The 142,212-nt window shown below is 41.8% G+C and overlaps 5 protein-coding genes and 2 pseudogenes across 11 annotated transcripts; 3 read left to right on the plus strand and 4 right to left on the minus strand.

Annotated features, from left to right (window-relative positions):
• Window positions 1-6,667: 6,667 nt before the first annotated feature.
• On the plus strand, window positions 6,668-29,477 carry GNL2 (G protein nucleolar 2). Its single transcript, XM_077150250.1, has 16 exons — window positions 6,668-6,882; window positions 8,316-8,400; window positions 9,333-9,427; window positions 11,002-11,141; window positions 13,767-13,951; window positions 16,164-16,230; window positions 17,379-17,537; window positions 18,072-18,185; window positions 22,821-22,949; window positions 23,687-23,791; window positions 24,670-24,828; window positions 25,052-25,165; window positions 27,453-27,895; window positions 28,251-28,321; window positions 28,763-28,848; window positions 29,284-29,477. The coding sequence occupies exons 1-16, from the start codon at window positions 6,819-6,821 to the stop codon at window positions 29,434-29,436; spliced, it is 2,169 nt and encodes a 722-aa protein (XP_077006365.1). The 5' UTR covers window positions 6,668-6,818; the 3' UTR covers window positions 29,437-29,477.
• Window positions 29,434-40,240, minus strand: DNALI1 (dynein axonemal light intermediate chain 1). Of its 3 annotated transcripts, none has more exons than XM_077150253.1 (6): window positions 39,921-40,208; window positions 39,315-39,460; window positions 34,598-34,767; window positions 33,406-33,608; window positions 32,870-33,034; window positions 29,434-31,237 (listed from the first exon to the last, which is right to left on the minus strand). In XM_077150253.1, exons 1-6 carry the CDS (start codon window positions 39,999-40,001, stop codon window positions 31,202-31,204), a joined length of 801 nt encoding a protein of 266 aa, XP_077006368.1. In that variant the 5' UTR covers window positions 40,002-40,208; the 3' UTR covers window positions 29,434-31,201. The 3 variants fall into 3 exon arrangements, with proteins under 3 accessions (XP_077006368.1, XP_077006369.1, XP_077006370.1); XM_077150254.1 differs by having other exon boundaries at window positions 33,406-33,584; window positions 39,921-40,114; XM_077150255.1 differs by lacking the exons at window positions 32,870-33,034; window positions 33,406-33,608 and having other exon boundaries at window positions 39,853-40,240.
• On the plus strand, window positions 40,104-70,592 carry SNIP1 (Smad nuclear interacting protein 1). Of its 2 annotated transcripts, XM_077150252.1 has the most exons (5): window positions 40,104-40,361; window positions 41,191-41,433; window positions 42,430-42,532; window positions 64,015-64,613; window positions 65,477-70,592. In XM_077150252.1, exons 2-5 carry the CDS (start codon window positions 41,204-41,206, stop codon window positions 65,739-65,741), a joined length of 1,197 nt encoding a protein of 398 aa, XP_077006367.1. In that variant the 5' UTR covers window positions 40,104-40,361; window positions 41,191-41,203; the 3' UTR covers window positions 65,742-70,592. The 2 variants fall into 2 exon arrangements, with proteins under 2 accessions (XP_077006367.1, XP_077006366.1); XM_077150251.1 differs by lacking the exon at window positions 40,104-40,361 and having other exon boundaries at window positions 41,114-41,433.
• LOC143674483 (cytochrome c oxidase subunit 7B, mitochondrial pseudogene) lies at window positions 54,993-55,208 on the minus strand (annotated as a pseudogene).
• LOC143654872 (calcineurin subunit B type 1-like) lies at window positions 58,233-60,369 on the minus strand (annotated as a pseudogene).
• A 17,205-nt stretch (window positions 70,593-87,797) lies between the features above and the next one.
• On the plus strand, window positions 87,798-108,203 carry MEAF6 (MYST/Esa1 associated factor 6). Of its 3 annotated transcripts, XR_013171074.1 has the most exons (8): window positions 87,798-87,962; window positions 89,167-89,282; window positions 92,401-92,488; window positions 92,652-92,697; window positions 102,944-103,136; window positions 106,229-106,286; window positions 106,894-106,927; window positions 107,416-108,203. XR_013171074.1 is itself a non-coding variant. In XM_077150256.1 (7 exons), the coding sequence occupies exons 1-7, from the start codon at window positions 87,873-87,875 to the stop codon at window positions 107,422-107,424; spliced, it is 576 nt and encodes a 191-aa protein (XP_077006371.1). In that variant the 5' UTR covers window positions 87,798-87,872; the 3' UTR covers window positions 107,425-108,203. The 3 variants fall into 3 exon arrangements, 2 of the variants coding, with proteins under 2 accessions (XP_077006371.1, XP_077006373.1); XM_077150256.1 differs by lacking the exon at window positions 106,229-106,286; XM_077150258.1 differs by lacking the exons at window positions 87,798-87,962; window positions 106,229-106,286 and adding an exon at window positions 88,735-88,989.
• A 7,029-nt stretch (window positions 108,204-115,232) lies between these two features.
• Window positions 115,233-126,535, minus strand: ZC3H12A (zinc finger CCCH-type containing 12A). Of its 2 annotated transcripts, XM_077150260.1 has the most exons (7): window positions 126,465-126,535; window positions 125,182-125,658; window positions 119,961-120,100; window positions 118,858-119,092; window positions 118,231-118,337; window positions 117,868-118,053; window positions 115,233-117,774 (listed from the first exon to the last, which is right to left on the minus strand). In XM_077150260.1, exons 2-7 carry the CDS (start codon window positions 125,622-125,624, stop codon window positions 117,197-117,199), a joined length of 1,689 nt encoding a protein of 562 aa, XP_077006375.1. In that variant the 5' UTR covers window positions 125,625-125,658; window positions 126,465-126,535; the 3' UTR covers window positions 115,233-117,196. The 2 variants fall into 2 exon arrangements, with proteins under 2 accessions (XP_077006375.1, XP_077006374.1); XM_077150259.1 differs by having other exon boundaries at window positions 115,233-118,053.
• Between the last annotated feature and the right edge of the window lie 15,677 nt (window positions 126,536-142,212).

Raw genomic sequence — 142,212 nt, forward strand, 5'->3', positions numbered from 1 at the left:
GTTTCTATGGACTGTCCAAACACCTTTATCACAGCCTAGGCTGGTGTCCCCAGCTGAAAGTGAGCTCTTGAGAGCAGAGGCCATAGGAGTCATTACTGCATTCCTACCCTTTTTGAAGTCTCATGAGCCTATGGGTGCAGTTGGAGATAGCCTTATAATAATAATGGCAAGCTCTTAGATATTGCTTACACTATTCCAAGTCCTTTATATGTATTACCTCATCTACTCCTCAACTAGCTCTGTGGGGTGAATATCATTATTATGCCCATTTTACAGATGAGGGAACTGAGCTAAAAGAGGATAAGGGATGTGACTAAGGGCCTACAGCTAATGAATGGTGGAGCCAGGATTTGAATCCAGTTCACTTGGCTCTGCTACTGACTAGCTGGGTGAAAATTTATATTTTGCATGTCCGTTTCCCCACCTGTGTACCATGATATCCAGCCTGTTAAGAATCCCAGTCATTTACTGGGGAGGGACAGGGTGGCTGGGTTCCTGGGGGTGGATCACATGTGCTCACCAATATGCGGTAGAATCCTCAGGGACCTCCACCTTTATTTATTGGATACAGAAAGTTGAATTTCATATTTCATGTCACAAAATATTCCACCGGGCCTCTCCACCCCATCCACTCCAGCCTGCCCTTTAGTGTCCAATGCTTCTGAAGTCTGCCTTACCACTGCCACAGCTGCCAGCGCCCTCCATGATGGTACCCATGTCATGTGCCAGGTGGCACCATGGGACGCTCTTGAAGCTGGCCGCCCCGGGCGCAGCCCCTGAAGACCCCAATATACCAGGATCACATTATGCAATGGGGAATCTATCTTCTCTACTTCGTGTCTTGCTTTGCCGCGAGATCACCAAAGCCTGTCTCACAGTCTCTGGACAAATGGGCTCTTTGGATCTCTGTCTGAAGTTCCTTTCTCTTTCAGCCTCAGGAAAAAACAAAAAACAAAAAACAAACAAGGCTTAGCCAGTTGACTGAAAGACCAGTGCTGCTCCCCCTAGGCCCCCTTTTTTTCCTCCTGCCCAGGCTCCATTTGGCCCCTTCCCATGAAATTTCACTTCTACAAAGTGCCCCCTGCTGGCCATCAGAGCAGCAGTTATACTCAGATGCGTAGCTTGGGTTTGCTCTAGAGGCCCTCGTTTGAATCCCCAGAGCAGAACAAATGAAATACTCCTCCATATTGAGATAGGCACCAGAAGGCAATGGAAAATAGACAGTCAGCTAATAGTCAGTTAAATGCCTATTTAATGCACAGAATGCACAGCAGAACCCTAGACAGGGGCCTGTAAACTTTCATTGTCAAGGACTATTTAAAATTTTTTTAGGTTTTGCAGACCATAGAGCATCTGTCACAGCTACTCATTTATGCCTTTGTAGCACAAAAACAAACAGCCATAAACAACGTGTAAACAAATGAGCATGGCTGTGTTCCAATAAAACTTTATTTATTGGATGCTGAAAGTTGAATTTCATATTTCCTGTTACAAAAGAGTCTTATTTTGATTCTTTTCAACCACTTAAAAATGTAAAAACCATTCTTGACTTGTAAGCTGTGCAAAAACAAGCAGCCAGTGGGCTGTAGTTTGCCTGCCTCTACCTTAAGAAATAGGCTACTTGGCTCATGCCTTTTCATGTGTGTGTGACGATGGGGTTGGAGAGAGGAGATGCACCAGAATCCTAAGTCTCCGAATCTTGGGCCCTTTGGCCAGTCATCCAGGGGAATTGCCCAACTCTGCCTGGAAGTAAAAGTGACAACTCTAACATCTGTTATCTAGAAACAACTGGAAGGGTTGAATCTGGATTACATGGTAAATTGGAAGGATTGCTTTTTCCTGGGATAAGGGAATGATAGTCAGTATTCTCCAGAGAAACAGAACCAAAAGGGTATACATGTATATAGATAGATAGATACATAGATACATTGATAGGGATATAAACAGATTTATTATAAGGAAGTGGCACACACGACCATAGGGGCTGGCAAGTCTAAACTCTGTAGGGAGACCACAAACTGGAAACTGATGAAGGTGATAATGCAACCCTTAGTCCAAACTCCGTAGGGGAAAGCTGGCTGGCTGGAAATTCCGGCAAGAGCCCATGCTGAGTTTGAGGCAAAAATTCTTCTGACCTCTGAAATCCTCAGTTCTGGCTTTTAAGACCTCCGACTGATTAGATGGGGAGATTACCCAAATTGCCTTGGGCAATGGCCTTTGTTAGTTGTAGATGCAATCAACTGATTAAAGATACAAATTTCATCCACAAAATACTTTCACAGTAACAAGCAGGCCAGTGCTTGACCAAACAACTGGACATCATAACCTAGTCAAGTTGACACATGAAATTAACCACGACAGATAGACTTGTCTTTTTCTAGTCAGGGCTCTAAAAAAGGACATAAATCGAGGTTCTGACCTCTACTGCTTGAAAAGTTATTTGTCCTACCTTTTTTCCACAGAAAGGTAGACATGAGCTACCTGACTCTCCTATACTTTCATAGTGAGATTGTGTTCCTAGTCTAAACTAGGCTGGACAGAAGAGCAAGAGGCATAGAGGAAGCCAGGGAAAGCCTCAGTGTCTTGCTGGGCAGAAGCTGCCCCTTGGGCAAGACTGGCTCTTCTGACAGACAGAGCTCCCCTTGACACATTGGTTTCAGGAGTTGACATTTCAGATTTGTTAAAGTGACATTATTTTTCTGGAAATGAGCCAAGGGACCTTGTTAACATTTTTAAAAAGTGTTTTCCTAAGGAAATGAGAAGAGAGGTAGGCAGGAGATGAGAGGGTAAAGAATTACACAAGGATTTAGTCTAACGACTTAAAAATCAAAAGGATCACTGGACTGATAGATATCCAGTGTATTAGGAAACACACCGATCCTGGAGAGATGACTTAATATGGGCCCTCCAGCCCCCTTGGAGTTTAAACAATTATCCATGATTTGGAGTTATATTTTAACTTCCCACATCAGTGTGTGTTCTGGATTCATTTCTCAGGACACAGCCAGCAATCTTGAGTTATCTAAACCAGGCTGAAAATTAGAGGCCATTAATAGCATCTCATAAAGTTGCTTCTCAGGTTTTCTTAAGAGGGATATTGAAGACCACAGGGATTCGGTGCTAGAAAGGAGCAAAATGCTGCTGGTTATTTTTCCAAAGCTTAATCGAGGGATCTTTTTGAAGTACTCCTTACCAGCATTGCAATGAATGCCAAGACTAATATAGACGATATTTTTCCCACTCAGAAGTGGTGACCAGATACATCATCTATGGAGAGCAGTTTAATGGAATTCCCAGAGGTAAACCTCTCAGCCACTTTTCATAACCAGCCAGCCCACCAACCTGATCGATCCATGTCCAAAAACTTGGCAGTGGCCTAGAAAGACACTTGGCATCCTAGACTGAAACTGAGGGCAATTTGGCTCATGAATCTCCAACTGAATACACCTTATTTTTCTTATATTTGCTTGCAAACTGTTAAGATTGACCTTGAAAAACATATCCCAAGTCCTTCCTTGTTCATCTAGGTTCTCAGAGCCTCCTGCTTTGGGACTAGGGACAATTTCACATCACAAGCCACAGCCACGCCAGCAGCCCAACTCTTGGCCCCTGCAGGCAGGGGTCAATACATCATGGACTTGCAGAGGAGAGACACAAGGGAATGAATAGAGGAGCCTCTGCTCTCAGTTCAACTGGGAAGTATAAACCAACAAGCTGGCACTAATTAAGGCCTAATGGCCTTATGATGGAGTGTTGCCAAAGGATAACGACCCTCCAGCTACAGCATAAATATCAAGGCATTTGGGGCAGAGCCAAGACATATATTTTCAGAGTGCATTAGACACTACTACAGCCTTCCTCAGCCGGGATCTGCTGAGAAAAATGAGAGGATTTACAATAAGTGGGAAAGGAGCTGGGTCTTCTAGGGTTGACTTCTGGTCAGCAAGCCTCAGCGTGACTTTTGGGAAAGGTTTTGCTTTTTAGTAAACCCTCAAACTTTGTGTTAACAGGAATCACTTGCGGGAGCTAGGCCCCAACCCCAGAGGGATTCTTTTTGAGAGCTTTGGGGTACAGTTTGGGAGTCTACGTTTTTAACAGATGATTTTGAGGCTGGTGGTGCTCAGACCACACTTTGAAATATGCCACTTTATAAGTTGCCATTGTTGGTCCATTAGACCCCAGTGACAAAGTTTTTACAGCGTCAGGAAGAAAGCGAGGTCACAATTCTCTGCCTTTTAGGAACACACCAGTTAGATCTTTCCTATTAGAGCATGGCCCAGGATTGTTTCAGAAAGGTGGCCTTTTCAGCTGACCAGTGCCTGCTGGGGCCTTCTCATGCACACACACTTGTGGATACTAGGAGCTAGAGTCCAGGGATTGAGGAGCCAACCGTGGGTCTGAAGACAAGCGAGTGTTTCCATCTGCATGGTGCATAGCATGTCTACAATGTTTTTATTTATTGTAAATCATGTGTTCACTATTGCGAGGTTTCAGGGTAGTCAGATGATTATGACTTCTTTAAAACTGAAGGAATTGTAGCCCTGGAGAAGCCTACAACGCTCCTCTGGTTAGTATAACATCAAGAATGAGTGAACGATAGTCACTGTATAACGATTGAGGCGAGCAGGGCAGGCAAACTAAACCATAAGCTTTAGCTTAACCTACCTCCATCAGTCTTATTATCTGCCGGTAGAACTGATGGCTCAGATTATAAAAATAGATGGAAAGTTTGTATGATAAATGCGAGCAAAGTATGAGAACAGGAGAGAAACAACCCACCATATCATCTGGGAAAATGAAACTCCTTGGCAAGACTTCACAACAGTCTAACTCAAAATTTCATAATGAAATTATGTCTGTGATCAAAGCCTGAATGAGCTCATGGGCTGATTTTTGCCATTCGTGTTTATTCTGTTTGCACCAAGTTGAGGCATCAGAAATACATTAACTTATTCTTCTCTCTGGGAGTGGGCTATGGTATCCTCCTTTGGCAGACCAAAGGGATAGTAGTGGAGGAAAGGAGCATCACTGGATTTTCAATGGACATGAAGTTATTTCTGACCAGCTCTCAGAGATTTCTTGGACACCAGGTCAGGGGCAGGGTCATCCTTCCGAAGTCATGTTTAATCTCCTGATACTTGCCCCTGGGGCAATAAAAGTAAGACTCCAGGGAAGGGTCATATTTCTCCTATTTCCAGCTCATGTCTAGGACATGGCCTGTTTTTGTTCTAGCAAGAATGTTTGTGAGTTTGTTTCAGATTCAGAGAAACACTCAGTCATCCTTCCCTCAATCAGAGCATCTCACTTTATAACAATTGTTTGTTTTAATGGAATGAGCTGCACTGCAGGCCTGAATCCATCCTTCCTCCTGACTAACCATTCTTTCTCTGGCCTGCCCTGAGGACACAGTGATGGACACTTCCTGACAACTTGAGGTACCAAGAAAAAAAAAAAGAAGAAGAAGAAGAGAGGGATTTTTGTTGATCAAAAGACCTTATTTTAGCTATTAGAAACAGAAAGCACTGGGTTCTACTGCCCTCATTCGCCCTTCAGTTCGAGTGGCAACTCCATCTATTGATTCCTTCATTCAACAAATGTTTTTTTTAAGTCTTTACTTTTTCGCGTGCAGTTTTAACTCTTGGGGACACAGCAGTGAACAAGCTTACCAGGCCCCTGCTTTCGGCAAGTTTACATTCTAGTTTTGGGGAAGCAGCTGATAAATTTGTAACTAATATAATCTCAGCTAGGGATAAAGGCCATGAAGTAAATAAAACGGAATAATGTAACACTGGAGGGTGGTGGGGACTGATTTGGACAGATTAAACAGGAAAGGCTTCTCCCAGTAGAAAGAATGGCCAGATAAAGGATATCAGTTACATTTGCATTTCAGATAAACAGCAAATAATCTTAGTGTAACAGTGTTCCATGCAATATGTAGGACGTACTTATACTAAAATTTATTTGTTGCTTATCTGAAATTCAAATGTAACAGGGCATCCTGTATTATTATTTGCTAAATCTTGCAACCCTACCAGTAGGTGACATTTGAGCTGAGAATTGAATGAGTAAAAGGAACTAGCTGTGCAAAGATTCAGGGAAAGAGTGATGCAGTCAGAAAGAACATGAAATATAAATGTCAGAAGAACTGGGTACAAATGAGGTCAGATAAATAGGCAGGGGACAGATCAGACAGAATTCTATAGGAATGCTAAGAAATTTAGTTGGGTTTTTTTTTCTTCCTTCCTTCCCTCCCTCTCTCCTTCTCTCCCTCCCTCCCTTTCTTCCTTCCTTCTTTTCTTCCTTGATGAACTAATGGAGTTTTAAAAAGAGTGATGAGTGACACAATCTGATTGATAGATGTTTGGCTGCTGTATGATCGGTTACTTTTGCAAGGGCTTAGAGGACAAACTCAAAAGATAATTAAATTTAAGCTTGTGCCATCGGCCTGGGAAGACGCTTCTTTATTTAGGGGTAGACCAAACTAGTTCTGAGCCTGGCGTCCAGGGTAACTAGGCGGTTGCTATGGAGGGGCAGCTAGGAGGTTGCTAGGGAGAGGGGCGGGGGCTAAATGCAGGGCGAAGTCTAAACTGTCGCGGCGGGGGCGGAGCCAGGAGTGAGGCGGCGCACGCCCCGCCCTCGCAGGAAGTCACGCAAGGGAAGGGGGTGCGGCGAGCGGAAGTGACGCGTTTCTGCACACGCGGTCGTGCGTGCTTCACGCGGATCACTTCGGCTTGGCTTCGGAGGCTCCGATCCCGATTATCCGGCATAAACCAGACCCAGCACTCGGCCCCTGCCCCGTCCTCCGTCCCACCGGCAAGATGGTGAAGCCTAAGTACAAAGGGCGGAGCACTATCAACCCCTCCAAAGCCAGCACAAACCCCGGTACTGGCGGCGGGTCTCGCTGAGGGTGGAGCTTGGAGGAAGCCTGGCGGGGAGGGCTCTGAGGACACAGCGGGGGAGGAGGGGCATCTGAGTGGCATTGCTTGGAGTGACCTCGAACTGAGTGGCTTCTAACGATGGGAAGAGAAAGGAAAGCTACAATTAGGGTAGTTTCTTCGCTTGGGAACATGGCAGAGTTGACATCTTGCTCTTCTGTCAGAGCAGAGTGCAGGCGTTTAACCGGGAAAGTGAGCACCCAGGCCTGTCAGTCTTGGAGCCTCTCGGGCTTGAGATGCAGAGACTGGCAGGCCCTTTATACACGACAACATCGGTTCGCCACCGTAGCTTTCATCATTTAAGTGAGAGAGATTATAAGTTTGACCCTTGGAATCATCATCGCATCTGTCAAAAGCATAGAAACTCTGCAGAGCAAATACCTCGTTACAGATGTTGTGAGGGTTGAATATAAGTTTTGATGCGGTTCCACCCAGAGAATGAACAAGATCGCCTTTCGGGGGCAGTCCTTTCCATTAAACATGCTTGAAAGTTTTTGACGATTTTAATGCATATCGAATGTTTTCCTTGGTTGTTAATTATTCAGTTTGTATGGACTGGAGTCTTAGAATGATAGACCCAGAAAGGCCCTTAGCAGGCATCATTTTGTAGATGAGACAGCCAAAATAGGGGAGCTACTGGCCCTCCTGTTATTTTGGCCTGCTTTCTCCTCCACCAATTCAGATGAATGTTTTGAAGGACTGGGTTCCCAAAATGAGAAGCCAGGCTAGTGTTATTTTGCTTAAATTTAGTTTGTTTTTACATCCCTGTGATGTCAGGCAAGAATTACTGCCTATTTAACAGTTGGTTAAACTAAAATCAAAAGTTTCCTACACTTATGTACCAAAATTGTAGTCTCCACTGTGCCTTTGCCCATAACAAACCCTCAGTACTTGTTAAAGTGAAATACGGAGGCAGTTTGCTTTGTGGTTAAGAGCACAAATGGTCACCGACCAACTGTGTGCGTTCAAATTCTGGCTCTCCCATTTAGTAGCTGTATGATCTTGGGCAAGAATCTGACTACTGTGCCTCAGTTTCTGAGTCTGTAGAATGGGGGTAATGTATTTTTCTTTTTAGAATTTTTGTTTAGATTAAATGACACAAGGCCTACAATGTGGGCAGCAGAGTACCATAATGAGTGCTCAAAAAATATTAGCTATTGTCATTACCAGACACAATCCCATTGATAATCAAAGATTGGGTCTGTTTTGTTGTACCATGTAACTTTAAATAATAATTTTGTTGGAGCAAAATAAGAAGAAAGTAGAGATTTTATGGTGAGGAGGTAGCTTGCCTCATTTGGATAAGCTAGTATGTTTTAAGTGGTGACCATAATTATACTTCTTGGTTGTCAAATAATGTGCTATTTCTGCCTCTCCTAGATCGAGTGCAGGGAGCAGGAGGCCAAAATATGAGGGACCGGGCCACAATCCGGCGCTTGAATATGTACAGGCAGAAGGAGCGCAGGTGAGCATTTGGTGCTGCCATTCTTTCCCCTTTCCTTCATGCCCTTAACTTGTAGCTGGGACCTGTTTTTGTTCCCACCCAACATTCCCCAAATAGAGTAATATATTTTCACATATCCTTGCCATCAAAATTGCATGTGGGTATTGTTATGATAAATTGGTAATTGTTGGTTAAGGATATGGATAGTGGATGGTGAAAAAAATGTCACAATAATGGGAGGTCGTCTTCCTCACAAACTTGACCTCACCAATGGCACATTAAATTTTGACATTAGATACCTTTAACAAAGACTATAGGACTATAGAAAGCAGCCAGAAAACTTATTCTTTTAGAGCCAAACTTTAGATTGCAGCATTCTGGTACTTAGAAACTCATCACAACCCTTGAGTCCTGCTGAGGCAGCCTGTACCACAGAGACTTGCTGTATATGGCATTTTGCTAGCTGGTCTTAATTTGTTTGGTAATTAGATTCTTCAGCCATTCTAAAAGATGTGTCTAAAACACAAACGTCAATGAACTTAATTTGCCTTAGTCACCTACTTTGCAGTTTGTTTTAGAGTTTTGAGTTCCAGAATAAATCACCCTCTACTTAGAAGGCAGTTAAATCAGCCTTCAGATAATTACCCCAAAACTCAAGTATGTGACTTTTTTTTTTAAAGCAAACAAACAGTAAACAGATTTTTAAACATCAGCATTATTTGTTATTCATCTAGCAGAAATCATTATGTGCTCTGTTGCAAGAAGTTAAATGGCTTTTGGGAAATCTGTTTCAAATATAGAAGTACTTTTTGTTTACCAAAATCTGTACTTCATGATCATGTAAAACCCCCCCCCAAAAAAGTTCCTTTTGATGGAAAGGCTATTCTGTAAACCAAACTTTGCTGTTGCCTTTCTTCTATCGTCAACCAAAATCTGTTATTTCCTGAATTTAGGAACAGTCGTGGTAAAGTGATTAAGCCCCTGCAATACCAATCAACAGTGGCTTCTGGCACAGTGGCAAGAGTGGAGCCGAATATTAAATGGTTTGGTGAGTATTGTCCCCTGTTGTTTTTGCTGTTCAAGATTTATGCTGTATGGAAAAGAGTAGAATGTTCAGCATTCTAAAGGGCAGGAGCTTTTGGTGGAATGGTCAAGGATTATACAAGAAAGGGATGAAATATGAAGCCATAGTGGAAAAATTACTGAAAAAAGTAGTGTGTTGGTGGATTTCATAAAAAACTTCTTTTTGAAGAGAGCTCATCATTGTTGTAAGATAAGACCATCTTTAATGACTAGCATTAACAGACCTTGGAACTTTCATCTCTTGATTTCTGGTTGCTTAGAGAGATTACTATTTGAGAGGTGGCATTGCAGGCCTCTCTGTGTCTTTAGCTAACAGAATAAGTGCAATAAGTTCCTCTGGAACATCTTTTCTTAATGGAGTTGTGTTTGATGTGAGTGACAGAGGATCCTGGTCCTTCTCATGAATGAGCAGAGTATCTCCAGAGTCCCAGGGGGTTCAGAGCTTGTTCCTTTGGAAGCTTGGCTTTCATTTCAGTCTTGGCTTTTGACACATTTCCCTTAGCCACTGCTTGGTTTATGGGCACTTCAGATGATACAGATCCTTTGCTGGTCTGACTCTGACCTCTGTGCTTAGGGGCAGGTAAGAACTATCTTTGAATATCTTTTACATCTTTTCATGGGACACCACCCAGGGTACTGCAACACAGAAGAGTGTCAAAGAAAATTCCTTAGGCAAGGTATTTTGCGTTGTGGGTAGGAGCTCTGACTCTAGGTCCCGACTTCTTGGGGTTGAATTCTAGTTCTGCCATTTATGTGCATAAGTAATCGACAGTCTGTTCATCAATTTCCTTATCTCTAAAATGAGGATAAACATAGTAGTATCTCACAGGGACTGTTGTGGTAATTAAATATGTTAATACATGGAATGTGATTGGAATAGTGCCTAGCCAGTAGTGAGTATAATACAAGTACTTGATGCTGTCGTTATCACCATCATTGCCGCTGTCGCCATAATCATCATCCTGGTGTTTTGCATTTAGGTCATGCTGTTTAATTGAATGTTTTTTCCAGATGTCTAACTTAACATTGAATTCTCCTGGTAGTGTTATAGGGCTGGATTTTGTTCCCTTGCATAATTTTTGGTTAATTTGATAGTTCCTTCAGACCCTCAAAGCCCTGAAAATGGTAATTATGACTCTGCTTAAAGTTTCTGTGCTTTGAAATTCTCTGTCCATGTTAACTGATCAGCTATGATTGTCTCCAAATGTCTCTGCCAGATCTAGCAGGAAGTAGGACAGTTGTCAAATCTCAGTTCCATCCAGTGCTGTTTATTTTTCAGTTTCATCCAGTCAGGAAATTGGGCTTGGAAAACTATTGAAACCTTTTGTGTGTCTGGGTTGGTGGATTAGTTCATAGTGTATGAATGCAGGAGAGGCACTTTTTTCCTCTCCCTTTTAAGTTTGAAAATGGTGGGTGGATCAGGTGTTTGGGTGAACAGGGTTAATTTAAAATCTGCCCTTCACTTGCCATTGTGAACATGGATGCAAGAGTAAAAACGAATTATTTATTAAATGGCAACGTTCTTTATTTGTGAAACAGGAAACACACGTGTGATTAAGCAGTCATCATTACAAAAATTTCAAGAGGAAATGGATACAATTATGAAGGATCCATACAAAGTTGTCATGAAGCAAAGCAAGTTACCAATGTCCCTTCTCCATGACCGAATCCGGCCTCATGTAAGATGTAGGATGCCCCTTGCGATGGAATTGCTTGGGCACACTCCACACAGATCTCTCCCTAACATAATTGTCTTTTGTTTCTCCTTAAAGAATGTGGCTTTGCTGTGGTAGGAATGAACTTTCTGAGACTTCTCTTTTCACCCTTGCTAGAGGGCTCATCTTTAGTATGGATCACATTTTGTCAGGGAATTGCAGTAAAATACTGAGTAAAAGCAGAGGTTTTGGCATCAGACCTGAATTTTAATCTTTGCTCTACCTCTTCCTATGGCTTTAGTTAGGTTTAGCCTTGAGCTTTAATTTTCCCGACTGTACAGTAAAGATTACACACCTTGTTGATGAGTCCTTGCACATTAAATGTCTGTAAAGCATTTGGCACATAGTATACACATAGCATGTCACGTAATAAGAGCTAAATAGATAGTAACTACTAGTACTATTATATTTTAATTTGAAGGGGGTGCTAGGCAAACTTGTTTCATGGAATATCCATCAGACTGTAGGATAATTCACAGTTAGGATTGGGTTGGTAGGAGACATTTGGTGGTGTGTACTTTCAGCTGTTGTGAGAGCTTTGGAGATTGTTTTCAGCTGAAGGAAAGGGTGCTTTTCAGCTTCATTGATTGCTGAAATTTAAGTACAGTAGGGATGAATCTGACTTGTGTGGGGTTTCATGGGGAACCAAAGAAATGACCTAATGTTTGCCTGTGTGTTTTTACTTGCATTGAATAATAATTCCCAGAAATACAGTGAGTACGTAAGCTTCAGTTCCTTTATAAGGAGCGGAAGAAAACATGGACATGCATACATGGATTAAACAGTTCAAAGGAAAGTGTTTACTTGCAGAACAAAATAAAAATCAAGGCCTGGTTATTGCCTCAGGTTTTGTCAATTATGCTTTTGTTTTATGATGGGCTAGAAGAATGGCACCTATTAGTGAAATGACTGTTTGCTCTCAGAGAAACACATGAGTGTAATTCATGAACCACAGACAAGTTGCTCATTTCCCTTGTTCTCTTTGTCTCTTCTCCCTAAAGCTATCTTTTAAGCTATTGAATTCTGTTTATGAGAAGGACAGAGAGGTTCTGTTACGGATTTATGGCTTTGCTACCCCTGCTAGTTGTTCAACTGCTTCTAGAATTCAGTGCTTAAATATCTGATATGTTATGTGAAGCGGTGATCAACTAGTATTTGGATACAGAGAGGTACTCAGAGTGAAGAATTTTCCCTTTGACCTTAAAAACACCTTACCTATTTTATTTTAGTGTGATATCTACCACTCATCATAAAATCTAATTGAGATTTTTATGTACAATGAAGTCAAATCAGATGTTGATTTTAACTTTTGCATAGCCAGCTATATTTGTATTATAATTACTATACTTCCATTGCCATATAGTAAAAATACTGTAACATTTTACTTATGTACTTTATTTTATCTTGCTATATTACTGTATTGTACATATTAATGTATAGGGTTATAGACCAAAAAAAATGTATGTACATTGTACATTATCTGAGGGATTATTCCAGGATAATTTTGATAATGCATGATTTTACCCAGTGATATTAGAACCTAATTTCCGTGTAAAATGTAATTCCTCTGTTTGGGAATATTCCTTTGATGAAAGGTAGCAAGTAAAACAAAACTAATCACTGGGTTTGAGAATCTGAGAAAATGATAATAGCTTAAGGATCTTTAGATGTTGGAATGGGAATCTGTTAAAGTTCAGCAGCCACAGTGGTTGCTCTATCCTCCTGTGTTTAGGAGCTGGTGCTTACAGATGAACTGGTACTGAGGGCCAGAAGATGCTTTTGTCAGAATATTCTCTGCCGACTGTTAACATTCTGTTACATGATAGATCCTAACTCAAACTTTGACTTTTATCCTGCTTCAAAAATTCTTATGCCTGTAACTCCTTTACAGGCACATCAAGTTCCAGTTAATATCAAGTTCCTTTTATCACATCTAAACCATTTATTTTGGACTTTTGCTAGATGTTTTTCATCTGAAGACTTTCCATGTGCATTTAATAAAAATGTTACCTAAATTAGGAAAAATGTTATCTGAAACTAAACTGCATCTTACAAAACAAGCAATTCCTTTTAGCCATGAAAGAAATGAACTTCCAAGAAAAAGTTGGCATTTACAGTTGGTTTAAAAAAAAAAAACACACACAAATTTGAGTATGATTGTCCTTGACAAAATCTGTGAATTTGGCGAATTTTATGCACTTGTTTGAAAGCTCAAAAAAGTGATCAGAAAAGATAAGTTAACGTTCATCATTGTAGCCTTAATTACGTTTGACTAAAGTTTATGATAAATGAAATAAAGCAGAGTTTTTGGCAAGTCTTACACAACTATTCATATTTGCTTTATTTATATTACTTTTTTATTTCTCCAAGAAAGCTTACAGAACTTCAGAATAGAGGAACACGTGCTTATATTATTTAAATAAGCATTTCTTATTTGAAATCAGGCTGAATCCGTGTTTTTAAAGATTTTGATATGGATTGAGCTTTGGGAAAATAAAAGCAGAAAACCCCTCCCTGGTAGGTTTTTAACTTTTTGCTTTTCCCTAGTGCTTTCCTTAGTTTTACCTGTAACTCTCCTTTTCTCTTTAGAATTCAAAAGTGCACATTCTTGATACTGAAAGTTTTGAAACTACATTTGGCCCTAAGTCACAGAGGAAGCGGCCAAATTTATTTGCAAGTGATATGCAGTCTCTTATAGAAAGTGCTGAAACGTCATCCGAGAAGTATGACCAGGGCAAGGATCATGATTTGGTGACTGAAGACACTGGTGTAAGGTATAAGTGCATGCAGAGCTCATCATTTTCTCTTCCACAACAAAACATTTTCTTTAAACTTATTTTACCTATGTAGAGCTCAGCAAGTTAAGTCATAAATGTAGAATTATCCTGTTTCCTTAGACTAGAAACATTGGTGATATTGGGGCAGACTGAAAATAATATAAGGTGGTTGCTTCGCTGTTTGTTTTTATGGTAGGCTTCATCAGAGACAAGTCAGAAAATACAGTTAGTTGGGAAAATGTGAGAAAAAGAAAGTAAAAATTCATAATCCCACTACCCCTGGGTAAATATCAGGGTGTCCTTAACTGGGTGGTCTCGGGACCACTAGCGTCTCCATGGATGATGGCCTTTGACAAAGGTGACCATAACCCTCTGAAGATAAAATGGGAAGTTTATGTACCAGCATAAAGATGATGAGTTTTAGTTGTTTTTGTTTTTGTTTTGTTTTGGGAGAGGGGGCCAAGGATCCATACTTCATCATATTCTCTTAGGAGTCTATACCCAAAAGAAGGTTGAGTGTCAACGGCTTATATTTCCTTCTAGATCTTTCTTACACTCATTTTTTATTTATGCTAGAATACCTTAAGATTGTATTTTAACATGCTTTTCATTTTAGTACATTTTCCTAAACTATTAAGAATATGTTTCCATGTCCATAAAAATAATAATGTAATGGTTGATGTCCGAATAGTATTTTGTTTTAGCCTGTCCATTGTTGGTTATTTATTCTGTTTATAATTTATCCCTATGATAAACAGTGACTGAATTCTTAATGATTCCTCAAAGAAAAATTCTTACGGGGAAAGTATGATACCAGAGGTTATGCGTGTTTTTTTTTTAATTTTTTATTGTGAAAAATAACATATATACAAAAAAGCAATACCTTTCAACGTACATCACAACAATTAATTGTAGAACAGATTTCAGAGTTTGATGTGGGTTATGATTCCACAACTACCTGTTCCAAGATACTGAAGACTATAATCAATATAATAATTCAGCAGTCATACTCATTTGTTAAGTCCTGTCTTCTCTGTTATAACTCCACCTTCTCTTTTTTTTCCCTCTACCCAGTTTATTTTAACATTTGTTCCCCTTATTATTTATAATCCATATTTTTTACTCATCTGTCCATACAGTAGATAAAAGGTGCATCAGAACAAGGTTTTTACAATCACATAGTCACTTTGCGAAAGCTGTATCATTATATAATCATCTTAAAGAAACATGGCTACTGGAACACAGCTCTACAATTTCAGGCACTTCCCTCTAGCCTCTGTAATACATCTTAAACGAAAAAGGGGTTATCTATGTAATGTGCAAGAATAACTTCCAGGATAACGTCTCAACTCTATTTGACATCTCTCAGCCACTGACACTTTACTTTGTCTCAATGCTTTCTTCCCCCGTTCAGTCGAGAAGGTTTTCTCAATCCCTTGATGCTATGCATGCTTTTTGATATGTAGCTCCCACATCTCTTCCAGAACGTGTTTTACTTTTCCCCTAGGAGTGCTGGAGAGTCTCTGTTCCCCCTTACAGGTCTCTTAAATGAAAGGAAGATTTTGCTATCTTAGTAAAGATACATTGTTCATTTACTGCAGCTGTGTACTTCAGCCTTGTCAGCCCATTGCAAGGTTTGGGCCTCAGAGATAATTTTCAAGCCAAACAAAAAGAGGCAGCAAGTTTGTTTATTCCTAGGATGATTTGGACTTTCTAGTTGGTTTTTCACCTTGTCTGCTGATTTTAATTTTTTGCTTCTCCAAAAGGTGCTCTAGTTAATGGGGAAAAAATAAAACTTTTAATTTCATTTTTCATTTAGCCTTTGAAGCTAGTAAATAAACAGATTCTAAACTTTATCAGAAAAATTTCACTTACTTTGCTTGGAAGCTGTGGCATATAGACTATTCTGCTGATTCCATTTTATGAGACTCTGGGATATATTGTATTATTACAATCACTTCAGCTTGTTTTCAATCCATCTCTGTCTGCTTTTGATATCCTTTACCTTTGGTTCATTGTTGACTTTCCCCTGTAGAACCTCTTAGTTTTTTTTTCCTTTTTTTTCTTTATTTATTAAAAAAATAAAGAAACAAAATAAAACAACATACATAATCAGTAATTTACAATATCATCACCTAGTTGCATATTCATATATCCTTTTAGTCTTTATAGTGTTTCATTTCCTCATTTTGGGTGCTTTTTTACTTAGAAATGAAGCCCAAGAAGAGATATATAAAAAGGGACAGTCCAAAAGAATATGGGGTGAGCTGTATAAGGTAAGGCTCTTAAATTCTTGTTCATTGAGTGGTTCCTTTGACTTTCATTTTCTCATATGAGGAAACTGATTTTGATTTATTGAAGCCCTGTCAGATGCCCATTCCATCCCTCTGCCCTCCAAGAGAAACCATGTGCGGACTGCCATTGTTCTGAATAGCTGCATTTTTAAGGTTATTTGTAAAAGTAGTTAATAGCTACCTTTTGTATAGTTGTATAATCTCTATGTTGTTTTTGGATTACCTGTTAGAATGATACACCTGCTTAGATTTATCATACATGGGTAGAACCAGAGGAGAACTGTTAAGTTATTTTGTCCAGCCCTCTAATTTTATGGGAAAAGACAGCAAGAAAGGTTGAATACTTCACCCCCACACACCCAGCTCGTTAGTGGGAGAAGCTTTTTATATCCTGAGACCTGAACCAGTACTCTTTAACTGATTGAATTTTATGTCTATACCCTAACACAGGCACACCTCAGAGATATTGAGGGTTTGGTTTCAGACCACCGCAATAAAGCAAGTCACTGAACTTTTTGTTTCTCAGTGCATATAAAAGTTATGTTTACACTAAAATGTGACACGTAGACACAAAGTGAGCACATGCTGTTGGAAAAGTGGTGCCAATACACTTCTTGATGCAGGGTTGCCACAAACCTTCAGTTTCTTAAAAACAAAACAAAAACCGCACTAGCCACAAGTATAATAAAACAAGCCAGTTATGCCTGTAATATTCTTGGAAGCAAAGACCTTCAAGCACAGTCATATAACTAAACACTAACATAATGAAGGAAACTAGTACCATAAAGGGAAACTAAGTTTTCTTGCAGTACCCAAAACCTACAATAGTAGAAACTGTTAGAAGTTTAAGAAGTAAATGATTCTGAGCACAGGTAGTCATGAAGTGAGATCGTTACACATAAGCTAGTTTTCCTATTTGAAAGTCAGCATGTTTCAAATGCCCACAAGATGGAAACACTTTTGAATTCTGATCTCTGGAGACTGAGATTGGCTGCAGCCTACTTTCCTCAAAAGACTGTTTGGAACTTCTCTAAATATTATTTTATTTTTCACAGGCTCCCTTAAATGTCATCCCTCTTTCCTTCTGTATTTGTTCTGTACCAAACTATTTTGTCCCTCTGAATTTACAGGTGATAGATTCATCAGATGTTGTAGTTCAAGTTCTTGATGCTAGAGATCCACTGGGCACCCGTTCCCCTCACATTGAGACATACTTGAAAAAGGAAAAACCCTGGAAACACCTCATTTTTGTTCTTAACAAATGTGACCTTGTTCCAACCTGGGCAACAGTAAGTAAAGTTACTAATCCAAAATCCCAGATCCTGACCACCGAGCCCACTTGACTTGTGTTGACGTTGAATTATCAGTTAAAAAGTCAGTTTCATTGATTCTGGAATTTGGGGCATTAGTTAAAGGGTCACACTCTTGAAATTGGTGTCAGTTATTGAAATGTTCTTAGTGAAAACAAAACCAAAATGTGCTTCTTTGATGATAGGAAGAAGCACCTTTTTATCTTCCAACAGTTTGTATGGGGACAGCTGCAGTGCCCCCAAAAGATCGGTGATTGTGTGCCCCTTCAGAAAGAGACAGCTGTCGTAGACACTGGCCTGTTGTACATTGTAGTGAAATAATTGCATTTAGCTAACGGTGAAGGCATTTTTGGAATATTGTTTTGCTTTTATAAAACAAAAGACAAAGCATTAACTGTCATACTTCAAAAAACATTTCAAAAACAATTCCGTAATTCAAGTTCTGATTCTTCCCTGTGTTGTAAATAAACAAGTTACAGCAATTTATCAACATCTTTTCTTTTTTTCCTTTAGAAACGTTGGGTTGCTGTCCTCTCCCAGGATTATCCAACACTTGCTTTCCATGCAAGTATTACTAACCCTTTTGGCAAAGGAGCATTTATTCAGCTTTTACGGCAGTTTGGAAAGGTAGTGAGACATGATCTTTTCTTCTGGAGTTGGTGACTGTGGGTCTGTGTCAGAATTTATCTTGCCGCTGTGGGACAGAAAGTTATCAGTTTCCTTTCCCATATCTTCTTTGTATTGAGAAAAGTGTGTTCTAGAGATGCAAAGATTTACAGAGCTTCAGGATTATAAAGGATTCTGAAGTGTTTGCTAGCTCAACCTTTGCCCCCACTTCTTGACCAGCATTGCTTCTCTTTGTCATCTCCCTGATACCTGATGTTCCAGCCTCTGCTTAAGGTTGGACTCCTCCTCATGCTCTCCGTGCTCCTGGGTTTTTAAAATGTTCCACTCTTCTCCTCCTTCAGAGCCTGTGTAGTTTCTGTCCCCTTGTCCTGGAAAGCACCCCATCATAGCTCAAGCAGCAGATCCCTGACCAAATGTCAGTTCCATGGGGAAGCCCTGAAACACAGTCACCCTGTTAAATATTCTTAAAGCTTCATGTACTGTACCTATAATTTTCGTGGTTGTCTAATTATTTGATTAATTCTACCTGGCTTCTAATGAAAGACACATTCCCCCTGTCCCACCCTTCCCCGCGTCCCAGAAACAAACACGTTCGACTCTTGGCTATTGCTTCTGTTACTTTCTGCCAAATTCTTAATACATGTGTATGATTCTATTTCTTAATCTGTGCCCCCTCCCAAATTGAAGCTCCTGCTATGGAAAATGAGGATTTAGCTTTTTTACAGCCATCTTCTCTCCACACATACTTCCCTTCCTCACTTTTCTCCATATCATTATGAAATAGTGCTTTTTAAGTCATTATTCCTTCAGGGTTTACAGTATTCTCTTTTATTGATGAATCTTAACATGCAAACAGTCTATGGTATTCTGACTGTAAAATACGAGTCACAGCTGGTCTACATAGTATGCTGTGATTGTAATTCCTTTCTAAGAGAACCTCTTATTTTCTCTGGTGTTAATTTGCTCCATTGTATTTGTCTCTATGACTAACATAGAGTGGGGACTTTCAGAGTGTTCACACAACAGCCTTTGATCCTCCCCCTCCAGTTTGGGCCGGCTGCTCTCTGGGCCTGGTACGTAGTCCTTGTTCTGAGATTTCTTTACACCATCCTTCTGGGAATTCCCACGACTCTTTTCCTTCGTGGAATCCCTTGTTCGTTGGATTCCTTTTCTTCTTTTTTCTTGGTTTACTCTTTCCTTTTGGTGGAATATAGTTTCCAAAAGCTTCCTGGGAAAGGGGTACTTGGAAGAAACATTTTTTGAGACCTTGCATTCTGAAAATATCTTATTTCTACCCTCCCACTTGATTGATGGCTTGGCTGAGTGTAGAACACTTAGGCTGGAAATCATTTTTTCTCAGAATGTTGAAGGCACTATTCCATTGTCTTCTGGCTTCTGATGTTACTGTTGAGAAATCTGAGGCCACATTCTGGCTACATATACTTTTTGACTGTGATCTTTTTTTAATTCCTGTTCTGAAATTTCACAGTGATGTGCCTTGAACTGGGTCTTTTACTTTAGTCAGCTTGGCGTTCAGTAGGACTTTCAGTCTGAAACTGTCTTGCATTGTTTATTTGAAATTTCCTTTTCCCTTCCGTCATCTTCATTCTCTTACAGGGATTTGGCTTTACCTCCTAATGTAGTCCTTGAATTTTATCATCTTTTTTTTTTTTTTAATTTTAGTTATGTGTGTGGCATTTTGCTCTACTTTCTATGTGATTTTCTTGCCTAGATCTTCCAGCCCTTCTACTGCAGAATTTATTTTGCCTGCCGCTTTTTTTTTTTTTTTTACTTTTTTAACTTTTTTTTATTGTATGATATGACATATATACAAAGCAAAAAAAGAAAAAAGAAATAGCTTTCAAAGCACTCTTCAACAAGTGCAAAGGACATAGCCCAGTGTTTGGCATGGACTACCATATCATCTCAAATTTTTCCTTCTAGTTGCTCCTGAAAATTGGAGGCTAGAAGGAATGTATATATTTTTTATCATCATTTTTTTTCTTTTTTGTGAAAAGTAACATAAACAAAAAAGCAATAAGTTTCAAAGCACAGCACAACAATTAGTTGCAGAACAGATTTCAGAGTTTGGTATGGGTTGTAGTTCTACGATTTTAGGTTTTTACTCCTTATTGCTCTAAGATACTGGAGACTAAAAGAAATATCAATATAATAATTCAGCAGTTGTATTCGTTTGTTTAACTCTACTTTCTCTGTATAATTCCACCATCATTTTTTATCTTTCTTCTATTCTTTAGGGGTATTTGGGCTATGCCCTTTCTACCTTTTTCATGTTGGAAGGGCTGTCGATAGTAAGGGGTCAGGAGATGGAACTAGCTTATGTTTTGGAAAGGCTGGCCCCTCTAGATTTCAGGACTTATCTGGTCCAGGGACCTATCTGCAGGTTGTAGGTTTCTGGTAAGTTACCCTAGTGCATGGAAAGTTTGTAGAATTTTATATAACGCCCTGGGTATTCTTTAGGATTGGCAGGAGTGGTTTTAGTTGGGGTTTGGCAAATTATGATAGGTAGCAATGTCTAACTGAGGTTTGTGTAAGAGCAACTTCTAGAGTAGCTTCTTGACTCTATTTGAACTCCGTTAGCCACTTCTTTTCCCCCTTTGTGTCAGGATGGCATTGTTGATCCCATGGTGCCACAGCCAGACTCATCCCTGGGAGTCATCTCCCATGCTGTCAGGGAAACTTTTACCCCTGGATGTCATGTCCCTGTTAGGGAGGACAATGATTTCACTTGCAGAGTTGGGCTTTAGAGAGAGTGAGGCCACATGTGAGAAACAAGAGAAGTCCTCTGGAGGTGTCTCTTCGGCACATCTGTAGGTAGGCTGATCTTTTCCGCTACTTACATAAGCTTCACAAGAGCAAGCCTCAAGGTCAAGGGCTTGGTCTATTGATTTGGGTATCCCTAAATGTTTGACACAGTATCAGGGGTTTTCCCAATGGTAAAGTTTAATAGTTCCATATTTTTTCTCCCATCCCTCAAGGAACTTTGCCAATACTTTTTGATTATCTGCTTAATATATTCTGGGATTGCCTGTCACTTTTAATTTTTAATTATTGAGAGCTGTTTCTTCTTTAACTCTGAATTGCCCCACCTCATTTCCCATCCTATTCATCTTTTAGGAATGTTATATCTTTTCTGTCTCTTGAGAATGTTAATGAAATGTTTTGAATTTTTCTTCTCTCAGTACCTTGAGTCTGTTTCCTGCAAATTTCTTTTTTTTCTATTTTTTCTGTCCACGTCATAACTTAAAATGTCTGGTTATTCTTCATTCCCCATTCATATTTAAAAGCGAGGTGCTAAAAAAAGTTTTGTGCATGAGAGTGTGCTTGTTGACTAATGCTTCATTGTAGGGAGATTGGATAAGGATTCAAATAGTTTGTTGGAAAACACCTTAGATGTTAGTGTCTGTCATTTTTTTTTCTGCCTTTTAAACCTGTGAATTTTCCCAAAAAGTGGTCTTCCAATCTCCAGGTTTGGGGGCAGATAAGCCTGGCTGCCAGGGTTCTGGGATAACATGAGAGTAGGGGGCTGGGAGGCTCACTATTCAATATGTAGGCTTTCAATTATTCTTTCAGGGAATTCTTTCTTTCAGCTGCTGTAATCTCTAAATCTATACTCCTTCTTGAAACATGCAAGGTTTAAAAAAAAGTTTCCTCGCAAGTGCATTGCTCAGGAAGCTTTGGGAAGATATGTTCTTGAAAAAGAAAGAGTAAGCTGTGAAAGAAGAACAAGAAACCTAAGGCTGTGGTCTTCTTCTGGGATAGAGAAGTTGTGTGTCCATACCGAGGGAGGGAGGGCATAGAAGGGCGTGGCTGTTTATGCACACTCAGCCAGTCCCCTTGTATTCCACCCTACCCTCAAAGGTAGGTGGGACTGCCAATTCCTGAGGCCTTATGCCATTCATTGGCATTTTTTTTTTTATTGAATTTTGTTTTTTTCTACCTTTGCAGCCACTGAGCTTTCATATTTAATAGCAAGCCAAGTCAGTGCTTCTTGTTAGCTTCTAATATTTTGTTAAGATTACATGTTAGTTTTTTTGTCCATCTCTAACTTGTTCTTTGACATGGGTTTATATGTGTTAATTCTCACTGCTGTCATTCTAATGAAGTTTATTTTAGGGGCGTGAGATAAGAAGTCTACCATCTTTAATCATAAGTCTCCATCTATTTGTAGACTCTGTTGTTGATAACAAACTGAGCTCTGCCTCCTTGAAACTTTCACCCAGTGGTTTAACTTAAGATTTTGCTCTTTTTTCAAAATGCATTGTCCAGAAAAAGTGGGGGGATCTCTGGAATGGGTCATGAGAATGTGAATTGTTGAATTTATCAGTTGATGATCTTCTAAATTGGTGATTAAGAAGCTATTTCTTCCTTTTTTCTCGACAGACATACTTTTTTCCACATGGATGATCAAGGAAATTACTTGCCTTTGATTTATTAATAAATGAATGTATCCAACTCATTCATTGGTTAGGGATTGTGTGTGTCAGGTTTCATATCGAGTTGTAGCATCAAGTTTGCAGTGTATTCTTTACTAGCAAGGTAAAAACAACCTGTTTGTCTGAGGGGATATTCAGAACGTCATGTATGTCCTGTGTAATGTTTTTTTTTGAACAGTTGCATACTGACAAGAAACAGATCAGTGTCGGGTTCATTGGTTATCCAAATGTTGGCAAGAGCTCTGTCATAAACACATTGCGTTCCAAGAAAGTTTGCAACGTGGCGCCCATTGCTGGTGAAACAAAGGTACGTCTCGCTTGGGGCATCTTATTTTACTTCGTATTTTCATTTCCACGGATGGTGATTGTTTAGAACATGGAGAGTTCCATCTGTTTCTCTTGATTGAGAACCACCATTGGGAGTTTACTTTTCCGGGTAGTAGTATGGAATGTACTACAACTGTTTCTGCCCATTTTGATAAGACTAAGTTGTACTTGCTGTGCCAGCATGTGGACTTGATATGATCTAGTAATAGCTCTTAATATTTAAGTCTGTCTTAAATTGTTGTCATGCCTACCTTTTACATAAACTAACCCAAGAATATTTGAAGATAAAACTAACTCAAGAATATCCAATACTGTGTTAGGAAAGGAAAACTCACCCTTAGGATAGCTTCTGATAGTTGGGGACCATACCCTGGAACACGTAGTGTTTGGGGAGCAGTATGGTTCTGTTTGAAGTGGGAGTGGCCAAATTGAGTATTACGTTTCCAAGAGCACTTTTAAAAATCAGGGAAAGGCTTCTGACAGGGCATTATTGCACAATGCTGATTGGAGGTCCTGTTTCTGCATTATTTTTGGACTTTCATCTGACAGAAACTATAGTTTATACTTAGTTGGAAATGTTTCATGCATGCTTCAGTTACTCAGCAGGTTGTTTCCCACCATTTCTCCTTTCTAACTTCATGCCACAAGCCTCAGGTGTTTGTGAAATTAAATTCTTCATATTTGACAAAGGGAAGTCTGACTGTTTTTTGTCTTTAGGTCTGGCAGTATATTACCTTGATGCGTCGGATATTCCTCATTGATTGCCCAGGTGTGGTTTACCCCTCTGAGGACTCTGAGACAGACATTGTGCTGAAAGGAGTAGTGAGTACAAAATGCAAAATTTGGGGCCTGCTTGGCTGTGGGGGGGGAGTGCTCTGTGGGGAACCCTGGTACCTTTGCTCTTTACTCACTCAGAAGGCAGTTTGGGGTCAGCCTGTCTGATCGAGCTTTAGGAACATGATGTTGAACAGGGCAGTCTCTCCATTCCACTTAGGGCTGTTTGAGAAGTTAGTGGAACTGTGGGCATATCTGGTCAATGTCATCCCACAAAAGCGTTTTTAGTTTACACACAGGATCCAAAGGGAAGCAGGGCCTGTTTATGTTTAGTGATAATTCATCTTCATGGGTTTATGGGTTGAGTCATTTTGGAACCCAGTCATTTCCTCACTTGTTTCTGAATAAGACTGAAAACTTTAAATGGTTCCACTTAACCTGAACCAGTGCTCCTGGCTATACATCCTGTGCGCATTCCTCCCCTCCTTAAATTAGTCCATTCTTTCTCTGTCCTGGCATTGGCAGGCTTTTAACCATCTCCACAAGTGAGTAACATGAAGAATTACAAGTTTAGACAACTTTGGGAGCCACACAGTTAGTTCGTGGTGAACTGGAATTAAAACTGAGTTCCAGGCTCCCACTGCTATAGTCACCTCTCAGTGGTGTCCTTTCCACTGGCTGTACCTAGTCACCTCAGAGATAGGTTCCTGACACGCTCCACTGCCTTACGGGGAAATCTGTTTTAAAATATGGTTGCAGGGTGGTGTGACAGTGGTTCAGTGGCAGAATTCTCACCTGCCATGCCGGAGACCTGGGTTCAATTCCCGGTGCCTACCCATGCGAAAAAAAAAGATTACAAAGAACACTGAAAGTGTCGTTGCTTCCATAGTAAACTTGTAAGTGAAAATTTTCCTATTAATATCTAGGTTCAAGTTGAAAAAATTAAGACTCCTGAAGACCACATTGGCGCGGTACTTGAACGGGCAAAGCCAGAGTATATCAGTAAGACATACAAGATTGATTCTTGGGAGAATGCTGAGGATTTTCTTGAGAAGCTAGCTTTCCGGACCGGGAAGTTACTAAAGGTGAGCTGGGATTTTGTGAGAATTTAAGCAGGTGTCTTCATGTTGTGAGCACTAGCTGGTGCAGGCAGTGTGTGTATGTTACAGACTTTCTTGGTATGCATTGTAGGTATATTATGAAGCTTGTCAAGTAGGTGAAGATGAACAACTGGGACAACTGAAATGTCTCCAGACCAGGCAGTGGTTTTGTTCTTTGACTCTAATCAGCTTTTCTGTGACATTTCAGGGTGGAGAGCCAGACTTGCAGACTGTGGGTAAGATGGTCCTCAATGATTGGCAGAGGGGCCGGATTCCTTTCTTTGTCAAGCCACCCAATGCAGAGCCCTCTGCAGCTCCCCAGGTAAGAACAGGTAGACCCACCTCTTGGAAAGCATGCTTCCTGGCATTCCTTTCATTGCCTCCCCTTTTGGAATGCCTTTTTTCTTTGTGATAGCTAGTTTAGCTGCATTCTCTCTCACTACATAGTGCCCCTGCCATGATCTTTTTCGGAGTGACATTCAGAGACTAATGCGTAGATGGATGATAGGACACAAAGCTTAAATACCATCTTTGGGGCCTTGGAAAAAGAGGGCTCTTTGAATGTGAATGTTCTTTTGGAACCTGTATCTTTTCTTTTGCATGAGAAACAGTCATTCCCCCAGATTCTTTTGTTTAACAAACATTTATTAGAACCAACCGTTTGCCAGCATAGCAACTATAGGGATGAATAACAGCCCATACACTCGAGAAAAGCTGATAATTGAGTGGGAAAAAAGAATGGTATAGTTGATTCTTGGGAAAGGAAGCCTGAGATTTGGGACTTCTTTGTGAAGCTTCCCTCCTGTTCCATTTACCCTGGCAGTAAACTTCCACAAGGCTCCATCTTTAGCACTTTGCTTTACTATTACAGGGTCTTTTTCAGAGCTAAGCCAATTGTCTTGAAAAAGTACCTTAAAGTTCCACTTCTATGCTAATAGCTTTTGGGGCCACATAGCCTGATTTCCCTTTACCCTGAGCTCCATTCCCATAGCTTCACTAGTTGGCTAGATATTGCTGGTTGAATATTTGCTTCAGCATTTCATAGTCAACATACCTGAAACTGAAATTTATCAACTCCCCACCACCACCATCCCCCCAAAAAACACCAAACGAAACACTACCTCTCCCATCTTCTTTATGTGCTGTTATTCATTGATTAATCTGCTCAAACAAAAATGAACTGAGCATCCAGTATGTGCCATTAATCTTCTAGATACTATAAGCAAATCAGCCAAGCCCTTACTCTCCTGAACTCTTGTTTTAGTGGGGGAGACAGTCAATAATCAGATAAATACATAATGTCAGCAAGTATTGAGTGATGTGAGGAAAACGAAATCAGCGTAAGGGGCTTGAGGGAGACAGAACCGTGCTTTTGTATGGAGAGTAGTTACCTCTGAGGAAGTGACATTTTAGCAGAGAGGTTGTGAGGTGGTGGCCATGCAAAGAAGGAGAGCATTCCAAGCAAGGCAACAAACAGCATCAGCAGCTGAGGTGGGACGTGCTTGGTGTATTCAGAGGACCGAATGGAGGCCACTGTGGCTGGGATGTAGTGGGCAAGGGAGGAAATGGTGTGATGGGAAACTATTATAGAGTGTTGACTTAGCAAGCAGCTGGGTCTGATATTCTTTTATGGAATCTTTCTAGAAGTCTGTGTTCCTGTTCTCTTGTACCCCCATATGGCAGTAGTCTCTGTATGATGAAATTATCCTTCAGCCCTTTCTCCATCTCTAGTCATTGAATTTAGATAATTAGTTAACTGTTTAAATTAGTTCAGGTAATTCCTGAGAACTGTGATTCTCTACTTTTTTTTTTTTTTCTTTGTGAGGAGGGCAGAAACCCCTTGGAAAATCTGAAAGCTGAAGTTGGCCTTATCAGGAAAATATACAACTGTATATACAAATTTTATTTACAGTTTCCTGGATTTTATTAACCCTGATTTGTTTAGTACTTTATAGCTAACGAGTCTTGACTCTGGAAAGTCATTAACTTCTGTGACTCTCATATTTGCGAAGCATCAGTATAAAGCTTGACACGTACTTTCTTTGCACTGTTACTTAAAATAGTCCAGTCTTTTCAGTCTGCCTGAACTCAGAGCGCTTCTTCTGAAGTCTCCTTATTCATGAAGTACCTCCTCTTACATTATATCCACCCTTCAAGAGGCCTCCTCAAATGCTTCCCTTTAGTTCTAGTGCCGTTTTATGCTTTGCCATTCAGCTTGGCTTTCCTTTTTATGTAGTTGCATTGGCTAATTTTGTGTGTACTCTTCTCAGTATTGTGATTATACTCTTTCCCCCTATTCCCTACAGTGCTCATGAGGTATCTGTCTACAGTCAACAGTTGATTGGTTTGAATGGTTAAACACTCTCTGAGTTGCCTCATCCTTTGGAATTGCAGATATATTCCTTTGATCCTTTAATACTGGTTTCTGGGTTTAATGCACATTGGGGTAGAATAGTTTAATAATGTGACTCACATTTGGGTTTTTTTAGTACTTTTCCTTAGTCCTGAAAAGAAGAACATCTCATTTGAGAGCAAGGTACGTGTTCAGAGATTCAGTTTTTTACTTTTTATTCCATTTCTCTCCTGGCCCCCTTCTTTGGCCTTAATAGCTTCCATCCTCATCTTTGGAAGCTGCTATAGAAACAACCCAGAACAACCCAGGAGAGGAAAACACAGCAACTGCAGGTGAAGAGTTGGAATCTGTCACTGAGAAAGGAGAGAACAACCACTGTGATGCTAACTCAGAAATGCAGCAGATTCTTGCACGGGTTCGACAGAACTTTGGCAAACTCAATGTAGTGCCTCAGTTTTCTGGGGATGACCTGGCTCCCGTGGAAGTGTCGGATATCGATGAAGAACTTGAGAACTTTTCTGCAGAAGAGGAGGAAGAACAGGAACAACAGGGGGATGACGAGGGAGAGTCTTATCAAGAGTCCCAGGAAGAGCAGGTGGAAAATGACACCAAAGCAGTTATTAAAACCCTGGATGAAAAGATTGCTAAGTACCAGAAGTTTTTAAACAAGGCCAAAGCTAAAAGGTTTTCAGCAGTCAGGTAAGTAGTTTGATCTTTTCGTGAATTGTAGTTTGTTCTTCTCTTTCCAGAAATCTGCCCTGTGTATTGGCACAGTATTTATAGGGAGGATATTGCCATCTTAAAAGAGTAATCTGTAAATATTGTAAATTATAGCCATCATAAGTATAAGAACTTCAGTTGTTCAGTCTTTTAGAAATAACCAGGTTGCTACAAAAACTTTTTTGGGTATTGACTTTTATCAAAGGTGATAGTATGTAAAGAGAAGTGAGGTTTCTTTATCAGGGAGGTTGCTGCCAAGTCTCCATGTCAAAATGTTATTTCAGCAGCTGAGGGGAATGCTGCGCAGCTTCATGACGGCTTTTTTTTGTTGCAGAATATCCAAGGGGCTAAGTGAAAAAGTCTTTGCGAAATCTAAAGAACAAGAAGATGCAGAAGAAGATAAAGGTAAAGTTAAATTATTTAAATCATTTTGGTATGATGTGCATTTTAAAACATTGGAGGGTAGTGCGACAGTGGCTCGGTGGCAGAATTCCCGCCTGCAATGCCAGAGACCCGAGTTCGATTCCCGGTGCCTGCTCATGTTAAAAAAATGGAAAACTTAAGTTTTAAACTCCAAATTATCTTCCGTACTTTCATTATCTACACAGGCATTTATCATATCTGGCAGATAACTCCAGTTTCACATACAATTTAACTTATAAATTGGATTGTCTAGTTTTGATTCTGCACATTTCTTTTGATTAAATTGGCAATTCAGGGAAACTTCCTCTTAAAAATAGAGTGCCCATTATAAACTTTATAATCCATAGGTGGGTCTACAGACAGAGTGTGAACTGAAAATTCCTGTTTCTTTTCTATGTGTATTTGTGTATTGTTTATTTCTAGAACCTACCAAGAAGGGAAAGAAGAGAAAGGCACAGAGGGAAGAGGAAGATTCAGATAAGGCTTGCAGAATGCTCACATCTAAGGAAGTAAGTGTTTTCAGTTTTGGCTATCACCCAGGTATAAAAAATAGATATCACCAGGTATAAAGTAGAGAAGAAAAATCCAGTTCTCAAGATCTACTTTTTCTGAAACTAATTGTCTAGGGCTAAATCCCAGGAACCTGAGTTCTAAATGGCTTAGTTGAGATGCAATAAATGAGGGTCAAGAAGTCGCCCATTGGGTGAAGTGTTATTAGACCAGGGACCACTGTAAAAAAGATTCAGGCATTGGCTGTTGGGTGGGCCAAATGAGAATTTAATTTGGAGTTGTTGACAAAAGGCACAAATGAGGAGTAACCTTCCAGAAGCTGGGGTAGCAGCATGGGAATTGGAGTACAGAGCTAAGAAACAGAGGAGCCTGTTTTATGACTTTCAGTATTTGACTGTTTTCTGCCTCCCCTCTCTACCCCCATTTTTTTGCAGCGGAGGCGAGCAGCACGGCAGCAACAGTCCAGAAAAGTGGGTGTGCGCTACTATGACACACACAATGTAAAAAACAGGAACAGGAACAGAAAAAAGACCAACAACTCAGAGGGACAGAAACAAAAACACAAAAAATTCAAACATAAGCAGTGATGTTTAAAAAGTTGTTTATTAAATTATACAAAAATATACAATTAGAGAATTGTATTCATGTTCTTCATGTACAGTTGACATTTCTAAGATCGTGATGCATTTGTTCTGAGGTTTGACAGTTGAAGCCATTCCTCAGTATGAGGGAAAGTAAAGATGAAGGTGCCTTGCCCCCAGGGATTTGAGTGATGGAGTCCATTGGCACTTGAGACTTGAATTAGCTCTCTCAGTTCCTCCAAAATGTAACCCAATTGTGCAAATGTGTGATGGGAAAGAGGATATGAGGTCTATAAAATGGAAAGTGTGGTATTTCTTTTGTACTGGCAGTTAGCAGTTAGAACAAAAGCATATAGAATAAAAAAAAAAAAAAATTCCAGGGATGTACAAAGCCCAGGCTTTAAAATACAAGGAAAAAGCTACAACTCAGTCTTCCTTCAGTGGGTCTGTTAAATGGGCCCATTTAGGATATAAGTGCTTTACTATTAAGGAGTCATGGAACTGGCAGACTTCAATGTGCAGAGTTCTTTCCCATTGAAATGACACAACACAGGTCATTTTAGTGGAATCGTAGAATTCTTCAGAATACCTGGATAAGGGGGAAAGCTCTGACTTCAAAATTGAAATTAGAGTTGGGGTCATGTTTAGCTAGGTGGAATAGAGCTCTTTTTATCGGACAGCGGTTCTTCCAGTGAGCATTAAAGCTCTAACCATGGCAAACGTCCAGTCAAAAACAGCTCTGCTAAGGAATGAGTCCCTCCTTGTACCACTCAGGAATACTTGTGTTTCCATGCACATGAAAGTGTTAATGCCTTCTCAGGTACGTGACTTGTGAAACTTGGCTGAAGGACAGAAGTCACCCAACTTGCTGCCCCTAGCCCACCCTGCTCTGCCATGAATTAATGTTGCCAGTTCAATCTTCTGGGCCTACAAATGCAGGAAGGTCCCAAACTTCCAAATTTTTAGTTTAACTTAAGAGGAAATGCAGTTACAGGCCATGGCCTGGACATTAATAATTGGAACTGGATGTAAGTTTTAGTTACCCCTCCAGTTGCTAATTAAACATAGCTGACTTGAGTGCTGTAGGGTCAGTGTTTGATTTTCTGTAGGATGTGGTGGACAAATCCAATCAGTAGTGGAGGAGGAACTGGAGTACAAGCAGCTCCTGATGGATGCCTGTGATTTGTATTTCTTTCCAGAAGACCCTGAAAAGGTTTCCTAACCTAGGCACTCTGAAACGAAAGATTAATGGGAACAGTTAACTTGGCAGGTGGGGATGAGCTGATATAGTACAAAAACAAAGCTCCAAAATGAATTACTAGAGCTGCACTGGAGTAGGGATGAAAAGACATTTGGGGAAGGACTGAAGCCAGAAAAGCTCATGTTAAGGAACAAGATGAAACTGTGGACTTAAAAACTGGGGAACAGAGAAGCAGTCCCATTTGTACAGAAGTAAGTGGTCATCAGGAACAATGATGGGAAAGAAGGTGCTTCACCTGAGAAGGTGAACAGAAAGGGGTAAATTCTAAACGTTACCAGAAAACCCCAAAATCGGCCAGTAAGCCACATCCAGAGACACCACCTTACACTGCCCAACCAGGAAGCTGGCTGCTGGACCTTAGATGTTTCATAATACTGGGGCAATAGTATGACTTCTGACAAGTAGGTAGATGATGGTCAGGGGCTATAGTGTTTGCTTATGAAACTAGCTTTTTATTACAAAGGGCTGGTGATGGGATAGTTGAGCTTGCTGAGATCCATATGGAAATTATCACTTCTTTGGTGCAATAATGCCTTCCAGTTGGGCCTGAAAAACAAAAACAAACTCCATTAATATTTGAAACTTGCAGTCTAACACAAATAGCTAAGAGGTGATAAAAGTCTCTGGAAAGAGTACTCCAGATGCTGCCACTCCAAGTGTTTTTTTTTTCTCACTCCCAACTCCATATTTTCTAGATTAGCTGGTTTCTGACTTGGCGTAGAGTCTTGCTACATTAGGAGAAACCAGAGCTGCTCTGGTTTCCATACAATAATGACTCAGTGTATAATATAAAGCACTGAAAAGGAAATTGAATAAAAGTTGTTGAAATAGTGGTTTTTCATGGCTCAGATTTCAGGCCTGAAATCATCTGCTAAGTTAAACACAGGACTCTGGTTTGGGATCCTGGGAGCTCTGTGCTGGGACAAGAGGTTTGGGAAACAGCACATTTTCAGTCACCGAGACAACTTGACACCCAATTAGAGAAAATTGCTACCAGTGAGTAGGGAGCTGTCCATCTTTCATGTAAAGCTTAAGACACTTGGGAGTTATTTACTCTGCTCCTCTGGCAGTCAGGAAAATAATTTACTACCATACTGTGTGGACAGATCTTTAAGTAGGCCCATCCTGGGGACTGCAAACATCGCTTTATTTGCAGTGAAGCTTTGAGCCAACAAAAATAATGCATTTCTAAAGAATCCTCCCTGGGAATTACAAGATTGCTTGTAAATGTTAAAAAGATGCTAAGGTAGCCCGCCTTTGCTGTTGCTGCCAATACTATAAGAGCAACAGAGGAACTCTGGGGCTTAAGATAAAGGCAGATAAGGAAAACAACTTCAGAGACTGCTAAATAAACAGATTTGCATCTAGCTGTGAAGGTTTCTAGCTTTTTCTTTGTCTCTGATAACTTTTTAGCAATGAGAAAATCTAGGTCAACCTCACACTGAATATGATTCCTTCTTTACCTCATAAAAAGGAGGCCATTGGGCCTGCTAATCTCAAGAATGTAAGCTTTTCTTGGGACTGAGTCTTCTGGAGGGAGGAGAAGAGAGTACTAAGGCTAAAAGGACGCATATCTACAACAGTGATTCTCAAATGTCAAGCATCAGAATCACCTGGAAACCTTGTTAAAGCAAACTGCTGGGCCCTAATCCCAAAGTTTCTGATTCAGGAGATGTGGAGTGGGTCCAAGAATTTTCATTTCTGAAAGTTGCTAGGTGTTGAGGATGATGTTGGGGTGGGACTGAACCTTTGAGACCCTTAAATATGGTTCCCTCTCAAAGGGCCTTCCCTGCCCACCCAACAATTTTGGCTTCTCCCATGCTTATGCCTCAAATGCCGTGTGTCAGAGGTGACTGCCAGTGGGAAAGCACTCCTACCAAAGTCTGCTGAAGAAATTCAGTCTGCTCATGGTAAAAACTCCTCTGCTGGAGAGCCAGGCTGAAGTGACATGGGATTTAATGTGGAGAACAGAGGCCTTGCTCAGAGCCAGATGGATAAAGAATCTGGGTGATTAGACCTTAATCCACCACCACCCCAAAAAACAAAAAGCTTCCTTTACTCCTTGGCAAGGTGTATGGACGAATATTTCAAAGCTATCAGTGGGACCAGGAACTGAGCTCTTGGCCCTCATGAGAGTGGAGGGGGTGCGGCTTCCACCGGAGCCTGGGCATGGAGTACCTTCAGCTGCTGATTCGTCCGCTTTAGGAACTGAATCTCCTCGTTGTGCTTCTTCTCCTCCACTTGTCGCCTCTCACTCTCCCGCTTCTCGGTGGCCTCACATTTTGCTTTCTGCTCGTTCACTTGCCTCTCCAAGTCTCTCTTTTCTGTTTCCAATTCTGCAATCTGAGGACAGAGGAGTCCCAGTCATCCTGGGACGTCGCCAAGTGGATGGCATGGAATGAGCATCTGGGCAGAGGGGATTTGGGGCACAGCTGTCCCAACTAGGACTTTGCCAGTGTCTGCACTGCCACCCAGTGGGATGTCGTGGACTGGCATGGGAAGTCCATAGAGAAGACTCAACTCTGCTGTGACCAGGATAGCTGCAACTCTAAACCAAGGGGTCTTCACTGGGGAATGCGGGTCCAGAGGTCATGAGTGTCAGGAGGGCATCCCAGAGGGGCCAGGATGTAGTACTGGAAGGACGACCATGTATGTGGCCTTGAAGTTGACAGAAGAGTCACAGAGGGCCAGAGGCTCAGGGTAAACCCACTCACTTTCCTCTCCATGTCTGACTTCCCCTGCTCGGCCTGCAGTGCCTTCCTCATGCCGAAGGCCACGCTGCTCTCATACAAGGTCTGGTAGGCAGCGATGGTCATGCGGATCTCGTCCCGGACGCGCAGCAGCAGCAGTCCCCGCTCTGCACAGTTGATGGTGACCTCCCGAATCAGCTCATCTTTCAAGGCACATACACAGCCAGCTCAGAGAAGGAGGTGGGAGGGAAATGCACTGTGTCTATTGCGGTGCAGTGTCTCAGGGAAGGTATTTTCAGTGGCCCAAGGAGCCTTGCCCTGCAGCTACCCCTCTGAACTTGGTATTTGGGAGTAGCAGGCAGTCAGCAAGCCTGATTTAGTCAAGCCAGAGGGAGACAGAGGTCCCAGATTTCTTTGTGACAGTTGGGCCCCTCCCTTCCATCCTCAGACAGGAACTGGGCACCATTCAAAGACACCTGCCTTCTTCAGTTTGAAGATGGTGGCTGTTTTAAGGCAGCAGGGAAATTCTGTGTGCCTTCTTGGCTGGGCTGGTTTTGGTCTAGTAAAAGCAGAGTCTAGAACTTACCCTCCCTCCTCCATAAATGCTGACCTGGAAGGCAAGCCACAATCCCACTCAGACTCTGCAGCTGCCTGGGGATTTGGAACTGGTTTGTTGATCAGAGCCCATATGGGCCAGTGAGATCAGGTTGGCACGGTAGCCATTTGACACCAGCACTTGAAAGGAGCTAGATCTTAAGTCCCTTTGTATCTGCTAGTCAACACCAGACTTCCTTGAAATATTTTTTCTGGACCAAGGGCTAGATGTTGATGGATGGATATAAATATAGAACATTACTTTTTCTGATTAAGAAATAAATACATATTTAATATAGACAGATACTGTGACAAAGTAAATATTTTTCACCTCAAGGTTCTCATCTTACTCCAAAATGTGCTAAGGGTAGAGGAACCCAGGTTGTCAGGAATACAGTGATTGGCAGGTAGGAGTCAGGTAGGAGAGGTTGGGCTAAGGTGCGGGGGAGAGGGCATATTTAGCAGTTCCTGGGTGGATCAGGCTAAAGGAGAAGAGATGATTCCGGAATGGGGTAGGCTTTAGCTCAGGGGTGCTAGGCTTGGATCTGTGCTGAAAGAGAAAAGGAGGAGGCAACAAAGCATGTAGGGAGCCCAAACCCCATTCCCAACCGAGTCCACTCACCAAAACACTGGGAGTAGAGCTCCCTGCGGACAGGGCAGATGCCTGTCTCCCTGGCCTGCCGCTGCTGCAGCTTCAAGTCCAGTTGCTCCTGGAGGTGCACCACATCCATCCTGGTGCTGGGGGTACTGGACACCTGCTGGATCCATAGCTGAGTGTCTTCCACCCACTCCCTGCGGCACAGACACAGCCAGACTGAGCACAACTCACCAACCTGAGAGGGGCCTCCAGGCAAGCACAGAGAGGGCGCTTTGAGCTCTCTGCCTAAAGCAGGAGTGAGGACAGTTCTGCCATGGACCCACCAGAATCCTCTATCCCTCACTCTCCCTTGGGAGTGAGGGGTGTGTATGGCTCCAAAGCTACACCTGCTATGCTGCCTCCAGAGGAACCTACCTTGGGGCCAGGTGGGCAATCCCCATTCTCCAAGGGGCCTCTAGGAAATCATCACCCACTATTCCAGAACTTACCCTCCCAACATATTGAGGACAAATTTATGGTGGTTATTGCTAGATCTCAACAGAATTTCCCCCACTGGCTTGTGAGGTGGGAGGCACTGGATACCATAAACCTTGTGCAAGCCAGGAGGAGGCAAATGTGTGTATGGTGGGGGGGTGGGGAGACCCAGAGCCTGGGCTCCCCGCTCCATACAGAGAGTAAGCTGCTGCATGTAGCCACCTATGTAATTGGGACAGAAGTTAAAAGTCAACCAACCTCCTCAGGGAGGAAAGAACGTACAGATGGTATTGTAGACCACTTATCCCGTAAAACATTAAAACTCCTCTCCCTGACAGATATGTTGATAACAAATCTCCAGATCCCTGTGTCATGTGAAACTCAATTCACGTACTCTGTGAAATGCCCTTGTCCTAAACCCTTATAAGCTGCTCCTTGCATTTCCACCCTTGCAGTGTGCTACTTTCATTTTTACCATATGGCCACCACTGGAGACCCGCTCCTGTTTGCAAGTCCTAATGAAACTCATGTCCGACTCTGTACCTAGTGTGTTTGGAGCTTGGGGCTGCATTGACTCAAGACCTTCAAGAGTTGAGTTGGAACAGGAGGCGTAGGTGAGTACTTAGGAGGTGTGTGCCTGCACAGGCCCCCCATAATGAACCTGGCAAGGCCAGGTACTGGAATCGCAAGGAAGCAGCCTGAGGGGAGAGGTCATTGGGGAGAGGACTTCTATACCATTGATGGGAGGAAAGCAACTGAAACATTTGCTCCCTTCCTTTGACCTCCACCTGTGAAGAGGTCATGGTCTTTTTTACTGTCTCCCTTCTCATCACAGCCTTCAAAACTGTATTACATTACATTACATTACATTACATTACATACAAACTGCATTACATTAAAAATAGTTGAGAAGGCATAGCTTTTGAAGATCTGGTTCAGTTGGTTCAGATGGCTTGACTACCCCACCCTGTTAGTTCCCACTTACGCTGGCTTGATTCTGGGGGTGCCCTTGGCTGCCTGGAGATCAGTCTCATTGGGAAGCTAAGACTGGTCAGTAGTGGCCTGGACACCTTGCTGACATCTGATGAGCCAGAGAAGCTCTCACGAGCATGGGCCAACTGAGCTTTCCAAATTTAGGTGGCTCTTGCATCAATATTGGCCAAAGCCTTGTCACCTTCCCCCTGAACTCAACTGGCATTCTTGTCTCCAGCCGCTCAACACCACACAACAGTGACTTTTCTAAAGCACAAAGTTGATGGTGACTCTGCCTTGATAAAAATCTCTTCAGGGGTTCCCTATTGCCACAGCAGCAGCTCTCACACTTATGACTGCACTCAACGTAAAAATGGATGTTAACATCATGATTCCATATACATACAAGTGCACGTCCACAGAGATGCACACACACACATAACGGATACAGGTTTCATGAAATGAAATTTACCCTGATGACATGAGATGTAATCTGTTATTTTCTGTTCTATTCTATCCTATCGTTTCCTGTTCCAGTTTTTAAATGCTGGGACTAGCCTCTACCTTAATTTCATTGAATAAATGGGTTGTGGTCCAGTTTGAGAAACTCTGGACTACAGACACCCTTCACAATCCAAGTCCATGCTTGTCTACTCAGTCTCCATGTGGTCACGCCCCTCATTCTCCCTATTTGCCTTGCATGTGCTGGTTCCCCTACCTGGAGCGCTCTCCCCATCTCATTTGCCTGATAAACTCCTTTCCCTACTTCGAAAATCAGCTCCTAGGAAAGATCCCTCAGCAAGCGGAGTAGATGAACTCTCTGTGTCATAACAGACTAATGGATGGTTCCATTAGACTCCTGTCAAGCTCTCCCATAGGACGCTGTGATGGATTCAATCATGTCCCCACAAAGTCATGTTCAAGTTGCAACTCCTAGTCCTGTTGGCATGGACTCGTTTGCAAACATGATCTTCAAAGATCCTATTTAGATGTGGTCAAATTGAACCAGAGTGGGCCTAAATCTAGTATGACTGTAGTCCTTATAAAAAGGAAATTTGGACACACAAGTACAAGCCATAGGAGAAGACAGAAAGAGACAGATCGGCATGTAATAGAGGCAGAGAATGACTGCTGGCTAGTGAGCCAGCGCCAGAATGCTATAGACTTTGGAGAAGGCAAGTCCTGATAATACCTTAATTTTGGCCTTCTAGTCTCTCCACTGTGAGCCAGTAGTGTCCTGTTGTTTAAGCCAAACAGTTTGCGGTATTTTGTTATAGGAGCAATGCCAACTAAAACAGACCTTTACTTCTTTGTGTGTCCTTTTAAACTCTAAGCTCCTTGACTGTAGGTTTTTGTTTAAATTAGAATTTCATCTCTGTATCCTCAGATACAGACATTATGTCTGGCTTATGGTAAATAATCAGTAACTAGTGTGCTGAACTGAGAGAGGAAATAGGACATTCAAATTCCCAAACTAGAACACTTCACCTGCAATGCCAGCAGCCCACTGTGGGGATCCTAAATCTGTATGTCTCAAAAGGGTTCATGTAGGCTTTCAGATATGCCTCACGGGAGATAGTCTATCATGGTGGAAAGGTATATGGATTTTGAATTCAAAGATATCAGGAGTCCAGCTCTGCTTCTTTCGTCTATGGACATAATATTGGTGTTCACTGATATCCAGTTCTCCTCTTTTTCCAGGCCCAAAGTCTACTTCCTCCTTGAGACAGGGCTATGTGATTTGATTTGGCAGCCCAATGTGAAACAGAAGTGCCACATGTTCCTTTTGAGTGGAAGCATTTAATTGCTGGGGCTCAACTTTATACCTTCCTCTCTCAATTCTTAGCGATAATGGAAAAGCTCTGAGAGCATGTGGACACCTGACCAGGCAAGTACCTTGTAAACCTAACTTCCGTAAGTGTCAAACTTTTCCTGAAACTTCTAAAACAATCCAGAGATGCTTTATCTATATGCGATTTGCTGAGGTTCCATCTCTTTCAAGCCAAAGATAAGTATTTTTGGAGGAAACACCTTCAAGGAAATGATTCTTACGATTTGACATGACTTGCCTTCTGGTGTGATGAGCACCCCGTTTGTTCTTTCCTTCAACAAATATTTTGGAATGCACAGGGGAGAGAGCAAAGCCTCTGATCTTGAGGAGTTTATATGCGAGTAGTGGGAAAAGGAGGCACAGACCATGAACCAATAGTTATGTCTGGTGGTGATAAATGTTGCAGAAGAATTAGGTGGAGTAAAGGGATCATGTTGGAGAGTGGGTGCTCTCTTATAAAATGCTCAAGGAAACATTCCTTGAGGAAATGACATCTGAGCAAGACCAGGGTGAAAAAATGGGATGTTGGGAGAAGAACATCTTCAGTAGTAGGAACAGCAACTGCCAAGGCCTTGATGTGGGAGAGAGACTGTGGTGTTTTAGAAATAGCAAGTGGAGGCTATGTGGCTTTGGCACAGCAAATAAGGAGAGTAACAGCAGATAAGACAATGGACATGGTGTAGACCAGACAGATCATGCCAGGCCTTTCAGGCCATGGTAAGGGTTTCAGATTGTAGCAGGCACGAGATGGGAGGCCATTAGAAACTTCTGGGAAAAGACTGGCATGACCTGATTTATGGTTTAGGGGCTGTGTTGGGAACAGATTGTAGGGACAAAGAGTAAAAGTGGTTTCTAACTTTGAGGCCGCAGCAGAAGTGCCAATGCTAAAGAATGACTTGGAACGAGATGCTGGAGGCAGGGGTGGTGAAAAGGGATCAGATTTGGGACATAATTTGAAGGTAGAGCCAACAGGGTTTGATGAAGGATCAGACATGTGATATGAGAGACTAAAGGCAATGAAAGATGGCCTGAGCACCTAGTAAAAGACAGCTACCACTTACTGAGAAGATGAAGACAGTATGAGCAGGTTGGGGGAAGAAGAAAACGTGACTTAGTTTGGATATTTTGAGTTCGAGATGCATATTAGACATCTTTGGAAGTAGAATATATGGGTCTGGAGTTTAAAGAAGCTGAAAGGGCTGGAAATAAGCGTTTGGGAGTCATTGGCATATGGATAGTATTTAAAGCCATGAGATTGGATGAGAGCATTCAGGAAATGAGAGTAGATAGAGAAGCCATCTCCTCCCCATCCTCCCAGGAATCAGGTATCTGCAAACTCTAGCAATTCTAGGATACTGGGGGGAAACTCAAGCTAGGAATAGAGGCAGGGGTCTTTTCCATATTCCCAAGTCCTGGGATGCAAAAGCCTGGGCTTTCTCCCAGGTACTGCTCCTGCTTTTTTACCTTGGCGGCAGAATGGCATTCAAGATTTCTTCTGCCTGCTTTGTAGGGTCTGGGACAGAGGAAGTTGAGGGAAGTTTGGTCTTTGGTGGCTGTGGGACTGGACCCGAGGGTCCAGGCTGCTGGGGGCTGACTTTCAGTGGCCGAGCCTGAAAAGATAGACAGGCTCGGGTAAGAGGCACTCAGCTCCACACATACTGGCCCCCTGGATGGCCTCCTGTCTCCTGCACATCCCTCCCCTATTCCTGGCTCACGTTTACCTTCTGTCTTCTCAGCAGAAATTGACTCAAAGTCAAAGGAGGCCATCAAGAGCCTCTGGTCCCACTCCAACCATTTTTGGCAAGGGTGCTCGGGGCTTTGCTTTCACATCTCGAGCAATGGAGAAATCACTACCTGATTTATTATTGAACGCGGCTACCAAAAAAAAAAGATTAAGTCTGATCCTAAATCTGCTTTCCGGAGGCACATCCAATATCTGGCCTTCTTGTGCTGCTTTTCCACCCTCCTTCCCCTGCAGCCTCTCTCCCTCGGTTTTCCAGACCCTCAACGAGATGTGTCTTCCTCCATCGGAACGTCCCGGCTCCCCGGACCCCCGAGAGCCGTCCTTACTTTGGGGCTCCGTTTCTCCGTATTCCGGCTCACTAGCACCGGGGTATCGTACTTGAGCAGTGAGTCTGCGGGAGGAATCATGGCGACACAAGGGGTAGTAACCCAGCAGCCACCCCTCTAGTCTAGGCCTGTTTGCCGTAACCATGGAAACCCCCTTTCCAAGCCTCATTGCCTGGGCGGGGCTTCGGTGTGGGGCGGGGCCAGAGGCGAGCGAATCTCATTCTCTTGCCCTGTGTTTGCGGAAAGTTCTCCTTCAGCTAAGCTTTCCCGACTTCTTGCCCGCCAGCCCGCCCGCTTGCCCCTGGGCTTTTGGAAGCAGGATAAGCTTGAGTTCGAGTCTCTAAACTCCGTTAAACTGCGTTTGAATGAGGGATCAGGCCACCTGTAAAATGGGAGTTATCTCCCAGTGAAGGATTGATTGAGGAAGGTTCCCGTTGGAAGGTATGTGGAGTTCCCAAACTTCTAATTTTTTAAAAAAGTATTTTTTTTATCAAATGGAGAAATTACAACATAACAGAGTTCAGAAAATAGGAAAAAAGCATTATTGATTTTCCAAAATCCACCATCTATGATTGCATTTCCTCCTTTCCTTTTCTTCATGTGTTTCTGAACGTAAATGAAATCAGAATTTGGACCCAATTTTGTATTGTACTTTTTCTGTTTAAGTCAGCGCTTTTTCCATTCGCCATAGTTTGTAAAGAGCATTGCCTTGGCGACATAACATTCCATCAATGGGCTAGGCAATTACCTACTGCTAGGCATTTAAGTTGTTTCAGTGTTTTGTAATTACTAATGACGTGACAAGCCCTTGAGAGTATGTAGCTTTTTCCAAGTTGCTTTTTTCCCCTGATAATGTGGTTTAATTGCAGTTTTTCCAAAAGTATCTCCTTTCCCAGTTAAAAAAATATATACAGATATGTTAAAGCCTGCCCCTGCCCCCTCAATGGGCGGTGAGCACAGTTCTCAGGGAGGGCAGCCACGCCTCTCCCGGGGCCTCCCAGGACAGTCCCTGTGTGGGAGCAGGGGACGCGTCCTCGCTGACCTACAGCCCGGATCCCGTTCCCTTTCCAAGCTGCTTTTGAAACTTGAAATTCCCGCCTCCGGAACTAGTGCACTACGGCCCCGCCCACTACGGGGTCGTGGTCACGTGTTTGGAGTCTCCGCCGCTAGGGTTTCTGGGAGAGCGCTCACCCCGGAAGGGGAAAGCCAGGGGCCAAATCCGTCATTTCCTTCATCAAGCCGAGCTCCAGCGATCTCTTCTTTCCCTCAGCGTAGGTCGCGGAATGAAGGAGGTAAAGAATGAGCGGGAGCGGGGCAGCCGGCGAAGGCACCGGGATGGAGATGTGGTGGTGGTGGCGGCGGCAGCGGTGGTGGTGAAGCAGGAGCGCCTCAGCCCGGAAGCAGCGCCTCCAGCTCACCGCCGACCCGAGTCGTCTGGCGGAAGCCCGTCCCTGCCTGCCGGCGAGCCGAGTCGCCCGGGTCACCACGGAAACCGAGTCCGAGGAGGCAGCCGGTAAGTGGAGAGAGGCCCGAGATGGATCTTGGGTTGGTTTCGTTGAGAAGAGAGGGCAGGGCTGGCATCAGAAATAACGAATGCTGGGCTCGGCAGCTTGGACATAATCCTGGAGGCGAAGAAAGTGACTCAGTCAGCCTTGAGTTAAACGTTTACGCCTGCATCTGCCACCTGATTTATAGCTGGGCCTTTAGCGCCTAATGCGCAGGATTCCATCTCTTCATCTTGATGTTTCCAGCACCCAGCAGAGTATGGTCCAGAAGATAGCATTAATAGTTTCTAAACTTGAAAGATCTATTAAATTGAGAGGTTTTCCCTGTCTGCCCGTCAAGCCAGGGCGGGTGTTCTTCCAATTCTTTGCGCCAAAAGGTTCCCACATTGAGGGCCCAGGAGATCTACCTGATGGAAACTCTGAAGAAAAAAAAAAAGATTTGTGAGACTCAATGATTTATTCACTCATTCAACATATATTTTTATTGAGCACCTAGACTTATACCAAGTACGAGGCCTCAAGGATGAATAAGACAGTCTTTATCTTTGATGGAATAGATGTTCTCTATCCTTGGCATAAACAAAAAGCAAATAAATGAAATAGTTTTAATTAGTAACAAATATTAAGGATAAGTTCAAATAGTAATGTGATAGTGAGGAATTGGAGGGCAGAAGGAGGCCTCTCTGAACGGGGGGCCTGAATGATGAGAATGATCGAGCCTTGTTAAGATAACAGGCAGGGGAAACAACAGTGCAAAGAACCAGAAGTGGAATTTAATGTTATATTTTCTAAGGGAAAAGTCCTGGTAGGCAATTATATAGGTGGGTCTGGAACTCAAGGAAGACCTTAGGGATAGGAAAGTGAGACTCCTGACTCCTTTTCTGTGATTAGCAGAGACCTTCACAGGTGTGTTTCTGTTAGTAGATAAGCCTGATACTTGAAGTTGATTTACATGGTGGAAGGGACGTTGAGATAAAATCTTGTATGTACCATGCTCTGAAAAGGTCCCCAGCCAAAAAGAAGAGCAAGTCCTCAGGGAGAAGAGGCAAGTCTCCTCGGAATAAGAGAAGCCGAAGTCCTCACCATTCCACAGTCAAAGTGAAGCAGGTAAGTTGAAGTGCGTGCTTTGACTTTAGGTCCAAAGGTATAGCTTTTTCCTATCATTGATAAAGAAGGTGTTTTCATCTGTACCAGAAAAGGGCTTTGCTTTTTTTTAAAATTAAGTTTATTTTGAGATATTTGTTGATTCGTATGAAGTTGTAAGAAATAAAACGGGGAATTATTCCTTTACCTGGTTTCCCCCGTAGTATATCTTGCAGAAATATAGTATAGTATCACAATCAGAATATTGACATTGATAGAGTCATAAAGCAGCATTTCCATCACCACAGAATCTCTTTTATATATTTTTATACAAATATAAATGCACGCACACACATACCTCTTATAAACACACACACTTTCCTCCCACCCTTACCCCTTCTTAACCCTTGGCAACTGCTATCGCTGACATCTACTGATTTTTCCTCCATTTCTGTAATTTTATCATTTCAAGAATGTTACATAAATGGAATCACACAGTATGTAACCTTTTGGGGTTAGCTGTTGCCACTCAGAAGAATTTTTGGAGATCTATTCATCTAGCAATAGTTCATTCCTTTTTCTTGCTAATATTCCATGGTGTGGATTTACCACAGTTTAACCATTCACCTATTAAAGAACATCTGGGTTATTTTTCTTCATGGCTTTTGCCCATTTTCTAATTAAACTGTTTGTCTTTTTACTGTTATAAGAGATTTTTGTATAGTCTAGATACTAGCCCTTTGTTAGGAATTTGGTTTGCATGTATTTTCTCCCAGTCTTTAGCTTGTGTTTTCATTTACTTGCTAGGATTTTTTTATAGTAAAAGTTTTTAATTTTTAAGTCCAGCTTATTCATTTTTAATTGAGTTTTTGGTGTCATGTGTAAGAACTTTTTGCCTAGCCCTAGATCCTGAAATTTTGTCCTATGTTGTTTTCTAAATAGTTTTACATTTAAGTCTGTAGTCCATTTGAGTCCATTTTTGTGTATAGTATGAGACTTAGGTTAGTGTTCACTTTTTTGCCTATTAATGTCTAATTGCTCCTGCATTGTTGTTTGAAAAGCTATGTTTTCTCTGTTGGATTGCTTTTGTAAGAGATCAGTCAGACATATTTGCGTGTGTCTATTTCTGGATTCTCTATTCTGCTTCATTCATATGTATATCTATTCCTCTGCCAATACCAATGTCTTGATTACTACATTTAATAAATCTTGAAATTGGATGCACTGGTTCTTCCCATTATTCTTCTTTTTCAAAAGTGTTTTAGTTATTCTATACCTCTGTCTTTCCATATAAATTTTAGAATAAGCTTGTCTAAATCTGTAAATTAAAAATCTTGTTGGGGTTTTATTAAGGATTGTGTTAAACCTGTTTATCAGTTGAAGGGAGGATTAAAATTTTTACTCTGATGAGTCTTCCAATCCATATGAACACTGGGTCTCAGAATTTTTTCATGAGCGATTGTAGTGTTCAGCATACAAGTCTAATATATGTTTTGTTAGATTTACACTTGTTATTTTTTCAGTGATTATAAATGGTATTGTATTTTTAATTTCAGCGTCCATGTGTTCATTGCTAGTATGTGCAGATATAATAGATTTTTGTCTGTTTATCTTCTATCTTGTGACCTCACTGAACTCATTTATTTCAGGAGATATTTTTGTAGATTACTTGGAATTTTCTACATAGACAATCATGCCATCTGCAAATAGGGACAGTTTTATTTCTTCCTTTGCAACCTATATGCTTTTTATTTCTGTTTCTTGCCTTATTGTACTAAACAGAACATCCAGCGCTATGCTGAATAAGAATATTGAAAGCAGACACCCTTGCTTTATTCTCCATCTTAGGGGAAGAACATTCAGTCTTCTTTTTAAAGAACTCTGATGTTACAAGTACAAATGAAGACAGTGGCATTGAGAAAATGGATTTACCTATGAATTTCAGAGACTGTAAGCAAACTTTCTACTATCATCTTAAAACAGGACAGTCTTGATGGTATACTCAGTTAATCAGATACTGTCTTGGCCTTCTCGGAATTCAACCTCTGGAACCACAGTACTCAGATTGAACCTTTGAAACCACTTGTCATTTTTTTTTTTTTTTTAATGTGCAGGTTGCGGTTATGGGCAATGAAAAGATCTGTGTATAACCTTGGGAGTTGGTGCTGAGGTGGAGGCAGGACAAATAAATTGAAAGAAAGGAGCTCAAAGATATACTAGTGTGTTGGAAGGATCATCTGTGTGTATTAAAATCACCATGAGTAACTTTGGAGACAGTGACTTAAGCTATAAGTAATATTGGCTAGAAATGAGGGGGGAGATAATTTGGGGTTGGTAGATGACAGCAATAATGAGAGTAGTGGGTGATAATAATCCTACATGAGAGTCAAAGCCAGAGTGTTTTTCGAGAAAGGAGGTTTGGCAAGTGTTCCAGAATTGGCAGTAAGAAGCAAGGAAACCTGCCTCATGTCCAGGACAGAAATGGGTGGGCTTTGGAACACCTTCCATTTTGAGAGAGCTGAAGAGAAGCAGTGTTCTCAGGGCAGAATGAAGATTCTGTTAAAAACAAAACCTGAAGGGAACTACAGAGAAAGGGTTGAAGATGTAGATTTTGCTGAGATTTCAGTTCCAGGGCGGGCATAGTTATACTGTTTCAGGAGTTGAAGAAGGGTGATTTGGGGACAAAATAGTGGATGTACAGAGCCTTATAGGGGTTAGAATACAGGAGAGGTGGGGGTGATGACCAGAAATCTATGGCTTCTTGTGATGACTCATTTAGTCCTGGAAAAGAAGCATAATGAGATTAGCTGTAGTGGACTGAAGGCAGATAGTGGTGGCAGGCTTGTAAATGTTTTGGGCTAGGGAGGGTTAGGTGTCTGAGGTTCTTTTTGACAGCTGTCTTTGAAAGCAAGGTAGTCTAGAGAAAATGGATTTTATTCTGCACAAATAGGCTCCCTCTTTTTTTTTTTTTTTAATTTTTCTTTTTATTCTTTAAACAAAGGAGGTTTTTTGTTTTTGATTTTTTTGGGGGGGGAGGAGGGAGGTGCATGGCCCAGAAATCAAACCTGGGTTTCCCTCAGTAGGCCTCTTCTTTATCCCTGTGTAAGGCAGAAAGAAGACAGGGAAGAGGGGCAGTTTTAGTCCCAGTACTCAGGATTTCACTTTTACCCATTTCCAGGATGGGCAGCCTTACTCTTAGTATGTAGGATTTTGAAGATAGTGTTAACATCTGAGGAAGCCAGAACTTAAAATTTTATATTGCCTACACTCCCTGATGAGGTTAGGAATTTTTTTCTTCCTTAAAAAAATGTTTGCTCTGCTTTGGTGTTTTGCAGGTTTGTTACAGCATTCCTAAATGGTGAATTACTTTATACAGTGTGAAATTTACTGGAGTTCTTGAATCTATGGATGGGTATTTTTTGTTAAAAGTTCTGTTTGGTTCTTTCTCTAATTGTCAGGACATTTTTGTTTAACTTAAAAAAAAGTTTTATTGGAGAAGCTGTAGGTTTACAGAAAAATGATGCAAAAAAAATAGAGAATTCCCATATACAACCCCTTACAAACAATTTTCCCTATTAACACATTTACATTACTGTGGTACCTTGGTTACAATTGATGAGAGATTACTATTATAATTATATAATTGTACTATTACAGTAGTCCATAGTTTACATGAGGGTTCACAGTTCAGTGATTTTTTTTTTTAAAGAAATTATTTTAGTAACATATTTACAACCTAAAATTTACCCCTTAACAATATTCGAATATATAGTTCACTGGTGTTACTTACTTTCACAGTGTTGTGCTTCCAAACCACCATCTATTACTAGAACTTTTCCATCTCCACAAACGGGAATACTGTGGCAATTAAGCATTAACTCCCCATTTCCTACCCCTTGGTTTTTAATTGTGATGAAGTCCTATTATCTGTTTTTTTCTTTTGTTGCTCAATGCTTTGTGTGTAAAGCTTAAGAAAGTATCCTGAAGATGCTTCCCTTTATTTTATTTAGATCTTTGATCCATTTTGAGTTAATTTTTGTATATGGTATTAGGTTGGGGTACAGTTTCATTCTTTTGCAAGTTATTTTCCTCCTGGTTTCCAATGAGAAGTTGATACTTAATCTTATTGGGGCTTCCTTATACAAAACACGTTGCTTTTCTCTTACAGCATTCAGAACTCTCCTTGTCTTTGGCATTTGACAGTTTAATTACTGTGTGCCTGGGCATAGTTCTCTTTGAGTTCTGCTTGGAGTTTGTTGGACTTCTTTAATGTGCATATTCATGTCTTTTATTAAATTTGGGGAGTTTTCTACCATTATTTATTTTTTTAGAATATTCTTTCTGCCCCTTCCTTCTCCTTCTGTGACTCCCAAAATTCATATATTGGTACTCTTGATGGTGTTGCTTAGGTGTCTTGGGCTCTGTTTGTTCTTTTTTCATTCTTTTTCCTTTCTGGAGAATGAGCCTGAATTATTTCAGATGTCTTGTCTTTGAGTTCACTGATTCTTCTGCCTGCTCTAATCTGTTGTTGAAACCTTGTAGGAAATTTTTCATTTTATTTGTGTTCTTCAGCTTCTGTATTTATAGTTGGTTACTTAAAAAAGAAATTTCTCTCTTTATTGAGATTTTCATATTGTTCATTGTTTTCCTGAATTCTTTTAGTTCTATCTCTGTATTTTCTTTGAGCTCCTCGACCATATTTAGGGTCATTTTTTTTTAAAGGCTTTGTCTGGTTTGTCCAAGCCTTATTTTCTTCATTGTTAGTTTCTGGACTTTTATCTTGTTCCTTTGGATAGGCCATCATTTCCTGTTTTTTTTTTTTTTCTTTTTCTTGTAATCTTTTGTTGCACACTGCACATTTTAATATTTTTAAGTGTTAATTCTGTTCTGTTTGCTTTGGGATTTGTTTGCTGTTCTTTCTCAAGTTCCTCCAGGTGAGCAGTTAAGTCCTCAATTTTTGCTCTTTCCTGTTTTTTACTATAGGCATTTAGGGCAATAAATTTCCCTCTTAGCACAGCTTTTGCCGCATCCCATAAGTTCTGTTATGTTGTGTTCTCATTTTCATTCATCTCTGGAAAGCTACTGATTTTTCTAGTAATTTCTTCTTTGACCCATTGTTTGTTTTAAGATTGTGCTATTTAATCTCCATATATTTGTGAAAGTTCTTGTTCTTTGGTTGTTATTGATGTCCAGCTTCAGTCTATTGTGATCAGAGAAAGTGCTTTGAATAATTTCAGTGTTTTTAAATTTATAAAGACCTGTTTTGTGCCCCAGCATATGATCTATCCTGGAGAATGTTCTTTGAGCATTAGAGAAGAATGTATATTCTTGTGTTTTGGGGTATAATGACCTTTGTATGTTTGTTAGGTCTAATTCATTTATCAAGTTGTGTGTTAGTTAGATTCAGTTGTCAACTTGGCCAGGTGAGCATACCTAATCTTGTTGCTGCGGACATAAGCCAACGGTACGTGAACCTCATCTGTTGCCAATTACATCTGCAGTCAGCTAGGAGGTGTGTCTGCTGCAGTGAGTGACGTTTGACTTAATTGGCTGGTGCTTAAATGAGAGATCGCAACATAGCACAGCCTAGCAGCTTGGCATTCCTCATCTCAGCACTTGCAGCTCAGCCCAGGTCCTTGGAGATGGAGAAAGAAATCACCCCGGGGAAAGTTGTTGGAACCCAGGGGCCTGGAGAGAAGACCAGCAGAGACCATCCTGTGCCTTCCACGTAAGAAAGAACCTCAGTGGAAAGTTAGCTGCCTTTCCTCTGAAGAACCAACAAAATAAATCCCCTTTTATTAAAAGCCAATCCATCTCTGGTGTGTTGCATCCCAGCAGCTAGCAAACCAGAACAAGTTGTTTAACTTCTTTATTTCCTTGTTGATCTTCTGTCTGATTGTTCTATCTGTAGAGGAGAGCGGTGTGTTGAAGTCTCCTACTATTATTATTGAAGCATCAATCGCTCTCTTCAGTTTTGCCAATGTCTGTCTCATGTACTTTGGAGCTCCTTAATTGGGAGCATAAGCTTTATGATTGTTATTTCTTCTTGGTGATTTGTCCCTTTTATTAATATATAGTGTCCTTCTTTTTCTCTTATGATGTCTTTACGTTTAAGTCTGTTTTGTCCGGTATTAGTATAGCTACTCCTGCTTTCTTTTGGTTACAACTTGGGTGAACATCTTTTTTCCATCCTTTCACTTTCAATCTATTTGTGTCTTTTTGTCTAAGATGAGGCTCTTGTAAGCAGTGTATAGCTGGATTATATTTCTTAATCCATTCTGCCAATCTGTATCTTTTAGTTGGTAAATTTAGTCTGTTAACATTCAGAGTTATTACTGAAAAGGTGTTTCTTGATTCCACCATCTTATCCTTTGGATTTATTTGTCAGATCTGTATATTCTTTTCCCTTTTTCTCTTTTTATCCTTTAAGTTACCCTTACTTGTACTTCAATTCTTTTCCCTCCTCCAGACCTCCCTTTCCTTTTTTTTTCAACTGGCAGGACTCCCTTTAGTATTTCCTGTAGGGCCGGTCTCTTGTTGACGAATTCTTTGAGAGTTTGTTTGTCTGTGAAAATTTTAATCTCTCAGCTTTGAAGGACATTTTGGCTGGGTACAGAATTCTTAGCTAGAAGTCTTTCTCTTTCAGGATCTTAAATATATCATACCACTTCCTTCTCGCCTCCATAGTGCCAGTTGAGTAGTCTGAACTCAGTCTTATGTGGTTACCCTCTTATGTAGTAGATTGTTTTCCTCTTGCTGCTTTCAGGATTTTTTGCTTCTCTTCAACAATTGACAGACTGATTAGTATGTGTCTTGGGGAAGACCTATTTGGATTTATTCTATTTGAAGTTCATTGAGCTTCTCTGACTTGCATGTGTATGCCCTTTATGAGGTTTGGAAAATTTCCTCCTGTTATATTCTTGGCTAATCTTTCTAGCCCTTTATTCTTCTCCTTCTGGGACACCAGTGATTCTTATATTTGTGTGCTTTGTTTTGTCCATCATTTCCCTGAGATCCAATTCAAATCTTTTTTGCCATTTGCTGTTTTGAGTGTTCGAAATCAGTTGTTCTGTGCTCTAGTTCACTTACTCTTTCTTCTGCCTCTTAAAATCTGCTGTTGTGTGTCTCTAGTATGTTTCTTACATACTACAGCATCTTTCATCTCTGTGATAGCTGTTTTTCTGTTTTTTCTTTCAATTCCTCTTTATGCTCTTCTAGTGTCTTCTTGATCTCCTTTATGTCATTAGCCATCCAGTTCATTTTATTTAGTAGAGTTATATGAACATCTTTGTTTAGTTGTTCCAGTTTGTCTGCATCATGATATGCTTAGTGATCTGCTGCTCTCTTTGTGGCATGTAAATATCTTGATTGGTTTTCTTTGGGAGTTGATTTCCTTCAGTAGTCTAAAGGCTTTTATTTGCAGGATGGATGTGGAGCAGGATTCAGGGCAGGGCACAGCGTGCAGTGATACATTGCAGCTCAGGTTGGGTTTGCTACACTGGTGTTGTGAGTGTGTGCTCCCAGCAGCGGGGAGGATGTAGCTGTGCGGGTGCACGGGTCTGGGGGGTGGGGCTCTCGTGTGCACTGCTCTAGGACTTGGGGCCCTTTGTGAGCATGCATGGAGCTCAGGGCAGCAGGTCGGTGTTGCACCTGCGTGGGCTGGGGATGAATGTGGCCGGGCTGCATAGGTCAGTTCTTGCCCAGAGCTGGGGGGGCTTGACTGGGGGTCATGCGCATGCACAGATTGGGAGCTCCGTAAACTGATGTATAGGAGTGCAGAGCTCAAGGGGGATGGGCTGGGATTGCTCTACTGTATTGACTGGCGGTGCAATACAGTAGCCTGGTTATGCAGGTAAGTGCCTGCAGCCTTTATTCACTGGCAACCACCTGCAGGGGGCAGAGAGGGGGAGATAGGGCTTGGGAGGGGTGGGGTGAGAGTGCACTTTACAGGAGAGGTGGATAAAGTATGCATGTGTTTGCAGTGGGGGGTGGGGGGGTTGATGGGGAGGGCACTTGGAGCGTGGGGAGGGGGGTGGATGATGGGGTTCAGGTGCTTGGAGTGTGGGGTGACCCGCGGGTCGTGGGGCCGCACTGGTGAAGAGAGCATGTTCAAGGATTGGCTTAATTCCTGCGTCCCATCTCCCCATCCATGTGCTCCTGAGGGTTCCGGGCTTCCACTCATGTACATCTGTTTATGACCCTCCTGCTCTACACATATGTGTGGCCCTCAGTCATGCCACCCAGCTCTGGGCAAGCACTGACCTGCGCAGCCAGGCCACATCTGCTCCCAGACCATGCAGGTGCAACACCGACCTGCTGCCCTGACCTTGCACCAACCGGATGGTCTCTGGTTCTCTGCTTCTCAGTTCCTCAGCTTTTGTAACCAGGGCCACCCTTTGTAGTGCAGAAGGCTCTTCCAGGTAACTTACACTGTGAAATTACCATCTCAGTCACCCTCCTGTCCCCTCTCTAGCTGTTCCTTAGAGCAGGATTGAACTCAATCTATCCTATTCTGTTATCTTCCTGGAACTCTTAAAGTGTTAATTCTGAAATTTAGTCCTTGAGTTCTCTATTTCTTAAGTTGGTGCCCAGCTACTGCTATGACAGAGATTTCTCTGAGTATCAGGAACCAACAAAAAACAAACCAACACCCAAAACCCGTTTCATAGGTCTTTGCACATTGACTCTGCATTGTGTGGTACTCTCCATCAGAGTCAGGCCTCTTTCGAATAGACGGAAGCCTGTTTCTTGTCCTGGGCTTGTACTTCCTCTTGGCCTGAGAAATTCCATCCCTTACCCCAGTGCTCTATTGTATGATTTAAAGTAGGTAATCTTTTGCCCCAGTTGGCTGTACTTAATTATTTCTTAATGTTTTAGCTGTCTACAAGGTGCTTCTGCCTACAGAGCAAGTTCTCTGAGGGAAGCCCATGGTGAATTTCTTTTCAGACCGCCACCTCATGGATTGGTATCACATGACATACAGGCATCCTATTAGGTGCAGGGGTTACTTCTGTCTTTCCAGAACAGGGCCAGGGACCTACAGTAGGAGTGCAGGGTGGCTCCATATCTTGCCAGGGAAGGGTTGGAGAATAGGCCAGAAAGGGCATCTTGAGCCTCTCAAACCATTTTTTTCAAGCTGCATTTTCTAGACTTGGCACTTGCCTAGTTACTCCAACCCTTTAACTGTTTTCCAGGGTTCTTAGAAAGATTTTTTACCAGGTTTTTGCTAGTTATTCAACGATTCTGTAGGGAAACAGCACCTGGAGCATTTTATGCATCCATCTTGGTTGACCTGAAGCCTTATTAATTTTGTGAAATATTTCACACGTATTTAATGAAGCCCTATATATCTACCACCTTAAACAATTAAGAGTGGTCAGTTTTGCTTCGTCTCCAGTCGTACGCACTTCTCCACCCCGACCTTCCACCTCACAGATGCATCTTTTCATCTGTACTATTTTAGCACATCTCTTGAAAGATAAGGATTCTTTTAAAACACATTACCAGAAGTCTGTTATCCCCCTAAATTTTTATGGTAGTTTTGGAAACATCATTAAATATCTAGTTACTATTCATATTACTGTGACTAGTTCATAATTTTTATATAAGTTGATCTGTTTGAATCAGTATGATAATAAGGTTTACACAATACAGTTAGTTGATCCTTCTCTTAAATCCTTTTATCTGTATCTCTCTTTTTCCTTGAAATTAATTTGTAATTTGTATTCTCCCATGAAGTCATTTTACATGTTCTACTGGTCCATGTATTTTAATAGATAGATAGATCTAGAGATTCATGTTAATTTTTTTTCCCCACCAAGTGTTAGTATACTCACGATGTTTTGTGCTTTTGTCTGAAAGTGTTCATTTCTGGTTGTCTCTCTGCCTGATCATTTTTGGAAGTTCTTTTATTGCTTGCTATTTTTAAAATTCTAACCATTATATATCTATAAACATTTTTATAGAGAGATATTTTATATTCTTTATCTTATTAATGTCTGAAGTACAATGTCTTCATTGTACAATGTCTGAAGTTCTTGGGGATTTAAATCAGTAGAAGTTGTTTCTGTTATTTCTCACTCTCAGAGCCTTATTAACTTGTGTGTCTAGTTGATCTTTGATTTTCTTTTTAATTTTTTTTCTTTCATTAGAGAAGTTGTGAGTTTATGGAACGATCGTATAAAATACAGGATTCCCATGCACCAACCCCTACCATCACCTTACATTGATGTGGAACATTGTTACAATTGATGATAGCACCTTTTATAATTATACTATTAATTAAATAGTTAAACTTTAGGTTCTGTGTACTGTAGTTCTGTGGCCTTTCAAAAAAATTTTATTCTGTTAACCGTATCTACATTATATTATTTCCTCTTTTTAGTCATATTCAGATATATATTTCAGCGGTGTTAGTTGCATACTCGATGCTGTGCTACTGTCACCACTACCCATTACCAAAACATCTCCATCGTTCCAAGCAGGAACCCTGTACATTTTAAGCCTTAACTTCCAATTCCCTATCCCCACCATCTCCTTGTAACCCACATTCTAAATTCTGACCCTATGAGTTTGTTCTAATTGTTTCAAATCCTTGAGATCATACAATATTTGTTCTTTTGTGTCTGGCTTATTTCATTCAATATAATGTCTTCAAGGTTCATCCATGTTGGCACATGTATCAGGACTTCCTTTTTATAGCTGTATAATATTCCCTTGTATGTATCTTCCATATTTTATTTATCCATTCATCAGTTGATGGATACTTAGGTTGCTTCCATCTGTTGACAATTGTAAATAATGCTGCCATGAACATCGTTGTGCTAGTATCTCTGAGTCCCTGCTTTCAGTTCTTTTGGGTATATACCCAGTAGTGGTATTGTTGAGTCATATCATAGCTCTATATTTAGCTTTCTAAGAAACTGCCAAACTATCTGCCACAGCATCTGTACCATTTTACATTTCCACCAGCAATGAATGAATATTTCTGTTTCCTTGCATCCTCTCCAACACTTTGTTGTTTTCCATTTTTTTAATAGCAGCCATTCTAATGAGTGTAAAATAATATCTTCCTGTGTTTTTTATTTGAAGATATTAATAACATTGAGCATCTTTTCTTGTGCTTTCTGGCCATTTATGTATCTTTGGAGAGATGTCAGTTCAAGTCTTTTAACTATGTTTGAATTGGGTTTTTGGTATTTTTGTTGTTAAATTGAAGAATTTCTGTAAATATTCTGGATATTAATCCTTTATTGTATGTATGGTTTCTAAATATTTTCTCTCATTGTATAGGTTATTTTACTTTCATGATAAAGTCCTTTGAGGTACAAAAGTTTTAAATTTTGATGAAGTCCCCTTTATCTATTTTTTCTTCCTTTGCCTGTACTTTGGGTGTAAAGTCTCAGAAACCATTTCCTAATCCAAGATTCTGAATGTGCTTCCCTATGTTTTCTTCTAGGAGTTGATAGTTCCAGCTCTTATATTAAGATTTTTTATCCATTTTGAGTTGATTTTAGGGTATGATGTGTGGTAGGGATCCTCCTTATTTTTTGCAAATAGAGATTCAGTTTTCCCAGCACCATTTGTTGAAGACTATTCTTTCTCAATTGAGTGGTCTTTGCCAACTTGTCAAAAATCAGTTGGGGTGGGCCACGGTGGCTCAGCAGGCAGGCTTCTCACCTGCAATACCAGAGACCCGGGTTCAATTCCTGGTGCTTACCCATGCAAAAATAAATAAATAAATAAAAATTAAAAATCAATTGGCCATAAATATGAGGGTTAATTCCTGAGTACTCAATTCTATTTGATCTTTGATTTTTGAGCTCATGTTTAATCTTTTTTCTCTTTAGAGATTTTTCTTGTTTTTTGTGTATCCAACAATGCATTAAAAATTGAATGTGGACGGTGCAACAGTAGCTCAGTGGCAGAATTCTTGTCTGCCATGCCAGAGACCTGACTTCGATTCCTGGAGCCTGCCCATGCCAAAAAAAAAAAAAAGAATTGGGTGCTTCATCTGGTATTTATTTAGATTACAATGAAAAGTCTTCTCACAGTTATCTGGCCTGACATATTAGTAGAAAAGGAAATTTCTATATGTATTATGAAATGTTTACTCTTCTCTTGTCCCCCATTCTTAATATACTTTAGTTATCTTTTGTGTGGTTCTTTTTAATGGTTATGAAGTATCCCTTTATGTGAACATACAATTTATTAACCCGTTTCTGTTGAGGAAGTTAGGTTGTTTCCAATTTTGTTATTGTAAACAAGGTTGCAGTAAACATTCGTGTACATATAATTTTGTGAATTTCTGCTGGTATTTCTGTAGGATAGATTCCTGTCAGTGGGATTGCTAGTTCATTACATTTTTAGAGAAGTTTTCAGGTGTACTTTATTTCTTCAGTAATGCTGTGGGGTACACAGTACTTTTGCTTTTCATCAATTATGAGTTGCTTTGAAACAGTTCAGTATCATACCTGCTGAATGATTACTGATCTCTCCATTCCTTTGGGATGACTTCCAACAGGGGACAGGTTTCATTTTATTCCAATTTGTATTGCTGTATTTGGCTCCACTAGCTTTAGCATTACTGTATTTGTCATGGAAATCAGCTGTACATTTCCGAATGCTCTGCCTTGCCTTTGTTTTGCCAAATGCTTTGAACTCTGAGACTAGTCAGAATACTTTTGGCCAAGGGGAACATCATGAAGTTGTAGATAGAATTGCAGCAACTGCAGCTGCTAGCTTGATGCAATTTTGCATTCAGAACCCTTGCAAAGTGGTTCATTAAATTTTGACTAAATATTGCTAAATTGCTCTAAATAGGCTATACCCGTTTATACTTGTACCAGCAGTAGCTGAGAATATCTAATTTCTTGTACTTTCTTTTGACACTCGGTATTATTGACCATTTTAATTTTACTAATCTGAGAATTTATATTTCTTTAAAAATTGATACTTTGGATATTGTTGAGGGTACACATGTCCTTACGTATTTATTAGGCATTTATTTCTTTTGAAAATTTGCCCAAATTTCTACTGAATTGTTTGTCTTATTGATTTATTTTCTTACTGATAATGCATTATGTGTGGTTTTACAGTGATTATATGGATACTTTATTTAACTATGCCTGTGGTTAAACTAAGATATCTGTTGGTGGTTCTAAGTGTATTATTTATTTTCTTAAATTAAAAACAACAAAAAATACATTATGTGTTGTAAACATTTTCTACTAAGCTGATTTTCAATACTGAGTGATTTTTTTAAGGAGCCATGATATTTCCCCATGCTTTTTTCAGGTCTTTAAAAAAATATCTATAGTAAATTTTTAGTTTAGCATCTCTCTTAATTTTGTTTCTAGATATTGAATAATTTTATTACTCTTGAATTGGAATCTTTTTTATTCTCAATTGTGTTTTTATACTCCCAGTTTGTTTTGAAAATAAGCTTTTCTAATATGTATCCATATGAATTTGAAATTTTAGTTATCTCAGAGTACACAGAAATGGCCTATATTCTCTTTTAAATGAAACACTGATGAAAGAACATATTTAAGGATGTCAGCATAATAAAATTATCTTTTTCCAGCTCTTTAAACTATTTTTTTCCCCATCTAAGCCAATATATATATTTGTCATTTGGTTATATAAAACCAAAACATATAAAACAGCATACAGTGTCCTTTCTGGATATAATTAAAATCTCTGAGGCAAAAATGGGAGTTCAAATGGGAACAAAAAGCTGACTTCCTTATGAAATAAACTAGTTGAACAAAAATTAAGAATAACCAAAGGTACTAAAGATTAATTCCATAAATCGTTCTCTTTCCTACCCTTTTTTTATTCAAGTTTCAAATATTTTATTTTTTATTCATACGGTATGAAGTTTTCTTAAAATCCCACAGCGTGGTATATCATACAGAAGAAAAACTAAACATTCAACACAAACCGTCCCCTTCCTACCCTCATATACACACAAACTAAAAAAAAGGAAAAAAACTCTCTTCCCCAGTAAGGAAATAATGTTTGTACTATTTTCTGTAATACCAGCAAAGATTCGCACAAGCAAGAGAAATAGAAAATTTGCTAAAATATTTGTAACAAATACATATGTACCAAATATTCACAAAAGACAAATTCTCCCTTGAAGCAGAGTGCATGGCAGTTGACACTAGAACAAATCAAACCACTGGCTGAGATTATAAGCCAGATGTTGATCCAGGAAGAAAGTTACATGTAGTGGAGATTTTCAGTTTGAACATTAATATTTTCAAAATTTGGCAACATTATTTTTTAATTATGCAAATTATGTAAACAATAACTACATTTTAAATCGATCTACATGCAAAACTCCATGTCATGCCACAACACCAAGCACTGGGATTTTTCTTTCACAGACAGAACCCATGATGTGTAGCACTCAGTTGAAGGAACAGTGATGGCAGGCAGGTATGCACAATTTAAAATTCATTCACCTTGATTCAACCTGCCCTTTTCCAATCATGGTTACAAAACCAGTTTTTTTCTTTTTAATAGGAAAACTCTACTGGGAAAGACTACTATCCTAGAAAGCTAACCAAAATGTTTTTCTTCCAGCCAATAGTACCTTTGCAGGAAAGGGAAGAAATAATATCAAAGTGGTGGAACATGACATGTTATTTTTTTTGAACTTTTTTATTGTATAATATAGCATATATACAAGGCAAAAAAAAAATTAAAAATCAATAGTTTTCAAAGAACTCTTCAACAAGAAGTTACAAGACAAATCCCAGAGCTTATCATGGGCTACCATATAGTTCCCTCAGGTTTTTCCTTCCAGATGCTCCAGAATATAGGAGGCTAGAAGGCTTAAACCATGTATTGAAACAAAAAAAATGGATATTCTAAGCATGATGCTTCAGGTGTTCTTCATTAAGTAATGCATAAGATCAATCATGATTGCCTCATACAGCTTCTAGTCTTCTTGTATAAAATAGTAATTACACATAACTTACATTTACTCAGGGACATTTAATAAACTCCATGGCTCCTAGACTGAAGTAACAGAATAAAGCAGCCATCAGCATTTTTCAGTCACTGTATGAACACAAGAACTAGCTCTTGGCAATAGTACTGAATTATACCCTCACAGGCAAAGATAATATTAAAAAGCTGCTCAGCAATGAGCCATAATCCCTGGATATATATATATATATATTTTTTTTTTTTAGGTATAAAGTTACAGACTCCTTTGGTACAAAAATGTAATTAAGGAAAATTATAGGACATTAACAGATGCTTTGTCAGTCTCTCAAAGGACAAAGAGGAAAATAGCTGGTTTAACACCCAGCTCAAATTGTACAATTTTCTATTTACATATAAAACTGTTGTGAAATAAAAGTCAGGTTGTATATATACATCCATGATTTTGAACTTTTATGTTCTGTTTAGCACTTCTGTATTGTTATCATTTTGTTTCTGAATCAAGTATATTAAAGCCAACTAGTACATATATGGAAAGCTACATATATCTATATATAAATATTTACATATGTATATATAGATACTCTATTGTTATAAAAGATGAAGAAAATTAAAAAGCCAACCCCTTCCCTTTCTCCACCACATTGATAGGCTCTTTTCATCTTTCTGTCCTTTAGACTATAAAGTACTACACTGAGTTATTGAAAGAATAAGAGTTCAGTAACACTTAGTAGACTTCATGAGGCCCATGTTGGAAAATGTGGCTTCACAGAAGAAAATACTTCCATTTAAATCCAAAGAGAGCATTGCTGCGCATCTTGAGCAGGTCTTCAGAGATGGAGAAGAAAGCAAAAGTGTTGGGTAGTACTCTTTAAACACACATCCCGGCCCATGTACTTCCCAAACAAACAAGCAAAAAACAAACTCAACAAATGGTGCTGCAATAACTGGATACTCACATGGAAAAAGAATAAAATGTGACCCTGCCATACAACATACAAAAAAAAAAGTCACATCTACCACCTTTTTGTGGATATTTAGGCTTCCTACAATGGCACGGAATTCTTCAAAAGATATTCTATCTCCATCCTTATCTGTATTTATTATAGTTTGTCTACAATTTGCTGTAACTGTGTATCTTTCACATTGTTCCTCACCATTATCTTCAGCACCTGGAAGAATCCCCATTGGAAATAGAGCCATCTTTATCCATGTCAGATACGAAAAGCAAACCTCAATTTCTCTTCCTTATCTCCTTTGACACTGAACTGAGAGATTCCCTCAATTAATTCTTTAAAGTTTACTTCTCCATTCCCATCTGTGTTGAATATATTGCTCCCTCTACTAAAGGAGTCTGTTGTAACTCAGACAGTGACATGAACTCTTCCACACTCAAAGAACCAGAATTGGCATATCAAGCTTCTTAAATTTCTTTTGTAGCCTTTTAATTTCATCAGCATCAAAGTGTGAGCACATTTGCAGAGGATAACTTGCCTCATTTCCTGCAGGGGCTTGTGCTGACCCGCACCCTCAAAGCACAAAAACTCTTTCCTATCCTTTTAACATACGAGTGTGCACTCTGGGTGTGTGTGAATCAAAATACTTCCAATAAAGATTGTGAACGCCTATGACCAAGGATATGCAATTCAACAAAAGGCAAAAAGGTCAGAGGTAGTATATGTGACTAGAGGACATTTGTCCATCAAGTTATACATGTCATCTTACATGCATCAAGTTTACATGTCAACTTAATAAGTAGGTAGATTATTTAAAAGTCTCAGTGGGCTCAGTTATTGACTTGGGCCTTAATGTGATGTTTTAATTCATAATTTATTAAGATCATAATTAAGCATACTAATGCTAGCCATCATTGGATTAGTACCTTAAGATTAAACATTGAAAAGAAGTTACTGTTACAGAACGCACACAAAACTTTACATTTTATGTTTCTATTTTGTTTGTTCCATTGTTTTAATTCTTATGCCAAACACAATACTTTCCATCTGTAATTATTTTTTTTAATTTTTTTTTTTTTTTTAAAGACAGAGAGAAGGAAGGAAGGATAGAAGGAAGGAAGGAAGGAAGAAAGGGAAACATTTTTAAACATTTTCTTGTTTTATTGTATTCTGTTTCTCCGTTTTTGTTACATGGGCTGGGGCCGGGAATCGAACCGAGGTCCTCCGGCATAGCAGGCAAGCACTTTGCCCGCTGAGCCACCGCGGCCCGCCCTGTAATTATTTTTTAAGTTAAAAAACAGTAATTCAATTGAAAAAAAGTTGTGGCCTTGCGCTGTGGAACATTACACTTAACACACCGATAGATTGAAAAATCTAGAACATCATTATGAAGATGTTAATCATTGCTGGCATTCAGCAATGAATAGATGCAGCTTTATTGTGACTTCTCCAGAAATGCTTTACAGCACCTAACCCAACTGCTGGTACATAGTCTCAAAGTCAGAGTCATTCCCATAATAGGGATCTTCAGTAATATGTTGTTTGTGTAGACCATAGCTTCCAAGTAGTTCAATTTTAGCTTTGCAGTTTTTAACCTCATTACCTTTTTTATTCAAATCTCTCACATTTGGGCAGGCCACGGTGGCTCAGCAGGCAAGAATACTTGTGCTGCCATGCCAGAGGACCCGGGTTCAATTCCCGGTGCCTGTCCATGTAAAAAAAAATGCTTCTTCATGGAGTTGGGTTTTTTTTTACTTCATGGAGTTTTGCCCTCAATAATCAAGACGGTTTCCTGTCTCATGTGGATGTTTCAGCACTGTCTGTTCTCCAATTATCTGAAAACTTCTGCTCAGTTACAGATTTTCTGAAAACTGCTTCAGCAGTGGGTGATGGACACATCTTACCCAGACATATCAATAGCACCAGCTTGGGTTGCTGCACTGCCATTTTCTCAGGTGCAAAGAGATTCACAGAGTGGGAGCGGATAGGAATCTTTTAAAATTTCTCAGATTTTAATTGTTGGAATAAGGAAAGAAAGCTAGCTCTTTTTTCTTTATCTTGTACACGAATACTTAACTTTCTTATTAGTTCTATTTTCTGTATATTCTCCTTGTAAGTTTGCCTATAGTTGCCTTTGTTCTGAAAAGAAGGAAATTAATTATTTTCCCGTGTGTTTTAACCCCCTGGACATGGGCTTGCACTATTGGAGCTACAGTTGGCTAGCAAGCGTGGGGATATATGGTTGTTGTGGCCTGGCAAGGGAACATAGCCATCACAGATAACCTAATTTCTGTGGGAAATTTTGTTCTGAATTACAAAGCCAAGTCAGAAATGAATTTAAAAAATGTTTTTTATTGTAGTGGTGATACGTATATAACATAACATTTCCCATTTTGACCACTTTCATGAATACAGTTCATTGGTGTTGATTACATTCACAGTGTTGTGCTACCTTCATCCTTATTCATTACCAAAATTTTTCCATTACCCCTGTTACTCTGTACCCATTAAAGCAGTAACTCCCGAATGCCCAGGCACCAGCAGAAAATAATGGATGACACTCGGAAAATTGAAGATATGGCCCAGTCAAAGGAACAAACCAATAGTTCAAATGAGATACAGGAGCTGAGACAACTAATGCTGAATATACGAACAGAAATGGAAAAACTCTTCAAAAACCAAATCAGTAAATTGAGGGAGGACATGAAGAAGACATGGGCTGAACAAAAAGAAGAAATAGAAAATCTGAAAAAACAAATCACAGAACTTATGGGAGTGAAGGACAAAGAAGAAAAAATGGAAAAAACAATGGATACCTACAATGGTAGATCTAAAGAGATAAAAGCTACAATTAGTGAACTGGAGGATGGAACATCTGAATTCCAAAAAGAAACAGAAACTATAGGGAAAAGAATGGAAAAACTTGAGCAGGGGATCAGGGAACTGAATGACAATATGAAGCGCACAAATATACGTGCTGTGGGTGTCCCAGAAGGAGAAGAGAAGGGAAAAGGAGGAGAAAAACTAATGGAAGAAATTATCACTGAAAATTTCCCAACTCTTATGAAAGACCTAAATTTGCAGATCCAAGAAGTGCAGCGCACCCCAAAGAAAATAGACCCAAATAGGCGTTCTCCAAGACACTTACTAGTTAGAATGTCAGAGGTCAAAGAGAAAGAGAGGATCTTGAAAGCAGCAAGAGAAAAACAATCTGTCACATACAAGGGAAACCCAATAAGACTATGTGTAGATTTCTCAGCAGAAACCATGGAAGCTAGAAGACAGTGGGATGATATATTTAAATTACTAAAAGAGAAAAACTGCCAACCAAGACTCCTATATCCAGCAAAATTGTCCTTCAAAAATGAAGGAGAAATTAAAACATTTATAGACAAAAAGTCACTGAGAGAATTTGTGACCAAGAGACCAGCTCTGCAAGAAATACTAAAGGGAGCACTAGAATCAGATACGAAAAGACAGAAGAGAGAGGTATGGAGTAAAGTGTAGAAAGAAGGAAAATCAGATATGATATATATAATACAAAAGCCAAAATGGTAGAGGAAAATATTATCCAAACAGTAACAACACTAAAAGTTAATGGACTGAATTTCCCAATCAAAAGACATAGAATGGCAGAATGGATTACGACCCAGCAATACCACTGCTAGGTATCTACTCAAAGGACTTAAGGGCAAAGACACAGATGGACATTTGCACACCAGTGTTTATAGCAGCATTATCTACAATTGCAAAGAGATGGAAACAGCCAAAATGTCCATCAACAGACAAGTGGCTAAACAAACTGTGGTGTATACCTACGATGGAATACTATGCAGCTTTAAGACAGACTAAACTTATGAAGCATGTAATAACATGGATGGACCTAGAGAACATTATGCTGAGTGAGTCTAGCCAAAAACTAAAGGACAAATACTGTATGGTCCCACTGATGTGAACCGACATTCGAGAATCAGCTTGGAATATATCATTGGTAACAGAGACCAGCAGGAGTTAGAAACAGGGTAAGATAATGGGTAATTGGAGCTGAAGGGATACAGACTGTGCAACAGGACTAGATACAAAAACTCAAAAATGAACAGCACAATAATACCTAAGTGTAATGTAACTACGTTGGAACACTGAGTGAAGCTGCACCTGAAATATAGTTTTTTGTTTGTTTGTTTGTATCTTTTGTTTTTGTTTTTTTTTCTTTTTCTTTTTCCTTTTTTTATATGTACATATATGTTTTATTAGTATTATTATTTTAATTCTCTTCTCTATATTAACATTCTATATCTTTTTCTGCTGTTTTGGTAGTTCTTTGCCTAAATCGATGCAAATGTGCTAAGAAATGATGATCATACATCTATGTGATGATACAAAGAATTACTGAGTGCATGTGTAGAATGGAATGATTTCTAAATGTTGTGTTAATTTCTTTTCTTTTTTTTGATTAATTAAAAGAAAAAAGTTCTAAAGCAATAACTCCCCATTCCCCACCCCTCCCCAAACCCTGATAACCTCTAATTTACTTTGTTTCTGTTAATTTGCTTATTCCAGATATCTCATGTAAGTAAGTGAAGTTCTACAACATTTGTCCTTTTGTATCTGGCTTATTTCACTTAGCATATTGTTTTCATCCAAGTGGTAGCATTTATCAGAAATCCATTCCTTCTTATAGTTGAATGATATTCCATTGTATGTGTACAATCATATTTTATTTATCCATTTGTTCACGATAGGTACTTGGGTTGCTTCTACTTCTAACTATTGTGAATAATGCTGCTATGAACTTTGGTGTACAAATATCTGTGAGTCCCTGCTTTCAATTCTGTGGGGTATATATACCTAAAAGTGGGATTGCTAGGTTAAATGGTAATTCTACGCTCAATTTTCTGAGGAGTTGACAAACTGTTTCCATGGTGGCTATACCATTTCACATTCCCACCAAGAGTGCACGAAGGTTCCTGTTTCTCCTTGTTCTTGCCAATACTGTTTATTTTCCATTTTTTTAAATAAGAGCGCAAATGACTTTTTTTCCCCTACTTCTGAATCAGTGAAGATTGCTAAGGGATGCCCTTCCTTTATTCCCTTCTAAATGGTTTTTCCTGTCTTTATCCTCTTTGCTCAGCAGAGAGAATAGGCTTTTTAGAATTAGACCTTGTATGAATATATGGATCCCCTTACCCCTTGTCCTGTGTAACCTCCAATCTGCTTTCTGTCTCAGTGAATTTACTATTTATAGTCCTTTCTTATAAATGATAGCATACAAATTTTGTACTTATGTGCCCTGCTTATTTTGCTGAGCATAATGTTTTCAAGGTTCTTCCACATTGTGGCATGTCTCATAACTTTGTTCTTTCTTATGGCCGAATAATATTCCATTGTATGTAAGTACCACCTTTTGTTTAGTTCATTTGTTAATGGACGCTTGGGTTGTTTCCACGTTTTGGCTGTTGTGAATAATGCTGCACCAACATTGGTGTACACGTATTGAAACCTTGTTTTCACTCTCCACAAACAGCTTTTTGACAGCAGCTTGTACATAGACTGTGGACTGATGTTATTTTATTGAACCTGTTTGAATTTCAGGAACGTGAGGATCATCCCCGGAGAGGACGGGAGGATCGGCAGCACCGAGAACCATCAGAACAAGAGCACAGACGGGCAAGGAACAGTGACCGAGACAGACATCGGGGCTCTTCTCATCAGAAGAGAACTTCTAATGAAAGACCTGGGAGTGGGCAGGCTCAGGGACGGGATCGGGACATTCAGAACCTACAGGCTCAGGAAGCAGAGAGGGAGTTTTATAATGCCAGAAGGCGGGACTATCGCCAGAAGAATGAAGTTAGTGGCAATAGTAATGAGTCTCAGGAGTTGGCTCCTCGACCTGCCAGCAGCATTAAAGAGAAGGAGGTGCCTGCTAAGGAAAAGCCAAGCTTTGAACTCTCTGGGGCACTTCTTGAGGACACTAACACTTTCCGGGGTGTAGTCATCAAATACAGTGAGCCCCCAGAAGCACGTATTCCAAAGAAACGGTGGCGCCTCTACCCTTTCAAGAATGATGAAGTGCTTCCAGTTATGTATATCCATCGACAGAGCGCTTACCTCCTGGGTCGACACCGCCGGATTGCAGACATACCCATCGACCATCCCTCTTGTTCTAAGCAGCATGCAGTATTTCAGTATCGGTAAGTAGATATTTACATAAAGATGGTGAAATGCTAGCAGAAGCTGAATATCTCAGAATTATTTAGATTTGTGTCTATCTATATGCAGAAAAATCCTGGACATCATGTGTCTAATAATAGTATTAAGGAATATTAGTAATCTGACTGTCCTTTGAATAATCCCTTATTTGCCACTGTCACTTACTGGGCATTTGACTTTGGGCAAGCTACTTCTGGGCCTCTGTTTCTACTTCTCAGAGCTATTAGTGTTAAATGGGAATGTAACTGAGAGTGCTTGACATGCATGTTATTTAGGTCTAAATCTTGATAGTTTGTGTAGTATGTCTTGTTTTTTCAGTTATCACAGCTGTCCTTTGAGGTGGATAGGACAGGTATTGATAGTCCCATTTGACAGATGAGAGAACTAAAGTTTACTAAAGCCAAGCGTAATAATAAGTGCCTAATAAGTGCTCACCAGAGTAGAACTCTGGCTCAAATCCAGCTCCCTTGACTAAATTCTGAGTCCACTGTTTTTTTGCATTTGGACAGGAGCTAAAATATGTTGAAGGGTAAACAACACAGAAAGCCTTAGATTCAGATAAAAATGTGGGTGGTCTGGTTTTGGTACTGTATTTTAAGCTTTTGGTTTGCCATGGATTTGTTTTCAGTGGACTGTTCTCATCTCTTCTAATAAGTAATCTAAACTGCCTCCTGATTTTCTGATACAAGGCTAAGCCTTACCCTTGATTTCCTAGAATTTTGACTTGAAGTATGCTCAGGCTGAGTTATTTACATCCTCTAATCTGGATTAGCAAAGCGCTTTCGAGAGGTTAGATATCTCAGGTAGGATTTTGCTCACAGATTCTTTCCTTTATCTCTGCCAGGCTTGTGGAATACACTCGTGCTGACGGGACTGTTGGACGCAGGGTGAGGCCATACATCATTGACCTTGGCTCAGGCAACGGAACCTTCTTGAACAACAAGCGCATTGAGCCTCAGCGTTACTATGAACTGAAGGAAAAAGATGTGCTTAAATTTGGGTTCAGTAGCAGAGAATACGTCTTACTTCATGAGTCTTCAGACACCTCAGAAGTAGACAGAAAAGATGATGAGGATGATGAGGAAGAGGAAGAAGTATCTGACAGCTAGCAAACTAAGAAAAGACCCAAACTATTGAGAGACCTTCCCTTCTTGGAAAACTTGGGATTGACTCAAGGAGCACCATGTTGCTCTTGTAATGCCTTTTATTGCCTTAAGTCTTTCCTCTGTTGCTGACCAGCTTATGTTACAGTTTAAGAAAACTGATTTGTGTTTGGTTGAACATTTTTCAGTGGCATGTCAGCCACCTGCCTGTGGGCATTTGTGTTTTTTTTGAACAGTCTCACCAATTACAACATGTCGTGCTTAGTAGAAGCATTGTGACTTTAGTTGGTGCTTTCAGAACTGCTGCCTAGGAAACTATCAACCTTCGTTAAAGGAAGAACTGTGGCTTGTTCTCTTTGTACAGTTACTTTATTTATATAGTTGTTCAGATTTGTGGACCAGCTTTCTGTTTTGTTTTGGGGGCAGACCCCTGAACAGAGAATTTTAAGCTTTGGTATCACCAAAATAGCCTCCATTATATACCAAAACTTTGACCTGGTTGAGCTCTTGATTTTGCACTTAGTGTTTGGGGGTGTAAATTTATCACATGACCTCATTATAGACTGCTTAATTTAAACAGATACCTTATGGAGTCTGCTTAAGCATATGACTGGACAGGAAGATCATGGCTGCTGCCAGCGGGTGCTTATCGAATGTCATAAGAGGCTGAAATGAATTGTGGATCTGTTTCCTTTGAGATAATGTCTGATTTCTCCAAGGAGCATGTATATAACAATTTCAATTATCTTACCTGTTTTTCAACTTTGCATTTTTATTCTGATGTTATCTCCTGTTTTCTTCTTTGAGAAATTCACTGTCACTTATGTGGCAGGCTCTTTGCTTTATTCTAGCTGTATGTGTATTAGTCTAAAGGAGGTTGTAGAGTTTACAAGTTTCATCTTTGAAAAACACATTCAGATTTATATTTACTTTCCCAGGGCTGGAAAGCAAAGGAATTACCCAGTTTGCTAATTTTCCACCAGAGAAGTATATGTAAGTAGAAGGGTATTATCTGCTTACATATAATGTGTGTGAATATATATACATTACATGTGAAAGAACTGCATACTGATTTTCATATGAGAATGTTTTGTGATGTAATACTACTACATTATAGGCAAAAGCCTCCCTGCATCTGAAGAGCAGATATTCATTTGTATGTATTTTTGGGATAAGAAATAATAAAATTTGTAAATATAGTCCCATTTTAAAGGGTAATACTTTCCTAGCATAGAGGACCTTGTGTTCATTGGTCTGTTTGCTGCTAAAGAAGTCTTTGTATCAATGTTTTTGAGGCAAAAATAAATAGTCATGTTGGGTATCATGGGAAGGTAGCAGGAGATATTAAAGATAAAACTGACACACTAGAATCCTGACCTAGGTGAGTGTGTGTTGGTCATGTTGAAGCAGCAGTGCTTTCTGAATTGGCAGTGTAGGATTTCTCCTCTAAATGAAGTGTGGGACAGGGTTATGCACAGTTGGCCGTACTGATTTTTCCCAGTTCCCTCCATTTCACCCTTGCATAGTCGTGGTTGGAGAAAGAGATGATACAAGTCAGTGAGTACTGCTGCTAACAACTCCCCTTGGGTTGAAACTTATGATACTGTTAAATTTGATTGTCATCACTTTTTTTTCCCCTATGGTTATTACATTATAGTCTCACCCATATGTACGTATGGTAAAATATGCAGTGGGGAGAGACAGTGGATTAATGTTCATTCAAAAGAATGGAAAAGATGCCCCCTTGAGTGAACAATTAGATGAATGATGAGATGAAGGGAAGGTGTAAGAGCAATTAGCATTCTACCTCCCCCACAGTTTGTTCTGTGTTGACCACTACAGCTGCTATTTTCCTAATTTTAATATGTGTCAGATCAAGTATTACATATATATATATTATATATATATATATGTTTTTGATTTTTTATTGCATGGGCAGCCACCTAGAATTGAACCTGGGTCTCCAGCATGGCAGGCAGGCAAGACCTCTGCCTGCTAACCCACCAGGACCTGCCCAAGTATTACATATTTGTAAACCCAAAAAGCAGATTTTGTTTGGATGAATTTTTCTCTACTTGATTCACACTTGAAATCAAACTGGTGATTTTTTCTTTCTGAGATTAGGCACTCAACTAGTATCTCATTTTAGGGCCTCCTTGCTCAGTTTGTACTGCTGCCACTACTTCCTGGTAACCTTGGGCTTTGTTTCAAACACCATCCCAGTGGATACTGGGATAGATGACTACTTTGTCTGCATTTTTCAATAAGAGGTCCCAATTATGTATGAAGTTTTTGTGTTAGTGGAGAAATAGCTTCCTGGATTAAGAGGTTCTTCGTGTCAAACAAGTGGAAAGGTTTTATGTTTATTTTTTGCTTTTACCCCTCCCATCCCTTTTTGGGGGGGGGGGGTAACAAAATGGGTGAAAATTAAAGACACTACCCATCTTGAAAGCCAGATGTCACCAGCATTTGGAAATGACATAATCTCATGGCTTCTTGAGTGAATTCATCCTGTTTAGAAACTCCTGTTCATCTTAGCTATTTGCGGTTTCTTCCTTTTCCACCTTTTCTCCACCCTGGCTGGCTTGTCTTCAAATAATTTTTGTCAAAACCAATTGCAAAACAGCCTTTGCTTCTGAGCCCCTCTCCCAAGACCTCTGAGATAGTAGTTCACAGTTCTGCCGAGGTATGGCATAGAATGTCAAGATTTTCCCATCAAACCTTCCTAGTCATCTTCTAGTTCCCTCATTCTAACATTGACAAGAACAGCTAATTAAGTGCAACTCGTGATGTAAGTTTCAAATACTTTTTATTGTGTCCTGGTAATAAGTGAAAGAATAAGATCAGATAACTGAAGTTTGTTTTTTATTTGTTTTTTATTTTTGTATTATATTATGTCAGTATACAATATAGTTTGGTATTAAAAAGCTTAGAGCTGAAGTATGTATTTCAGTTTGATATGGTGCACAGATAGTTATATTTTTTAGCATCCTACCTTTTGTATAAATTAGTTCTGCATCACTCATTGAATTGAAATAATGTCATGTTAATCAGAACCTAAAGTATAACACACAAAAAACATGCCAGCAATGCCTGCTTGTGAAACAATGTTCTGAGCACATAATGTTCCTTGGTATGTGAGTTCATATCAAGTGAAAAGGCTACTCAGTTTAAATTAAAGTTTTGGAATTTAAAACTTCATTTGGTCTCTTGGGTAAAGTTTCCAGCATATTTATCAAGTGGGAAACAGTTTAAAAAGAGTTGATTTTTCACATTTACTTTAAAGGCAAATTAATCCAATTAACAGTTCTATAGGCCGGTAATGATAGGGGTTGGTTTACAACAGTGAGTAACTGGAACCAGTAATTTGGAGGTGGGCTGCAGCTTGTGGAAGAGATGATGTTTGAGTCAGGCCTGAAAGAATGGGTTGATCTTGGACTGGTAGCAAACAGAAGAGCACCTGTGCCCAGATAGAACAATGTAGAGCGCATAGGACTGGAGTGGAGTATGTGGAAATAGTCTTATGTAACTAACATGTTTGCCTGAAGTTGCACAGCAAATGAGACCTAGAGCTACGGTGAGGAACCAAGTCAGTCCCAGATGGGTGCTCTTTTCTCTGAAATGTTCTTTCAGAGATGTTAGTGGAGATTTGAAAAAGGGAAGTTCATTAGGCTCTCTGATTCTTAAGAGGTTTCAAGGATATCACAGTGGGTGAAACCTTTGGTAGGTAAAAAGTGGCTAAGGCAAATCCTCACCTCCCCAAGTCACAGCCAAAGCTATCTGGAAAGCATGTTAATTCAGAAAAACAGAGAAATACTCAGTATTTGAGTGCCTATGAAGTATCATGAACCAGGACTTCAATAATAAAACTGGCTTATTGATACTTAGGAGTACTTTCTATGTATGAGGCACAGGTCTAAGCATTTCACATGCATTACCTTATTTCATCCTCATAACCCTTGAGGCAAGTTTCTATTCCATTTTACAAATGAGAAAACAAGCAGAGAGGTTAATGTCACACGATGGTAGGAAGGACTGATATTCAAACCAGTCAGTCTGGCCCCAGATGCTACATCCTTAACTAACCACTCTTACCATCTTGACATGTACAAGGCCCATCCCTTGCAAAATGGTAAAACCAGCAGCCACAAGACAGTACTAAATAGGAGAAGCACTGGAGATTGTGGAAGCCCAGAGAAATAGGACTTGACAAAGTTTAGGAAGACAGAAGAATGAGTAGTTAAGCCAGGAGTTGCCAGGGGTGAGGAAAGAAAGGAATATTTCCAGGCAGAGAATTGGCACTCAGAAATGCTTGAGGTGACAGGTAAATGAGACTTTGAAAGAACCTGAATTTCATTTGGGGAAACAGTGAACAAGACTTTCTTGTTTCTAATAATGATGGATTGTTACTTTGATGAACCCTCCTGCTGAAAACAGCTAAAAATTCTGGATAAAATATAAACAAAATGTGAGCATTGAAGAACTGACAAATTAGTAAAAAGTATCAGGAAAAATGGAACAAAGATGCATGGAAACCACATTTGATCTACAGGCAAGTCGTATTTGATTCAACAAATCAGACCTTTCTCTACGTTGAAGAAGACTGAAATTAAAACCTAAAATCCACATAAAATGAGTCTCTTAGATATTATCCACAAAAAGCAGGCATACCAAATGGCTACACCTTTTGAAGTAAAAGAATGAAGAAATTGACTCCTCCCAGGGATTTGCAGTCTGGCAGCTTACGAAACGTCAAGCCTTGAACTTCATTTAAAATGAATGAACCTGTACTTTTAATGCCTCCCATATGTCTGATAGAAATAAATGAAATATTCTTTGGAAGAAGGGACTTTTTTTTTTTTTTTTAAGAAGGGACTTTTTAACTTCCCTCCAATTATTTCTACATTTTTTTTTTCTCAGAGATAAAATTTTCAAAGTACGCAAGAAAACAAGGCACCATAGGTGTGAATCAGCAGAAATAACAAGACAATAGAAATTGATTCTCTAAGACTTCAGATACTGGAATTACATGGCAAAGACTATAAAATGTTACTATTTACTATTTTCAAATTGAAAAACTTGAGAATATCCACATGGATAGTGAAATGGGAAATTATTTAAGAGACCAACTAGAACGTTTAGAAATGAAAAATACAATAACTGTAAGCCCATCTGTGGATGGATTTAACAGCAGATTACACATACACGGAGAATTAGTGACCTGGAAGACAGGTCAAAATAAATTATCCACACACATAAATTTGACAACTTAGATGAAATGAACGAATTCCTCAAAAAACAAACTACCAAAATTCACCTGGTATGAATAGCTCTATAACTACTCATTAAATTGAATTTGTCATTTTAAAACTTCCAAAAGGTAATCAGGTCCATGTGGTTTCACTGGAGAATTCTACTAAATATTTCAAGAAGAATTAGCACCAATTCTATACCATTCCTTCTGGAAATAGAAAAGTAGGGAACACTTCCCAACTCATTTAATAAAGTCAATAGTACCTTGATACCAAGACCAGACAAGGACTGCACACACACACACACACACACACACACAAAACACACACACAAAAACGGCAGACAAATATCTCTCATAAACTTAGATATAAAAATTCTCAACAAGACTTCCGGAGAAGATGGTGGCTTAGTAAGACGTGCAGGTCTTAGTTCCTCCTCTAGAACAGCTACTAAAGAAACAGAAACGGTACAGAACAGCTTCCAGAGCCAAGACAGAGACCAAAAAGACAGCATACCCCATTCTGAAATGGCTGAACCGGCTGGGAGAATCCACTGCAGTGAGATCCCCGAGGGGCGTGCGTTTCCCCGGGCTGTGGCAGCTGGCGGCCAGAGCCCCTCCCTCCCTTCTTCCCGGGCTGGCTGGGAGATTTGGACAGGCAGTCCCCTCAAGACGCTGCGGCCGGCGCCCCCCCCACGCGCGGATTCCCAGGCCGGCTGAGAGATTTGGATCGGCACTCCCCCAAGACATGGCGGCCGGCGCCCCCCCCCCCCCACGCGCAGATTCCCAGGCCGGCTGGGAGATTTGGAGCGGCACTCCCCCAAGCCGCTTCGGCTGGCGACCCTCCCCACAGCGAGAGTCTTCCAAAGTTAAAGGAGCCACAGCATCTTTTACTGGTGGGACCTGCAGACAGACGAGTGCTACATACTGGGCAGAATAAGAAAAACAGAACCCAGAGATTTCACAGGAAAATCTTTCAACCTACTGGGTCCCACACCCAGGGAAATCTGATTAAATGCGCAGACGCCAGCAAAAAATAACGGATCACGCCAGGAAAATTGAAGATATGGCTCAGTCAAAGGAACAAACCAATAGTTCAAATGAGATACAGAAGCTGAGACAACTAATTCTGAATATACGAACAGAAATGGAAAACCTCTTCAAAAACCAAATCAATAAATTGAGGGAGGACATGAAGAAGACATGGGCTGAACAAAAAGAAGAAACAGAAAGTCTGAAAAAACAAATCACAGAACTTATGGGATTGAAGGACAAAGTAGAAAAGATGGAAAAAACAATGGATACCTACAATGGTAGATTTAAAGAGACAGAGGCTAGAATTAGTGAACTGGAGGATGGAACATCTGAATTCCAAAAAGAAACAGAAACTATAGGGAAAAGAATGGAAAAATTTGAACAGGGGATCAGGGAACTGAATGATAATATGAAGCGCAAAAATATACATGTTGTGGGTGTCCCAGAAGAAGAAGAGAAGGGAAAAGGAGAGGAAAAACTAATGGAAGAAATTATCACTGAAAATTTCCCAACTCTTATGAAAGACCTAAAATTACAGATCCAAGAAGTGCAGCGCACCCCAAAGAGAATAGACCCAAATAGGCATGCTCCAAGACACTTACTAGTTAGAATGTCAGAGGTCAAAGAGAAAGAGAGGATCTTGAAAGCAGAAAGAGAAAAACAATCCATCACATACAAGGGAAACCCAATAAGACTATGTGTAGATTTCTCAGCAGAAACCATGGAAGCTAGAAGACAGTGGGATGATATATTTAAATTACTAAAAGAGAAAAACTGCCAACCAAGACTTCTATATCCAGCAAAATTGTCCTTCAAAAATGAGGGAGAAATTAAAACATTTTCAGACAGAAAGTCACTGAGAGAATTTGTGACCAAGAGACCAGCTCTGCAAGAAATACTAAAGGGAGCACTAGAGTCAGATACGAAAAGACAGAAGAGAGAGGTATGGAGAAGAGTGTAGAAAGAAGGAAAATCAGATATGATATATATAATACAAAAGGCAAAATGGTAGAGGAAAATATTATCCAAACAGTAATAACACTAAGTGTCAATGGACTGAATTCCCCAATCAAAAGACATAGACTGGCAGAATGGATTTAAAAACAGGATCCTTCTATATGCTGTCTACAGGAAACACATCTTAGACCCAAAGATAAACATAGGTTGAAAGTGAAAGGTTGGGAAAAGATATTTCATGCAAATAACAACCAGAAAAGAGCAGGAGTAGCTATACTAATATCCAACAAATTAGACTTCAAATGTAAAACAGTTAAAAGAGACAAAGAAGGACACTATCTACTAATAAAAGGAACAATTAAACAAGAAGACATAACAATCATAAATATTTATGCACCGAACCAGAATGCCCCAAAATACGTGAGGAATACACTGCAATCACTGAAAAGGGAAATAGACACATATACCATAATAGTTGGAGACTTCAATTCACCACTCTCATCAATGGACAGAACATCTAGACAGAGGATCAATAAAGAAATAAAGAATCTGAATATTACTATAAATGAGCTAGACTTAACAGACATTTATAGGACATTACATCCCACAGCAGCAGGATACACCTTTTTCTCAAGTGCTCATGGATCATTCTCAAAGATAGACCATATGCTGGGTCACAAAGCAAGTCTTAACAAATTCAAAGAGATTGAAATCATACACAACACTTTCTCGGATCATAAAGGAATGAAGTTGGAATCAATAATAGGCAGAGTGCCAGAAAATTCACAAATACGTGGAGGCTCAACAACACACTCTTAAACAACGAGGGGATCAAGGAAGAAATTGCAAGAGAAATTAGTAAATATCTCGAGGCGAATGAAAATGAAAACACAACATATCAAAACCTATGGGACGCAGCAAAGACAATGCTAAGAGGGAAATTTATTGCCCTAAATGCTTATATCAGAAAAGAAGAAAAGACAAAAATTCAGGAATTAACTGTCCACTTGGAAGAACTGGAGAAAGAACAGCAAACTAATCCCAAAGCAAGCAAAAGGAAAGAAATAACAAAGATTAGAGCAGAAATAAATGAAATTGAAAACATGAAAACATAGAGAAAATCAATAAGACCAGAAGTTGGTTCTATGAGAAAATCAATAAGATTGATGGGCCCTTAGCAAGATTGACAAAAAGAAGAAGAGAGAGGACGCAAATAAATAAGATCAGAAATGGAAGAGGAGACATAACCACTGACCTCACAGAAATAAAGGAGGTAATAACAGGATACTATGAACAACTTTACACTAATAAATGCAACAATGTAGATGAAATGGACAAGTTCCTGGAAAGGCATGAACAACCAACTTTGACTCAAGAAGAAATAGATGACCTCAACAAACCAATCACAAGTAAAGAAATTGAATCAGTCATTCAAAAGCTCCCCAAAAAGAAAAGTCCAGGACCAGACGGCTTCACATGTGAATTCTACCAAACATTCCAGAAAGAATTAGTGCCAAATCTCCTCAAACTCTTCAAAAAAAATCGAAGTGGAGGGAAAGCTACCTAATTCATTCTATGAAGCCAACATCACCCTCATACCAAAACCAGGCAAAGATATTACAAAAAAAGAAAACTACAGACCAATCTCTCTAATGAATATAGATGCAAAAATCCTCAACAAAATTCTAGCAAATCGAATCCAACAACACATTAAAAGAATTATACATCATGACCAAGTAGGATTCATCCCAGGTATGCAAGGATGGTTCGACATAAGAAATTCAATTAATGTAATACACCATATCAAGAAATCAAAGCAGAAAAATCACATGATCATCTCAATTGATGCAGAGAAGGCATTCGAATAGATTCAACATCCTTTCCTGTTGAAAACACTTCAAAAGATAGGAATACAAGGGAACTTCCTTAACATGATAGAGGGAATATATGAAAAACCCACAGCTAATATCATCCTCAATGGGGAAAAATTGAAAACTTTCCCCCTAAGATCAGGAACAAGACAAGGATGTCCACTATCACCACTATTATTCAACATTGTGTTGGAGGTTCTAGCCAGAGCAATTAGACAAGAAAAAGAAATACAAGGCATCAAAATTGGAAAGGAAGAAGTAAAACTATTTTTTTTTTTGCAGAAGATATGATATTATATGTTGAAAACCCGGAAAAATCCACAACAAAACTACTAGAGCTAATAAGTGAGTACAGCAAAGTAGCAGGTTACAAGATCAACATTCAAAAATCTGTAGCATTTCTATACACTAGCAATGAACAAGCTGAGGGGGAAATCAAGAAACGAATTCCATTTACAATTTCAACTAAAAGAATAAAATACCTAGGAATAAATTTAACTAAAGAGACAAAAAACCTATACAAAGAAAACTATAAAAAACTGTTAAAAGAAATCACAGAAGACCTAGATAGATGGAAGGGCATACCGTGTTCATGAATTGGAAGACTAAATATAGTTAAGATGTCAATCCTACCTAAATTGATTTACAGATTCAATGCAATACCAATCAAAATCCCAACAACTTATTTTTCAGAAATAGAAAAACCAATAAGCAAATTTATCTGGAAGGGCAGGGTGCCCCGAATTGCTAAAAGTATCTTGAGGAAAAAAAACGAAGCTGGAGGTCTCACGCTGCCGGACTTTAAAGCATATTATGAAGCCACAGTGGTCAAAACAGCATGGTATTGGCATAAAGATAGATATATCGACCAATGGAATCGAATAGAGTGCTCAGATATAGACCCTCTCATCTATGGACATTTGATCTTTGATAAGGCAGTCAAGCCAACTCACCTGGGACAGAACAGTTTCTTCAATAAATGGTGCCTAGAGAACTGGATATCCATACGCAAAAGAATGAAAGAGGACCCGTATCTCACACCCTATACAAAAGTTAACTCAAAATGGATCAAAGATCTAAACATTAGGTCTAAGACCATGAAACAGTTAGAGGAAAATGTAGGGAGATATCTTATGAAACTTACAATTGGAGGCGGTTTTATGGACCTTAAACCTAAAGCAAGAGCACTGAAGAAAGAAATAAGTGGGAGCTCCTCAAAATTAAACACTTTTGTGCATCAAAGAACTTCATCAAGAAAGTAGAAAGACAGCCTACACAATGGGAGACAATATTTGGAAACGACATATCAGATAAAGGTCTAGTATCCAGGATTTATAAAGAGATTGTTCAACTCAACAACAAAAAGACAGCCAACCCAATTACAAAATGGGAAAAAGACTTGAACAGACACCTATCAGAAGAGGAAATACAAATGGCCAAAAGGCACTTGAAGAGATGCTCAATGTCCCTGGCCATTAGAGAAATGCAAATCAAAACCACAATGAGATATCATCTCACACCCACCAGAATGGCCATTATCAACAAAACAGAAAATGACAAGTGCTGGAGAAAGAGGCACACTTATCCACTGTTGGTGGGAATGTCAAATGGTGCAACCACTGTGGAAGGCAGTTTGGTGATTCCTTAAAAAACTGAATATAGAATTGCCATACGACCCAGCAATACCATTGCTAGGCATCTACTCAAAGGACGTAAGGGCAAAGACACAAACGGACATTTGCACACCAATGTTTATAGCAGCATTATTTACAATTGCAAAGAGATGGAAACAGCCAAAATGTCCATCAACAGACGAGTGGCTAAACAAACTGTGGTATATACATACGATGGAATATTATGCAGCTTTAAGACAGGATAAACTTATGAAGCATGTAATAACATGGATGGACCTAGAGAACATTATGCTGAGTGAGTCTAGCCAAAAACTAAAAGACAAATACTGTATGGTCCCACTGATGTGAACTGACATTCGAGAATAAACTTGGAATATGTCATTGGTAACAGAGACCATCAGGAGTTAGAAACAGGGTAAGATAATGGGTAATTGGAGCTGAAGGGATACAGACTGTGCAACAGGACTAGATACAAAAACTCAAAAATGGACAGCACAATACTACCTAATTGTAATGTAATTATGTTAAAACACTGAATGAAGCTGCATGTGAGCTATAGTTTTTTGTTTGTTTGTTTGGGTTTTTTTTTATATATATTTTTTCTATTTTTTATTTTTATTATTATTTTTTTATTTTTTTCTCTATATTATCATTCTATATCCTTTTCTGTTGTTTTGCTAGTTCTTTTCCTAAATCAATGCAAATGTACTAAGAAATGATGATCATACATCTATGTGATGATATTAAGAATTACTGATTGCATATGTAGAATGGAATGATTTCTAAATGTTGTGTTAGTTAATTTTTTTTTAATTAATAAAAAAAGAAATTCTCAACAAAATAGCAAATAAAATCCAGCAGTACATTAAATGAATTATATGACTTGGTTAACCAATAGGGCATATTCCAGTTATGCAAAGCTGGTTCAATATTTGAACATGAATCTAGGTAATCCACCATATCAAGAAGCTAAAGAAGAGAAGTCACATGATCACGTCAATTGATTAAGAAAAAGCATTTCACAAAATTCAACAGTCATTCATGTTAAAAACTTCAGCAAACAAGGAATAGGGGAGAACTTCCTTAAGTTGATACAGAGCATCTACAAAAAACCTACATCTAACATCATACTTAGTGGTGAAATACTGAATGCTGTCCCCTTAGATCAGGAACAAGACAGGGATGTCCACTCTCACCACTCTTATTCATTGTAGTACTGGAAATCCTAGACAGCACGATAAGGCAAGAAAAGGAAATAAAAAAGCATTCAGAGTGGAAAGGAATAAATAAAATTGTCCCCTGTTTCAGATTTCATTTTAAAAATTCCTAGGACTCTACCAAAAACCTCATAGAATTAATAAAAGCATTCAACACAAGATTAACACACAAGAAGAGATTATCCAGGCTTCCGGGTCAAGATGGTGACTTAACAACGTGCGCATTTTAGTTCATCTTCCAGAACAACTACTAAATAACCAGAAACAGTACAGAACAGCTCCCGGAGCCACGATAATGACCGGACACACAGCATACCCCAGTCTGGACCAGCTGGACTGGCTGCGAGCACCCCACAGAACCGTGAGTTCCCAAAGCTGCGGCTTCCAGTGCTCCTCCCCCACAGGCCGCTTCCCAGAGGGGAAAGGAAAGGATTTTACCAGCAGCAGGGACTGGGCACAATCAAACGCCAATTGTGGAACTAATTAACAAATTCTGACTACTAAAAATAGGCCCTCAGCTTAGGTAAACCTGATCAAAGTGGCGGTTGCTCATTTTTGCCCCGGCGCCAAGGGGGCAGGACTGACAGAAAAAGGGGGAAAAAAAGAAGGAAACAGAGGTTTTTGTGGCTGTGTATCTACAAAGGCTTGACTGCCTCTGGATACAGCGGCAGGACTTTTCAGGCTGCAAGGCATAGGCAGAAGTGAGCTCTTTTGGGGGCTTATTTGGAGCTTGTGCCTTCCCCAGGGGAGGGGTGAAGCCTCTCCCAGGTGGAATCCCTCCATCAAGGAATTCAGACACCAGGGCTTGGTAATTTGAAGCCATTAAAACCAGCTTACAACCTCTCCTCTGTCTCCACCACACCCGCAGCAGGGAGAGTCTGCCAAAGTTAAAGGTACCCTATCATCTTATGCTGGTGGGACCTGCAGTCAGACAAGCACCACATACTGGGCAGGATAAGAAAAACAGAGTCCAGAGACTTCAAAGGAAAGTCTTTCAACCTGCTGGGTCTCACCCTCAGGGAAAACCGACTCAGATGACTCTTTCCTCCTGATAGGAGGCCAGTTTGGTCTGGGAAAATCTGACTGTGGTCTATAATATCTAAGTAGACCCTCTTAAGTGTGTGGGGGGGAAAGGCACCACACAAGCAGGGCAAGAAACAAGAAAACAAGAACTGAAAAATTCTCCTCTGTTAAACAAAACTTAAGCTAAAGGTCCAGATAAAGCTGAACAGAATGTCAAAGAACAGATAGACAACAAATTCATCCAGCAAGAAAACCCTAGATAAAAGAAGTGAAAGCAATCTCCAGAAAAAACTAATTAAGGTAATTAAATGCCTAGATGCCAGCAAAAAATAACAAATCACACTAGGAAAATTGAAGATATGACCCAGTCAAAGGAACAAACCAACAATTCAAATGACATACAGGAGCTGAAACAATTCAGAATGTACGATCAGACATGGAAAACCTCATCAAAAACCAAATCAGTGAATTGAGGGAGGATATAAAGAAGGCAAGGAAAGTACAAAAAGAAGAAACCGAAAGTCTGAAAAAACAAATCACAGAACTTATGGGAATGAAAGACACAGTAGAAGAGACGAAAAAACAATGGAAACCTACAATGGTAGATTTTGAGAGACAGAACATAGGATTTCTGAACTGGAGGACGGAACATCTGAAATCTGACAAGAAACAGAAACTATATGGAAAAATATGAGCAGGGACTGAGGGAATTGAAAGACAATATGAAGCGCATGAATATACGTGTTGTGGGTGTCCCAGAAGGAGAAGAGAAGGGAAAAGGAGGAGAAAAACTAGTGGAGGAAATTATCACTGAAAATTTCCCAACTCTTATGAAAGACTTAAAATTACAGATCCAAGAAGTGCAGTGTACCCCAAAGAGAATAGATCCAAATAGACATACTCCAAGACATTTAATAATCAGAATGTCAGAGGTCAAAGAGAAAGAGAGGATCCTGAAAGCAGCAAGAGAAAAGCAATCCATCATATACAAGGGAAACCCAATAAGACTATGTGCAGATCTCTCAGCAGAAACCATGGAGGCGAGAAGACAGTGGGATAATATATTTAAATTATTAAAAGAGAAAAACTGGCAACCAAGACTTCTATATCCAGCAAAATTGTCCTTCAAAAATGAGGGAGAAATTTAAACATTTTCAGACAAAAAATCACTGAGAGAATTTGTGACCAAGAGACCAGCTCTGCAAGAAATACTAAAGGGAACACTAGAGACAGATACGAAGACAGAAGAGAGAGGTGTGGAGAAGTGTGTAAAAAGGAAGAGTATGACTAAAGGTAAAAAGAAGGAAAATTAGATATGACATATAAAATCCAGAAGGCAAAATAGTAGAAGAAAGTACTACCCATGCAGTAATAACACTGAATGTTAATGGATTAAACTCTCCAATCAAAAGACATAGTCTGGTAGAATGGATTAAAAAACAGGACCCATCTATATGCTGTCTCTACTCGAAGGACACGAGGCCAAGGACACAAATGGACATTTACACACCAGTGTTTATAGCAGCATTATTAACAATTACCGAGAGATGGAAACAGCCAAAATGTCCATCAACAGACGGTTGGCTAAACAAACTGTGACATTTACATAAGATGGAATATTATGCAGCTGTAAGACAGAATAAAGTTATGAAGTATGTGATAACATGAATGGACCTTAAGGACATTATGCTGAGTGTGATTAGCCAGAAACAGAAGGACAAATACTGTATGGTCTCACTGATATGAACTGACATTTGTGAATAAACTTGGAATATTTCCTTGGTAACTGAGACCATCAGGAGATAGAAATAGGGTAAGATATTGGGTGATTGGAGCTGAAGGGATACAGATTGTGCAACAGGACTGAATATAAAAACTCAGAAATGGACAGCACAATATTACCTAACTGTAATACAATTATGTTAAAATACTGAATGAAGCTGCATATGAGAATGATAAAGGGAGGAGGGCTGGGGCATAAATGAAATCACAAAGAAAGACGATGAAGATTGAGATGGTGTAATGTAGGAATGCCTAGAGTGTATAATGATAGTGACTAAATGTAGAAATTTAAAAAATGTTTTTGCATGAGGAAGAACAAAAGAATGTCATTACTGCAGTGTGCTGAAAATAGATGGTACTTAATATTTTAAAATTTCAATTAACGTGTGAGACTAAAGCAAAAAATGTTTATTTGATACATCTATACTTTGACTAGTGCATCTCCTAATATAACTTTTGTAGATAGTTGATTGAACACCTTAAGTATATGGAACTTCATATAGGACATGAGATTTTGTTGGTTTGTCCAGGTGATGCCCTGATGAATCCCAGAGTGATTTGATCAGTGAGTGGAAAAGTATTTGCAAAGTCCCCTTCGGGGAATGGTGAGAATGGGGGAAAACTCAACTTCCCCAAGTTGAATTCTTGATATTCTCACAAGCAGTGTGGACAACCAAAGCTATAGGCTGAGCCCCCAGTCTTGGGGGTTGTTCATATGAAACTTAACCCCGCAAAGGATAGGTCAAGTCTACTTAAAATTTAGGCCTATGAATCACCCCCAAGAGAACCTCTTTTGTTGCTCAGATGTGGCCTCTCTCTCCAGCCAACACAGCAAGCAGACTCACCACCTTCCCCCTGTCTACGTGGGACATGACTACCAGGGGTGTGGATCTTCCTGCCAGCATGGGACAGAAATCCCAGAATGAGCTGAGATTCAGCATCAAGGGATTGAGAAAAACTCTAGAATGAGCTGGGACCCAGCATCAAGGGATTGAGAAAACCTTCTCTACCAAAAGGGGGAAGAGGGAAATGAGACAAAGTGTCAATGGCTGAGAGATTCCAAACAAGAGTCGAGAGGTTATCCTGGAGGTTATTCTTATGCATTAAGTAGATATCACCTTGTTATCCAAGATGTAATGGAGAGGCTGGAGGGAACTGCCTGAAAATGTAGAGCTGTGTTCCAGTAGCCATGTTTCTTGATGATGATTGTATAATGATATAGCTTTCACAATATGACTGTGTGATTGTGAAAACCTTGTGTCTGATGCTCCTTTTATCTACCTTGTCAACAGATGAGAGGAACATACGGAATAAAAATAAATAATAGGGGGAATAAATGTTAAAATAGATTTAGTTTGAAATGCTAGTGATCAATGAAAGGGTATGGCCTGTAAAGTTTTTTTTTCTGTTTGTTATATGTTACTGTTGTCTTTTTATTTCTTTTTCTGAATTGATGCTAATGTTCTTGGAAATGATCATGATGATGAATATGCAACTATGTGATGATATTGTGAATTGGTGAGTGTATGTGTTGGGAATGTTTGTTTCTTGTAATTTTTTTTAATTAATAAAAAATTTTAAAAAAAGAGATTATCCAGAATAGAGCATAGAGAGACAAAAAGATGGAAAATACAGAGTGGGTAAAAAATTAAAGGATTTTAATCTGAGTTCCAGAAGAAGATAAAATGAGGCAGAGGCATAGCAGGAGAAAAATGGCTGAAAATTCCCAGAATTGATGAAAGATACTATTCTGGTTTGCTAGCTGCCGGAATGCAGAGACGGATTGGCTTTTAATAAAAGGGGATTTATTTTGTTGGTTCTTCAGAGGAAAGGCAGCTAACTTTCCATTGAGGTTCTTTCTTATGTGGAAGGCACAGGATGGTCTCTGTCGTTCTTCTCTCCAGGCCCCTGGGTTCCAACAACTTTCCCTGGGGTGACTTCTTTCTGCATCTCCAAAGGCCTTTGCTGAGCTGCAAGTGCTGAGATGAGGAATGCCGAGCTGCTTAGCTGTGCTACATTGCGTTCTCTCATTTAAGCACCAGCCACTTAAGTCAGACGTCACTCATTGCAGCAGACACGCCTGCTAGCCGACTGCAGATGTAATTAGCAACAGATGAGGTTCACGTACCATTGGCTTGTGTCCGCAGCAACAGAACTAGGTATGCCCACCTGGTCAAGTTGACAACTGAATCTAACACAGATACCAACCCACAAATTCTAGAAACCCAATGATTCCCAAGCAAGGACAAACAAAAGGAAAAAAATCCCACCTAGACCTATCATAGTGAAATTGTAGAGCACTGAAAAGTTGGGAGCTGGGACTAGAGAACTAAACTGGGGCCAAATGAAAACAAATGGAATGATATTGGACATAAAGGAAGAAGCTAATATTTACATAATCCTTATTACTTGCTAAGCCCTTTATATATATTAAGTGATTTACTCCTTACAGCAACTGTTTTGGGTAGGTATAATTATTAGCTCCCTTTTACAGAAGAGAGAAGTTGAGGAAGTGAAATTTGGTTACTTGCTCAAGGTGGCATCGTTTATGAAGGACAGGGGTAAGATTTTGAGTCAGGTAGGTTTTTTTGTTTTTTTTTAATTTTTTTAATTTTTAAAAAAATATAACAACAAACGCAAACATTCTTAACTTAAGATCATTCCGTTCTACATATATAATCAGTAATTCACTATATCATCACATAGTTGCATATTCATCATCATGATCATTTCTTAGAACATTTGCCTTAATTCAGAAAAAGAAATAAAAAGACAGGAAAAAAATCATACATACCATACCCCTTACCCCTCCCTTTAATTGATCACTTGCATTTCAATCTAAATTTATTTTAACATTTGTTCCCCCTATTATTTATTTTTATTCCATATGTTTTACTCATCTGTTGATAAGGTAGATAAAAGGAGCATCAGACACAAGGTTTTCACAATCACACAGTCACATTGCGAAGCTGTATCATACAATCATCTTCAAGAAACATGGGTACTGGAACACAGCTCTACATTTTCAGGCAGTTCCCTCCAGCCTCTCCATTACATCTTTTTTTTTTTTATTAATTAAAAAAAATTTTTTAATGCCAAAAAATACCAAACAAATGCAAACATTCTTAACTTTTGATCATTCCATTCTACATATATAATCAGTAATTCACAATATCATCACATAGTTGCATACTCATCATCATGACCATTTCTTGGAATCTCTATTACATCTTGACTAACAAGGTGATATCTATTTAATGCATAAGAATAATCTTCAGGATAATCTCTCGACTCTGTTTGGAATCTCTCAGCCATTGACACTTTATTTTGTCTCATTTCACTCTTCCCCCTTTGGTCGCGAAGGTTTTCTCAATCCCTTGATGCTGAGTCTCAGCTCATTCTAGGATTTCTGTCCCACGTTGCCAGGAAGGTCCACACCCCTGGGAGTCATGTCCCACATAGACAGGAGGAGGGCAGTGAGTTGGCTTGTTATATTGGCTGGAGAGAGAGGCCACATCTGAGCAAAAAAAGAGGTTCTCTTGGGGGGGACTCTTTGTCCTAATTTTAAGTAGGCTTGACCTATCCTTTGTGGGGTTTAGTTTCATAGGAACAACCCCCAAGACTGGGGGCTCAGCCTATAGCTTTGGTTGTCCCCATTGCTTGTGAGAATATCAAGAATTCAACTTGGGGAAGTTGAATTTTCCCCCTTTCTCACTATTCCCCAAAGGGGACTTTGCAGATACTTTTTTATTCACTGTTCAAATCACTCTGGGATTTATTGGGGCATCGTTCTGGACAAACCAACAAAATCTCGTGCCCTACTCAAGGTTCCATGTGCTTATCGTGTTCAATTAAGCTATCTACATAAGTTACATTAGGAAATGCACTAGTCAAAATATAAATTTTGCACCAAATAAACATTTTTTGCTTTAGTCTCATACATAAGTTAAAAATTTTAAATATTAATTACCATCTATTTTCAGCACCCTGCAGTAATGACATTCCTTTGTTCTTCCTCATGCAAAAACATTTTTAAATTTGTACATTTAGTCACTATCATTATACACTCTAGGCATTCCTAGATTATACCATCTCAGTATTTTTTTTAATTTTATTTTTTTAAATACCAAAAGACACCAAACAAACGCAAATATTCCCACTCTGATCGCTCCACACACACAGTCGGCAATCCACAATATCATCACCATCTCAGTCTTTATTGTCTATCTTTCTTTCTGATTTCATTTGTTGAGCCAGGTAGTTATGATTTCAGTTTGTACTCTTAACCAGACACGTACTTGTCTGTCTAAGGCCTTATAACCATGGTAGCAACATCAAATTTGTTTTTGGAAGACCACCCCAGCACCATTATGGATAATGGGTTAAAAGAAGTCTGAAAGCGGAAATAAAGAGGCTGTTGGAATAAAGTAGTCAAAATAGGGCAACAACAACTTGGCAGATGAACTCACTGATCTCCCTGCTATGTGAGATATGACTTCCAGGGGCCTAAATCTCCCCGGCAACGTGGGACATAACTCCTGGGGATGAACTGTGACTGGCATCATGGGATTGAGAAAACCTTGACCAAAACAGGGAAGACAGAAATGAGACAAAACAGTTTCAGCGGCTGAGGGATTTCAAACAGGGTTTAGAGTTTATCCTGGAGGTTATTCTTACACAACATATAGATACTGTTTTTAGTTTATGGTGTATTGGAGTGGCTAGAGGGAAGTACCTGAAACTCTTGAACTGTATTCCAGTAGCCTTGATTCTTTTTTTTTCCCTCTTTTTTGGATTTTAAAAAAGGAGTTTGTTAAGTTGCAAGTTTACAATTCTAAGCTGTGAAAATGTCCAAACTAAGGCATCCAGGGAAAGATACTCTGATTCAAGAAAGGCCAATGGGTCCAGAACACCTCTGTCAGCTGGGAAGGCACATGGCAATGTCCGCTAGCTTTGTCTCCTGTCTTCTCATTTCATAAGGCTTCCCTGGGTATGTTCTCCTTCTGCTCCAAAGGTCTGTGGTTGTGTGGGCTGTCTCAGCTCTAAGGCTTTTTCCAAACTTTTTTTTCCCTTTTCTTTTTTTAACAACTCTTCACACACATACATTCCATACATGGTGTACAATCAATGGCTCACAATATCATCACATAGTTGTGTATTCATCACCATGATCATTTTTTTTAGAACATTTACATCATTTCAGAAAAACATATAAAAAGAAAAAACTCATACATACCATACTCCTCACCCCTCCCTCACTGACCACTAGTATTTCCATCTACTCAATTTATTTTACCCTTTGTCCACATCCCCATTATTTATTTATTTTTATCCATATATATTTTTTCACTCATCTGTCCATACCCTGAATAAAAGGAGTATCAGACACAGGTTTTCACAATCACAGCATTACATTGTAAAATTTGTATCTTTATACATTTGTCTTCAAGAATCAAGGCTACTGGAACACAGCTCAACAGTTTCAGGTAGTTCCCTGCAGCCACTCCAATACATCATAAAGTAAAAAGGGATAACTATATAATGCATAAAAATAACCTTCAGGGTAACCTCTTGAGTCTGTTTAAAATCTCTCAGCCACTGGCACTTTGTTTCATTTCTCTTTTCCCCTTTTGGTCAAGAATGTTTTCTCAATCACTTGATGCCAGCCAGGGAGATTTATACCCCTGCAAGTCATGTCCCATGGGGGATGGAGGGCAGTGAGTTCACCTGCTGAGCTGGCTTAGAGAGAGAGGCCACATTTGAGCAACAAAAGAGGTTCTCTGGGAGGTGACTCTTAGGCCTAATTTTAAGTAAGCTTAGCCGATCCTTTGCTGGAATAAGTTTCATGGGGGCAAACCCCCAAATCAAGGGCTCAGCCTATTGATTTGGTTGTCCCCACTGCTTACACAGAAGTTGAAGTTTTAAAATATGTAGGATGTCATCCTTACCCTGTGTTCTGATCTACCTTAGTCCTATCTAGATCAGCTTCATTCACCTCTCTACTCAAAGTCTGATTACTTTTTCAACTTTTTAAACAGTTCCTATACGGGGTACTGCTGACTTTCATAGCTTCATAGCTCTAACTCTTTGAGTCGCAGGTGTCACATAAATACCTGAAGTTTCTGGGAACAACCAGGTTACAAACAAACAGCTCAGGATCTCAGAATTTAGAAATAGCTGTTACAACTCCTGAATATATGTGACTACTGCAAGAGCTTACAATCTGGGACCCTTTACAATAGGCCCCAACCTGATAACCTATGTTCTTGACTTTAGTTCACCAAGTTTTTATATTATAGTCCATATGACTGAGACATAATATTTGTCTTTTTGTTCCTGACATTTCATTAAATATCATACACCTAGTTGCATGCCTCACAAGTCATTACAGCAGCCTTGATTCTTGAAGACAAATGTATAACTGTATAGCTTTCACAATGTGACTGTGTGATTGTGAAAACCTTGTGGCTGACACTCCCTTTATCCAAGGTACGGACAGATGAATTAAAAACAAACAAACAAAAAAAACAGGGTAGTGGCAGAGTTCTGGCCTGTCATGACGGAGACCCGGGTTCGTTTTCCGGTGTCTTCCCTTGTAAAAATAAATAAATAAATAAATAAATAAATAAATAAATAAATACACAAAATAATAAATAATAGGGGGTGGGAAAGGAGTAAAAAAATTGGGGTAGATTGCAAACTAGTGCTGAATGAGAGGGAGGGGTAAAGGATATGGAATGTATGGAGTTTTTATTTTGACTTTCTTTTTTCTGGAATGATGCAAATGTTCCAAAAATGATCATGGTATTGAATACACAAATATGTGATGATATCGTCATACCAAATTGTATACTTGGGATGGACTGTGTGGTGCCTGAAGGTATCTCAATAAAATATTTTTTAAAAATAGGGCAAGAAGGAAAGCAGCAGAGGGGATGGACAGAAGCAAACAGTTTAAGAGCTCTTCTGGAGTTGCGTCCACAGGGCTTGGAAATGGGATTAGGTTAAAGGGGTGAGGGAGAGTGAGGGTGATCCCAGGTTTTTGATTTAGGCAACTGGGAAGGATAATGAAAATTATTCACCGAAGAAGAGACTGCGGAAGTTTAAGGAAGAGCCTGTTTGGGGGCATGGTGAGTTTGTGATATCTGCAAAGGCCAGCCGTCAATCTAGGAGCAGAACACCAGACGAGTGGGATTCTCTCAGCAGGGCCAGCGAGAACCAAATGCCAGAACGCGGCTGGACGAGCGGCTCCGGAAGCCGCGCGCGCAGGCGCAGGGCGGCGGCGGGGCGCCCCCTCGCGGACCCGCGACAGCGCGCAGGGACCGCCCCTAGCTTCGCGCCGCCGCCGCCGCCCGCCTTAGCCCAACATGGCGATGCACAACAAGGCGGCGCCTCCTCAGATCCCCGACACCCGGCGGGAGCTGGCCGAGCTCGTGAAACGGAAGCAGGAGCTGGCGGTGAGCGTCGGGGGCCGGGGGCGCCCAGGTCGGGGCTCCGCTCCAACCCCCTCCCCCGGGCGCCAGCCCGGCGGCGTCTGGCCGTTACTCCGGGGGCGCAGCGGCGGGCTGGGACGCCGGCGGCCTGAGACCCGGCTGCCATTCCGTGGCCCGCGGCCGCCTCTGCTTTCCGGTTGTTCGGGTTCGGAGCTGGGACCCGGGGCCGGGCCTCGGGCCGGGGGGCGGGGCGCGGGAGCCGGGGAGAAGGAGGGGTTGGAGAAAGGAGGGGCGTGGAGGAAGGAAGGCGCCTTTGGGGAGGGGGCGGGCTGTGTGTGGGCGCTGTAGAAAGGGCGAGTGTGTGTGAGCCTGGGGAGTGGGGACGGGCGTGTCCGTGGCCCTTGGGGGTGGGTGAGGGCGGACGTGTACGCGATCTTGGAGGGGTGAAGGTAGGCGGGCGTGTCCATGGGCTGTGTGTGTGGGGGGGCGGGGGGCTCAGATTTGCCCCTGGATTTTGGGGAGGTGGGGTACGAGGAGGGTGTGGGAAGGGGATACTGTCTGACCTTTGGAGGATGGTCGGGGGTTCTGTCCTTTTGGGGACTAGGAGTAGATTCGTTGGATGGGGTATTGCACATCTAGAAGGTGACAGGCGAGGGGAGAGGACTCGGTCTATGGAGCTGGCAGTTGTGACGTGCACCCAGGGTCCTGTGCACCTTGGAGACTGACTGCTCTCCCCTCCCGTGTTTTGGTTTGGGCGTCCGGGAGGCCCGTATCACCTGAACCTATCCTTCCAAGTTTCCATAGCAACTGGCAGCCCAATGCTGGCAGCCTTTCTGAGTCAACCTGGAGGGAAGCGAGTAGGCTCAGGAAGACTGCCCACTCTTCCCTCTCCCTGGTGGCGAGACCTTTTGTGCGTGGTAGTGAAGGCTGCCCACGTTCTGCTTCAGCCCGGGTCCATGAACCTTCTGAAATATATGCGGATTTTTACATGTGTATGCGTTTTTTACTGAGGACTGACTCTACATTCTCAAGGGGTCGTTATGTCCAAAAGGTCAAGACTGCCCTCATCCTGAAAAGCCTGCCCCTCTCCATTATCATCAGTCTCTCCACAAGGGTGGTTTAGTGTGCTTGAGCACAGATCTTTGTCTCATATCCAGATTTCAGTTTGGGCAGACTTAATGTTTGCATTTAACAGGCATTATCCGTGTCCATGTTTTTCATCTCCCAGGAAACATTGGCAAACCTGGAGAGACAGATCTATGCTTTTGAAGGGAGCTACCTGGAAGACACTCAGATGTATGGCAATATTATTCGCGGCTGGGATCGATATCTGACCAACCAAAAGTGAGTGTCAGAAGCCTGTCGTGTTCTGCGGTGTTCTCTACTAATATTTGTTTTTAGAACTATATGTTTCTTTGGTACAACTTTATAGCGAGGCAGTAAAATGGTGGCAATAGAAAGAGGTTTGGGCTTGAATTGGACTCTGGCTCAACCACTCACTCCTTGAGTACCTTGGGCACATCCTACATTCATGGAATAGGGGCAAGGTGGAGGTATCACACAGGGTTGTGAGAGGTTTAAATGAAATACAGTATATGAAAATACCTTATACGAAAACACTGCGTTAGTGTTTTCCACATTTTAATCAGTCATGAGTTTTACCCTCACGATTTTTGCCATACCTGTGAGTCAATTATACCACTATTTATTTAATAATATTCTTTAAGACTTTCCAAAATGTTCAAATCAGTAAAAAAATTAAAGGACTAGTATATGAACACTAGATACTTATCTACATTCACCAATAGTGACGTGTTGCCACATTTGCTTTCTCTTTTCTAATACATATAAAGATGTATATATCTATACTTTTAAAAATGTATGTATTTTATTTTGAAATAATCACAGTCACAGGAACTTGCAAAAATAGTAGAGAGAGGTTCTGTGTACCCTTCACCAAGTTTTCACCAATGGTTGTGTTTTAAATAACTGTTGTAAAGTGTCAAACCAGTAAATTGACATTTGTACACATTTGTGTGTATAGTTCTATGCCATTTTATCACATATGTAGATTCATGTAACTACCAAAACAACTGAGATACAGAACTATTCTGTGACCGCAAAGATCTCCCTCAGGCTACCCCTTTATAGTCGTACCTCCCTCTCCTCCCAGTGCTTTTTTTTTTTTTTTTTTTTTTTGCTAAACCTTTTGAAAGTTAGATGCAGATGTCCTGACACTTTGCCTCTAAATATATCAGCATGTATCTCCTAAGAATAAGAACATTTCTCCTACCTAACCACAGTTATCACACTTAGAGAGTTGACATTGCAATAGTAGCATCATCTAATATACTTTTCAAATTTCCCCAGTTGTCAAAGAGAAAAAAAAAAGCCTTGCTGATTTGTTTTGTTTGATCCAGGATCCAGTCTGTGTTTGTGCATTGCATCTGTTTGTTGTGTCTTTTTAGTCTCTTTTAATTTAGGAGAGTCTCCCATCCTTTTTTTTTGTTGTTGTTGTTGTTGTTTATCACATAGTGTTGTAGAATGTACCACATTCCAGGTTTTTCTTTTTGTAGTCTCATAAAACTCATAAAGAGGATACATATTTTTGGAAAAAATCCTACATAAATGATGTTGCATACCCCTTGTTATATACCCATTTTTATATCAGGAGGCACATATAATCATATTGTCCCACTCTTGGTGCTGCTAAATTTCATTTCTCAGTTGTAAAAGTTCATTTTTTTTCTGTTTGTAATTAACAAGTAATTTGGAGGGTTATACTTTTAGGTAGTGTGAATATACTACTTCCTCCATACTTTTATTCAATGGTTTTAGTGTTCATGGTTGATTTTATCTTAGTTGTTATACTGGGGGTTGCAAAATGGTGATGTTCTAATTTTATTATTCCTTTTTTATTTATTACTGGCATTCTGAAAGAAGAGCCTTCTCTCTCTATTTTCCCTCCCTTTCATTCATTCTTTTTCTTTATCTCTTTCTTGTATTACTGTGGACATAAGGATTTAAAAAAATAAATCAGTGTGTTGGGATCTAGTACTGTCACTTTTTTTTGAAGATTCTAGGGGTTTATTCTATTTATTTAGTAAATTTTTAAAATTGAAATATTTGCAGAGAAGTGCACAAATCATAAATGTACAGCCTCAGTGACTTTTCACAAAGTGCACATACCTATCATTATTCCTTTTAGTTTGTCCCCAACATGGTCAGCAGGCACCTCTTTAACCTGGTTCCTTTGTCCTTTTGACATGGCATTATTAGTCTTTGAACACTTTCTTGCTTTCTGGCCCAATAAGATGTCCCAGGCTCACCATATCCTTTCCCAAGCACAAAACTTGATATCATCCATTTCTCTATGAAACCCTGGTTCTTTCTTTAAATTTTTAAAATTACGTTTTTTAAACAGATAATGCTTCATGTAATTAATTTGTGCTAGTCATTTTAAATAATTAGCTTTAAAAATACATTATACAATGGAAATATTTGTGAACCATCTAAAATAATCTCATGTGCCTCAGGGAGATGGATATACTTCACACTTTGGAAAACACTGCTGTCTTTATAAACATTTAGCATAAAGGTTGTTTTGGCCAACTAGAGTGGTAAATCCTCCATTAATTCCCCTTTATAGTAAATTTTGTATTCCTTTTTTTTCCTCCCTGGCCAAATATAAAATAATGTTTTGCTCCTCATGCAAAATCATTTTTTCTATCATATCCAACCGCTGAATGCCAGAGTCTGATGAATTCCTTTAAAGAGGAAAAGCTGAAGTTTACCAAATTCCCTTCTTATTTTTCTTCCTAAATAATCACATAAATTCACCCTTTTGTGTCTAATAATTATGATTTTTGAATTGAGGGCATATTCTGCTTCAATAGATGTCAGTCCTTCCTTCCTCTTTATCTGAATCACCCTACCTCTCTTGTTCAGGAGTATGTGTGAATATCTCTCTGTTGTCCATCTCTGCCTCTGGGCATATGTGTGTGGCTCTCGGCCTCCATTTCTCTGGGTATTTGTGTGTTTGTATGTTATGTCCCTTTCAGTTTGGCAGGCTCTCCATACTCCTGTCTGTGTGTGTGTATGTATGCCTTCTATATAAATCTTTTATGTTTTCTTTCCCAGTTTGTTTTCATATAATTTTCATCTGCCTTTTTCTTTGTCTTTTTAACCCTTTTTCCTTGCCCATGCTCTTCTTTCCTATCTATAGTCCCTGTTTTTAATTGTGAAAACAGAATAACAGTGTTTTAGGATATTCTAAGAAACAAATCTATATGAAGTTAACTCTGCTTTGTGAGTGGCCTTTAATTGTGATGGCATTTCTGTATGGAACATGCTAAAAAAAAAAAAAAAAAGAAAAAATACTTCCTTTCACCCTTCCTGGGGCATCCCCAGCTTGAACCATAGATATAACTTGGTGCTTATGAGTTTCTTCTGTGTGTTTTAGAAACTCCAATAGCAAAAACGATCGAAGGAACCGGAAGTTTAAGGAAGCCGAGCGGCTCTTCAGTAAATCCTCAGTTACTTCAGCAGCTGTAAGTGAAGCCGAGGGTGGAGGGGGGATCTTTCTATGCCACATTGTTGAGGATAACCTCGATTCCAAAAGGGAAGTTTTCTCTTCCCTTCCTCCCTTGCTCTATGAGTGCTCAGCTGAGGTCTATGAAAATTTTTCTAGTAACTGGTAGCTTTTTCTTTTAGGCAGTAAGTGCATTGGCAGGAGTTCAAGACCAGCTCATTGAAAAGAGTAAGTAAATTTTTTTAAGCTACCATAATCCCTATATTTATCTCCTGTCTAACTGTGTACCTAAGGACTGCATCTGTTATACTCCTGCCTTTTCTCTCTAGAAGTTAGGAACATTTTTAAGTATCCTTAATCATGTCTGTCTTTTCAGGAGGAAACTATTATGTCCTTCCTGCCTCTTATTCCATACAGAGGTTACTTTAGCTGCTCAAAGACACAAAGATATGTCTTCACTTCAGCCCTGATAAGTCTTACAGATTCTTAGGGAATACCTTCCCCTCCAACTTTTTAAAAATAAAAATAAACTCTTATTATAGAAAATTTCAGACCTACCTAATAAATCCCAAAGAATCTATTATCCAACTTCAGTATTTATTCATAGGGAATTCTCTTCCTGTAAACAGATTGTACTTATGTGTTCCTAAATATAAAATGGAGATTAGATAGTAGTTACTTTGGAGACCAATTGTATCATTCTCTGTATATAAGCCTTACAGTCCAATGTATTCTGATTTTTAGTGACAGGATATAGATGTGACATTTATCCCTCTGAGTTACACTCTGTGTGGCTGTATTGGACATTTTCTCAGTGCATTGCAGCACTTTGAAATACAGCCTGCCTTTGTATAGTGACCACGTACTTCTTTCAGATGGTATACTTAGTGGGAAATCCATTCTTTTGTTTGCACTGGGGCAATGATTTAAGGAAAAGGATTTTGGTAGTTTGGGAATTAGAAATACTCCGTAACTTCAGTTATTATCTCTGTGTACAGATTTCTACATCTCTAGCTCCACCTCTAACCTCTTTCTTGAGTTTAAGTCATACGTTTCCTTCTAGTCGTTTCCATTTAGATGTTCAAGCTAAAACATTTCGTCTAAAACCACACTGTTTTATTCCCTTGAAAACATGTCTGCTCAATTTTTCTGTTATGGTACTTCTCCTCTCCCTCATTCAAAACTTTGTAGGCATTTTTTTATTCCTTTCTTTACAACCTAGTCAGTCATACCAAGTACTTTTCATTTTTCTTTCACTGTGGCTCTCAACTAAATCTTATTTCTTTTCAAGTACACGACCATTCCTAGAATGGAGAGTCATATCATCTCCTATGTAGAATAACTAGACTGATTGAGGAATATCCTGGATCGCACTCCTTTGAGTTGAGATGAAATGGCTTTCTATTTGGGCAGGTGTCCTTGTCTGGCTTGGTTTTCACAAGAGCCTTTAATCCTGCCCTATCTCAGCTGATAGTTCAGCATATTGCTCTGTACCTAACTACTCACATGGAATGGCTGCACCTGGGTATTTGTAGAGAGGGGATACTTGAAGTCACTGTTTGCAGATGAGACAAACACTTACATAATAAGGATTTTCTAAAGCAGATGTAGGTCATCCATTCCTCTAAAATCTTTCCTCTGCGTTGAGCTACACCCCTGGAATGTGCATCATATTGGTATTCCTTGGTCTCTACCATAAAATTACCTTTACTAATTAGACTTTGGTTCTGTAAAATGTGTTTATTGTAAGAGGGTGGTGTGGTTATTATTTTTTTATCATAGCTAAGTTTCCTCTCCTTTAGAAACAGTTTTTCCCTTAACACCTGATTGGTTTTTACTGAAAATCTTGTAATTGATTCTTTCCCTCTCTGTATGGGTACTAAAATGCTTAAGCCAACTTTGTGGTTCCCCTCTATTGAGTGAAATAGGAATTTATAACATGCATTTTGAGAATGAATTTTGGTGCTGCATCCAGTGTACCTTCCTCTTCTATTTCTCTTTGCTTTACTTTTTTCATTTTAAATTTATTTTATTGGGTTTTATTTATATGAATCTTGATAAGCTGCCTTGAATCCTTTTTGAAATAAAGCAGAGTATAGAGAATTACTTACACACAGGAGTTCATTAAATCACACGAGCCCTTTTAAAGTAATCTTCTTGCATTCTGTCTCACCTTTACACTATTACCACCTCCTACTGCTATCTTTTAAGATTTTATTTTTGTCTTGAAATTTTCTGCGGTTTGCTATGATGTCTCCTACTATGGATTTGTTTTTAGTTATCTGATGGCTGGGTTGTGTTGAGCTTGTTGAAACTGTGGGTTAGTATTTTTTCATCAGTTCTGAAAAATCCTTAGTTATTATCTCCAGATATTTATTTGCCCCGTGTTCCCTCTCCTCTGTCCTTCTAGTACTCCAGTTTAATGTATATCCAACCCATTTTTTTTTTTTTTTTTTTTTTTTGGCATGGGCAGGCTTGGGAATCAAACCCGGGTCTCTGGCATGGCAGGCAAGAATTCTGCCATTGAGTCACCATTGCACTGCCCTCTTATTGTATTTTTCAGGCCTTTTTCCATCTCTTCTATATCATCTATCTTTTTGTCTCTTCATGCTGCATTCTAAGTCTTTTTCTGACCTGTTTACCAGTTTGCTGATTCTCTTTTCATCTGTCTCTGATCTGATGTTAAACCTTGCTAGTTTAAAAAGCTTTGCTGTGGTATTTTTAATTTCCAGAAACCTTACTACTTAAAAAACTTCGTTATTGTATTTTTACTATTCAGAAACTCTATTCTTTTTAAAAATCTGCTGTGTAATTTTTTTTACAGTTTTCTCTGCAGTTATCGTCAAACTTTTATTTCTGAAGCATAGTAAACATAGTTGTTCTATAATCTTTGTTTAATTTCAGCCTCTGAAGTTCTTTAAAGGTCTCTTTCTGTTGTTCTGTTTTTTTCTGCTGGTTATATTACTCATAAAATCTACTTTCCCTTTGTCTTTGGTTCTCTTTGACTATGTAGTGGTCTTTGTACTTAAAAAGTAGCTGTAGGAAAAGTTTCATGTACTAATTTCCAGAAACCTATAACCTCCAGATGGTTCCTAAGCTAGATAAGTCCTGAAACCCAGAGGGGCCAACCTCTCCAAGAACATTAATTACATCCCCCTGTCGTATATTGTTGACAGCCCTTTTCCACATGAAAAAGTTAGAATGGGCATAGCCCTAATATCCCTAAAGATTGGGGGAAGGATCAAAAGAGGAGGAGGAATTATAACAGATAAGATAGGATTTAACAAATGAGAATGACTGCTGAATCATTATATTGATATTTCTTTTAGTCTCCAGTATCTTCAAGCAGCTAGAAGGAAAAACCTGAAATTGTCGAATTGTAACCTATACCAAACTTGTTCTACTTTTGCCTTTCATTTTTCTTTCTATAGAATCCTTCCAGTGGCTCAGAATTTCTGCATAAAAGATCTTGTAGAATGAGTTTTGTATTTCAGTGCCTTTGGTCTTTGATTGCAATGAAGCAAACATTTTTTTCTCTTAGAATTTTGACTTGCATATTCCTAGATCTCAGGGATTTTGGAGTTTTGCACTTTTGACATTTTGTTTTCAAACTGCTCTGAAAATTTTCCTCAAAAATACATTATTTTCTGCTTTTCTTTATTTCTTTCATATGTACCCAAACTAAAGTGATAGAATGGATTAGCGTGGTCCCCAATAGAGGGGTTTTATGTAGATTTGTGAGACAGTATATATTCTTATAAAAAAAATAAAGCAAAAGAAAAACAAAATAGGTTGTTTTTATCCAGTCACCGCTGTTTGTTTTACTGGTCTTCTCTGAAGGTTTCATCAAACCAAATCTCTCTTCAGCATTTACATCATGCCAGTGGTAAGTAAATGACAGCATTGAAACTATTGCTCTGAATATCTGCTCTTCCTCCTTTAGACATTTTAGCTGGTTAGAAGCCATTACCTTGGCACTCTTAATATCATTCCTTTCTTTTAATAAGTGTCTCATTTGTAGATTTATTAAATTTAATAAAAATCTGACATTCTTTGCTCTAAGAATAAGTTGCTCATTTTTATGGCAGTAAGAAACAAACTGTGTGTCTTTCCACAATGGCAGAATGGTAAGACTGCCTAATTTTACTTGTTGCTGCACCTTGAAATGTTGTGACCTGCCCATTAAGTGATCACTCTTCTGCTTCCATGAACCAAGGAAATTTATTCTCATTTTGTAGTCTTTCTTTGTATTTTCATAGTTTCTAGTCTTCCAGCCTCCAATCCCTCTTATAAACCATGTGAGCCTAATAATATTAAAACACAAGTTTGGGCGGGCCGCGGTGGCTCAGCGGGCAAAGTGCTTGCCTGCTATGCCGGAGGACCTCGGTTCGATTCCCGGCCCCAGCCCATGTAACAAAAAACGGAAAAACAAAATACAATAAAACAAGAAAATGTTTAAAAGATGTTTCCCTTTCTTCCTTCCTTCCTTCCTTCTATCCTTCCTTCCTTCTCTCTGTCTTTCCTTTAAAAAAAAAAAAAAAACAAAAAAAAAAAAAAACAAAACACAAGTTTGTACAGAGAACTCAGTAAATATCCATTGTTTAATGTCATTCCTGTGTTCAAGACTTCTTAGTAGCTTTCCCTCATTATCTCCTGCTAACAGCTGTTTTACAGTCTTTACTGCTTGTTTAAAATTTGACATGTCTTAGAACTCAAGGATATTACGATCTGAACACTTAATGTGTTTCAGACACTAAGCACACACTTTATTTGCATTATCTCATTTAATCCTTAAAGCTACTCCTTCAGGATGGATACAGATTTTAAACTCCATTGAAGTAGAGACCTCTGCTGGTGTCAGGGTAATGCCGACCTCATAGAATGAATTAGGAAATAATCCTCCCTCTTTTATTTTTTGGAAGAATTTGAGAAGGTTTGGTGTTAAATCTTTAAATGTTTGGTAGAATTCGGTGGTGACACTATCCAATTCTGGACTTTTCCGTGTTGGGAGGTTCGTAATTATTGTTTCAGTCACTTTACTTGTTATAGGTCTTTTGAGATTTTCTATTTTGTCTTGCTTTAGATTAGGTCATTTGTATGTTTCAAGGAATTATGTGATTCCGTATCATGTGCCAACAAATTAGAAAACCTAATTTTAATTGTGAAAACAATAACAGTGTTTTAGGATATTCTAATTTTCTAATTTGTTGGCATATACTTGTTCATAGTACTTCTTATGATCCTTTTTATTTCTGTAAGGTTCATAGTAATGTCTCCCCTTTCATTCCTGATTTTAGTTGTTTCTTTCCCCTCTCTTTTTTCTTTTTCAGCCTGGTTAGTGGTTTGTCAATGGTACTGATCTTTTTAAAAAGCCAACTTTTGGTTTGTTTATTTTCTCTGTTGCTTTTCTCTTCTCTGTTTCATTTATCTTTGTTCTAATTTTTATTACTTCTTCCTTGTACTAACTTCGGGTTTAGTCTGCTCTTGTTTCTAGTTTCTCTAGGTGTGGTTAGGTTATTGATTTATCTTTTCTTCTTTTGTAGATGTTTAGAGTTATAAATTTCCCTCTAAGCACTGACTTTATCCCATAAGTCTTACTATGTTCTATTTTGTTTTTTTCCTATTTTGTTTGCATCTCAAGATATTTCCTGATTTCCCTTGTGATTTCTTCTTTGATCCCGTTTTTTTTTTTAAAGCTGAAAAATATCCCGTATGTGGTTGTGTCCTCCTCTGTTGGTAAGCAGTCATATATTTCCATTTTTTCCCACTATAAATAATGCCACAGTAAGCTTCCTTATACGTATATCCCCTTTGGCAAAGGAATTTTTATTTATTTTTTAATTCTATTAAGGTAAATTTTGAATCTATACAAAAGCAGAGTAAAATAATGAATCTTTATATAACCCTTCAACCTGCTTCAGCGACCATTAGTACATGGCCAGTCTACCCTCTCAACACCCCATCCACTCTCCTCCCACTCCCCATGTCATTTTGAAGCAGATCCCAGACACCATACTTTTTTTTTTGTATACATGCTTCATAGCATATTTCTAAATGATAGACTCTTAACACCATTTAAAAAAAACACAAAACTTTCTTAATATCAACTATTTAGGCTGTGTTTAAATTTCCAGCTATTGCATAAATATCCTAAATATTTTTCACAATTAAAAATATCAAGCTCCAATTAAAATATTGGTTGACATGTCTTATAAGTGTTTTTGATACTATATGTTTGTGCTTGCTCTCTTTATTTTCTCTCTCTTTTTCTCCTTGTTTTTTTTTTCTTTTTTTAACAGCTTTATTGAGATAAAATTCACATACCATGCAATTCACCCATTTAAAGTATACACTTCAGTGGTTTTGGTATATTCACAGGTATATGCAATCATTGCCATAGTCAATTTTAGAACATTTTCATCATGTCAAAAAAGAATCCCCCCATGCCCGTTAGCTATCGTATTCCTAGCCCCCACCCCCACCTTGTTTTTATTGATTGGAGAAATTGGATTGTCCTATAGTTTCTGAAAGTCTGAATTATGCTGATTACTTCTTTCATAGTGTAGTTTACCATGTTCCTCTGCCCTCTGAATTTCCTGAATATTGGTTTTTGACTCTAGAGACCATTAGAATCTGGTTTGATTTTTTTTTTTTGCAAAAATTCTTCAAGGGTGTTCTTCTATCAGGAGATGCATAATGTCTGGTTGTCCCTGTTTATGGTGTTAGTCCTTGATGCTCTTTACCACCAGTCTCTGTGTAAATGTGTCTCCAGTGATTCTGGTTGTCTGCAGTTCATTCTCTAATACAGTCATTAGGAAGGACACGTGGGAACAATATTATCCACATTCTTACATGTTCGTAACAATTTGGCTGCAGCCTTTATACTTCTATATAGTATAGAATATATATAGTATATATTCTATACTATATATATATAATATATAGTGTATATTATACTTCTATGTAGTATGATTTTTTTCTTTTATTTGTAATTCCTACCTGCTTTCTTTCACCTAACTTCCAAGTGTTCTGATTTACATTGTTTGTTTGTTCTCATATCTGGTATCAATTTCTTAATTCGTCTTCTTTCTTTTGAAATATCAGATAGGTTTACCTATTTGGTGGAGTATCTTTCTGGCATGCTTTGTAGAGATGTTATTCTCTTTTATTTTCATGTTAATCCTAACCTTTTCTTTTGCTAATTAAAAGCATTTTAACCATTTTGTTCAGAAATAATTAATATACCATAAAAAATTCACCCACTTAAAGTGTACAGTTCAATGTGTTTTTGTATATTCATGGGTTGTGCTTTCATCTTCACAGGCTAATTTTTTTTTTTTACATCTAATTTTAAACATTTTCATCCCACCCTAAAAGAAACTCTGGGCCTGTTAGCAGTCACTCCCCATCTCCCACCCCACCCCAGGCCTAGGCAACAATAATCTACTTTATGTCTCTGTAGTTTTTTCTATTCTGATGTCATATAAATCAAATCACATAATACACGTGGTCTTTTGTGACTGGCTTCTTTCACTTAGCATGTCGATTTCAGGTCCATCCATGATGTTGAATGTATCAGGACTTAATTTCTTTTTATTACCAAATATTATTGCATTGTATGCATATGCCATGTTTTATTTATCCATTTATCAGTTGTTGAACATTTGAGTTGTTTTCACTGTTTGGCTATTATGAATAATGCTGCTGTGATCATCCGTGTCCAGGTTTTTCTGTGGATGTATGTTATCTTTTCTTTTGGGCATATACCTAGAAGTGAAATTGCTACCTCATATGGTAACTGTTTTCCAAAGTGGCTACATCATTTTTCATTCCCACCAGCAGTGTATTGGGGTCCCAGTTTTTCCATATGCTACCAACACTTATATTTGTTTATCTTTTTGAGTATAGCCATCCTAGTGGGTATATAAAGTGGTATCCTATTATAGGATATTGTGGGTGTATTTTTTTTTTTTTGGTGAGGGTGTGATAGTAGTACATGGGTTGGGAATGGAACCCAATCTCTTGCATGGCAAGCAAGAATTCTACCACTGAATTGCCTGTACACTCTTCATTGTGGTTTTGATTTGCATTTTCCTAATGTCTAATGAGGTTGAGCATCTTTTCATATGCTTATTAGCCTTTTATATATTTTCTTTGGAAAAATGTATTGAAATCCTTACCCACTTTTAATTTTGTGGGTGTGTATTCTTATTATTTAGTTGTAAGAGTTCTTTATGTATTTTAGATGCAAGTCCCTTATCAGATACGTGACTTGCAAATACTTTCTGCCATTTTGTGGTTTGTCTTTTTACTTTCTTGGTGGTATCATTGGCAACACAAAAGTTTTTGATATTAATGTTATCCAATTTATTTATTTTTTACTTGTGCTTTTGTTATTGTTTCTAAGAAACCATTTCCTAACCCATTCTGAGTTAAGTTTTGTGTAAGGTATATGGGATCCTCCTTCATTCTTTTGCATGTGGCTATCCAGTTGTGCCAGCATCATTTGTTAAAAGACTATTCTTTTCCCTTGGAATTGCCTTGGATCCTTCAAATATCAATTGACTATAAACGTGAGGGTTTGTATTTGGACTGTCAGTGCCATTATGTTGATCTGTATATGTCCATTCATCTATATATGTAGTACCTGGTGGTACGTTTTGAAGCTCTCTTGCTAATTTTTATATGAATTCAGTTTCTCTGAACTTCAGAATTCTGGGCAGGTTTGGTCAGTATACTTTTTCTAGCTCTAGAGCTCCCTCTCCTGTTGCTTTCCTGAAGTGTTAAAAAAAGAGGATCTCTTGATTTCTGAGATCTGGTTTTTTTTTCTCCTGCTTTTATTTGGACTCTCTTTGTTGTTGTTGTTTATTTTTTTATTTTCGTATTTTTATTGTAAAAACTTACAAACATTCCATATATGGTGTACAATCAGTGGCTCACGATGTCATCACATAATTGTGTATTCATCACCATGGTCAATTTTTTTTATTATTGATAAACAACGTACAAGCACATGCATTCTTAACCATTTCAACATTCCATACATGGTGTACAATCAATGGCTCACAATGCCATCACATAGTTGTATATTCATCACCATGATCATTTTTAGAACATTATCACTCCAGAAAAAGAAATAAAAAGAAAAAAGAAAAAACTCATATGTACCATACCCCTTACCCCTCCCTCTCACTGACCAGTAGTGTTTCAGTCTACTCGATTTATTTTAATCTTTGTTCTCCCTTTTATTTGTTTATTTTTTATCCATACTTTTTTACTCATCTGTCTATACCCTAGATAAAAGGAACATCAGACACAAGGTTTTCACAGTCACATAGTCACATTGTAAAAGCTATATCATTATACAGTCAACTTTAAGAAACAAGGCTACTGGAACACTATTCTACAGTTTAAGATAGTTCCCTTTAGCTGCTCCAATACACCATAAAGTAAAAAGGGGATAGCTATATAATACATAAGAATAACCTCCAGGATAACCTCTTGACTCTGTTTGAAATCTCAGCACTGACAGTTTATTTTGAATAATTTCTCTCTTCCCCCTTTTGGTCGAGAAGGTTTTATCAATCCGTTGATTCTGGGTCCTGGCTCATCTCGGGATTTCTGTTCCATGTTGCCAGGGAGATTTACACCCCTGAGAGTCATGTCCCACATAGTGTGGGGAGGGCAGTGAATTCACTTGCCATGTCAGCTTAGAGAGAGACAGGCCACATCTGAGCAACAAAAGAGGTTCTCTGGGTATAACTCTTAGGCCTGATTTTAAGTAGGCTTAGCCTGTCCTTTGCAGGGATAATCTTCATAGGGGCAAACCCCAAGATTGAGGACTCAGCCTGTTGATTTGGTTGTCTCCACTGCTTGCGAGAATATCAGAAATTCTCCAGATGGGAAGTCCCCCCCTTTCCCCAATTCCCCAAGGGCACTTTGCAAATACTTCTTTATTCACTGTCCAGATCACTCTGGGATTTATCGGGGCATCACACTAACCTGGACAAACCAACAAAATCTCATGTATTTGGGCTGTCTCTTTCCCTTTTTTCTTGATGGGAAGATAAGCTTCCCATGTAGTTTAGGGAAGGAGCCAGGGCCAGCTATAGGCAACTTTCTCAAAGTCATCTCTCATGTCCTGGAGACTGATCTCATGTTTTCAGTAAGCTTTTAGTATGCTTGTTAATCTCATTAGTGTATTCTGTGTTAAAATAACCTTTAAGCAGTGAGGTTCCTATTTTCCAGCTGTCCTGAGATCTGCTGCTTCTGTTTACAGTGTTTCAGGTTACATGTTTTTCAGCAACTCTGATAACTTGGATATTTGGACTGTCTTCTCTGTCAATTAGAATCAGTAGTCCTTGAGGATAGGGAATAATCCTATATAATAATGTTCAGAATACCTTTCCTAACAGGCAGATTGCCTGAGGAATACTGATGATGCCTTTTGGGGACTTGTTTTTATTCCCTCCAGGGGAGCCAGGAAGTGGGACTGAAAGTGATACTTCTCCAGACTTCCACAATCAGGAAAATGAGCCCAGCCAGGAGGACCCTGAGGATCTGGATGGATCTGTGCAGGGAGTGAAACCTCAGAAGGCTGCTTCTTCCACTTCCTCAGGGAGTCATCACAGCAGCCACAAAAAGCGAAAGAATAAAAACCGACACAGGTCAGTGGCAGTAATACCACCTCCCCAGAGCTTCCATGACCATTGCTGTGAAGTGACTTTCCTAGAATAAAAACTCTTCAGGATTGTTGCAAAGTCTTTCTGTTGCTGATGAGAAGAAATTCCTTGGGTTCCTATGAAATGGGCTAATTTTTCCTCTAAGGGGAATATTGGTGGACATTAGAGTAACCAGGAAGGAGGACTCCAGGGCATCCTTCTCAGTCTTTCTGTAGTAGGAGAATTTTATTCCAGCAAAACTTTTTCACTATGGTGAATTTGGAATGCTTTTAGACAAGAAAAAGGGGCAATAAAAACTGAATCTGTATAATCGTATTTGAAAGATGCTACTAATGCATGTTGGGAAGCTGCAAAGTGGGATAAAGTCTTTTGCTTATAATTCTGATCCTGGGCCCTGCCTACTCTTATTCTACTGTGAATGGAAAGAACTGATCTGACATGGCTTTTTTCCTTTTTAAATAGATATTTTAGATTATTATTTCTCTGTTTTTCTATTCTTTGTGATGACACTAACTCGGATATTGAGAAGCAATGTAAAGTCTGTACAATGTGAGTGTCTTCCTGGATAACATTTGTCCACCATGTGTTTTTACAGTGTTTAATGAGATAGGACTGACAGCAGTGGACAGAGAGGTCAGATCTTATCCAGAGAGGATTTTAGCTTTCACTCTGCTTGGGGTTTGTGTGGTTATGCCTGGACCTGGGACCTAAGACAATTGGAAATCATGCAGATGTGCTCAGGGAGGGTCTTACACAGTTTCTTGCACTGGCTCTGGACCTTCTCAGAGGCGTGGAAACCAGGTATCCTTAGGCTGGCTTTTGACCCCTTCCTTTTGGAAGCCTGCATGCTGAGGAGTGAAAGGAGGCATGCAAGAAATGAAGGGGTTCCTTGCCTTCCAGTTTGCTTCTGAATTGGGTTGCTTTATAAACCTATAGAATATTCCTTTGTGACCTGATGTGTGAGAATTTTGGCTTTGGAGGCATGGCACATGGAGATAATATGGAATTAACTCTGATTGGTTTGAACCTCTTTGGCATCAACTGATTCTTTATCTGATTCTTTTAAAAGTTTTTCTTGTTTATGGTAGTATTCTTTATACTGCAGAAACTGTCAGTATTTCCTCCAAATAGTGCTTCTTAACATTTTTCTGCAAATCAAAAATCACCGTACTAATCTCATAACCGTAGTAAGAAATAGTAAAATTGCATGGTTTTTTTTTTTTTGTAGGACTACTGGTTATTTGATCATTGTAACAGGACTGATGCTAGCTTATCACAAGCAGTAGCATAGAACCCTATCCTTAAAATTATTAAAAATTTTTCAGGATATTAAATATCATACTCTGCATTGCTGTTATAAAATTACTCCAGGGTCGTCTTTTTTCTTTTTTTTTGCATGGGCAGGCACCGGGAATCGAACCCAGGTCTCCAGCATGGCAGGCGAGGACTCTGCCTGCTGAGCCACCATGGCCTGCCCACTCCAGTAAAGTAATGATTATTGCCCTATTTCAGAATGTCTAGAGTAGAGAAAAATTCCTTGAAAGTTTCTGTGACATTTTCTCCATTACTGATACCACAGACGCTCTAGCTATTGTTTGCTCCAGGCAGTACCTCATATTCGTTCATTTGAAATTTGCCCTTTTCAGGAATGTGAAAAGTAATCAATGTTTAGCATTCATAAATGAACGTGGTGTTCTGAATTCTTATCTTTTACAAGATATCTGAACAATAAGTAAGTTCCAATGTCTTAAAAGAAAAAGTCAAAATAATAATTTAAGGTTGTTCTTACAGAATTTTACTACTATGACAAATTCTAGCATTCTTCTGGGTGATTTGTAAAATTTTAATTAACTAAGTACACTGTTTTGATTTAGTGAACAAAGTTAGACTGAAAGTGAAATATTTGATAATCCTTGCTTTGTATACTTATCATATACTCTTTCTTAAGTATTTTAAGTGATACTGGTGCATAAGGAATATTGAAATTAAGCTTTCTTCCAGTTTCACTCATGCAAACATTGGCTAGGAGGAAAATGCAACCGTTTGCATATTGTTTTCCCACCTGTCTACAGTCTGAAAGGCAGTGGAGCTGGCTAAGGGGTCAGTGTCATACTCTAGGTGAATGTTTGCTTTGGAGGTCTGCCCAGACTTGGTCTGCTTACAGGGATGGCACAAATGGCCTCCTCCTCTCCACTGTTCCCGCCCAAGTCCCTGAGGCTTGGGGTGCTTGTGGATGTCAACTTCCTTTTGTTTTAATAGGGGCTCTGCAGATGTGGGTGTTCCTTAATTGTATCTCTGACACACATACAGCTAACTACCATTACCAATTCAGAGGGCAGAGGAATATGGTTCTTCAGTTTCTGGAACAAGACTCTTCCACTGAAGTTGACTCATTCAAACCTTGGTTTCTAGGATGAATGCTGTAAAAGGAAACACTTGTTCTCTGGACACATTTAGAACATAAAACCTGAGTAAAAAGTTACATGATGTTTTCTCTTTTTTTAAAGTTCAGAATGTTGTCTATTTTTTTTTTTAATAATAATATATTATGCTCTGTTGCTAGTACTGTTGTCTTCAAAGTCCCTTTCATTGTATGACTAAACCTTTCTTTCTCTGTTTCTTCTAATGCCCTAATTATATTTTTCATTCAGTGAAATATTTTAAAAGTTCTAACTCTGAATCTGCAGCTAATAAAAAGCTTCAGGTATCTATAGTTTTCTAATGACATAATTTTTCCTTTCATGATCTATTCTGATATTAAATCCATTGAAGAAAGAAAATCTGACCACAAACTCTTTGGTGCTTTGATGTTTGCAACTTTATGGCATAAGATTCTTAAAGCTGATTTTATTTCTACAAATCTTGCTAGGGTGGCTAATCGACTAATTCAAATTAGTATATTAATTTCTGTTGCTTTCTTCCTTTCAAATGCTGCCCCTCAGCCCGTCTGGCATGTTTGATTATGACTTTGAGTAAGTTTGATTTGAATTAGTATTTGTGCTGTGTTGTTTAGTGTGTAGACACAAATATGCCTTTTTGAGACTTTTCTAACCCATAGTTTATCTGTTTAATTGTAGGTATGTATATTAGGTTAGGCTGGGAAGTTTTTTTTAAAAACAGAAAAACGTGATGGAGGTAACATTTTATTTAATAACTTGAGCAAAATTAAGTAAACTTCACTTTTATGCATTTTAATTTCTTTTCAAATAGACAATCTTTAATTCATATTCAAATTGATTTTCTGGCTTTGCTTTATAAGGAGATTAATAGTTTAAGATATTTTGCTTTGGAAAGACTTAAAAATTGAAATTCATTCAATTTCTTTTGTGTTTCATGTCCAGAAATACAGCCTCCTAGTCTCTTTCCTGACTTAATCACCCAGTGTCTCAGTGATATAGTTACAGAGCTAACACATTAACATAGAGCATGCCCTCTTAATCCAATCTCTTTAAGAAGTAATTTTGGAATATTTTGAAAATTTATATGGCTTTCATAACTATTGTATATTTCTTTTTGAGTCATCTAAGTTTGCCTGGTGGCAAGAGTATCTGTTCTTATTTTTAAACTGATACTTGCTTAATAATATCTGGGTAAACAACTAAATATGACATAGCCTAATGAAGAATATGGATTTTGTTTAACCAAATAGTCTTTTTATAGCTTGTGCCCTATGCAGTAGCTGATTCTTGAACCCGTTTTCTGTAAATTAAAATGCAAATATCTTTTATCTTTCCTACCACAGGATTGATCTGAAGTTAAACAAAAAACCACGAGCTGTAAGTATTAGCCAGGCCATTTCAGAGAGTCTGGCAGTTTTGTAGATGATTGGAAAAATTTATTCTGTCTTCAGAGTTTGAGGGCTCCTAAGCTGGTCTGGGGTCACAGTTCCAGTTTTAAAGTCCAGAGCGTCTATCTGGATGCACCTTATTTACATTTGATGTTGTGAAGAGAGAAAGAGGTTACACATGTTTTCAGTGAAGAAAAATTTCCTTTAATTAAAAAATAAAAGCATTAATGCTAGCTTTTTTGTTGTTGTTGTAACTGGTGGGCTTAGATGGTCTAATAAGGAAAGAATTGATGTTTCAGTCCCTTCAGGACTCTGAAGACAGGCCATTTTCACATGTGAGGTATTGTAAATTCTATTGAAATAGGATCCTCAGCTACAGAGCAATCTCCTAGCAGAGTTGTTGAGATTTTTTTTTTCTTAGATTCAAACCACTGTTCTACTGAAAGTAAGTTGGGACTTTTATTTTTCTCTTTTTAGGACTATTAGAAGACTGATTAGTGCAGAAGCTTCCAGGCTATAGAGCCCTGCTTCCCTTGTCCAACCTCACAAAGATAGACATCCCTCACCTGAGTGTGTGGCCGTCCACATCTGCTTTCCCAGACCCAGTGCCTGTGACTCTAAGTAGTTGGTTCTGAAATGTGATGACAAAAAAAATCATTTGTTAGACCACATCGAATCATTTGCTTTGTGCCATTTTTAGTAACAGAACTGCAGGAAGACCAAGACATGGTTATAATCCCAGCAAGTTGCTAACTGGGCATTTCTCCCTTCTTGGAATGGATGCCTCCTCACAAAGCTGTTGGCATCAGCTTCATCTGTGACGCCCATCAAGACATGGTCTCTGGTTTTGTTTTAAGCTAAAAGTAGAATCACAAGTCGCATTTCAGATGAAGTCTGTAAATATCTGGCGTTTTCTTATTGTGCTTTATGTTTTATTATTTTTCTATTGTTTTTATCACCTTATTTCCTTTGGGAACATTTTGTAATGCAGTTGTACAGCTCATACCTTCCTGCTGGCATATTGAAGAATCTTGTTTTATGCAGTTGCCAATATTCTCACTTGAAGATACTCTGGGTTACCACAAATAAAATGGGGATCTTGGCTATTTTGTGTTTTTGCAAGGGAATGTTAAAGAGTGTTTATTTAATAATTACCTATCTAGAATCTTTCTGAGTTAGAAGCAGCTTCAAACATGAGTTTGAATTAGCCCTTTTAAAGTAGATATTTTTATTATTTTGTATAAATAAAATTTCCCAGGCTTTGATTTCTCATGTTTTACTTTTAAACTTGAGATTATTTTTCCATTTATTTTATTTAGTCATATCATGCCTTATGGAAATTTCTTTTTCCATCTTTTTTCTCATTACTGGTATTTACCTGATTAAATATTACTCTAAAAATCACTAAGACGTAAGGAAAAGCTCAAAATTGAACCAAAAGCTGTTTGGTCCAGAGCTCTTGAACAGAATGAAAGATTGCATCAGCAAGAACCAGTGATGCCCAACAGATCACCCTTCCTTACTGGGGTTGATGGGCCGAGGAACCTGCTGATATTTGTTACCTGCCTTGACTACCCATTGGAGTCACCTGGGAAGCTTAAAATACTGATTCCTGGGTTCCATTCCCAGTAATTGATTGGAACACAGCCTAGTCATTGGAATTTCCTTTCAAAGCTTCCCTGGGATTCTAATAAGAAGTCAAGTTGAGAACCAATGCATTAGGTGACTGGATTATTTGACTTAAATCCTATGTTGTGAATTAATCTAAAGGATAAGATTTGACTCTGTTTAATCATAGCCCATATCTTTGTCAGAAGAAAACAATATGTTCCATTTGTGATAATATTGGTAGAGTCAAATATGGATGGCAGTCTATTATCAAAACAAGTTTACCTTGTCAGATGAGCAAAAACTTTCACACTTGTTTTCAAACTTATTTTATTTTTTGACTCTGTGGCTATTTAGGTGTCTTTGACTATGTCTTTGGTAGCAGAACTCCAATGTCAAGAGTTTTTTGAGAAATAGTTTCTTATATTTAGATGGTTCTTAAAAAAAATGGCAGGCTATGGGGGCTCAGCAAGCAGAGTTCTCACCTGCCATGCTGGTGACCCGGGTTGGATTCCCAGTGCCTGCCCATGTAAAAAAAAAAGAAAAAAGCAATGAAACTGGAAATATTCTGTATCCTTCTTAGTTAGTTTGTCTTTTTTGGGGAAGGAGAGGTGGGGTCTGTGCAGTGTCCAGTGTCCGAAACTCTTATGTTAACATGGAGGGAGACATTAATTTAGGTGGCAGTTGCCCTCACAGTACCCATCTGTAGCATGCGGTGGGGAGAGTTTGCTCAGTGGCCTGCAAACTCCTGTCCTAGCAGCCCGTAAATGCTCACTGAACTGCAACATCTGCCAGGTAGGAAAGGTGCTTCCTTCTGGGCATGATGCCTTCACCAGTTTGATTTTGTTCAGTTTGGTACAGTAATTTGCTTCAGATCCTGGGGACAGAAAATGAGTTGAACAACTGAAGCCAAATCTCAAGAAGCTGACACCCATGATACGTCTTCCCTCCTTCCTTTCATTGTAATCTAGAGGGATAGAGGAGAAAGTGGAAGGACTGAGGAGAGCCATTTCTCTTTATTTCTGCCTTATGGGTATTTGTTTTTCTGTACTTTAGCTTTCTCATCTCTAAGAAGTCTAAGCAGAATTTTGTTCCCTTTGGTAGTTATAAGACATAAAAAAAAATAGAGAAAAGAATGATGTTCAGATACTTTGTAGTTACCTTTAGTAATTCTCATACAGGAGAATGTGCTTGTGCAAAGCTTCACGGGGAGTGCCTAGGATACTCTTCCTTGGGGCTGAGGAAGCAATTTATTCTATTGAGTTTTTTTTTTAAATTAGAGAACTTACAGATTTACAGAAAATTCATGCAGAAAATACGGAGTCCCTGTATTAACCCTCTCCCCCATTGTTAAATTGTGTTAGTGTGTTATGGTTGTTACAATTGATAAAAGAATATTATTATAATTGTACTGTCAACTATAGTCCATGGTTTATATTACGGTTTACTTTGTGTTGTACATTCCTCTTGCTTTTTTTTTTCATTTTTATTCTAGTAACATACATACAACCTAAGATTTTCCCTTTTAAACACATTTAAATGTATAATTCAGTGCTGTTAAGTTCGCAGTGTTGTTGCTATCATCACCACCATCCATTACCAAAACTTTTCAAGTAGACACTGTACAATTTAAGCAGTAACTCCCCATTCTTGTTCTAATTGAGGAAATTTTTTTTCTATTTAAACCCCAAATACTCTTAACACCATCAGACCCTACAAATTGAAGATAGAGAACAGGAGCAACCCTCAAAGTAAGATTAGAAGCCATTTGGAGGCAAGGGGAGGGACTGTGGGGAACCATCATGAATCTGGACATGGCCATGTGGGTTGAGAGAGCATGGATTTTCAAGGCTGTTGTACCGATCTGGACAAGCCACATATCTTAGGGGCCTTCTCAGTGCTTTAATCAATCATGTAGGTTAAAAATTCTCCCCACATTTGAGCTTATACCGTTTGTGTAGAAGAACATCCCTTGCTTTGAAGAGTAGGAAGCAGGCCTCAGAATTATTTCTAATTCCAAGCCTTTGGATGGAGTGATGTAAGTATTCTAAAAGTGTTCTATAAAAAGTATTCTTGATATGTTGACCTATGCGGTAAATAAGGGAATTAAAATAAGTGTTAATGACCAGAGCTTGAAAGCAGTAAATACGATGTTTGAAACAACATTCTGTGCCTTAGTCTTTGCTTTTATTCTGATTTCTCCTCAACTTTACTCCGGATTACTGAGGCATTATATGCTTAAAAATTCCAGTCAGAAGCCCCAGCAAGCGGGCCACAGCACTGGTTTGGGTGAAATGTAGAGAGGGAGGGGGTCCGTGCTTCTTTACAAACATTTTCTTCTTCCAAGGTGGTATCTTATTCAGTACCTAGGAAGGTGACGTGTATGTGAGGTGCAGAGATAAAGAGAAGGGATTGAACTTCTCATTCTTGGGTCAGTCTACATGAAATTAGTGGTAAAGGGATAAGCTTCAGGATATGAAACAAAGATTTTGCTTTTTAAACACTGCTTCTGTAGGATGAAAGTTCTCTCCATTGAAGTGGGCTGCGATGATTGGCTGCTGGTCCTTGTCAGTGTGGGCAGTGGTTTCCAAGGGCGGAGTGTGCAGGGTGACCCATGGGCTATGGCAATGCAACATTAGACCTTTGGTTTATATTTACTTACAAGCTCAGCCTAATTTAGTTACTAATTTTGGATGTGTTATATAACATACATAAATATTAGTTCAGTGATACATGTGAATTGTTAAATATTAGGTTGAACCACAAGATATTGCTGATATTCAGCCTTTTTGATCTACAAAAATGGCAGTTCTCATGGTTGAACGATGTATTCATGGGTGGGTGTGCTCCCAATTTTCACTGTTAGTGTATAAGAATAAACTTGGAGACACCTGGCCGGTACAACAACTCTCTCTACCCCACACTGTAACTTCTTTCTATACCCCAGAGAGGGATTTTTATATGTTTACCTAATTTGAATAAGTAATAATGCAAATAGCATAAATTCAAATGGTACAGAAGTGTACTGAATGAAATGTAATTCCATTTGACCTTCAGCCACCCAGTTGCCCTTCCCAGAGACAATCATTATGTTTCTTGTGTATCCGTTCAGAAGAATTTCATGTATATATAAGCAGTATGTACACATGTGAGTGTATTTCCAAAACTAGTGTAGTAAGCACAGTTAACACCCTGGCTTTTTCCAGTTAGCCCTATAGCTTAGAAAACATTCTATTTATACAGACTCTTCATTATTTTTATTGTCTGCTTAAACATTCCATTGCATGCATATACCAAATTTTAGACAGTCCTCTAGTGATCCAGCCCTTATCGGTGGTGTCCACATTGTTTCTCCTCTTTTGCCACTTCAGGCAGCGTTGTATAACAAGTAGCCTTGCACACAGCAATTTGCACATGTTTGAGTAACTTGTAGGATGAGCTCAGCTTTGGGATTGCTGAGTCAAGGGGTATGTGCAGTTTAGGTGACCTGGAGCGCCGGGCTGCCCTCCCACCAGCAACAGGGCAGTGCCTGTTTCTTCACACCTTGACAAGATGACAGGGATAGAGAAGTGGAACCTTGTATTTTTTTTTCCATATCACTCCTTAAATATGAATACTTGTATTTTATTTCTCCTTTTCCTTTCCTTCTTTTATTCCTCAATTTCCTGCGAATTTTCCCTGGGTAATTTGTTACCTGGAACTGTTGGAATTTTCTGGAGCTTTCAACTTTGTAGAAGGACTGTGACCTCTGGTTTTGTTTTCCAGGGTAGAGCAAATGCTATTAAGAATTTCCTGCCTTGGCCTTAGCGCCTTACTTTCCATATCACTCTCCTTAGAGTCTTGCTTTTGGGTCCTGCTGGAAGTGTCTTGCTTTAGGCCCTTCATTCTAGGCCAGTGGCGGGGGCCCTGGGTCCTAGGCTTCTCCCTGCCCCATTTCCTGGGCATAAGTACCAGTAGTACCAGGAGGTGCCGGTAGGGGGCAGGCAGGGCACCATGAGCCTCCCGGCCTTCGGCAAGGCTCTCCGGAGAGCAGCTAGTATCTGATCCTTTGGACTGTTCCAAGTGACCTGACCTCTCTGCAGCATGCCCAGGCTTTGTAGGGTGTAGTGGATTGCCTGATCCTTCCCTCCCACCTAGTTTTGCAGTTATTTCTTAAATGGGTGAGCAGTTTAAAATCATCAGCAGCTGCCTGGAGAGAACGTCAAGAGGCCACACCCCAGGGTGACTGCCTAGAGCCTCCTCCCCCTCCAGGAACCAGCCGGAAGGATTTACGTACCATGGCCTAGGATGGCTTGGGTTTCCTTAATTGTAGGGCCCTACTTCCTGCCTCTTCAGCCAAATCTCCCACACCCTTCCCATGAACTAGGAGGTCCCCAGAACAGGCTTACTCACCACCTTCTACTCCACCCACTGTTCAATGACCAAGGTAAAAAAAAAAAAGAGAGAGAGAAAACCCTCAGGGCAAAAGTGCTAAGGTCCTTGGGTTGCCTTTGGGAATAGGAGCCCCAGGGGGCCAGCTGGGCCAATGCTCAGGTTATTGGCACCTCCCTGCCCCCACCTCCGAATCTGAGATACTGTCTCACTGAATTCCATTTTCTGTTGCTTGCTCCCTTCCCCTGTCTGATAGAGGTCTGCCCAGCACCTTCCAGAGAGCAGGGGTCCTGCTCCATGATCCTTCTGGGTTGGGGAGCCAAACCCTGGCTTTTCCAGGAGACAAAGAGGTCGAGGGAGAACACAGAGCTTTACTGGTAGGAAGAGGAAGCGGCAACTACAGCCTCAGCCCTCCCTCTGCGCCTACAGGGACAAGCTTTGCCTGTGTTTAAGGCAAGCAATATCTGGATATTACCTACACTGGGTGGGTCTTGGAATAGCTACTACTTGGAGTCTTAAAGCCTTCCTGCTCCTAGTTTAGGTCCCCAGGTCTTTCAGGACTGCCAGGTTTCCCCCCAGTCTGGAGAAGTAGGATGGATGGTCAGGACAGGAACTAAGTGTGGGTAATGATGTCCAGAGCCAACAGTTTTATCAGTTATAAGCCTGTTCTCTGCCAGGGAAGCCAAAGGTTCCCTGAGAAGAGAGTCTTTAGTTCTGGCTCCTGCAGTCTCTGTCTCATGGGGGGTTAACGTCAAGACAGGACTTGTAAGAAAACTCAGGGTCAGGCCCCTGCTGGTGTGAGCCACAGGGTAGGGTGGGGGTGGGGCCTGTAGGGGCCTGTGGGGGCCTGTGGGTGGTGGGGAGGGCGGGCAGGAGGCCATCCTCCGTGAACTCCCAGGATCATTTCCCAACAATGCAGGAATTTGCATATTCGCTGGTTTCCCCATCTGCTTCTAAACTCCCAAGAACCAGGAAAACGGGAGGAGGAAAGATCAACCAGGGCAGCGACCCAGAGTTTGATCCCTTCCAGTACCTGAGTAGCCTGAGTCCCAGGAATCAACTTCCACCTTTGCCACCCTTTCCTTCACAGGCTCCATACACAGGAGACCTGCTGAGGCAGGCAAGGCAGCTGGGGCTGCAAGCAAGTGGGGAAATGACTTGTAGGGTCTTCCTAGCAAATGAGTGAGATTAAACCCAGACCTTCTTCCTTTCAGGCTGTCACCACATAAACAAAGATATCCTCTTGTCAAATCTAGAGAAGTAAAGTGGGGAAATTCAGGCCTGGGGAGCAAATCCCACCTACCTAAACTGCAGGATAAGAGGCGATATGGAGAACTTCAGAGTTAACACCCAGCTTATGGTAAAGAAATAGCGGGGCAGTGGGCTTGGCAGCCTCTAGTGGCTCTGCCTGGAAGCCAGATTGAGAAAGGTCTGAGGGGAGGCTATAAACCCCAGCTGGGCTGGCCCAACCGGGAAAGCGCCGGATGCAAGCTCAGGCTGTATGGGGGCTGAACTGATTCAATCTATTGCCCCAGAGCCCAGTTGCAGCCTGGGCCTGCCTTTGTCAGTGCCTGGTAAAAAAAAAAAAATGGCAAAAAAACCCCAGCAGGGCTAGATGTGGCCACCAACTTAGACGTGGCCAGCCTGGGAGATCTCCCTCCCCCCCCCCCAACAAAAATAAAAACAGCACATAACTAAGAACTCAGCTATGGTCAAGGACCAAGTGTAAGCTCCTGAGTCTAGCACCACTGGCTGGTAGGATGGGAAGAAGGGTGAGCCGTTCCTTCTAGACGTGGCCTCCAAGCTCCACGGTGGTGGGTAGAGGCAGCAGGGGTTGGAGGGCTGGGCTGCTGGGGCACAGTTGCTAAGTAGGTTACTGATCCTTGAGCTGAGCCTTGATAGCCAAGGAGAACCTGACATAAAACGGCTGGGAATTCTGTGGCTGGAGCATGGTGAAGGTGTGGAATTGGGGAGGGCAAGTTGGCCCTGTGCTGTGGGGTGGTCGTTTGGCGCTATCATGCTGGAAGGATTCCTCATTGAATACATCATCAGCCTAAGAGGCTGTAGAGTGTGAAGCTGAGGGCACCCCACCCCCTGGCCCTTCAGTGGCTCGAGAGTCCCTGCAAACGAGTGTTTCCAGCTCACCCCTTTCAGGCTTGTAGGGTCAGAGGACTGGCATTTGAGATCCTTCCTGCCACAGTCTGTCCTCTGCATTGCCAGGTAGTTGATAATGAACTGGACAGTCTGGTATTATAGCTTCCCATCCCATAAAACAAGCAAAGGCCCAGAAACATTAAAAACATTTTAATCCAAAATACAGTTCTTGATGGGAGGAAAACAAGTTTAAAAAGCAGCATTTATTTGCGTGGGTAGGGGATGGGATCAATAGGCAAAGAACACCTTGAAGAGTATTTTGTGAGGGGCTTTGAGTTGAAGTTTGCTGAGATTACTTCTTTATTGGTTCTGCCTTAAGTGTAGGCTTCTAAAAAATGTCCAGGGTAAAAAACAAGATGGGAGCCTTATGTGTAAGGGAGTTACCACTGTGGCATTTTCTTCAACACGCTGCACAGCTGCGCTGCAGTAAAGCAGTTTCTAAAACAATATGCAGATACTATAAAAGCTTCACAAACAATAAGTACAAATTAGGTGAAATAAACTCAAAACTGTATTTTTTTTTCATTTTCCCCTACTGTTGGCTTTTGTGTGGGAATCACCTCATAGCCCAATCTTTCGCTAAAAATATTTGAATTCACACCCCATTTTTTCATTTGCAAAAAAGGAGAGAAATGCATTGCTGCCTGGCTTCTTTCCTTCTAGGGTCAGATGAGAAGGTGGAGATGGTGGATAAGTTTTTTGAACACAGGCTCAGATACCAACTATCCTTCACTGAGTGCTTGCCAGGCCTTGGGTCAAGCACTCAACACAGAATCCTGCACCCACCCAGCTTCTGGGTGCCATTATTGCCATTTCATGGATGAAGATTCTGAGGCCCAGGCAGGGGACAGAGCCAGCGGCACAGCGAGCTCTTGCGTTGGGGACCAGGACCCTCTTGCCTGGGAAGTTACCTACCATCCATCCATGGCCCTGGGGTTGCCTCTCCAGGCTGTTTCTGCCCAGCACTCCCTACCTCGCTCTCTGAGCCTAGGTGTAGAACACGACAGTGTCCAGGAGGCCGGGCAAGAGCTGAATACCCAAGGGCTCTCCCACACCCTCTTGACCAGTCTCTCTCTGAAGCTGTGTTCTCAGCCAGGTGGTTTCTCATTCTCAGCTCTCCCCACAGCAAACGGCCATCTTGCCCTCCCCAATTCCACCCACACACCATGCTCTAGCCACAGAATTCCAAGTCCTTTTATACCAGGTCCTCCTCGGCTATCAAGGCCCAGCCCAAGGATCAAGAAAGATGCCTCTGCCACTCAGGGACTGACAACTCCTGTAAAACTATGAAACCTTCCTTCAGGAGGAAAGGTTGGAGAGCTAGCATGGAGCTGCTTCTCCCAGGGAAGCTGAGTTTCGATCACCCAAAGGCCGGCTTGAACCCCCAAGTGCAACAAAGACAAGCCATTTCTCAAAAGGGCTCAAGTTTTACTTTATTGATGTGTTACAGGAGGTACAGACATTCCACTTAAAATATATGCCTGTTTACACAAATACAACCTGCCAACCCCTGGGAAAGGCAAGATGACTGAGTACAGAGGGAGGGGTGGGGAGTGGGGGTTAAAGGCTGTCTGCCCTCACCCCCAACAGGGGCACTGGGGTAGGGAAACAGAGTGAGGCAGGAGGGGGATTATTAAAGAAGCATTTTGCTTACTAACATGAAGCCTCGGGCCCAGTGAGAGCACAGACGAGGCCTCATTGGCTTAAAGGAGGGGCCCTTGGAGGGCAGGCACATGGTGCCCAACTGGCCAGCCAAGGCTGGCATCCCAGGGACGGGGCGGAGGTGGGGGGCCAGCACAGAGCTCCAGCCCAGGTCTCTCTGCTCCCCTGCCTCCCTCCCTGTCCGCCGAGAGAAAAGAGGGTTTGGGCCTCAGCCATGGACCAACGGCCGTTACCGGCAGCTTCTCCTTAAAACTACAGAGATACAATGTGTATCAACAGGGTGATCACTTCTGACCCACTCGGGCAGACCTGATAGAGGTGCGACATGGGCCAGAACCAATCCTACAGTATCTTTGGTTTGTGGGCTCCCTTCCCTACTCTAATCCTCCCTCTGTCCAGCCGCCAGTTTGGGCCACGGGGGTGGGAAAGGGCTGCTCAACGGCCCAAAGCCAGCCTGGTGGCTCTACCCGCTGAGGTGCTGGGACTCGTAGGAGAAGATCTTGGCAGCCAACTTCTGGGGGTCCAGGAGCTGTGGGTAGCGCCCCATTACAGCCTCCACCAGATGAGGGGGAAAGACACCGCACAACTTGGTGTACACACTGGCCCGCTCCTTGGCGAGGCTGCCTGCTCCACCCCATGGGCTCCGATCAGTCCCTGGGCTTTGTGCCTGGCTGAGTGGGGACAGCTGGTACGGCTCCGACCAGTAGTCTCGAGGTGGATAGGCAGGGGGCGGGGGCGTGAAGTCAGCAGGGACGCTGAAGTGGCCGGCACCCAAAGCCCGTCCAAAGGCAGAGAAGGCTGGAGTGGCTGAGAGCTCAGAGCTGTAGGGGCTGTAACCAGTATAAGGGCCCCGAGGTGGGCCCGGCTCGCCAGGGCCTCCTCCCCGAACCCCCCACAGTTCAGACATCTGGCTCTCCAGAGAGCCAATGCCCGAGTCCAGGCAGTCCTGGGAAGTGTAGGGCAGCGAGTCCAGGGGCTGTGGGAACCAGTCTGTGGGCCTGAAGCTGCCACTGCTGCCACTGTTAGGTGCGAGGCCCCTGCCTGCTGGGGCAAAGGTCTGTGTTAGACCCTCTTGGCGGGGTCCTGGAGATGCCCGAGCTCCCTGCTTCTTCCCCTCCAGGCTGCATGGCTCACCCTCAGTAGGCACAGAGCTGGGCTGAGGGGAAGACGAAGGCTGTCGGCTGCTTTTGTCCTTGCCCGGGGCCCTTGGGGGTGAGAGGCGGGCGTTGGCACGGAGCTCATCAGCCACGGAGCGCTGGGGGCGGCTTGGCCGCTCCGGGTGGAAGAATCGGCACTTGATTCCATAGGTGCATTTCCTTCCTGGAAGAGGAGGTGAGGAGAACTCTCAGTAGGGGAGCTCCAGAACCAGGGGCAGGACGGGAAGGGGGCAACATAGGAAACTGGGCGTGGGGTATCCCAAGAAGACCACGGGGGCACAGGAAGACTTAGGGAGATGGGGAAGGGGAAGAGGGAGGACAGCTGGGTTGGGCCTCTTACCATACGGGCAGGGCTGCTTCCTGTGCTCAGAGGCCAGTGGCTTCTTACGCAGGAAGTTGTCCAGGCTGGGCCCATGCCGGCCCAAGGGGTCATCGGGGGGCATGAACCTGCAGAGGGAAAACACAGCTCTCAGAAGGAGGGAGACGCGCAGGGGGGCTTCCGATTGTTGAGGCAGTCCTTACTAGGAAGAACAGGACAGCAGCCCACAGCACTGGGGCCTGCCCGCTACGACACCCAGGAACTGTTTCCCCCAAGGTAGGACAGGAAGATCCCCCAGTCCAGAGGGCCACAGCCCTTAGGCACCTTTAGGGCAACTCTCATGCTGGGAGCTCCGGGAGGCCGGCAACCTGAATGGCCGAATCGGGAACCTGCGTCCACTGCCCCTACTGGCCTCTGGCTATCTAGAAGCCACTGAGCCCACACTGTCACGAACACTACAGCTCTGTCCTCCATATTAAAAAAGCTTCCTGCCCAGCCTGTCCCACCCGATCCCTCTTATGCTGGTGAGATATTCATCTCACTCCCAAAGCGGGGGGTTATGGGAGGCCACTGCCTCCACGGCCAGAGGGCCTGGCTGGTCCCTGTTGGGCCCTACAGCCCAGCCCATCGCCCCGGGTGGGGACATACTTGTCGTTGACGAAGGAGTACATGAGTAGCCGCTCCTCAATGAAGCGCTTCCACTCCAGCCGCTCGCTCTGGAGGTCCCGGTACGTGTCATTGGAGACCACGACCCCGTCGGACTCGAAGGCCAGCTTCACGATGAAGCGGTCATCGTAGCACACCACCCGCTTGCCGCCCACACGCCGCGATGGCGTGAACACGAGAATCTTCTTCTTCTCCAGTTCCCGCAGGATGTGCTGGTCTGGGAAGGGCATGGGGTGCGGGTCAGCACTCAGCCTGGGGCCCACAGCGAAGTCTGCAGGGCGCCCCAGCCTCCCTCCAGGGGTGCTGAGGCCACGGGTGCCCCCAGCCCCGTGCATAGCAGGGGACTTGGCTGACCGAAAACCGAGAGCAACTCTGGCAGGGCTGTACCTGACACTCAGAATGGCTTCTAAGGATACAGCAGGGCCTTCTCCTCCCTGACCAGGCACTGCATCTGTTCAAGCCAGAAGTGCTTTTCACCTGCCCTAGAGGGGGTCTGTGAAGGAGCCCCGGCTTGAGCTGGGAAAGGTGGGAGAAGTACCTTGGCTCTATCCCCTGCCTAGGCTGGAAAAGGCAAGTCGCCCTCATTAGGAAAGGGCCACATGTCCTGCAGCCGGTGGTCTCAGCCAACTTGCCCCCAGATCTGTCTTTACTTCCAAAGGTTGGGGTCCTTGTTTTTATTACAATGATGACAGCTAACACCTGTGCCAGGCACTCTGCTAAGCATTTAGGGTACAGGAACTCACGTAATCCTCACCAGACCCTGATCTCTCTCCCATTTTACAGATGAGGAACAAGTGGCTTAATCACTTACCCAGCATCAGAGAGCCAGAAAGGGACAGGGTCAGGACTCAAAGCCTGGCAGTCCTGGCCCAGAGACTTAGCCACAATGTCACCCTGTCCCTCTGCCACTCGGAAGGCTGAGAGGGTGCCCCCCAGGAGCATGAGGGCTGCTCCAGAAGGCAGGGTTGCTGAGCACAGGAAAACTGAGATCTAGAAGCTGCCAGCCACACCCAAAGGGTCTCTCCTGGGGACAACCAGGGCTCCTGGGGCAGTGATGCCATGACATCTCCAGAAGTGCCACTCACCTGTGATGGGCACGTCAGGCCGAGGCTGCTCCTTCCTCCAGGAGGGCACAAATACTGTGATGTCCGTGTGTCCCCGTTCCAGAAACCAGTTCACGGCCAGCAGGATGCCCTGGCAGGAGAAAACCTCCTTGTTGCCATGGCTGGAGGGAGAGGAGAGACAGGGTCAGCACGCAAGGGTGACCTGCAGCCTTTGCCCCAATGGCGAGTGAGCAGTGGGCTCAGCCTTCACGCTCTGGCTGTGGAGCCCCCGTGGCCCCCCTGCCCTGCCCTGGTGCCCAGCTGGTTCCCACAGCGCTTGGGATGGCCCAGCCAGGGATTTTCCCTGAGGTTCCATCTCCTGAAAGTGAGGAAACACCCTGGAATCTGGCAGCACCCGCTCCCCACAGAGCGGGGAGGGTCAGGCCACTTGCAACACACCTGGGGGTGGGGAAAAGGAGCTGGGAGAGTGCTGGCTCCTGCCCCACCCAGGGGAGCTGCTGGGACCACGGGGACACAGGCGCGCGGCCTGAGTCACCACCCCTCCCCTCGTGCTTGCCAGCAGTGCTGCGGAGTGGGGGCGGGGGAAGCACCAGTGCTGGCTAACTGCAGAGAAACCAGACTGTTCCGGATTAAAGTTCAGTCCTCAGGCCAAGGGGAAGGAGCCATGACTCTGACTTTAACACAGGACAGGAAGTGACAGAGTGGAGGAGGCTTTTTGGAGCATCTCACTTTGAAAGTGAAAGGACACTGCTTTCCTCCCCAGACTGCCAATTCCCCCAAATGCCTGGACCACAGACACTGCTCTCCTCACCCCCAGCAGGGACCCTGTGCCCCAAGGCTGGGCAGGAAGCTATGGGGGAGGGGAGAATCAGTGGGGAGCAAGGGAAGTTAGCAAGGAAACAGAGGAAAGCTGGGAGAGGGAACATCCTCCCTGCCTGGGTGGGCTGCCCACCACCTCCCCCTAACCAGAGCCAGCTGGTCCCAGCAGAAAGCCTTGCTGGGCTCTTGGGTTGCTCTGGTTCTCAGTTTTTCTATCTGAAAGATGGGCCAGCTTGTCCACATCTTCCATAGGGATGGCTAGTGCCAGCAGGGCAGCTTTCCTGTTTTCTTGAGGTGCAAGTGGTCCAGCAAAGAGGAATTTCCAACCTGAATTCCTGGGAGCTGAGGGTGGGAAGGGGACAGGGGGTGCTTGGGGCTCCGGTAACAGTGGGTGGCTTGGAAAGGCCACGGGACAAGGCTAGGGTTCAAAAGGGCCAGCCGGGCTCCCCCCCAATCCCTCACTGCCCCCTCAGTGAACAACTCAGACTCCTATTTGGCAAATACAAGAGAATAAACGTTACGCAAAAGAGGCAAGTCCGTGACCAACCACATCCTGTAGGCTGCTGCAGGGGGTGATGTCGGGAGCCCCAAGAGAAGTTAGAGAGGAAAGCAGGGCAGCTGGGGGACACCGAGGTGGTTGTTGTTGGGGGCTGGGGGTGAGGTTGGGGCTCCAGGGTCTGACTGTCTTTGTAAATTGAAAAGGAAGCAGCATCCAGCCATCAGACAGCAGCTCTTCCCTGGCAGGGGTCACCAATTTTAATAAAAGTTAACAGTTACTGAGAGCTAGAGTCAGGTCCTGTTCTAAATGCTTAACATTTAATCTTCAAGAAGCACCCCATGAGAAGGGTGCTGTCATTATCACTTTCTCCCCTCTTTTTCAGGTGAGAAAGCCATAATGCAGGGAGGGTAACTTAGTGGCCTGGATCGCAGGGCAGTGGAGGTGGAGCAGAGAAGGTGCCCAGACAGGCACCCTTCAAGGCACAAACCCTGCACCTGGGGAAGGGGCGGGGAGTCGATGGGCTTGGACTGTCGGCGGGTGGCTAGGTGCATCACCGAGCAGCGCCCCACACTGACTGCCACTGTGCAGGGAACCCAGGTGCCCTGACTTGTCCAAGGTCACCTGGTTGGCGGTAAGGAAGACACCGGGTGGCCCTTCTGTTCCTAACAGCAAAGCCTGATGTTTATTTGGGAGAAAAGAGTTCCCAAACTTGAGTTTGAACTGGGGCACGAGTGTCAAGAGGGAGGGGCAGGCTGGAAACATGGCGACAGGGGAAAGGACGCATCTCACCAGCTCCTGCTCCTCCTTCAGGAGCCAAGTGGGGTGTCACTGCCTCTGAGAAGCCTGGATGGGGCAGGTTCCTGGCCTGTGTCTTCACCATGCCTAGTGCTTCCCCTATACTGGGACCCCTTTCCCGGGGGCAGGGGGTGGCTTTTGCTCTGTCTCCCAGCCAGGCTGTGAGGGTGAGGTCATCTCTGGCCTGGCTCCCCCTCCTCATCAGGCATGCAATCCGTACACGCACCCACCGGCCTGCCCCTGTACACATACATTATACGCATATGCCTCATCCTGGGCCAGCGCCTTCAAGCCTTGGGACCAAATGGGATGCCAGGGCTTCCGGAACAGTGTACTGCCTCCAGGCACTACAAACCCTAGCTGGGGACAAGTCTGTTCTCAGCAGCACCAGCCTCTGGAGTATTTCCTCTGTTGGTAGTCAGAGCCCTATTCTTTTGGCGGGGGAGCAGGTTTAATTATTTTTATAAGATAGGCTTTCTCCAAGACTTTTTTTTTTTTCTCCAAGACTTTTTTAGAAGTAGAATATATACACCTGGGTTTTGAAAAAACAAACTACAGAAGAGCATAAAAAGTTTTCACTTCTTCGTAACTTAGTCATACTCCCCTATCCTAGAAGTTTTTTTTCTGTAAACTTCCAAAAGATTTTAATGCATATTTTTCACATAAATCCATATATGTACACAGAGGATATAGATAACATAGATTTACCTCATTTTTAAAAATTGCAAAAATATTCCACTGTATAGAAATGCCCCTTATTTTATTTGACTAGTACCCTAAGGCTGAATATTGTTTAGCCACAGTGATTTTTTTTTCTACAACAAATAATGCTCCAGTGAATATATCTGTAAATATACCGTCTCTATAGGATGCATTCTTAGAAGAATTATTGAGTTCAAGGATACCTATATTATAAACATTTATAGATACTGCCACATTTCCTCCCAAAGGGACTCAACCGATTTATTCTTCTAGCAGCAGTATATGAGTTTACTTGTTCGCTGTTACTCTTGCCAAAACTAAAAGTTGTATCAACCCTTAACTCTTGCAGAGCCCTACTCTCAGTAGACGGGGAAAACAGGTTCTAGTCCCTCAAATTGAGCCCAGCCACTGTCTTCCCAGGCCTCCCTCCAGCTTAACTTTAGTCCCTGTCACTGAGGGACAGAGGAAGCCCTGCTTGCAGAGGAAAACCAGGCATCCTCCCACCCCTCCGCCATCCTGCCTGCCCAGAAAGTCGGGACCCCCCCAGCCTGGCTAACAGACACTGATGTGAGCGGGTGAGAGACTCCAGGACAGAGGGCAGGGCTGGGCCAGGACTAGCTCTCCAGGTGAGATCTGCCCTGGCGAGGCCCGAGGCCCGGTGAGTGGAGAAAAATTCCCTTAGAAGGAAACAGAAGGTGAATTTCCCCACGATTTGCATATGGTGGGGGCTGGCCTGCTTGCCCTTGGGGGGGAGGGGACAGCCGGGCAGGAACCGAGTAGCAGCTGAGACAGGAAGTTTGAGGCTGGAATTCCCCTCCTGCCACTGCCCCAGCTTAGAAAACCCCGGCAGCTCTGCCTCTTGGGGCACCTGTTCCTCTGTAGCCCTTCCTCCCACTCCATCACCCACCCCTCCTCCCTCCCAGGCCCCTCCTCCTTCTGCCAGGATACAAACACACACAGCACATGGCCATGGCGGCCCGGAGGGCTCAGCCATTCCCAGTCCAGGGCCCCCAAAGGAAGGGAACAGCCCCAAAGCGACTCCGGTGCCCAGTCACACACTGCTGGGGCCCAATAATGGACCCCTGAACTCTCAAAGCTCAGGCTGTGACCAGCTGTCCCCTGGCAGGTAGGAGCCTGTTTTTCTCAACCTCCTTCCCACATTCAGGCCATGTTAGAGACAGGGCTGATCTGGGTGGCTGTGAGAGAGCTCACCAGCATGTCTGCAGGGCTCGGGCCAGGACCAGCCAGCAGACTTGCCCCAGCTGGGTCGGGAGTGGGAGGGGCCTAGGGCTTTGGGGGCAGAGACTGACGTCACGCCCGCCTCAGACAGCCCACCTGGGCGATCCCTCAGAGTGGCCAGGGAAGGAACCCTCCCCCACTCTACACCCCCAGGTCTGGGGTCTCCCAGGCCACCCCGACAGGAACTTTTCCTCGTGAGAGACTGCCCAGCCTTGCCTGACTCACTGGCCAGCTTGGAAGGGAACGGGGAGAAAGCAGACCCAGAGGGTGGGGCCTGGAGCAAAGGGAGAAGTCTGGGTTCCCTGGGGCCAACAGTGTCTTACCCTCTGTCCCCACCCCAGCCTGTTCCCCGTGAGAGACGGTGTTGGGTGTGGGAGTGGGGGGCGCTGGGAGTTGCTAGGGCTGAGTTCTAGCACTGGCCCAAGGTGCTCTGTAGAGCCTAGTCCAGTCCAGGCAGCTCCTGTTGAATTAGAGGGACCCAAATCACAGCTCACTTGAAGCCAGAGTAGCAGGCCACCCGCCCACACCCCCAGTGACAGAGCCAGATCCGGCCTTGAGGTTACTCCCGGTCATGGCCATAGAGACCTCAGCAGTTGGGCCCACTTAACAGGTAGCCCAGGTCTGGGACCAGCCAACTCCACAGGCCCCAGCCCCTGAATAACAGCAGCAGCTCCCACAATGTACTGAGTGCTTACTAGTCGCCAGGCCCCCTGGGAGGTGGGTAAAGCTGTTCTCTTATAGACGAGAGGAGGCTCAGACAGGTTATGGGACTGGCTCCTCCACTGAATGAGCTGGGATTCAAACCCACTAGACCATCGTGCCTCCCATGTCAGGGGTCACTGAGCCCGGGAGTGGTGGCACCCAAGGTGAGACTGGTAGATGACCTCTGGAGACAGAACAACCTGGGTTTGAATCCTCACCCCACCACTTGGCACTAGTATGACTGTGGGCAAAGCCGTCGCACCTCTGTAAAACATCCCAAACAAACCCACGTCAAGGAGCTGGGAGGGCTGAGGGAGCCCGCCAGCCTGAGGGAGGGCCTCGGCGAAGGGCTTTCCTTTCCTCAGACTAGGCTATGAGAAGATGTCAACCCCTCCCTGAAGGGCTTTCTCTACCAGAACCGCAGGGACACGTGGCCACCTTGCCTGGCCACTGACCATAAGTCTTGGTCACAGGAGTGGCACGTACCTCATGGCCACATTGCTCCCATCGATGACCACAGGCCTCAAGTCGCTGCCCTCCTTTTCTTCCTCAGGGGGCGAGGTCTCCAGGCTGGGGGACTTGGGGGGACCCCCGCCCCGCGCGATAAGAGGAAGCTGCGGGGAGGGGTCCGGCTGGGCCTGGCGCTCCCGCTCGGCGGCCGACCCGTGTTTGACCAGCTCGCCCAGCACCGTATTGGTGTCCGCCTGGACCCCCAGCTTCTGCAGGACTCCGTGGATCTCAGCAGACGAGTAGCCCAGCTTCCGGAAGAAATCCACCTTCATCTGCAGCTCTGCAGCGGATGCCTCCTCGGCGCTGGGCTCCTGGGTGGGTTCGGGGGTACCCTGCCAGCTGTGGCCATCCCCAGGTTCCCACAGACTCATGGTGGGGTTGGCTGCCTGGATGGGCCTCTCTCCACAGGGAGCATTCATAGCTCAGGCTCCTGGAAGGGACCAGCCGCAGCTCCTGTGGGACAACCACAGAGGTCAGGGATGGGAACTGGGGCTCGCTCCCACCCCTTCTGCTGCCCGCGCCCCCTACCATCACCATCACCATCTTCAGCCGTCCGGGCTCTCCCTGCTAGGGATTACCATTCCCGTTCTATAAAGGAGGAAACTGAGGCAAAGAGACCTTAAGAACTTGCGCAAGGCCAAACAGCTGTTAACGGGTGGCCTGAGGATGTGAATTTAGGCATTTCCACTCCACCTTCCCACCCCACCCCACCCCCGTGTCAACCCAGGGACCCAGAAGGCCGCGGGGGCCTTGGAGGACCTCGCCGCGCCCCCCACATCGGCGGGGCAGGGTTTTCGGATGGAAACCAGGCGTTGGAAGTGCGCTCAGAGGCCGGGGGCTTCCCCGCGGAGGCCTTCGCCTCCGCCCACCCGCCCCGCGCTCGGTGCCAACTGCGGCGGGCCGGCAGGGCCCGCGGCCGGCCTCCCGCCCCGGGGAGGAGAAGTTTCGGGGCGATCCACCGGAGAAAAAAGTTGCTGGGAAACTCTGGTTGGCCGCCGGGCGCCGTGACGCGGAGGCTGTGCGGGCCGGGAGACCCGCGCTCGCTGGGCGCCCCCACCCGGACCTGGGCCCCCTACCCCGGGTTCCTCCAACTTGGGCTAACTTGGAGGGGCTCCGGAGAACTGACGCGGCCCGGGGCGGGGGTGACTGGCCCCCGCCCGCCCCCACCCCCGACAGGACCCGGCCCGAGCCCTCTCCACGCCCCGCCCTCCCAGCAGACCCCGAGGCCCGCGCCCCCCTCCCCGCCGCGAGCGCCTCACCCCGCCGTGCGCCAGCCGCGGCCAGCGGCGTCTCCATGGGGCCGAGTCCTCTGGGCAAGACCGGCGACGCCTTTATACTGGGCGGGTGGGCGGGCAGGTGGCGTTAAGGTCGGTGACGCGGAAGCCGGGCAAAGGCGGCGAGAGCCGGTCGGGGGAGACGACGGGCGCCAGGGGGCGGAGCGGCCGCCGCCCCTTCCTGCTCCGCCCCCCGCCCCGCCCGGCCTCCAGGCCCCGCCCCCCGCCGGCTGAGTGGGGGCCGGGGGCGGGGGGGAGGGGGGTGCCGGGCGGGCGCGCGGGCGGTGGTGGAGCTGGGGGTGCTGGGACGCCGCCCCTTCTTCTTACCCCAAGGCCCCGGGGCGATGAGACTAGGAAGGAAAGGGCGCACGGGCGTAAGGTAAGCACAGGCCGAGCCAGGTATATGCACCGAGTCAGGTACGGGCCGGCCGAGGTGCGTATAGCGATGCCAAGACAGGTCCAGCCACATCTATTCAGATCTAGGAACCCTTGGCAACAGGCTCACCCCCACTGAGAGAGGGACACCCAGGTACACTCCCACAGACTAAAGTACGGCCAGGTACACATGAAGTGATCGCATACACAGGTAGGTCCACGCATTGTTGGAGGTAAGTCCATGGTTACCGAGACAGATTCCCCCTGACAGGCACTTTTCAGATTGAAACAGGAACATTCCACAGGTAAACACACCCTGACTGAAGCAGGTACACAGAGGGGGAGCCACACCGGGGCCAGGTAGACTTTTTCTGCAGTAAGTACCAAGATAGAAAGGCAGGTGCAATCAGCAGAGAGACACTGACTGAAGTGGAAAACCAGGCAAAGGTAGGTACTTTCACACCATCACCATGTGAGCCAGCACAGAAGACACTATCCTACACTCACTCAAAACCCAGACCTGACGTCACGCTCTCCCCCACCCCGCCCCCAATCCCCAGAGGCAGCACGAAACACCTCCCTGAGGATGCTTTTAAGTTCCCAGATCAATTGGTCGTAACCCCTTATGTAAGTAATGCACTTTACAGTATCCACCTATGGGCTGAGGTGAGGGAGTTAGAGGTTAGTATGTCCCTTTTACTGATGAGAAAACAAATTCAGAAAAGGCTAAATTGCCTCAACTAGAAAGACACGGAACTGGGATCCGGAGCTCCTATTCCAGTACACCAGTTGCCACAACCGCTCATGTGACCTGAGACAGAAGGGAGACTACTCTGGTAGGAGGGAAGGGTCTGGCACCTGCCCTTAAGAGGCTCCCAGTGTGTGTGTGTGTGTGTGCACGTGTGCACGCACGCGTGTGTGCAAACACACACAAGATAGAGGACAAAGCTTCTGCAGTGCTATCAGCTCACCTTGCAGATGGGGCAACTGAGGCCAAGAGAGCCAAAGCTCTCAAAACAGAGTCCTTGTGTGCCAGTAGTTTCCAAGCATTATCTCTGCCTTATAGTAGACAGGTGTCCTATTAAGGTATGCACTAGTATTACAATCAAATTTTGTTTTTATTGTAAAAGACATTATATACACAACTATATACACACAGCTTAAGGAATTACAGTAATAATAAAACATTTGTGTATCCATCATTTAACTTAAAAAAATTAATCAGAATCAGTACCTCAGAGGTTGTCTGGCCTCCTCTCCCACTGCTGCCAATTTAACTTCCTCCCCTTCCTAAAGAACTACTTTCCTGAATTTTGTTTTAATTAGGCTAATCATCTTTGGTTTTCTTTTAGTTTCACCACGGTTGTATGGCTCCCTAAATAATGTATTGTTTAGATTTGCTTTTCATTTTTTTTTCCTACCTTATGTAAACGGAATCATTCTGTTTTGTGGTTTCCTTTTTTTCACATATGACTTTTTAAGGATCCATCTCTTTTCTTTGTAGCTATAATTAATTTATTTCACTGTTGTGTAGTATTCCATTTTATGACTCACTATCCATTCTCCTGTTTTGGATATTTGGGTAATTTCTAGTTTTGTTTTTGGTGTTTTTTTTTTTTTAACCTTAAAAAAATTTTTTTATTAATAAAACCAATCAACATACAATATGAACATTCTTTTTTATCACACAGTTGTATATTCATCATCATGATCATTTCTTAGAACATTTGCATCAATTCAGAAGAAGAAATAAAAAGAAAACAGAAAAAAATTAATTTTTTTCTTTTTGCTAATATAAAGAGTAGGCTGTGGATATTCTTGTATGTCCTAATGCTCTCGTAGAGTTGAGGAAACTGAAGCTCAGGGGTTCAAAAAGATGAAGAGACTTGCCCAGAGTTGGGGAGCTGGTAGAGCCGGAATTCACACAGCTGTCTCCAAGGCAGACTATCTCCAGGTCTATGTCTGCTGGTTCCAGGAGGCCATGGGAGACCCCGAAGAGGACACAGAGTGCATTTCTAGCCAGGACCTGAGGCTGTCCTAGGCTGGCCTGACCTAGCGTAGCCAGGCGCCTGTTTTGTTGCCTGGTCATCTTCAAAGACTGCCAAGTGTTCCCTCATCTGTGCCTGACAGGCTGAGTTGAAAGGAACACAAGCCACCTACTATATGCTAGCCCACTCATGATGGTGGGCACCACTCATGCATTGCAACCACTCCAGGGGAACCCCGGACACGCTGTACTTCTAATCTGCACAATAGCCTCTTTTATAGATGAGAAGAGCTCAGTGACATTAAGCATGCATTCATTGTAGTAGCTACCTTGACAATAGTAAAAACACTTTGTAGCATGTTCAGATTAATAATCATGATTAATCAACTGCAGTAACAATACCTCACATTTATTGAGTGGTTACCAGGTGGCAGGTACTCTGCCAACTGCCTGGCAGACGCTTCTTTACCTTTGCATATGCTTCTTCCTCTGCTAGGAGTGTCCTCCCCTCCTTCCTTCCCAACTGCTGCCTGGCCAATTCCATTCATCATTTTGATGATGACACCACCTCCACGAGGCCTGCCTGGACTCTTTAGATGGTGAGTTGCTTCCTACTCACTGTTCCCACAGCACCCTGCTTCCGTCCCTACGGGTTGTATTCTAACTGCCATTCTGGGACCACCTCTGGGGCCAGAACCCGGCTGGGATTCTGCCCGGGCCTCCAGATCTCATGCTGCCCAGCACCATGCCAGTGGGAGCCGGTGGGACCCAGCTGTGAGTCACACAACTCCCTGCCCTCCCAGAGTGAGCCATGGTCTCGCTCTCTTCCTGCTCTCTTCTGCAGAACCCAGAGTTGCTTTGGGTTCTACTTCCAGCTGGATTTTGCTAAATTGAACTCTAATTCCCGGGAATCCTCTGAAGTCTAATGATGCACCTCCCCTTTTGCCTGCTCATCTCCATCAGGTGGATTGCCAACTTCCTTCCTGGTGCCTACCTGCCCTCCTGCCACCTGCCCTTGCCTCGCCAGCCTGGGCGAGGTCTGCAGAGCTCCAGGACTGGAAACTCCCTTTGGAAGGCAGGGAGGCTGGAGAGGGAAGGGCCTCTGGATTCACCTTTGCCTCGATTTGCTCTTTTGGGTAGCCCAGGCTGGGGAGGGGAGGGGTGGGCAGGGCTGGCCTGAGCCTCACCGAAGTGGCAGTAGAGGTGATGGTTACATTCAACAAGGACTCTTGGAAGTGGAGATAGGGCCAGGTCCCTCCCATGTTTTGAGGCTCCTGAAATATTTTTTAAAATATTGGTTAATGCAGGGCTACAAAGATCAAGGTATGTTTTAAATCACAATTGAGCAAATTAGCTATTTTCATCACATGCTCAACAGTTGCACAATATATTTGGACTATTGACGGGATAATTGGATGATTTGCTTAAAAATATATTATTGCCTAGGCAAAATGACTGATTTTAGGGCCGGGACAGGGAAAAGATGTGCCTGGAGCATTTTATAGTTCCAGAGAGTAAAGAAGTGCTCAGAAGCAAAAGAATGAGGGCTTGCCAAAGAGGCCACGGGAGCCAAAAGAGCTGTAACAATCAGGGTAAAAAAAATAAACAAAGTAGTATTGGGTTATGACCCAAAGTGTAAAATAAATATGAGTCCATATGGATATAAATACATTATTGAATAAATAAATGAATGAGGGAGAAGGGACAGCTCTTCCTTATAGAAGAATTCCGAATAATATATGTAGAAACTCTCCATCCAGGAGGTGGAGCCTAATTCCCCATCCTCCCCTCTTCTGTGAGCTGTACTTAGTAACTTCCTTCTTAATAATAGAGTAGGGAATGGGAGAAAATAGTCTCTTTGCAGTGGGGGAGTCTGGCAGGCACCACCTTAACCAAGAGATCAAGGTCAACGTCAGTCATGTGGGTATCACGGGTCCCTGGAGAGGATATGATGAGAGGGGGCGTCTCGTCTCTAGGCTGTTCTTTCCAAAGCCCATGAAAAATAAGGAAAGACAAAAATGGTCACAGACCAGAGGGCCCGTGAAGCCACGGCTGGCTAAATGCCACGTGATAATCGGAGTTGGATCCTGGAACAGAAAGTGGGTTCTAATGGAAAAACTGGTAAAATCCAAATAAACTCTGAAGTTGAGTTCACAGTAATGTACCCAGTGTTGGGTTTTTTTAGTTTTGACAAATATACCACAGTGATGTAGGATGATAACATTAGGGGAAAATGAAAGTAGGTGTGGGGTTTATGGGAACTCTCTGTACTGTCATTGCAACTGTTCTGTAAAGCTAAACTTATTCCAGAATAAAAGAGTGAATTAAAAAAACATACATGTTTAGATGTGGGTGTGATATATATAATTTCATGGGTCTTACAGGTGGTATGGTTCCGTGTTGGGACCAAATGTCTTTATTTGGTCTTCTTGGTGTATATATGTTCTGTGACTGACTGTGATCCCTTTTGAAATTAACAATCATGTCTAAATTTGGGGCTTTCCTGTCTATGGGGCCCAGGCCAGATGACCCTCCTGCCTCCCCTGTCCCTCTGCCTCCGTTTCCCCCCAGCTTCTCCTGCTCCCTCTTTTCTGGGCCCTTGAATGCTCACATTCCAGACAGCTAGAGCTGGAAAGCTCCATAGAGGTTGCTTAGCCCCATCCCTTTGTTTTATAGATAGGGAGTGGAGAGGGAAAGAAGCTTGTCCCTGGCCACAGTGCAGAGAATGGGACTAGCCAGGCTTCCTCCATCCTAGGCACTCGCTCTAATTCTGATCCAACTTGATGCAGAGATAGAAATCTGACCCACACAGGTGCTCTCAATCATTGGTGACTTACCTCCAAGGAATGAGGGAACCTTGGGCATCCGGTGGAGAGAGTGGTTTGGAGTGGAAGTTTCTGCTTTGGCCTCACTAAGTACTTCCGTAACAAGAGAATCCTATATGGAAGAGGTGGGTCTGAAGGTGGGCCAGAAGCTTGAGTCTGCCTGCCTCCCTTGTCCCCTGTGCCAAAGTCAATTCAGTGAAGGGGCCACAGAGAATTCTTTCTGCACAGTTCTGAGGATGTGAAGAGGGGCGGGGGTCCCAGTATGCGATTGACACTCCCTAATCTGAGGACATGGCTGTAGGGATGCAGTAGAAATTGCTCGACTTCCTAGCCATCCCCAGGTTCTAGAGACTAGGAACTCAGCTGGGGTGGCCCTGGAGCTGAGAGTGCTGAAGCAAGCACTCTTGTCCTCTGAGCTGGTAGGAGGAAGGAGCCTGCCCTTGTCCCAGGGTTCCTGCTGCCTTCCTCATTGAACTGTCCCCACTGAACTATAGAGGTGTGTGGGTATCACCTCCAGCTGACCGTGGCTCTGGAAGACTGGGTCCGGGTCTCTGCACCATGCCCCTGGCACAGTACCTGGTATGGATGTTGGTTAATGCTCGGTGAGCCAATATCCGAGAGAGCTGGGGTGGTTTGGGCTATGTTTGCTGTGTACACCTCTGTTGCATCCTCTTTACCAAATCCAGATCATGGATGTCTCCTGCATCTGAAAGGGGGCAGTTGTAGACCTGAAAATTCAGAGGTGAGAGGGAACTCGAGGCCCACCTGGAGTCTTCAACTGAGCCATCTATGAAGATTCAGGGAGTGGAGACGTAGAGTTGAACACAGATGAACTTGCAAGTAGTCCAGGTCTAGCCACAGAATCACGTGTTCATGAGGGGCTGAGATGATGTCTCACGTGGCCACCAATGCAGGATCTCGTGTAGTCAGTGTGGCCATGCGCAGATGGGGTGGCCATAGTGAACACCTACCTCCTAGGATCCCGCAACTCGCGCGTGTGTGGCTCATGTGCTGCCAGACGTTCTGAAGGGCAGTTAGTGATATCATTGGCCAATAAATGTGCCATAGTTGGCTTGCTGGTTGTCTCTCCAGCACCCTTTGCCCAGTTCTCTCTTCCAAACAGGGCTGGGAATTTCCCAGCCATGTGTTCTGGGCAGAAGTAACTCTATTCCAGAGGTGGGGCCTAATTAGCTTAAGCAAATCAGGTTACCTCATTCTCCGGCTCATAGTAATTTGTTAGGAGAATGCACAGGACCCAAATCAAACCAAACAAAAATTAATGAGTTTCAATTCTGGGTCTCTCTTTGAGCTAACAAGAAAGCAAATTTCCTTGTTATCTTGCTAATCACAAATGAGGAAAGCAAGTAGTGCTAGGAGCTTCTGGCAGCCGTCTTGTGACACAGAATAGGAGGTAGAGCCAAGAAACTGACAAAACATAAGTCCTTGGTGACAGCTGCTGGATCAAGCCTTGCCTGAAGTTATATCTAATTCTAGACTTTTCAGTTATGTAAACCTACAAATTTCGTCACTCGAAACCAAAAATTACTTTTATAATGGTCAATCACTTTAAAAGTATTAACTAAATAATAATTACCTAAATTACAACTTAGGAGCAAAATCTTATAAAATATGCTGTCTGTGAGGATGGTTTGGAAATAATAAAGGTCTTACAGCTGCTTGGTAGGGTCCCTGACTCTCAGTCCGCCAATTCTCGATGATTAATGGTAATAATTGGAATGCTTGAATTTCTGGACATTCCCTGTGAAGTCATCACAGCAAGTTTTTCTCTTTCCTTTCTGTTTTCCAAGAGTCAGGCAAGGAACCACAGCAATCCTCTTCATTTTGTAAATAAGGAGGCAGAAACCCAGAGAAGCTCCAAGATTTTCCACACAGCAAGGCAGGGGTAGAACTGGTTCCAGAGTCCAAGTATCCTGGATGTCATTTAGAGGTTGGGCCCATCTAGTCCACCCCCTGAGCCAGCCACCTCTGCCTCCCTTAGGGTCTGAGGAAAGATTAGGGGCATGGTGGGCTCCCTACTTCTGGCCATCCTTTTCAGTTGCTGAGTGATTAAAGAGGACTTGAGGAAATGCCTAGGGCTGAGGAAGTGATGGTGGGTCCTGGCAGATGGACTCCTGCCCCCAATCTTAAGAAAACGAAAGCTATGTTGTTCAGAGAAAGCTTGGGGTGTCAGTTTGAAAGGATTCATGTACCCTAGAAAAGCCGTATTCTCATTCTAATCCAATCTTGCAGAGGCAGCCATTTCTTTTAATCCCTACTCAGCACTGTAGGTTGGGAGCTTGATTAAATTATCTCCATGGAGATGTGACCCACTCAATTGTGGGTATTAACCTTTGATTAGAGGAAGATGTGACTCTACTCATTCCAAATGGGTCTTGATTGGTTTACTGGAATCCTTTAAAAGAGGAAACATTTTGGAGAGAGTCCCTTTAGAACGTCGAGAGCCCACGCACCCAGAGACCTTGGGAGATGAAGAAAGAAATCGCCCCTGGAGAAGCTTCATGAAACAAGAAGCCTGCAGAGACAGCTGGCAGACATCGCCATACTCACCATATCCCTTTCCAGTTGAGAGAGAGACCCTGGACGTCATCGACCTTTCTTGAGTGAGGGTAATCTCTTGTTGGTGCCTTCATTCAGACATTTTTATAGACGTGCTTTAATTGGGATATTTTCACAGCCTTAGAACTGTAAATTTGCAATTTAATAAATTCCCCCCTTTAAAAGCTGTTCCATTGCTGGTATATTGCATTCCGGCAGCTAGCAAATTAGAACACTTGAGGGAATTCTGTTGACAGAGCCTCCAAAAGGGAGGCTGGCCTAGAAAGATGGGAGGCTATGTGCAAGAGATTCTAGTCTCACAAGCCATGCAACCCCAGCTCTGACATCTCTCCAATCCTATCCCCAAACCTTCTATGGCTCCCCAGCACAGGGCTGGTGTGCTTAGCTGCACATGTAGTGCCCTGCACAACTTGGATTGTTATCTGCATGGTGTTCTCCGGAGTTGTGTAGTTTAGAGCTTGCATGACCATATTTGGTAAGCCTAGGCTGCATTTCTCAGTATTTTTGAACACTCAAATCTTTTTTGTAGCTATTGATGACTTTGCAAACACTTTTATGAATTAAAAAAAGTCATTTCATCACTTTTGCAAGTAAAGAAGATATTTTGAGAATATTTGTCTTATTTTAGATCAGTCTGATCCCAAAGAGTGTATTAGAAAGTTTGTATTTAATACAAATTTAATGATTTGTTATTTTTAAAGGTGACTTTTGATCCTTTTCTATTTACTAAGTGGTGCCTACTATTTAATGTGATTTATATTAATTTTATGAGGAAAAGCAATATTTATGAACAAATGAATTAAAAATAATGTCAGGCTTATTTTGGGGACTGACTCTATACTGAAATTATTACTATAGATTGAAATTTAACTACATGCCATGAATTGAAAAATAGACATATATGCTTTCAGTACCTGGGGTTTAGAATTCTTGCATTTTGTGCCTCATATTTGTGATTTATTTAGTAATTTTAAAAACAATTTTTGCATTTTATTTCTAAATGAACAGATAAGAGAAAAGATACCATCTCTTCAAATAACCCATTTCAGGTATGAATAGCTGTTATTTCCAAAAGATGAAAAGCTAAAATGGCTGTATTTTCTCTTAAAAGTGTTGGGTTTTGAAGTACCAGAGACATCTTGATGTTATACCTAAGTTTTTTTTTTTTTGAAGCAGGTTGTACATAAACAATGTAAAAGGTTCAAAAAGCACAGATGTGTTTATAGTAGAAACAAAGTACTTCTTTCTCCTGATCCTTGAAATGGTTCTGCTGTCCCGGAAGGACCAAAGCTAGCAGAGTCCATGCAACTGCAAGCAGACATTTGCACAGATATATTCTGCTTTGTTTCTCTTTATTTTTACACGAGTGAAGCCCTCTTTACAACCAAATGCACATCTCTTTTCTCACTTAATAAACCATTGAGATAATTCAAATCAGCACATGTCATACTGTCTCACTAACTGTTAACAGCTGAAAACTATTCCATTGTAATGATGTACCATGATTTATTTGGACAGTTTTTGACTGATAGACATTTAAGTTGTTTCTTATCTTTAGCTATTACAGACAGTACTGCAGTGTCTACCCCTATCCACTTAACGCTTTGTACCTGTGCAAAGACATAGTAAGATAAGTTATTCTCGCCGGGGGTTTTCGCTGCCTGGCTGCTAAGGCAAAAATCATGCGATGGGTTGGCTTAAACAACAGGAATTTATTGGCTGACAGTTTTGAGGCTAGAAGTCCAAAATCAAGGCGTCCTCAAGGCAATGCTTTCTCCCAGAAAACTGTTCCATTCTGGGGCTGGCTACCAGCGATCCTTGGTCGGTGGCTTTACTATCCTATGGCAATGCACATGGCGGCTTCTTCATCCTTTCTTCTGGGCTCCATTCACTTTTAGCTTCTGGCTTATCCCTGTGGCTTCCTCTACCTCTGTGGCTTTCCCTATAAGACCCTCAGTAATAGGATTAAAACCCATCCTGACTCAGTTGGACCACACCTGAACTGAAGTAAACTCATCAAACGGTTACATTTGAGACCATGTCTTTCTGGGGTACCGAGCTCCAAGCCAGCACACTAGATCAGGGGGTTTGTGAGCCTTTCCCCCAGAAAAGTGTTGCGAAGTGCCTTTTCACAGGAAAGCACCTGCAAAGCTTGATGAAAACGGGCTGTGCCACCCCTTCACGGCCAGTGCCACCCCTTCACGGCCACAGCAGTGGGCCGTCACACACTTTGATCCTTGTCAACCTAATAGGCAAAAATGGTATCTCCCTGTGGTCCAATTTGCATTTCACTTATAAGTGAGGATGAGGATTATTTTTCTTATAACTAAGGCTGATTTATATTGTTTTTGTGATCAGTTGTTTATATCCTTCGTCTATCTTTCTATTGCATTTTTGGACTTTTTTCCTTATTGACTTGTAGGAACTCTTTAAAGATAAGGCAGTTACCTCTTTGTGATTTGTTAAAAATATTTTCTTTTCCTCTTTGTCAATTATTGTTTGACTTTGTGCATGAATTTCTTAACCCTTTCCTTTTCTTTCTTTTAACCAGGAACACATTTCCAATTTTATGTAGACAAATAGATCATTTTTTTTTTTTAATGGTTTGGTGTGTTTTGTGTGATCTCTTGGCAGGTCTTCTCTACGCTAAGATTATGGCACAAATTCTTTCTTTTTTTTTTTTTTCCTAATACATTTATGGCTTCATTTTTTATGTCTAGTTTTTTTCCCTGTTGCAATTAATGTTGGTGTAAGGTAAGAGGTAAGGGCCAACTAGTTATCCTGATGGATCCTTGCTGGTCTCAAAAGCGTTTATCAAATGAAGTGTGAGAACACTGGGCAGTGTGTAGATATGGGGAAGTTACAGAAATATTTTCATTAAAAAGTTTTCCCTATTGTGTTGTATTTCAACCTTGGTGTTCTTAGAATTTTTCGTCTTTAACCAGTGATCCCTATGGTTATAGACTACGATGTATTGCTACTAATGAAAATAATGTGATACTGTTTAATAGGCAAAGCTATACCAGTGGCTGTCAGTGATCAGCCTTAAATGATAAAAGGTCTGAGTAACTGTAAATCTTCATTTCATAAGCACTCAAAATCTCTCAAACTGTCCCATTTTAAAAATTAATAAATATGTATTAATGGATTAAAACATAAAAATAGAAACAGATGTAAGCCCTGCATGTAAAGACATGAATCTCCTGGGGAGATTTCTCAAACTCCTGGGGTTCATATGAGGGATTAAGAGTTTGAATTTTGATTTCACCACCTGCCAGCCCTTTGACGTTGAGTAAATTGACTGACTTCTCTGTGCCACATTTATCCTGTTGTGTAAAATGGGGATAATAGTAAGCGCAGGTTTTATAAGGCCTGAAATTTGGGGGGGGGGCCTTAAAAATTACAAATATAAAGCTAAGCACTCCCCTTGCAAATATCTAGGAAAGACTCCTGCAAGTGAGGGGCTGTGAAGCTGAAGCTTCATTAGCTGCATGGCAAACCCACCTCTGATAAAAGCGTGTATGTCATAGGGCTTTGGGGAATGTAGAATGAGGTGATGTCTCTAAAGTACGTGGTCCTTGGTAAGGGCAGGGGTCTGACTCCAAGATTACAGACCTAGGTATGCAAGAAACATCACTTTCTTTATCTACCACAACCCACCTGAATTGCTGATTCCAAGTCCCCGATTCTGCTAAGCTGTCAACACTTTCGATTCCTTGTTCTTGAAGTTTTTCTCCTCCCTGCTGTGAAGCCAGGTCAAGGCACGGGGAGTGGTCCATTTGTTTCCGATCATCATTTGTCTTTGATCAGCTCTTCATTTAGGCCAAGACTGAAGAATCTAGTGCCCCTTTGTGAAAGTCCCCTCAAACCTTCAGCTCACCACTCCTTCTAAACCATGCATGGGACATAGGATCTTTGAGGGGGTACCCAGAGAATGTTGTTTAGCAGCTTGGAAGGATGTCTCTGTTGGTGAACCCCAAGGGCTCTATATTAGGCCATAACAAAGATCCTGCTCGCTAGGGGAGGCAATGAGTCATTGAGGCGAAAAGCATGGGATTGAGTGCCAGACGGAGCTTGATTCAAATCCTGCAAAACCTCGTTTCCCTCATCTGCAGAATGAGGATTGTTTTACTATCCTAGGCTGCCCAAAGCAGATACCCTGAAACGGGTTGGCTCAAACAATGGGAATTTGTTAGCATACAGTTTGAGGCCAGGAAAGTTTCCAAATCAAGGCATCATCAGGGCAATGCTTTCTTCCCAGAGACCAGCCACTGGTGATCCTGGCTCCTCTGCCAAATGGCAAAGCACATGGCAGCGCCTGCTGGTCTCTCCATTCTCTTCTGGGTTGGTTGCTTTCGGTTTTTTGCTTCTGTGGCTTTCTCTACCTCTCTGTACTCATTCCATTTACAAAGGACTCTGGTAAGAGGATTAAGACCCAACCTGAATGTGGTGGATCACACCTAAACTGAAGTAACCTTGTCAGAAGGTCCTACTTACAATGAATAGGTCCATACCCACAGGGACAGATTAAATTTAAGAACATTTTTTTCTAGGGTCACTACAGCTTCAAGCCAACACAGGGATGATGCTAACAATACCTCCCCTCATAGAATTCACGTGAAGAATTAAATGTCATGTTGTTTGCAAAGGGCTTAGAATAGTGCCTGACAGGTAGTACACAGGAGCTGTTTATAGAGGCCATTTCTTCACTCTTCTTCATTATTGCACAAGGAGACTGAGGTCCCAGGCACACTGGCTGCCTAGGTTAAAGACGCAATTCAACAAATGTATCAACAGCTTGAGATATACTTATTCAATTTGCAGATGACCCAAAATTAGAAGCAGGAGTTGGTATCTTAAATGTCCAAACCAGCATTTAAAAGCACCTACCATGGATGAAACCATAGGGTAAATTGAATAAAGATGCACGTAAAATGAAAATATTTTGCATGTAAAAGGTTTGGGAGTTTGGGTTGATGAGTCAAAATAACTCAATATTAAGATAGCTGCCCCCCAAACCAATGTGATCCCTGGCTGTGTGTTTGGAGGTATGAGGTTGAAGATGAAGGAGGGGAGAGCTGGAGGGCTATGTTCCATTCTGTTCACTAATCTGTGCAGGGCACAGGAAACGACCAGATCCAATTTGTGAATGGTGAAGAGTAGTGAGGAACCGGGGATGTTAACTCAGAGGGACATAGGGAGGGGCGGTAGTATAATCCTACCTGGCTCCAAAGGCAGAACTGGGACCTGTGGAGGTAAGAAGGGGTTGCAAACCAACTCCATGACCATCAGAACTGTCTCACAATGAAAAGGAATGCCTTCACAGGTGGTGAGCTTCCCATCACTGGTGGGGTGCAAGTAGAGCAAGGCTAGAGCACCTCTCATCAGAGATATGGACAAGTTTTCTGTTTCAGGCTCTCAGAGGGTTTGAATAAAATTACTAGACTCAACTGATAAAAATCCTTTTTGGCCGATATACATCTCTATATAACGTCAATAAATAAATAACATATTTCCCCTACCAGATGTGCCTTAAAATGAATATTTCTGAAATTGGGAATGTCTTCCAGTCAATGTATACATTTAATGCACCTTTCTTTCCTGAAGAATTGTTATTCAAGCAGTGCTATTTTCCAATCGGTAAAATGAAATGTGCAATTCGGGTATGTTTTTGACAATTTGTATTTCATCTCATACATGTTCCATTATAATATATGTTTTGATTTGTTTTTTTAAATTGTGTCTAAAGAAGTAAAATATATTTTAAAAAATCCAACATTCTCTTCTTAGTGAAAACACAGTTGACCTATTGAATCCATCAGCCAGTGACATTCCACCTTGTTTCCATCCTGGCATTGAAATGGAATGGAGAGAGGTTATTTTCACAAATTCATAACAGCAGATTCTTGGCTGAAACACACACACACAACAGCAATAGCCCATTTATCAAGAGATATTCCTTTAAAGGATGAGAGCCTACTTCTTCATAAAAAGAATTTGGAGGGCACTTTTCTTCGCCCCCTCCCTCAACTACCCCCCCGTCTGGACAACACCTGTATTTGAAAATTTTCATCCTCAGAAGGAGAGTTCTCATAATAGACTGAACTCAAAACACTCCAGAGGACAAGGACCAGTGAGCTTTCAAAAGGAGGCGGTTCTCGAGACTCGCCAGGGCCTTGATGACCTGCCAGGTGAGCTTTGGAGGTGGGTGGAGAACCCACACACTTTCCTGCTGAAAGACTCCTCACCATCCTCGGCCCCCGCCCCTCTTCGCCCACCCTGTCCCCCGCCGCCCCGCCCTGCGAATTTGGGGCCTGAATTCATCTGAACATATTTGTGGTTTCTGGAGGCTTTTCTTTTCTTTCAAACCAGGCGGCCAAGGACAGTTTACCGTGATAGAGCACTTTACAGATGAGAAAGAAGGACGCAAGGCCAAGGCCGGTCAGGCTCTGAGTTGTGGTTTGCAAAGGGCGATGCCTGGCTTCTGGCCACCGGTAGGCTGTGCTGGTGGGTGCTGGGCTCCCCTGGCGGACCCAGGGCTGTGAAGCCCCGAGACCTGGGTTCGAATCCCTGCTCTGCCAGTCACGTCACCATCCTCGCCTCGGGAAAATTGCATAACCTCTGAGCCCCGCAACACCCATTCCTGGAGCCATAGCTGGAACAAAGCCCCTTGAAGCTCTGACATCAGAGGTGACGCAGGTCATTGCAGATAATGACTAGGCAGAACGTGACGCCACTCCCTTACCCTGTCCGGGCTGGCGCAGGGTGTGTCACCTTCAGCCAGGTGGCTCTGGCTTCCACCAACTGGTCTCCTAAGTGGCCCGCAGCCAGCGCCGGCCAGACCCCGGCTCACACACTTCCCGGTTTTCAGATAGCCCAGCGCATGGGCTGTACTGTGGCGCCCTCTCCTGGTGACTGCAGGGGCAAGGGGTACCCAGGGAACCCATTTCCCAGGGTCTAATCTCAACCTCTCCCGGGTAGTTTGAAGCGTGAGGGTGCATTTGAAGGTGGTCTGCTCTGCCCCCCGCCTGAGAAGATAAGGTCATATGGATTCCAAGTGTTCTTTTTCTAGTCTGGACTGGGCCGTCTTGAAGCCCAAACGAGGGCACCGCCTGAAATAGGGGCTCTGCATTTCTGATTTCTATGCTAAAAAGGCTCTTTGGGAGGCAGGGCTGAGGAGCGTTGTGAGGATGCATGGGTAGGGCTCTCTCAGCTGTTTGGGAAGAATGCAGGCTAGGGTTTGCTGGTGGTAAGAAGGAGGGCAGGCCAAGGAGCCTACGCCAGGAGGGAGGGTTTTTGTGCCACACCCACATCACCGAGTTGTAGTCTCCTTTCCTTCCCCAAGCATCACCATCTCCTCTCCCTCCAGGCCTGAGAGAGATTTCACCAGGCTTTTCAACAGTATTGATGAAGGGGTCTTCAGTTGTCCATTTCTCTTAAGAATAGACAAAGCAGAGAAAGCAAGAGGGATGAGAGCTAGACATGAGGCAGAACTTCCCGATTGTGAGGGACATCAGACCCCAGAAAGGGAAGCAGAGGAGGGGCGCTCCCGTCCAGGAAAACTTCCAGGTGAAGTGGGATGTGGACTAAGTGGGGAGGAGGAGTGGCCCCCTGTAGTTCCCTGTGTGTCTGGAGCGGTCTGTATCTTGGGTGTAGTTCTTGGGGTCCCAGGATAACAAAGCCTCTTGCAAGGTCCTTGGTGGCTGTTGCCTTTGGGCATGGGATCAACCTAGACTGGTGAGGGTGGACAGGGGGAGAAACTGAGGCCCAGAGTCAGCGCCACTCCCGCCCTGCCTGTGGCGCCACGACCACCACCAGTCTGGTCCCATCATCTCCTTACACTCTTTAGCAGCATCTTCCTGCGGGGCCCTGGGCTCCTTATGGGGCGAGGGGCTGCCCTTTTTGCACCTTCACGGCTCTGCCCTCGCACCAAGCGTACTGCCTGGCGCATTACAGGTGCACTGTGAAT

This window comes from Tamandua tetradactyla, chromosome 2 (genome assembly GCF_023851605.1).
Source record: "Tamandua tetradactyla isolate mTamTet1 chromosome 2, mTamTet1.pri, whole genome shotgun sequence".
NCBI classification, from domain to species: Eukaryota; Metazoa; Chordata; class Mammalia; order Pilosa; family Myrmecophagidae; genus Tamandua; species Tamandua tetradactyla.

Excerpts from the sequence above, each read along its gene's own strand:
- ZC3H12A (XM_077150259.1), bottom strand. The coding sequence starts at position 125,624 with ATGAATGCTCCCTGTGGAGAGAGGCCCATCCAGGCAGCCAACCCCACC. Across the intron at positions 120,101-125,181 it reads GGGAGCAATGTGGCCATGAG|CCATGGCAACAAGGAGGTTT; the intron begins GTACGTGCCACT and ends CTCTCCCTCCAG. Across the intron at positions 118,054-118,230 it reads GAAGCAGCCCTGCCCGTATG|GAAGGAAATGCACCTATGGA; the intron begins GTAAGAGGCCCA and ends CTCCTCTTCCAG.
- GNL2 (XM_077150250.1), top strand. The coding sequence starts at position 6,819 with ATGGTGAAGCCTAAGTACAAAGGGCGGAGCACTATCAACCCCTCCAAA. Across the intron at positions 16,231-17,378 it reads TATGGGGTGAGCTGTATAAG|GTGATAGATTCATCAGATGT; the intron begins GTAAGGCTCTTA and ends CTGAATTTACAG. Across the intron at positions 23,792-24,669 it reads ACATTGTGCTGAAAGGAGTA|GTTCAAGTTGAAAAAATTAA; the intron begins GTGAGTACAAAA and ends ATTAATATCTAG.
- DNALI1 (XM_077150253.1), bottom strand. The coding sequence starts at position 40,001 with ATGATTCCTCCCGCAGACTCACTGCTCAAGTACGATACCCCGGTGCTA. Across the intron at positions 34,768-39,314 it reads AATGCCATTCTGCCGCCAAG|GGAGTGGGTGGAAGACACTC; the intron begins GTAAAAAAGCAG and ends TCTGTGCCGCAG. Across the intron at positions 31,238-32,869 it reads GGACGAATCAGCAGCTGAAG|GCCCAACTGGAAGGCATTAT; the intron begins GTACTCCATGCC and ends TTTGTTTTTCAG.
- SNIP1 (XM_077150252.1), top strand. The coding sequence starts at position 41,204 with ATGAAGGAGGTAAAGAATGAGCGGGAGCGGGGCAGCCGGCGAAGGCAC. Across the intron at positions 41,434-42,429 it reads CGAGTCCGAGGAGGCAGCCG|GTCCCCAGCCAAAAAGAAGA; the intron begins GTAAGTGGAGAG and ends TGCTCTGAAAAG. Across the intron at positions 64,614-65,476 it reads CATGCAGTATTTCAGTATCG|GCTTGTGGAATACACTCGTG; the intron begins GTAAGTAGATAT and ends TATCTCTGCCAG.
- MEAF6 (XM_077150256.1), top strand. The coding sequence starts at position 87,873 with ATGGCGATGCACAACAAGGCGGCGCCTCCTCAGATCCCCGACACCCGG. Across the intron at positions 92,489-92,651 it reads CCTCAGTTACTTCAGCAGCT|GCAGTAAGTGCATTGGCAGG; the intron begins GTAAGTGAAGCC and ends TTTTTCTTTTAG. Across the intron at positions 92,698-102,943 it reads AGACCAGCTCATTGAAAAGA|GGGAGCCAGGAAGTGGGACT; the intron begins GTAAGTAAATTT and ends TATTCCCTCCAG.